This window comes from Phascolarctos cinereus, unplaced genomic scaffold, assembly GCF_003287225.1.
Source record: "Phascolarctos cinereus isolate Bilbo 61053 unplaced genomic scaffold, phaCin_HiC Scaffold_4;HRSCAF=312, whole genome shotgun sequence".
In the NCBI taxonomy this organism is placed as follows: Eukaryota; Metazoa; Chordata; class Mammalia; order Diprotodontia; family Phascolarctidae; genus Phascolarctos; species Phascolarctos cinereus.
Genome location: NW_027555847.1, coordinates 227,436,852 through 227,577,716, shown reverse-complemented (window position 1 = coordinate 227,577,716; position 140,865 = coordinate 227,436,852). Strand labels below are relative to the sequence as shown.

Genomic DNA, 140,865 nt, shown 5'->3' with positions numbered 1-140,865 from the left:
CTAAGGAGAGCAATGGTAAGAGATGGTGTTTGCAGAACTGGCTTTTGCCAACGTTGCTAAGTGGTCAGTTTTTATTTGGGATTGCTCACGTCTCCCCTTTACCCTTTTCTTCCCTTCCCTGGTTGTCATGAATCTCCCCATGCTGACCTCAGGTAACCCACTGGGTGACATCCTTTCCCTCAAAACCCCTTCTTGTGGTTCCTCCTATTGGTTCTAATTCTTACCTACAACATCAGGAATGTGAAAATATGTTTAATAGGAATGTATCCATAGAGCCTATGTCAGATTGTGTGCCATCTTGGGGAGGGAGGTGGGGAAAAGGGGGAGAAAAATGTAAAACTCAAAAGCTTATGGAAGTGATTGTTGAAATTCAAAATAAATTAATTAAAAACTTAAAAAAGAAAACTTTCTCCAATGTCATCATTAACTCACAAATTCCCTCAGAGCTCTCTGCCCCAACGGTTATCACCAAGATTAGAGATCTGATATATTCATTCACACTCAGGTCTAAATGTCTGATAATAGCTTTACTTTTTATACCTCTAGGAGAATTGGTATTTTTAACCATGGGTTCAAGCTTTAGCTCAAAGGAAACGCTTCTTTGATGTATCTGTGATCTCATCTGTGTGAACATTCTTTCCAGTGGTGCAGATTATAATTAAGGACATGCTGGAGCCAGCTGATACCAGCTGGTGGGAAGGGCTGATTTTTAACTTTTCAGTGTGAGCATTGATACCTTAGAAAGCTTCAAATGCTATAAATTAGGGCTTGATTTATTGTTTTGTTGATGATCTGGTCTTAAGAATGTGATGGAAAAAATGTTAATAATGCAGCTTAAACATAAAGGTGTGTCTGTTTTTTCTCTAGAGAGCTAGTAAATACATTTATCAGCACACACTTCTTTATAACCTATCTTTGCCTTTTCATTCTATTTTATTCTCTATTCTTCTTCACATCTTTCAAAGAGGACCTACTCAATGCACTGAAGACCTTATAATATTTCATGAGTGCAAGTATAGAAATCAGGTTGTCCATCCCTTGCTCTATGTATGACCAGTCTAACTCTTCAGTGAATCTCTAAAGGTGGCATGCTAGCCACTGTGCAGAGAGGAATTTTTAAGGGTCCCTCAGGTGATACCTGGCTCATCAATTTCCCAGAGTGGAAAGACCTATAGATAGGAAGACCTATATGTCTGAGGCTCTGACATTTATTAGCTGGGCTACCTAGTAAGTCACTTAACCACTTTCCTACCTGTAAAATGGGTATAATAATTGCACTGGTGTGAAGTAATCCTTTTACAATCTTTAAAATGCCATAGAAATATGAGTTATTATTATAAATGGTAGGTAGTTGCTTAGCCCATTAGTTGCCTACAGGTAAGGTCCCCTCTGGGTATATTGGAATCTGTAACTTACTCTTAGGCAAAGCTAACTCCTTAAATGGCACCTATTAGGGTCAAAGATTTGGTTGCTAGAAAAAAAATCTTCACGGAATCCCTCTTCATTTTACAAATGAGGAAACTGAGGCTCTGAGAAGTTGAGTTACTTGCCTAAGATCACATAGGTCATGGTAGTGGCAAAGCCAGGATTTGAACCCAGGTCCCTGGAAAGCCCCATCCAGGGCTCTTTCTATACTCCACCACCATGGTGCTGCTCTTCAGCTGTTACAGCAGCTACTGACACAGAGAACAAGGGGCCCCACTCTGAAAGGGCAGCCTTTCCTCAAAGAAAACAATTAGGACGGGCAGCTAGGTGCTGCAGTGGATAGAGCACTGGCCCTGGAATCAGGAGGACCTGAGTTCAAATCCGACCTGAGACACATAACACTCACTAGCTGTATGACCCTGGGCAAGTCACTTAACCTCAATTGCCTCACAAAAAAAAAAGAAAGAAAAAGAAAAAAGAAAGAAATATTTAGGGTAGCTAGGTGGTACAGTGGATAGAGCTCCAGCCTTAGAGTCAGGAGGACCTGAGTTCAAATCCGACCTGAGACACATAACACTCACTAGCTGTATGACCCTGGGCAAGTCACTTAATCTCAATTGCCTCACCAAAAAAAAAAAAGAAAGAAAAAAAAGGAAATATTTAGGGTATCTAGGTGGTGTAGTGGATAGAGATCCAGCCTTGGAGTCAGGAGGACCTGAGTTCAAATCTAAACTCAGACCCTTGACACTTAACTAGCTGTGTGACCTTTGGCAAGTCACTTAACCCCATTGCCTAGCCAAAAAAAAAAAAAAGGAAAAAAAATAAAACAATTGGGATGTCCTACTCTTAGAATTTGAGTCTCCAGATCATAGGCAATATAGATGGGAGCCATGTGGCTGAGAAAATTCAGGGCTCCTGAGAAATGAAATGGATTCTTAAACATACCCATATGCTAGGATTAACCCAACCAGGTACCCACTGACTCCTTCAAAGCAGTTGCCTTGGAGGATACTTAGGCGAAAGCGGCTCAAAGGGCTCAAATTATGCTTCAATCTCACTGTGGTACAGTGGAAAGAATACCAGCTATAAGGTTAGAGAATCTGAGTTCAAATTTTGCCCCTAGTTCTTGCTAGAGGCACTTGCTAAGGACCAACTAGGTGGTGAAGGGGATAGAGCAATAGGTCTGGGGCCAACAAGACCAGACTTCAGATCTGGCGTCAGATGCTGGCTATGTGATCCTGGGGAAGCCTCTTAACTTCTCTTTGCCTCGGTTTCCTTATCTGTAAAATGGGAATGATAATAGCACCCTTCTTGCAATGTTGTTGTGAGGATCAAATGAGACGATATTTGTAATGGGCTTAGCACAGTGCCTGGCACATAGTAGGGACTATATAAATGTTAGCTATTACTACTACTACTACTACTACTACTACTACTACTACCACTACTACTACTACTACTGCTGCTGCTGCTGCTGCTGCTACCACCACTACTATTACTACTACTACTACTACTACTACTTCTACTATTACTACTACTACTGCTTCTACTACTACTGCTGCTGCTACTACTACTACTATTACTACTACTACTACTACTATCACCACTCCAGTATCTTTGCCAAGAAAACCCCAAATGGGGCCACAAAGAGTTGGAGACAGCTGAAAATGACTGAACAACAAGGCCCCTCGTAGCTCTAAATCTGTGATTCTGTGACTTCTTTCTTGGGGCATGAACGGGTCCAGGGAGAAAAAAACAAACAGGCCATTTTTTGCCATACGGAATTTAAGTTACTCTGAGAGTTAGCATGATGTTCTGTAGTAGATAAAACACTAGACTAGAGAAGACCCAGGTTCAAATACTTCTTCAGAATCTTACCAGCTGTGTACAAAGGTGTTCTAGTCAACTCTTCCCCCCCCCCCCCCGAGGCAATCGGGGTTAAGTGACTTGCCCAGGATCACATAGCTAGTGTCAAGTGTCTGAGGCCAGATTTGAACTCAGGTCCCCCTGACTCAAAGGCCAAAGCTCTATCCAATGTACCACCTAGCTGCCCTCTAGTAAACTTTTAACAACTGGCTCCAAGAGCTGCTTAGAGCCGGCTTCAGTATACCCTTGTCTGTGACCCTGGGCAAGCCAATTAATTTCTCTGTGCCTGTTTCCTCACCTGTAATATGAAGGGATCAGACCTGATGGCTCATAAGATCCCTTCTGTCTCTAAATCTATGATCCTGTGCATTAGGGGAAATGTTGATCTAGGGACTAGGTAAGGTCGCCAGGTCAAGATCTTACATTGTTCCTGGACCCCTCCACTTCATTCCATTCCCAGAGCCTTAATGGAGTTTGTGGAGAAGAGACACTAGCAAACTCTGCTCACCTCCCAGATGCCCAGCCCACATCCTGGGGACTGGTTATAGAGATTCCAAGCCTCCCACATCCAGAAACAATAAGGAGCTTGCCCAGAAGGGGACTCAAGGTTCAGCAGAGATCCTGAGAAGATTGTTCAGACATCTCGGGCCTCTGTCACCAAAGGGCCCAAGGTACTTGTGGATCCAGGGACCCCAGGGGCTGACCCAGGGTATCTTCTGGGTATGCTTCATGCATTCATGCACCATGCCCTTCCATTCTTTGTGCCCCATGGAATCCCCATTATTAACTAACGACCCTTCATTCTAGACCTCTTCTTGTCATTTCGATCTTCTTACATTCAAGGAAGACAGAGAAACACAGCTTCCCTAGACATTCTCTTCAATAACACCGACAGGAAGACAAGTGGTCATCCTCCTTGCTTCTTTATGGCATTTTCATATCTTCTCTTTGCCACCATCACCCAGCAACCTCTGAGGTTCAATCTTTTGAACTCAAGCCTTTGAGGTTCAACATATATAGTCACTGGTCCACATCCTTGTCCCATTCATCTAATGACCTCCATATCATTTTCCCTTCTTTTTCTTGCTTTTAAAATTGTCTGCTTTTTATTGTTTATTTAATCATCAACAAATACAAACATTTTAATAAAAAAAGAAGGGCAAGGAAGAGGACCGCGTTAGAAATAATGAACTCTCATGTATAGTCAGCTTTTTAAAAACAACACACCATGTCTCTATATCTATCTGTCTGTCTGTCTATCTGTCTGTCTGTCTGTCTGTCTCACCACCCAGAGCCCACCCTTTTGCTTAACTGTTTGACACTGTGACTTCCTTGGTGTCTAAACACTGCTGTTTCCCAGTGAGCCATCTGTGGCCAGTACCAACGTGTACATCTCAAAGTGGTAATGAGTCTTTGGGCTCAGTTCCTTTTGAGCTATTTGTAGACAAGTTTCTAAAGATAGCAGAAAACTTCCGTACTCTGCGCACTGGAAAAGAGGGTTTTGGTTACAAGAGATCCTGCTTTCACAGAATGATCCCTGGTTCCTGCGCCATGATGGCCCTGGGGGCAAGTCCAGCTATGGGGAGAAATTGTTGATGGAAACTTCATCCTGAAGCATACTGATCCTGGCATTTTTGTCCATGGGAAATGCTGTTGCTTTTCAGTCATGTCTGACTCTTCCTGACCCCATTTGAGGCTTTCTTGGCAAAGATATCAGAGTGGTTTGCCATTACCTTCTCCAGCTCATTTTACAGATGAAGAACTGAGGTAAACAGGGTGAAGTGACTTGCCCAGGGTCACACAGCTAGCAAGAATCTGAAGCCAAATTTGAACTCAAGAAGATGAGTCTTCTGACTCCAGGCCCAGCATTCTAGCCACTTCACCACCTAGCTGTCCCTGGAAATGCTGAGTCAATACAAATGGGTCCCAGTTTTCCATCTGTACTGCTCATACTGATTGGTTGGATGGAAAACATGGAGCTTTTGACCAAATGAAAGAAGGTATGCACATTGTAGGAGCTATGTAATGCTCCTACAACTCCTTCCAGCAAAAGGATCACCATCACTGACTGCAGATAGCTTGCCCAATTTTTTGTATTTTTTTTGTCTTAACCACCAAACCATTCCTACTAAGCTGGAGCACCACCCCCTCCACCTCTCCCCTCCAGACTGCTCTCATACCCTGTAATTCTGTTCTCATTTGCTACAATTCCCTTTAAATTTTTGTTCTTTTTCTTCCACAAGTCTGGCTGTAGAGTTAAGTTTATGATTATAAAATAAAAACCAAATTAGTATATATGTTTTCAACTTAATATGATAGTAAAATCATACTGTTTCCTCACTACTTTTCATCTTCTGTGCATTTAAAAATGTATCTATTACTATCCACTTACCCATCTGCCCCCGTAGTGGAAATCCTCCCTTGTAACAGATATGTGTAATCCAGAAAAAGAAATCAACACATTGTCTATGTCTGAAATTCATTCAGTATCTAGTTCACAATCTTTTCCTCTACCCTAACCCTTGATGAAGACTTCTCTGGGATTTCAATATGCCCATATATGTCCCCTTAAACATGATGGACTTTCAGTTTATAGCTTCTTCAGTTCTCGTTTCCTACTTTTTCACTCCATCTTGGTTCTTACCATCACCCATAACTGGGTTGCCTACATGGTCTTGAACTTGGAAATTCCCCTTTCTGATCATAACCTCCTGTCCTTCCATCCCTTCCCCTGTCCAGTATCTCAACTCTTTTTCAGCTTGTGACCAGTTGATGTTTCTCATAGAAAAAGGAGTGCTTTTTGAGCTCCACTATTTTCCTCTGAGTGGGGCCATCTCCAGTCATCCTGATCTATGTCTTGTCACTGGACCCAGATGGCTCCAGAGGGGAAAGTGAGGCTGGTGACTTTGCACAGCCCTCCCTCACTTCAATCCAATTCACTTGCAAGTCATGCCATCACCTCCCTGATGTCATGGTCCTCTTTGAGAATGAACAAACAACCTCAACAACCTGTCCCTCCCTGATTCCCAGGCCATCCCTCACGTTCATCTTACAATATATGCAAACTATCTCTCAACCCTTAAAGCTATACAAATATGAACTGATATTATTTTAATGTTCTGACCCTATGTTTGATCAGTTCAACTATTCATTATCCTCTCTCCTCGAATCCCTGGACCCCTTGTACCATAACCATTCATGTCTTGCCAAACCCCAACCCTGGGTTGCCCTGCCATCCATCCTCTCTGCTTTTATTTGAATGTTGCTGAACACTGGAAAAGAAAATCCCACGGCCATGTTGACAGGATCCTCTGCAGATTTATATTATCTGATCTCAGTAGGATTTCTCTGCTGTAGGACAAGGTGTTCATTCTTCTCCATTGACTTTCACACGTCTTGCAGATTCTATTCCAAATCATCTCTTTTTCTCAAGTCACCTATGCTACTCCTCTCTTGTCCCTCTCGGCAGAGGTTTATCATCTCCTACTTTACTGAGAAAAGAGAGGTCATCTAGTATGAGTTTCCTCTTATGCCTTACCCTACACCTCAAAATCCCTTTGCTGCCACATTCAGTCTTTTTTTTTGCTTCAAGATGGTTCTTTTGGGGGCAGCTAGGTGGCGCAGTGGATAGAGCACTGGCCCTGGATTCAGAAGCACCTGGGTTCAAATCTAGCCTCAGACACATAATACTTACTAGCTGTGTGGCTCTGGGCAATCACTTAACCCCATTGCCTAGTCAAAAAAAAAATGGTTCTTTATTCTTCTATTTGTGCCTTTGAGTCTCTTCTCTTCCATCTTCTCTGGAAGCTTTGCCCTTTCCCTTCCTCTTTCTCTCCTTTCCTAGTCTCCCTTTTCATTTCCTTATCCATTGGTTCCTTCCCTGCCACCTATAAATATATCCAGGTTCCCCCATGCTTAAAGAAATCTTCAGTTGACTTTGCCTATAAAAACAACCAGCTCTCTCCCATCCTTCCAAACTTACGTGTGTCCTGTTATCTCCTCAAGCTATTACCTCGTATCTCTTTTCCTTTTTACTTACCTTGAAATAAGCTAGTGTTAATGAGCCATTAATACTCATTACTTCTATTTCCTTACTTCCCAATCACATTTTGGTCCCTTGTTTTACTGAAGCTATAGCCTACAAGGTCAATGGTCATCTCTTTTTTTTTTTACTTTCTTTAAAAAATTTTTTTATTAATTTATTTTGATTTATCAATAATCATTTCCGTATGCTTTTGAATTTAAAATATTTCTCCCCCTTCCTCCCCACCACTCTCCCCAAGACGGCACACAAACTGATATAGGCTATACATTTACATTCCTATTAAACATAGTTTCACATTAGTGATGTTGTAAGTAAAAATTAAAACCAATAGGAGGAACCATCAGAGAGAGGAAACAAAACTCAACAGAAGAGAAAAAAAATAGCAGTTCAACTTTCATAGTTCTTTCTTTGGCTGTGGATAGCATTTTCCATCACAATGCCTCTGGAGATGTCTTAGATCCTTGTATTGCTGAGAAGGGTTCAGTTTATCAATATTAGTCATTGCACAGCGTGGCTGTTCTCGTGTACAACATTCTCTTGGTTCTGCTCACTTCACTCAGCATCAGACCATACAAGTCTTTCCGGGGTTTTTCTGAAGTCAGCCTGTTCATCATTTCTTATAGCACAATAGTATTCCATTACATTCATATACCACAACTTGCTCAGCCATTCCCCAATTGATGGGCATCCTCTCAATTTCCAATTCTTTGCCACCACAAAAAGAGGTGCTATGAGTATTTTTGTACATGTGGGTCCTTTTCCCATTTGTATGATCTCTTTGGGATATAGCCCTAGGAGGGCTATTGCTGTGTCAAAGGGTATGCACATTTTTATAGCCCTTTGGCCATAGTTCTAAATTGCTCTCCAAAACGGTTGGATCATTTCACAACTCTACCAACAATGCATAAGTGTTCTAATTTTCCCACATCTTCTCCAACATTTATCATTTTCCTGTTTTGTCATGTTGGCCAATCTGATGGGTGTGATGTGGTACCTCAGAGCTGTTTTGATTTGCATTTCTCTAATCAATAATGATCTAGAGCATTTTTTCATATGAGTATAGATGGCTTTAATTTCTTCATCTGAGAACTGCCTGTTCATCTCCTTTGATCAATGGCCATCTCTTAAATGCTAAATCCAAGAGCTCTTATCTTTCTTGATTGGCTGCAGCCTTTGACATTGCTGACTGCCTCCTCTTCCAGAATACATTCTTCCTTTCTTCTCTCCCCATTCTACACTCTCCTAGTTGTCTTCCTATCTGTATTCATTGCTCCTTCTGGACATCAGCCTCTTACTGCCCCCTAAACTCTGTGTCCCTCCAAAACTAGGTCCTGGGTTCTCTTTCCTTCTTTTGCTATATTCTCAACAATTCCCATGGTTGCAATTTTCATGCTGATGGAGCTATGACTCCCAAATCTCTCTGTATGCAGCCTATCCTATCTCTCTCCTGAGCTCCCATCTTGCATCACCAACTGCTCACTGGATACATTCCCCTGGGTGGTCCACTGTCATTTCAAATTCAGTATATCCAAAACAGTACTTGTCCTCTTTTCCTCCAGTCTATCCCACCTCCAAACACATCTTTCTGTTGTAGGCATTACCATCCTACTAGCATCACTTTAGGGTTATAATCTTTTTTGTTTGTTTGTTTGTTTGTTTGGTTTTTGGTCTTAGGCAATTGGGGTTAAGTGACTTGCCCAGGGTCACACAGCTAGCAAGTGTCTGAGGCCAGATTTGAACTTAGGAAGATGAATCTTCCTGACTTCAAGGCCTAGCACTTTATCCACTTTGCCACTTAGCTAGCTGCCTTGGAAGAAACCTTAGAAATCATCTAACCAACTCCTACATTTTACAAAGAATGAAACGCAGAAAGGTTAAGTGATTTGCCTTAGGTCACCCAGGGATTCATTCATTCAAAAAACATTTATTAGCAACTTTTGTCTATTCATTCAAAACACATTTATGGGCAACTTTTGTCCATTCATTCAAAAAATATTTATTAGAGACTTTTGCCAGCAGGCCTTGTAATTAGGGTTTTGAGGGGAAAGAGTTTAGTTAAATCAGCAAAGGCCTTACTGTCTTTGAACCTATGCTTTCTAGTGGAGGGCTAAAGTACAAATAGCTATAATTCATGTGATATATGCCTTAGAGATTCAAATTAATCTGACTAATTGGAAATATGATCAATCTGTTTGTTTTTGGTATTCTTTAAAGTAACACAGTCTTTCCCCTGCCCAAAGTCTCCGAGAATGCATAGTTGACAAATAGCCATGGAACTTACAAAAATAGGCCTTATCTCTTTTATTTACAGCTTCCTCTTTCCAGTAGCAAATGAATCATTTAGCAAATAGGCACAGATTTGCTTCCCATCACAAACCAGCACAGGGAGTATTAGCCAGTGCTATATGTGATCCTTTAGGTAAGGCATTTCACTTTTCCTGGACCTCAGTTTCCCTTACTATAAAATGAGGGAATTGGACAAAGGTGATCTCTAAAGCCCCTTTCAGCTCTAATTCTGTGTTTTGGCTCATATTCAAAAACCTGACCTGTGGACCAAGAGACAAGCCTATCTATAAATGACAGATGGACCCTGGCCAAGGGCTTGTCAGAGTCAACAGAGCAGAGTTGTCAAAACTTGCCTCTGGCAAGCACCGTCTAAAGGCTTCAGTATTTTGTTGATTCTAGGGGGATCAAATACCTTGATATTTGTATTGCTGTCAATCCTCTTCTAAAGCATCCTTAATGCCCATGGGGACTTGAAATAGCTCTCCTCAAAGGACTGCTCCCCGTCTCCAGGCCAGAGTCCTTAATGATTTGTTCTAGTCTCAATTTTACATAGCATTTATATGACTATGGGTATATGTAAAAATATAAAAAGATATACAAATAGATATCAATTTACATTTATACATATATATTTATATATAGTTACCTTTATAAATGTCGACATGTATATGTATTCCATCTATACATATATTTAACATGTAAACATGATTATATTTATAAATGCTCATACATAACAATATGAATATATTAATATGTACACACATATTTGTAAATTATAGTATATCACACATACACAATACACATACAATATATACAATATAGTATACATACATAATATATAAATCTAGATAAACATTTCTATAAATGTTCACAAGCAATATATATTACACATACATGTAATTAACAATATAACACATGTATATTTAGAAATACCAAGACACAATACATGTCCATATATATGTGTACGCAAATATTAATATATGCATGTATGTATATTTATAAATGCTCATATAGTATATTTATGTAATATACATAATGCACACATTATGTAACATAGTACACATGTATTTACTATATACACCCCAATATATAATCTGTAAATGCTCACAAACAATATATGAATACTATAATACACACACACAGAGCTGTGTGTAGCTGTCCCCAAATCAGCATTTTATTTTTGGTTTTTTTTGGTTTTGGTTTTTTGGCGAGGCAATTGGGGTTAAGTGACTTGCCCAGGATCACACAGCTAGTAAATATCAAGTGTCTGAGGCAGAATTTGAACTCAGGTCCTTCTGACTCCAGGACCAGTGCTCTATCCTCTGTACCATCTAGCTGCCCCATATATATATATATATATATTTATAAATGTTCACACAATATGTATATTACTCACGCACGTCTACATATAATACATACACATAGATATATATATCTATGAATGCTCAAATACCATATATACATATTATATACAGGTATGCATATATTTAATAAATAAAATTAAAATCTACATATATTTACCTGCACGTATGTATTTCTTCAACTGTCCATTTATTTATTCCTTTGTTTATTTGTTTATTTTTGGTCTGGATCTATGCTTTCCTGGTTGTAAGGAACTCCCAACTAGGAAAGTCTCTCTACTGACAGGGCAGCACTTTTTCCTTCACCTTCCAGCCCTAGAGGGCTTCCTGGGGCTACTGAAAGTTTAAGTGACTAGCTCAGGGTCAAACCCTTGGAGTCTTCTTCACTGCAAGATCAGCTCTTCTGCTTTGCATATACATTTAAAAACACACATATAGGGGTAGCTAGGTGGTGCAGTGGATAGAGCACCAGCCCTAAAGTCAGGAGGACCTGAGTTCAAATCCAATCTCAGACCAAACACTTGACACTTACTAGCTGACCCTGGGCAATCACTTAACCCCATTTGCCTAAAAAACAAAAAACAAAAAACAAACAACCCCCCCCCCCACATATATATATTGAATAGGCAATGTGTCCCAAAAGACTGCTAATAGCTAAGACTTTGAGGACATCCTGCATAATGTAGAACTTATTTCATATCAAATATACTCATATCTATAATATTAAACATAATATATAAAGGAGACCATATACAGTTTGAGTATCATAGGATAAATGTATGTATAGCTAATATAAAAAATATCCATTTTGTATATTAGGCATAAATGTATATACATATATATATATATTTCAGACACATATGCATTTATATATGCATAGTAGCTTGGCAGATACTGGCTGTGTGACCTTAGGCAAGTCAATTAACCTCTTGGTGCCCCCAGGAATTCCCTACATTACAAAGCTTGTGTGAAACTGCTTTGGTAAAAGAAATTTCGTCATCTGGGAGTTTCCTATACCACTGAAATCACAAGTCCAGTCCTGCCCCATTTATTTACACATGTATTTTATGTTGAATACGGACTCTAGAATGTCTATGTTGAACATATGCCTATATATTGAAAGTGTTCCATGAGACTGAGCAGGCAAAAGGTATTGGTCCAGCTAGGACACTCTGGAAAGACTTTCTGGGGGAGGATCATTCAGGATCTGAGGCTTTATTATTTTTGGTTATTCTAGATGGATCAGATACATTGGTATTTGTATTACTATACAATATTGGTTTATTAAACACACATAAATTCATTTCAGTAAGTATTTGTTGAATACTGCTCCTCACTGTCATAGGTGCTTTCTGGCGTAAAAAGTGCTATGTAAGTAGGCATTATAGTTATCATTGTTATTAATACTATAAAAGAAGCACCTCAAAGAACTCACCATCTAATTGAAAAAATAAGACTTTACTTTATAGATAGGAAAATGAGTTACAGAGAATGTAAATAACATGATCAAGGTCACAGTGTCAGTGACAAGACTAGACCTGAGATCTCCCGACCCCTTCAAAATGTTCCAGTCCCTTATGGAAGCCAGAGATGCTTTGCTCTCCCCACCTCCCTAGGAAGGCTTTGAAATTTCCTCCTTTGCCACCTGACTTGTTGATTTTCTTCCTCCCACTGGTCCTTGGCTGTCTCTCTACCTATAGAAATCCCTCAAAATCTAATTCCTTCAGGAAGTCTTCTCTGATTCTACCTTCTTCCTTTTCCCTAAAATTTATCAGCCCACTCCCACCCCATTCCCCATGCAGTAGATTATATTCTGCCCACTGGATTGTGAATTCCTTAAAAACAGGGACTCTAGTAAACGTTAAGAACTAATGGAGAACAGAGAGAGCACAGTGCTAGGCACTGAGGAGACACAAAAGTTTAGATAAAAACCTGTCATGAAGCTTACAATCTAAAAAGGGGTAAATCCACAGGTAACTATAAATATACATAATAAATATGCTAATGATGTATAAGAAAAGGAGTTAAATGAATCTGAGGGAGAAGTTCTTTACCAAGGAGATATCAAAGGAGACTTCCTGGAGGAAGTGACATCTGAGTTGGGCTCTAAAGGGTGGACAAGAATTTAACAGAGGAATAGGAAAGGGAGGATATTCAGGAAGAAGGGGCAGGGAGAAGAAAGGCTTTGGGGAAGAAAAGCACAGCATATGTTCTAGTTTGGCAGGGAATATTCCATTTTGGAATTCCACTTCTGAAATAATGAGTATATGGAGGGTATAACAGAAGTCTGGAATGTTCCATAGCACTAGACTATGGAAGGCCTTGAATGCTAGGCAAAGAAGTTTGAACTTTACAGGGAGGCACTGAAGACTTTTGAGCAGAGAAGTGACCTCCCTTACTTAAGATACAATTCCTGCCTTTAAGGAACATATAGCTATAAATGGTTAAGTGCCTAAGTGGGAGATAAAACTACTGCTATTAATAGCTAGCATTTATATAGCATTTTAAGGTTTGTAAGGCACTTTACATATGTTATCTTACTTGATTCTTACAGCAGCTTTGTGAGGTAGATACTATTGTTATCCCATTTTACAGATGAGGAAGGGGTATCTGAGAGAGGTTACTTGATTTTGCCGATGGAGAAATCCAGACAGTAAGGACCAGCAGAGTTCAGAGGAAGGAGAGAGACTTGTGGGCTGGGTGCTAAGGGGAACCTTCATGGTGAAGGTGGGATTTGAATTGGCCCCAAAAGGATGGGTAGGATCTACTTGGGCAGAGAGGCATGAAGGGCATAACAGGAAAGGGGACTTCATGAATATGGAAAGACACCTGAGGTTGGAATAGGCATACAATGGGCAGAGTAATAAGGAGCCTTTGCTAAATGGATATCAGGCTTCCTTTGGGGGTTGGGCCTGGTAAGGGAGAGTTCAGGCTGGATAGTTAGGGTGGTCCAGGGGTGTACTGAAGCTGGATCTTACCAGCTCTTAGGCTGATTATTAAATTTTCAGGGTGAGCATTTACACCTTGGAACTCAGCAAATGCTATATATCAGGGATTAATTTAGCATTTTGTTATTGTCTAGACTTTAGAAAATGATGGAGTTAATGATGCAGATTAAACTTCAAAGTATATCCTATGTACATCTCCACTCCCTCTCCCCCAAGCTAGTTGTTAAACATACCCCTGGTGGAGTCTGATGGTGAAAACACTTGACCTGTAAGTGCTGGTTAAGGGTCCATCTATCTTTATTTCTATAGATACCTATTGACATCCACAGATAGATATACAGATATATACATCTATAGACATAGACATAGATAAATGTATAGTTGTAGATGGAGATATTTATCTTTCTATAGATATAGAGCTATCTCTCTATTTCTAAAGATACCTATAGACAGATATAGAGATATAGGCTTACAGATATAGATCAAGATCTTTAAGTAGATATGGTTAGATATAGATATCTATAGATATATGTCCATAGAAATTAGATAGATATAGTTATAAAGATGGATCTCTATAGACCTGTAGATATCTCTCTATTTCTGTAGATACCTATAGACAGATATAGATATATGTATCTACAGATATGTAGATAGATATCTATAAATAGATATGGTTAGATATAGGTATCTATAGATATATAGATACATACATCTATGGAGAGATACAGTTGTAGATAGATAGAGATATATCTTTCTATTTCTACTACTCTCTTTATCTCTATCATCCCTCGGGAACTATTGCAGATTTTCTAAAGCAAGGCAGTGACAAGATAAAAGTGGTACTTTTTTTAAAAAATTCAATTTTATTTTATTTTCACTTCCAAATTCTCTTCCTTCCATCCTTCCCCTCCTCCACCCACTGAGAAGGCAGGAAAAATAAAAGTCATTACAAATCTATATAGACATGCAAAACACATTTCTGCCATGCAGAGCAGTGGTACTTTAAGAAGATGAATGTGGCAGGATTATTTAGAAGTAGAAGAAATACAGTCAGGAGCCCAGAAAAATCTGCATCTGGAAACAGAAGCACTGTATTTTCTGGCAGAGTGTCTAGAGAGCTGACCTTGGAGTCAGGAAGACTGGGTCAGGTCCTGCCTCTGACACGTTCAGGTCTGTGTGACCCTGACCTGACGAGTCCCGTGAACTCTCAGTGTTTTCTAGAAACCTTTGTATAGGTTGCAGGGAAGGAACCTATTGCATCGGTAAAGGGAATTTCCTGCCCCCCTCAGGGGCAATCTGTATCAATGAAATGCCAACTCTGGTACCTGTTACTAAAGAGTCGAAAGAGCTAGGTTTGAATCCTGAGCCTCCAGACTTTCCTATTTCTGGTCAGGGGCAAGTCACTTAGCTCCTCAGGGCCTCAGCTTCCTTCTCTGTACAAATGGAGTGGTAACAGCAGGTTCCCTTTCCAACTCGGACATCCTGTGATTCCTCGATCAGATCGACCTGTTGTTTGGATAAGGTCAGCCTGAACCTTTCAGTTCCTCGAACACCTACGTATCCTGGATGGAAAGACTTGTTTCAACACATAACACACACTTAGAAAAGCCATTTATAAAGACTGTGCCTCTCAAACACTAACCAAAAAGAGGAAATTCCATAGGATTGCTAGGAGGCAGAAATGATCATATTTCCTTCTATAAGGGTCATCCTGCACACCTGTAGCACTTGGACGTTTGACCTGCCATCTAGTGGCTATGGCCCATGGATGATATGTACTATATTGTAATTTTCCATCTGCTTCCTGCACTCATGATTGGCCTATCTCAAACTGGTGTTTCAGAAGGGAGCAAATGCAGTCTGCTTTCCCTTTAACAACTTGGGTAACTGAGACCCAGAGAGACCACCTGATTTGCCTAAGAAAATGCAGATAATCCCGTGATTAAGGCAGGACTACAAGCCAGCTAATACTCCTTCTTAGGTGTGTGCACACTCTCCTGGTCCTATTTGATCAGGTGGAGACCTAATTTGCTTCTCCCAAACAGGGAAGTCAGGAGGCTCAAGTTCTCTTGCTAACTCTTCCCGTGACAGTGTGCATGACTCTGTTTAAATGATTTTGCCTCCCAGGGGTCTCAGCTTTCTCATCTGTGAAATGGAAGTAGTCATCCCCTGCAGCTCCTGAGCTCATGGGCTTGGTATGAAACCAAATAAGATAATAAGTATGTATTCTTTGGAGATAAGGATTATTTATTATTAAGCTTTGAGTATTTGGGGATAGGATAATGCCACATTTGGTTATCTGATGGCTTACATTTAGACTCCTAGGATGACTAAAGAGGAAACTGAGGCCCATAGTGGTTAAATGGCTTGCCAGAGGTCACACAATTGATTAGGAGAATTAGGAGAAGGGACTGGATCAGCAGCATCATAATTAAAGCACTGTCAGGACATTTATGACTTATTTATTTATTTATTCATTTTTCATATTTATTCATATATTAAATTTATTTATTTATGAGTCAGGAGATCTAGATTCCAATTCAGCCTCTGATCTTATTTGATGGGCTTCATTGTATTATTCATTAAAATGACTTCATTTTAATTCTCTGTGGATAACACACTCCATACCCCTCTGTAGGTTTGCTGTTGGGAAGGCACTTCGTAAAAGTTGAAGAGATAAAGAAATGTGTTGTAATACATGGTCATGCAACTTAGGCAGAAATCAGGTCACGTGGGACAGTGGATAGAACACTCAATTCGGAGTCAGAACATGGGTTCCAACCCTGGTCCTTCCATTTACTTGACTTGTAACTTCAGGAAAGTCACTTGACTTCTTATTTTCTTCATTATCTTCTGTAAGAGAAGAGGGTGGACCAAATGACCTGCAAGGGCCTTTCCCATCTCCAGATCCATGATCTTCATAGGGACATCTACTTAATTGGAGGCTATATCCAGGCTGGATCTCCAGCAATGCACTGAACAACACTTAAAGTTTTTATTTGGACACCCGTGGGTGCCCACTGTGGCAACAGGGGCAGCTGGGGGAAAATGCTTTAATTCCATGGTTAATTAGAATAGAGTTTAAGAGCATATAGAGTTTGGAAGATGCCTGGGCTCCCGCAGAGGCAATTAAAGCATTCCTTTCATTAAGTTGCTGAGACATATATGAACCCAATTTGTTTTGTACAGGACAGGGCCATGTAAACTTTTTATAGACACACAAACCTGTCACAGCAGGGTAATTACGGAGCCATTAAGGTTCACTGAGGAGTTAAACCTGCTTATCTTTTCCTGGAATTCTTTGGGGTTCATTTGTTTCTTGTTATCTTGGAGAGGCCCAACACACCTTTCTGCCTAGAGGGATGCTCATTTCAGCTGAGTCTCCTGGACCTCTTAACTGCTCAAAGCATTTGTTGAAGATTGTACCTGATTGGAGCACCAGCTGTGATTTTCATTGAGGATGGGGACCAGAGCCAGGATTAGGAGCCAGGATTCCCCCACTCCCAGACATCTCCTTCAGTTCTATAGGGAAATTGTATCAGGAGGGATCTTGGTTAGGACTGGAAGAAGGACCTCTTGGCCTTGTGCTTTAGGATCAATACTGTGGGACAGGGGACCCAAGGGGGCCTAAGAAGACCATTAAGAAGGGGGAAGGAGGGGCAGCTCGGTGGCGCAGTGGAAAGAGCTCCAGCCTTGGAGTCAGGAGGACCTGAGGTCAAATGTGGACTCAGACGCTTGACACTTACTAGCTGTGTTACCCTAGTAAGTCATTTAACCCCGCTGGTTCTACTCCATACTTTTTGCTTTATAGAATCATAAGACTATAAACTGTTAGAGTTGGAATGGGCCTTAGAGGTCATAGTAGCCAATTCCCTCATTTTGTTGTTGTTGATCAGTCGTTTCAGTCATATCTGACTCTTTGTGATCTCATTTGTGTTTTCTTGACAAAGATCCTGCAGTGATTTGCCATTTCCTTCTCCCTCTCATTTTATAAATGAGGAAACTGAGGCAAACAAGGTGAAGTGACTTCCCTAGGGTCACATAGCAAGGAATTGTCTGAGGCTAGATTTGAACTCAGGAAGAAGATAAGTCTTCCTGACTCCAGGCCTGTCGCTCTATCCACCTAGCTGCCTCCCTTCATTTTACAGATGAATAAAACAGGCCCAGGGATAGGACGTGACTCGCTCAAACTCATACAACAAGTTAGTGGCAGAACTGGGGCTCAAAGTCAAGTCTCATTCCAAGAGTCTAATGCTCTTCTCACTTATGGATATGGCCTCAATAGCCTCAACAGCCCTACCTTTACACACACCACACACACACACACACACACACACACACACACACACACAGACACAGAGTAATCCCTTCTCTATGGCAAGGATTAGGGGCATGGCACCCCCTTAATCTGGAAAATCCCCATGAAATTTTTTGGCTCTCCCTTCATACCAGAAAAGAAGTCTAGTATTAAAGATAAAATATTTTGATATTATACAATGCTATACATATATTTTTATGCATTTCTGAATTTCTAAACTTTTTCTGTGTCATCTGCAGGCCTTCCTGTATGATCTGCGTCTTCCTCAAAACTACCCCCAAGTTCCCATTTAATTTCCTGTGCCCACCCACCATATAGCAAAACCATCATGATGGAGAAAGTCTCAATGTGGACAGGATAATTGTGCGTGTGTGTATATATATATATGCATATATATAGATAGAGTGAGAAAGAGGGTCAAATTCTTAACTTTCTACATCAAATTATCTGGGTTTTTTGGACATATCTACTTATATACAAATATATAATAGTATAGTAATACTAGTATATATGCATATATAGTCTCTTTTAGTTCTAAATCTATGGTCTTATTATCCTAAGGAAGTACTATCTCCTCTTAGAGGGAAGGACAAACATCAATCCTTACAATGTTGCTGTTACTGTGTACAATGTTCTCCTGGTTCTGCTCACTTCACTTTGCATTAGCTAATATAAGTCTTCTCACACTCCCCCCCCTTTTTTCTTTTCCATTCTTTTATTTTTTCTCAATTATATGTAAACAAATATTTTAAACATTCTTTAAAATTTTTTTTTAGTTCTTCCCCCTCCCTTGAGTAGGTAAGCATTTTGATATAGATTATACCTGTTCAGTCATGTAAAACAAGAGGGAGGAGTTAAACCCAGGGCTTCTTACTTCAAAGTCCAAGTCCTTATCTCCAGGTTAGGCTATGCTGCCTCTTAGCACAGAGGGCTTGGAAGGATCGATTTTTGTGGGAGGAGTCATCTGTTTTTTGCTGGAGAATAAAAATGAGCCAACAGACATACTCAGTCCTTTCAGACTTTTTTGCCCTGTTTTAGAGATCCTCAGAGTCCAACAGAACTAAAAACAAAATCAAGTTCATGCCAGTGCAGAAGCACATGAACATTGCACTTCTTTGTTAAAGGCACTGAGAAGAGGTTGCCTGGCTCACTTGGATTTGCTCTTCCCTGCTTTTCCTGTGCTTTTCTGAGCACGGATCAAAGACCAAAAACCTAAGAGTAGATTTTTTTAGGTACAAGAGTTAGCAGCAGTTGGGGAATGATGGAGTATAGTGGAAAAGTGTGAAGAAGCTCTGTGTGTTCTCCAATACACCCTAGAGAGGAGTCCAGGGATGATGTCATCCCTGAACTCCCACCTCCTGGTTAGAGGAGGGGGATTTCCTAGTACTTTCCAACACACCAGAATGTTGGTGTATTGACTTCCTGACAACACCAAATTCAGATACCTTTGAGGGGAGTCCAAACAATGGTGTGTCATGGAATTAGAAGGATTTCATGACCCTGGTGGAAATGGAAATGACTCATTGGAGAGGACAATTATATTGTTTACTTATGGGCCACTATGAGTACTTTATGTGTTTCTATATTTGTTTATGGGCTCCTATGAGTCCTTTGTGTCATCTGTATTTTCTATGGGGGGTGAGTAAGGAATAAAGACTGTCCTGTACCCAATATGCATTTGTTAATTTAAACATTTATATAGGCTCTGAGGATTCTGTTACCCCTATCTGTGAAAACCTAGACCTAAGCAATCTGTATCAGGAGATTTTCCTATATTAAATTCTGAGTTGAAGTAATAAATCATTGAGGTATTGTCACCCATCCCTCAATATTGAACCCAGTCTGTGGGAGCCCAGAGTTAGGGGTCCTAGGCCTTGGGTCACATCCATTCATTTTTATAAAAACCCACACATTTATCATATCCCTATTAAGTGTAAGGCCCTATGTTAGTTGTTGTGGGGTCATAGATGACTAAGCCACAGTCTGATTGATTGCTGATCAAATAATAATAATAATAATAATAATAATAATAATAATAATAATAATAATAATAATAATAATAATAGCTAACATTTAGATAGCACTTACTGCGAGCCAGGCAACATACTAAATGATTTATAATGCCCAGATGGGGACATGGGGAAACAAAGGGAGCTTCCAGACCTTTAATTGAAACCATATAGATGACTACCAGCTTGTATAGCTGTGTACCCCATGGCTGATTTTTCCCTGTTGGTCCAAATGTGCTCCCTTTTTCTTGACCTTCCTCTCTCTGTTAATGGCATGGCCCTCCTTCCAATCACTTAGAACTTTAAAGTAATTTCTGATTTTTCTTTCTCCTTCGACCCCTTCATCCAACCAGGCCCTAGATCCTGCTGAGTTAATCTTCACAATATCTCTCACATTCCCACCCTACTCTCCATTTACATTGTCACCATCTGAGCTCAGAGCTCAATCACCTCTTCTCTGGACTATTAAAATCTATTTCTTCACAATACCTTCTGAGCTTACTTTTTGAAGAATCCTAAAGCCAAATGCAGCCCATATCATAACTGCTTAACTTTTTTAAAATTCTGAACTTAAACACCAAAAAAAGAGCATTTCCATATTCACAGGAGAACATAAAAAGAGGATTGCATACAAAAACTGGAAATCTTAATTGCATGCTGAATGCATATTTCTCCTTTTTAAAAAGATTTAGGGGCAGCTAAGAGTGAAGTGGATAGAGCACCAGGCCTGAAGTTGGGAGGACCTGAGTTCAAATCCAGCCTCAGACCAAACACTTGAGACTTATTAGCTGTGTGACCCTGGGCAAGTCACTTAACCCCAATTGCCTAAATTTTTTAAAAAAATATTTTATTTTCCCCAATTACATGTAAAAACAATTTTAACTTTTTTTTTTGCAAATTTTGAGTCTCAAATTTTCTCCTCCTTTCCCTCCCCTCTCCTCCTCGTTGAGAAGGCAAGAAATTTGATATAGGTTATACATGTTACCTTTTATTTTTTAGAACAAAAGTATATAATAAGTCCCATACAGTTCAGAACTGTCCTGTTTATTTGTGCTTCCTTCTGAACTTCCTTCTTTTTTCTTCTGTGCATATATCATAATCTTTGACATTGGTATGGTGTCTTACAGTTTATAAAGTGCCTTCTCATGTGTTACCTTAATATTCCCAAGAGTCTTCTAAGATAGTCAGGGAAGGAATTATTATCCCCATTTTTATATGTTAATTTTGTAGACAGGTTAAATGACTTGCTTAGTTAATAAGTGACAGAACTGGAGTTTGAATTCATCATCTTCTTGTCTTATGCAATTTAACAAACAAATATAATTAAAATTATTCGTTGGGATCTTAGGATCCAGAATTAAAATGTAACTCAGAGATCATCTAAATTCAAAGTTAACTTTTCTTTTCAATTAACAAAAATTTGTTTTTTCTCCCTCCCCATTGAGGGAGAAAAAAAAAAGACAAGATTCTTGTAACATACACGTAGTGAAACAAAGTAAATTCCTGAAAAGACTATGTCCAGAAAATATGTCTCAGCCTACACATAGAGTCTATTACTTCTCTGTCAGGAGGTGGATATTATGCTTTATCATAAGTGCTCTGGAATCATTGTGGGTCATTGTGTTGATCTTAAGTTCTAAAGTTCTCGGAAGCTGAGTAAAGGGTTCTTAAGTCTTTCAAAATTGTCAATCCCTTTATTTTACAAATGGGGAAACTGAGGCTCAGAAAGCCAAAGGAATTGTCCTAAAGCATATGTAACACTTTACATGTAATAACAACTAGCAGATCCAGGATTTGAATCCAGGTCTGATGACTACGAGGGCAGTGCATTCTCCAAAATGCCATGGTACTTTTCCATTTTAGATTGTCTATGACCCCTTTTCTTTTTCATTAGTGCAAAGAAGTGAGAGTTAGCTGATAAAAACGATTGAGATAATATGGTATAAAAATAGTAATAGTCTACATAAAATACTATATTTTGCCAATCTTGTTCTACACATGATCTCCAGATGAATCCTTATAATAACTCTGTGAGGCAGGTGCCATCGTTATTCCATTTTATAGATGAGAAAACTGAGGCTCAGAGGAGTTAAATGATTTGATCTTGGTCACACAGCTAGGAAGTGCCAGAAGCAGAGTTTGAACTTAGATCTTGCCTGACTACAATTCCAAGGTTCTTTCCACTACACAATGGAAAGAGTCTTGGATATGGGGGTTGGTCAGAGGATGTGAGTTCAAATTTCACTTCTGCTGCTTGCTTCCTGTAGGGTCTTAGGTGAATTGGTGATGTTTACCCCTAAACCCTCCCCTCTTCTGAACTTCCCTATTACTTTTCAGAGTACCACCCGAATCCCTATCCTACAACCTCCACTCCTTTCTCACCTCACAAATCCATTGAATCTGTTGCCAAATCTCGTCATTTCCACCTTTATAACATCTTTCTATTCACACAGTCACCACCTTGGGCCCTCCACTCCTTAGAGACTATTGCAATAACCTAACTGGTCTCCCTGCCTCAAGTCTTTCCCTACTCTAATCTATCCTTTACTTGGTTTCCAAGGTGGTTTTCCTAAAGCATAGGTCTGACCACATCATTCCCATGCTTAGTGAGTTGCAGTGGCTCCCTATTACCTTCAGGATCAAATATCCTTTGTTTGGCACTTAAAGCTCTTTAAATCTCTCCCCTTCCTATCTTTCCAATCTTCTTATATATTACACCCCTCCATACACTGTACAGTCCCGTGACACTAGCCTACTTACTGTTCCTTGAATAGGAGACTCCGTCTACCACCTCCATGCATTTTCACTGGCTGTTCCCCATGCCTGGAATGCCTTTCCTCCTCATCTTCACCTCTTGGAATCCCTGGCTTCTTTTAAGACTTGGCTCAAATTCCACCTTCTAACAGAGGTCTTTCCCAATACCCTCAGATGCTCGAGTCTCTTCTTCTAAAGTTAGCTTCCATCTACTTTGCATATAACTTGTATAGGACCAGTTATTTTTATTAGATTAGTTTTGCATTAGATTATAAGCTCTTTAAGGAGAGGGGCTTTTTTTGGTCAATATTTTTTTTAACATTTATTAATTTGTTTATTTTTAGTTTTCAACATTCACTTCCATAAGATTTTGAGTTCCAAATTTTCTCCCCATCCTGCCCCTCCCCCACCCCAAGATAGCATGTAAACTGAATACCCCTTCCCCTAATCTGCCTTCCCTTCTCTCACCCTCCCCACTTCTCTTATCCTTTCCCCCCTCTATTCTCCTATAGGGCAGGATAGATTTCTATACCCCATTGCCTGTATATCTTATTTCCCAGTTGCATGTGAAAACAATTTTTGGCATCTGTTCTTAAAACTTTGGATTCCAAATTTTCTCCCTTCCTTCCTCCCCACCCACCCTCATTGAGAAGGCAAGCAACTCAACACAGGTTATACATGTGTAGTAATGCAAAACACTTCCATAGTAGTCATGTTGTGGAAAACTAGCTATATTTCCCTTCATCCTATCCCGCCCCTCGTTTATTCTATTCTCTCATTTAACCCTGTCTCTCCTCAGCAGTGTTTGTTTCTGACTACACCTTCCCCCAATGTGCCCTCCCTTCTATCATCCCCAAGAGGGCTTTTTTTTAACCTTGCTTTGTATCCCCAGGGATACACACAGTGCCCAGCATATAGTAAATGCTTCATAAATGTGTGCTGACAAACAGAGTGACTCTTTAGATTTCAATTTCCTCACTTATAAAATATGAGACTTACATCAAGTGATCTCTGAAGTCCTTTTCAGCTCTAAATCAATGAAATATGTGTGTTTTCAATATATGGTATTTCCCCGCCACTAAAGTCTTCTCTTGCTGCCTCATGGTGGCCTGTAGATGACCCTGGGTGGGTTCTTGAAGACCATGCCAAGATGGTGCAAGTTCTGGAAGGCCAGATCTGCCAGCTGGAAAGGCTCCCAGCTCAGGCTTGGTTACAGACTGTGTGTGTCATCTAAGGACCAGCCTGGCTAATAATACTAATATTAGCTCATATTTATATAGCACTTGAAAGTTTACAAACAACTTTCTTCACCATAGCTTGGTGAGGTAGGTAGCTAATTTCAGAGGAGCTCATCACTTACTTAGGTGATGAATATTTTTGGTCCTAGCAACTTCTGAAAACCATCTATTAAGGCAAGGAGGGTTGGGTGTCTTTGTTGGGGGAGGGAATACCCACACTGATGAAAATCACTTTGAAAGAAGTATGATTATAACTACCCTTCTATACCAAAGGTATAGATGTGCCTGTAGTAACTGGAAGACCATCTAGTAACTTATATTGGGGTTTTGATCTCATCAGCAGAGGATACCCATATAGATGAAATGAAAGTAATGAAGTAATACTTCAAGAATTACTAATTTCCACTAAAGTCTTCTTCTAATGTTCCATCAAAGGTAACCTGAGGCTCTCAAAGACTATGCCCTGGCCAGTCAGTCCTTCCAGACTAAGAATCTTTGAGTATGGGTCCGTATCTGAGGACCAGCCTGGCCATATTCAAAAAGGCTCATTAGAAGAGGTTTTTCTATCAGGTAGGGCTTTTTAAAGTAGCCATCGTGGCTTTTGAAGGCCATCTGTTAAGGAGGCGGCAAGGTACAGTGGAAAGAACACTGACTTTGGAGTCAGAGAGCCTGGGTTTAAATCCTTCCTTGGATACATGTTACCTGAGTGACCTTGGGCAAGTTACTTAACCTATCTGGGGTCAATCGTAGATTTAGAGTTGAAAGAGACCTCAGAGGTCATTTGGTCCAGCCCTGTCAGTTAGCAGATGAGGCTCAAGGTCATATACATGGTAAGGATTACAGATACCTAGGTAATCTTTCTAAGCAGGGATAGGATGTGGTTAAGGACGTGAGGAGGGGGAGTTGGGCAGACCAACAGCTATCTTGATTTAGGGCTCTGCAAAGCTTGGCCACTAGGTGGCAGTGGCCCAGCAATTGAAACTTCTGAGAATCTGCTTTCAATCAAGAAGAAGCCTTTTCTCTCTCCCTGGAGTTAGGCTCCTCTTGTATGGAATTGAGGATGGGAGAAGAGGGTGGACACTTTCCTGCTGAAGAAGAGCATCAGCCTATAGCAACAACAACTACTACTACTGCTACTACTACTACTACTACTACTACTACTACCTGCATTTACATAGATGTCAAGAAAAAATCGAGGAAGTCCCCACAATATTGAGTAGATTCCTTGCCTCCCTTCAATGGACAAGAGTCCCATTTAGGGATGGGCTGCTATCTGCACTTTTGGAGGGAATGTCCAGGTCAACCAGATCATAGGTCTCTCCATTTGAGCATTTGAGCATTTAAGGGTGATTCCCTTGTGAAGAAGATAGTGAAGGTATCAGTATGCCCATTTCACAAATGAGGAAACTGAGGCTTAGGGAATTATGTGATTTACTCAGGGTCACACAGCCAGAAAGTGTGGGACCTGGGATTTGAACTATGTTTTCTAGACTTCAAGCTCAGCTCTCATTCTTTTACACTCTCTTGCCTGAGGAACAAGGGTATGGTTATAGTTAAGGCTTAAATCATCCCCTTAGCTTCTCTTCCTGCCTCTGGACCCTCCCTGGCCACTAGGAGAGTAACTTTAGTCCATTTTGCAATTGCTGCTAGATTACCGTTCAGAAAGTAGAAGGATTCCTGTTTCTCCTGTGATTACAAATCTACAATGACTACTCATTTTTGACCACAAATGGTCTTTTCACCTTTGAGAGCCCTGCCTAATAGAGCCCCTCTCTCCAAGTTTATCTCCCACTATTTCTCAAGGTAACACTTCACTCAGCCAAGCTAGCCTTTTTGCAATCAAGTCAAAGGATTTTTAGTTTTGGAAGAAAACTTTGTGGTGCAGTAGAATAGAGCATTGAGTCCTACCTTGTGATCCTTTTCGCTTCAGCAACTGGCAATTCTATAGGCACTATAGTAGTGGACAGAGAACAGGCCTCAGAGACATATTAGCTGTGTGACCCTACCTAAATCACTTAACCTCTCAGTATCCTCTAGGCAATTTTCTATAAATTATAGATCAGCAGCTATTATGGACAGTTTCCACAAAGGGAGTCTGGACTAAAGAGGACTATATAGTGCTTTGAAGTCAGCAAAGGACTTTATGGCCTGGGTTCCAATCTCTCCTCTGCCACTTACTGCCTCAGTGACTTAGGACAAGTAATTTTCCCTCTGTAGGCCTCTGTTTGCTTGTCTGTAAAATGTGTGGGCTGAATATGATTATCCCTGAGGTCCTTTTTAGCTCCAGATTTTATGATCCTGCGTCTAATTATCTGGAGTCACCAGATGCTGGGGACTAATTTGTCATTTGCTAATGGGGATCACCAGGCCTCTTGTGGCTTAAGGCAACTGAGATAGGAAAATAGTAGGTGCTCAGTAAATGTTTATTCATTTGGATTAAACTGGTTTGATGCACCATCTCTGTACTGTGCAAGGACCACACAAGGGTGTAGGACGTGGTGATAATTGACAAAGTATTTTCACGTTCATTGTCATTCCATCTTTGAAATAAATGATTCAGTAGGGCAGGTGTTATTCTCATTCATAAAGCATTGGATTTAGAAGAAGCGGCCCTGGGTTCAAATTCTGGCTTTGCTACTTACTAGCTTAAGTATCCTTGGGCAAATCACTGCTCCTTCTCAATTTCCTTCTCTATAAAATGAAGCCATTGGACTCAATGAGTTCTAAGGTCAGCTACAGTAATAATGTTCTGCAGTTTGAAGGAGGCCTAGTGAGGAGAAGAGACTTAATTAATGATATATGGCTAGCAAGTGGCAAAGTTAGGACTGAATTTTGGTTTGTTTTTGTTTGTTTGTTTTATATTTTAGTGTGCTTGTAGTTACAACACTGACTATACCTCATGTTGAAGGTGGGTGAGAAACTAGGTGAAGATGTCCCTGGCACATCTGGTTCAGATCAGTCTTATCAGTCTGTTGTACATGTTGTCTTACATGGCTGTCCTAGCTCTAAAGCATTCTTGGGATGCTCTGATGTGGGTCCTGGGGCAGTAGGTCATATTTAGGTAGATGAAACAAAGATTTTTCTTATCAATATTTTATTTAAAACCAGAGTGGTGTTGTGGGAGGTGGAAGAGTATTAGTGGAAAGCTGACTGGCTCAGGAGCCCCAGAACATAGGTTCAAATGTCACTTCTGATACTTAACTCCCTGTGTGATCTTGAGTAAGTCACTTAAAATAATAATACCTAACATTTATATAGCACTTATTATGCGCCAGGCACTGTGCTAAGCTCTTTATAATTATTATCTCATTTGATCCTTACAAAAACCCTGGGAGGCACCTGCTATTATTATTCCAATTTTACAGACACAGAAACTGAGGCAGCCAGCTGTTAAGTGACTTGCCTAGGGTCACACAGCTAGTAAGTGTCTGAGGGCAGATTTGAACTCTGGTCTTTCTGACTCCAGAAATGGCGCTCTCAACTGTGCCACTTACTTAATCTTCCCAGACCTCTGTTTCCCTATCAATAAAACGAAGGTGTTGAAACTCATAGTGTCTGAGGTTCCTTCCATCTCTAGATCTAGAATTTTGTCATCCAGGATAAAGGCTGGATGGGCTCAGCCAGGATTGTCTAATGGATGAAGTTTGGAAGGCAGTATAAATAATGATTCTGTCTTGGGCAAATCTCTTCTTCTCTCTGGGCTTCAGTTTCCTCATTAATAAAATAAGAAAGTTAGACCAGATGATTTCCAAGGTCTCTTTCTGCTTTTCTAATCACTAATTTTTTACAGAGTGCTTTAAGGTTTACAAAGTACTTTGCTATCAATTTGTGAGATAGATGGCTAGTGGCAGTGTTGTTAAGTGACTTTCCCATGATTAGAGTCAGGACTTACCCAGGCCTCTGGATTCCAACCCCCTTGCTATTTTTGTGCTCAATAATTCAGTTTTTTTCTTTTAGGGTTGCCATATAAAAGGTTGACCCTACGTGCGACCATGAATTAGGTAATATTTGCTTTTGGGGTTTTCCTCTCCTTTTGTGGCACTAGCTCCCCCTTACCTGGTCAGGTGTCTTCTACTCTCCTCTGTTCTCTACTAGTTACTTAAGCTCTGTGAGAGAGCCTTCTGAGCTCGTATTGGTCTGATCAGCCACAGTCAGGCACATTGTACCTTGACCCCAACATAGTGATGTCATCTTGGTTCTCCTGAAGAACAAAGGACAACAACCAATCAACCAACTTAACTTCCGTTAGCTTCAGTTTCCTCGTCTGTAAAATGGGGATAATAATGGTACCTAACTCTCAAGGCTGTTGTGAGGATCACAATGATATAATACTTGGAAAGCACTTAGCACAGTGCCTGGGACGTAGTAAGCACTACATAAACGGTAACTATTATTATTACTATATTGTTACAGTTACTCCTTTTACCTATCAAAACCTTCTTTTTTTTTTTTGACTAGGCAATGAGGTTAAGTGACTTGCCCAAGGTCACACAGCTAGTAAGTGTTAAGCATCTGAGGCAGATTTGTACTCAGATCCTCCTGACTCCAGGGCCGGTGCTCTATCCACTGTACCACCTAATTGCCCCCAAAACCTTCTTTAAGAAAAGAACCGAGGAGGGGCAGCTAGGTGGCGCAGCGGATAGAGCACCAGCCCTGAAGTCAGGAGGACCTGAGTTCAAATCCGACCCCAGACCAAACACTTGACACTCACTAGCTGTGTGACCCTGGGCAAGTCACTTAACCCCAATTGCCTAAAAAAAAAACAACCAAGAAAAAAAACTAGAAAAGAACCAAGGAAGTGAATGACATATAAAGCTTAATGTCTGAGGGATTTTCATTTTAAAAGGTGACAATTTTTTAGGCTAAAGCAAGGAGGGCCCTAATGGTGGACTTTCAGGCATCAGCTAACTGGTAGTGTATGTATCATTTTGGATAGTGGACGTTCTTCTTATCAGTGCCCCAAATAAGCCCTCTCTAATTTCATAGCACTTTGTATATACTTACCATATAGCAGTTGCTTTATATTTGTGTGTATATAGCAAATCATTTAACCTCTGCCTTAGTTTCCTCATCTGTAAAATGGGGATAATAGTAGCACCTACTTCCCAGGGTTGTTATGAAGATCAAATGAGATCATAGTTGCAAAGTGCTTAGCACACTGCCTGGAAAATAGGAAATGCTGTATAAATCTAAGTTGTTGTCATTAATGTCCAATCATTTCTACTTTTTGCGAGATGCTTGAGGCCAAGGAGCTTGTTTTATTTAGCTTTATTCTCCTAGAAATTCGCACATGGCCTTGAACTCAGAAAGTGCTTAATGAATATTAATTGCATGAACTAGGGAGTTGCCAATGTGTAGGTCTGGCTCTAACTATAAACAGTGTAGCTCAATCACATGGATGGGTGTTAGAGGAATAATTCTGGAGGGGAGAGGGAGAGAGAGAATCGAAGGAGTGAGATTACCCAGATTCTTGTATTCTGAGCTATAGCCTCCTCTGCTCTCAAAGGTGCTTAGCCTCTCTGTCTCACCCCAAGTCATCTCATCCATTGAGGCTTTGTGGTCTGGTGGAGATTCAGAGCCCTGTAGAATAGCATAGAAACTCTCAAAAAATCTCAGCCAGAGGAGGATGACAAAGGAGGTGGGGTGTGTGTGTGTGTGTGTGTGTGTGTGTGTGTGTGTGTGTGTTGTGTGTGTGTGTATGTGAGAGAATGAATGAGTCCATGCCAGCTTGAGCTGGTAGACCAGTAGGCCAGGAGAAGACAAAAAAAAATGTTTCTCAGAAAACACATTGGGTTTTTCTAGGCCTAGGTCTATTCTACATTGACAGACTGTTAGAGGGAAGAGAATGTTAAGGTAACTTACTCTAATACTCCCTTTAAAAGTGAGGTCAATTCTTTGTGTATATCTAGGAATATCTGAATGTCTCTTGATCATTATTCATCACCTTACCTTGGCTCAGGTACCTGAGCTAGACTCCTGTATCTCTCAAAACTAGTAAATTTTTTTTAAGGCCTAAACAAATCCTGTCTCCTCTAGGAAGTATTCCTTGATCACTCTAGTCCACACGCGTGGCATTTGGGGCTTATCATGCAGTATTTGTGTTGCTTTCTCTTTTGTCTGCATCAGTCTTATCTTCCAGCTAGATGGTGAATTTTTGAAAGGTAAGAACTTCATCTTCTCCTCTTCTTCTCTCCAGGGTCTGGCAAAGGGTTCAGTACATGGTAGGTGCTTAAAATAAACACCTATTAATTGAATTTGCAGGCCTGTTTATATATTATTAAGCATGTTTATTTTGAGTATTTGTATATGCGTATGTGAGTCATGCCTTCTATACACAATGTAATGGGAAGAGCACTGATTTGGGGGTCTTAACACTTGATTATGATTCCCAGTTTCAACCCTGACTGACCTCAAAGGGCACTATGGTCACCTGGGTGGGCAAGTCACTTAACATCTTTGTGTCTTTTCCCTCATCTGAAAAATGGGAATAACGATATTTACATGGAGCCCACTTCGCAAACCTTAAAACACTATATAAATGTCAGCTGTTATTAAAACTTATCAGAGTTAGATGAGCTGGGTATGCCTACCCATTCTGACACTTAGCTGTCAGATCTCTTCAAGTCTTTTTCCTTCTTTAAACTTGAGTCTCCTTCCTCTCTGACAAATGGGAAGGTGGTGTGCTGGCTCAGGAGATCCCATTGTTAAATATTTTGTGTGAGCATTTACACCTCCTATATTTGCAAAAGATGTGAATCAGGACTTGGTTTATTGATTTGTTGACTGTCTAGACTTGAAGAAATTGATGGAGAAAATAATGCAGATTAAGCTTTAAAAATGTTTTCTTCTCATATCCTCCCTTCTGAGAGCCGGTTGTTAAATATTCTCCAGCACATTCTTGCAAAGAGGTCATAATCTTTGCACTACATACTTCCACCGGCGGTAAGGAAAGCGCTTGACTGAAGTTAGAGCGCGACGGCCAGGCAGGCTATTATTAGCTGTACATACCTAACTCTGCCTCCGAGGGCGATTAGGAAGGGTGCTTCGTTCAGGAGGCGGGGCCTAGCTTTTAAGAGGTAGGGGGTGGGGCTTCGGGGAAACGTGCGGAGAGTCGGCTCTCCATTGGGTGGGTCGGAAAGGGGCGGGACTTTGCCTCCCGCGGTGCTGTCCCGCTCTCCAGCCTCCCTCCCCGCTGCTGCTCAGTCTGGCTCCGGCGCCGCCCTCAGCGGAGGCTCGCACTCGCTCGCCTGTCTGCTAACCTGCCGCCCCTCCGCCCGTAGCTCTCCGTCCGAACCCCGCCAGCCCCCGGGGGCCGGGGGTGGGTATGTGTTGAGAGGAACCCACTCTGCTCCGCCGGTCCGGAGGAGGAGAGGCATGACCCTTCCTGGAGGTGCCGCCGCCGTCGCCGCCTGCCGCCCCCGGGACTAGCCGCCCCCGCCGCGCTCGTCCGTCGCAGCCCCTGCCTGCCTGCAGTCTCCAGCCTCCAGCCTCCAACGTCCGCCTGCAGCGGAGCCCGGCTCCGCGCCGCCGGCCTCAGCATGTCCCTCTCCAGAGGTAGGTGCAGGGCCTCTGGCCGCTCCCTGGCTGCCCGGACTCTGCGCTCCCGGACCTCCCTCGGACCCGTTTACCGCTGGCTCACTTGCACCCCACTGTCCTCACCCCATTTCCCCCCAAGCAGACCTCAGGTTCTCTCCCCAATTCCTTGGCACTCCTTCTGGCTTCTAGTTCTGCAGAGAGCTCCCCTCGTCTTTCCCTTCCCTTCCTTCCTGCTGCCCTGAACCCTCCCCCCACCTTCTTCATAGCTGCAAACTTATCTGGAAATTACAATAAGTCTGTTCCTCCTGCTGCCCCCCCTCCCCCAGCTCTCCTTCCCTTGCTCCCCAATTTGCATTGATCCTCTCCTATCTTTTCCAGGCCTCGGTGCCACTGGTTGTCCTACCTTCCCTTCTAAGCTGGATTTGGGGAGCTTATCTTATCTAAGCCTTTCAAATTCAATTCCACATAATCCAGCGTTTATCACTAAACCTTGGTTTCGCCTTGGGAAGTATGCAATTGCGGAGTCCCTTAATTTTTTGAATTGTATTGGGAGAAGCAGCGAATTAGGGGTGTTGGAGAGCATTTTTTGGCGTTGGCTCTTGGGATCCTCCTCGTGCAGAGCTCGGCTGCCTTGCATTGCTCCCGGGCTAGCAGGCGCTTTCTGGGAAGGCTGAGGACTGTTCTGTTCTTCCCCACCCCCTCCTGGCTCCTTCCTGGAAATTTAGAAAAGGCAATAGCAGCAGAGAAGGATTTGTCATTCTGAGAGGAACGAACTCAGGCCTGTGGGAGAAGCAAGGGAAGGGGCTAGGAGGGAGGAAAGGGGGTTATTTTGTGGTAAGGGATAATGATGATTTGGCATGTCAGTAACTTGTATGAATGTTGAGTCTATTTAAGTAGTTCCTAACCTGACAGAACAGTAGATTAATGTGTCCTTGCTAACAGGTTTTCCTTTTTTTAATTCACTCACTTTAGCTTGGGGAGTAGAGAGACAGGGGGCTGTTGGATGGGACCTGTTGCAGAGTGGCAGCTTTGCCCAACGTTTGTAAGCTTACTAGCCCAGTAAATTAGGATCTTGGGGAGACAGCAACAAGTTCCTGGCCCTGTTTGGGTTTGCTTCTGAAGATTGCGAAAAGGGGGGAAGCCCTGGCAAGCAGGTTTCTCATTTGATCCTTCACTGGAAAATACACAGCAGGGGAAAATATGCACTGTAGTCTGTGTTGGTCATCAGGCGGGTGGGATGAATGTGTCATCATTTAGATTTCTGCCACCTTAGGTTTCTGTGACTTGAGCACTGAAGTATGGATTGGCTGGGGGCTGTACATTATTGAGGTCAGCAAGATTTTAAACTGTAATTACATCTTACATAAATGGGGATGCCAGATACCTGACCGTTGCCCAACTGTTCATGAGTAACAATCGAAATACTCGGTGAAGGAGCATGAAGGTGCCAGCACGTGTGCCGGAGAATAACATGCTTTTCATAGTTCTGAAGGTATTTCAAAGATGTTAAGTAAGAGACTTCTCTGAACATTCTTTGCAAGTGGTCATTGGACAACAAATGAATTTATTTTGTAGAAGGGAAGCTTTTTAGCATAGGAAGATCAGTTTCATAACCCAGCCGGGCTTCAAGACTTTTGTAATTAGGGTTTGATGAGAGCAACTGGCTTTAAATGATGATTACGGTTGCCTAGGGAGAGAAGTAAACAGGTTATGATGTTTGGTGTCTTCGAAAAAGAGAAACGAGAGAGAGATGATTTAATACCTGGTTTTCCCAAGAGCATGTTTAGAAGACTGGGACGCTTGCTTTGTCCATCACCAAGGTATTATAAACAGGTTACTCTGTCTGGAGATAAAATTAACTCTGGCACTCCTACTGATGTGCTAAGCTTTTCAAGGGCTCTTTTGAAGGTAGCCCAAGTTAATCTGTCATACTGATCTTTGGCTTTGTTCTTTTCCTGTCTAATAAAAAACTCTAAGATGTTAGGTCTGAGCAGAGCTACCTTTTCCTGACATAGGAGTGTGTGTCATCGGTTTGAACCTATTAATGGCACTGTGACCTCTTCTGATTCTTACCCCTGGTGGGAATTGATTCTAGACGAGTTCTTTGGCATCTCTTCACAGATGGGAGGGATGCAAAAGAGCAGCAAAATAAACCTTGAAACAGGCTGCTGCACAGCTGGCTTTCCAATTTTGCTTTGGGAGTGTGGAGCTCCCCACTCTGTGGACTCCTAGGAATTTGAACAAAATAGGGAGTGGTTGTCGCTTGACCTTAAGGCTTTTCTCTGGCTTTAAGTCATTGAGCTTCCTCCTTTGCAACTAATGACAGGGCATACCTTTTTTGGGGGGGGGAGGGGAGAGGTAGCTGTGTGGGATTAAGTGCAGTTGAAAGCTTTCGTGCAAAAGTGCAGCCCAGCTTGCTTAGCAACCGTATTTTAAGATCTGGTTTGTTTGATACTCTTTCTTTTAAATGTTACAACTTTAGTAGTCAAGTCTGAGCTGTTGTATTTGCAAAAGATAAATCTCTGTCACAGTTTAGCAGATTTGTAAACGGAGTTGTGGCCCTTGTGGAGGATTGTCTTGCCCAACACTTTATCACCTCCAAGTCAGATACATAAGGTGAAAATAAAACCTTCAGGGGGAAAAAAATTTCCCTCCACAGTCCTCCTGTGAGAGCTTTTTTCTAGGGACCTGAACCTGTTTCTGAATTTATGGGCTGATGACCAGCAGACTTACCACTGTCTTTAACCTTTTTTTTTTTTTGCCTTGGGCTCTGTCTGACATAAGAGTGTGTCATGGACCTGGAAATACATGGCACTTCAACTCTGCTGCTTTTTTTTCCTTGATGGCAGCTAAGGAGGTGCAGAATTGAGTGGTGGAGGTAACAACACTGAGGGGGACTTCCCCCTCCCTTTGAGTGACGCACAGGAAACGCTATATCAGGGTGCCTGTGACTTGGGGTTTTCATTGAGCAGAATTCTTAAACTGCATTTTTTTTTCAAGTGGGAAAGAGTGGACTCCAGCTTCCTGTGTAGCCAAGGTATGAATCAGCAGCAATAAAATGCTACTGAATGGGGTTGCTGACTCACAGGCAGAACATGCATGTTGGAACCAGCCTCTTGACACAACAGGGTTGGATTGGCTGCTTAAAAGGGCGATGTTTCCATCCCTCCCGGCCCCCTCAACCCTGCTTCCCCATAGATTCCCTTTCTAGGACTCTGGTTTCCTGGCTCCATCTGGTTAGAGCCCTGCTTTCCACTTGAGCAGCCTCTCCCTTCCCATTTCAGTAACCCCCATGCCATTCAATAGTCCAGGAAGTCTTCTGTGGGCTGAGCCTGTCTTCTTTGGGAGAGCTTCCCCAAATTGAAAAGAGTGATTGCTGGTTTCATCTTGCACATGTTCCCCGTGTTTGGGCAGAAAATAGTGACATCCTTACCTCACTCTGTCCCAAGGCATTCCAGCTAATGTGTGGTCCTTCACTCTCTGAATCGCCTGATTACTAATATGTCTTTGCACAGCCAATGTTTTTTAGCTCAGAAGCCTTCTGTAAGTGCAGAAAAATGGTGATGCAATATCTTCCTATTAGGTCATCATCATGGCTTCAGAGATTCAGAACTGGAAGGGCCCTTGGAATTCATCTAATCCAGTTTCCTCATTTGACAGATGAGGAAAATGAGGCCCTGAGAAGTTCATGAACTTGCCTGTGGTAGCAGAACTGGGATTTGAACCCGTGTCCTCTGACTCTGTTGTAATCACTGCACCACACTGCCTTTTCCCAAATGCATAAGAAGAATAATTTAGGATTTCATAACCTAAGTCTTTTTTGGCTATGGACAGACTTCATTAAAAGTAACTCCTAAAGGGGTTGTTTTTAGGATTCCTGCTTTTCTCCCCTGACCCCCCAAATTCCAGGCATGCAGTCTGTGGTTTAAATCTCTGAGTCTGATTACTTCACTTTTCGATGAACTATTGCTAAGTATAGATGTGAAAATCTTTGCCTTATTTTGAAGGCAGCAGGGCGGCCTTCTGCTTTGTCTTTATTGAGATAACTAGGTTATACAACCTAGGGCAATGTTATATGGGAGTGAATGAGGGAAAGGGGAAGGGACCCAAGTGAAGCAAAGAAAGCAAAGAATGCTGGTACTGAGAACCTCCCATGGGGCCATCACTGCCCCCTGGCCTTGCCTGTTTAAGTCAGACCCAATCTGTTCTTGATGTTTCCTGTTGCTGACTCCTTCCTCTTTGCTCTTAACTAGCAGTAATCATAGAAATCCCCCAAAAGCAACAGTATAAAAGCAGGATGTGAGCAGGACCAAGGGCAGGGTGGCACAAAGGGTGCAGGCCTTTTTATTTTATTTTTTATTTTTTTGCCTTTTTGGTGAGGCAATCAGGGTTAAGTGACTTGCCCAGGGTCACAAGCTAGCGTGACATGTCTGAGATCACGTTTGAACTCAGGTCCTCCTGACTCCAAGGCTGGAGCTTATCCTAGCTGTCCCTAAATTAAGGGTTTTTTTTGTTTTTTTTTTTTGTTTTTTGTTAGGCAGTTGGGGTTAAGTGACTTGCCCAGGGTCACACAGCTAGTGTGTGTCATGTGTTTGGTCTGAGTACGGATTTGAACTCAGGTCCTGCAGACCCTTTTAAAAGCCCCAATGTGGGGGTCAGCTAGGAGGAGCAGTGGATAGAGCACTGGCCCTGGATTCAGGAGGACCCGAGTTCCAATTTGGTCTCAGATACATAACACTTACTGGCTTTGTGACCCTGGGTAAGTCACTTAACCCTGTTGCCTAACCAAAAAAAAAAAGCCCCCGTGTAAGCTAGATGATAACTGGCCAGTTCTTGAGTTTATCTCATTGGTAGATAGATTTCTTTGGAAAGCTTCAGTCCCTAAGTGCTGCTGTGGTCAGTCATGTCTCCTTGTTTAATGACATGTGTCTTGAGCTTTTGATTCCCGATGGGAGGTGCTGTATCATTTCCAGATTACAGTGCTTTTGTCTGAGTTGAGCTCCAATAACTTTTCCCCTGTCTCTCATTGAGTTCTTTCCATCCCAGATGCCGGGTCACAGCTGGACTATTTGATTAGTCTCCTGACTCCCCAGATGTCTGCACTCCTGGACACTCTTAGATAGGGATTCCTAAAACACTGCTTCTTTCATGTTATACCTCTGCTGAAGACCCCGTTGTTTATGGGAGAAAGTCCAAACCCTGAACATTCAGGACCCTCTGTTGTCAGCTAGGAGACATTTGGTACATAGTAGATTTGAAGTGAGGAGACCTGGGTTAAGATCTCAGCTCTGTTACTTTGGTCAGGTCATGTCAGGTTTCTGGGCCTCAGTTTCCTCATCTGTCAAGTGAAGGATTTGGATTAGATAATCCAAAGCCTACTATTATCTATTAGGGCCCCACTATTTAGTCAAGAAACCACAGTATGGTTCTGATCTGTCTTTTCAGCCTTTGCTGCCTATTTCCCAGACAAGAGTCTTATTCTAACCAGGCTGAGTTTCCTCACTGCACCCCAAACACATCATGCTCATTTCTACTTCCACACCTTTGCTCATGCTGTTTGCCCCACTGGGCTTACCTCTTTTCCTTTTCTTTGACTCGTAAGTCCTAGACCTATCTTTGAAGTCTTACCTTCCCCGTGAAGCTGTCCCTGGCCTTCAAATCCCACTGGGATAGCTCCCCTCTTCTCTGAACTTCTATAATCTTTGCTGAAGCTAAGGCTTGGATTTGGTTCAGTGATGAATACCTGCTAATCATGGGGCATGGCCATGCTCATTCTCCAATTAATCCTACCTTGCTCTGAGTTGTTGTTTAACTGGTGTGTGTCTTGTCTCCTTAATGCTGGTGTAATCTTCTAGAGGGCAAGGGCCACATAAGTATACTTTGTAACCCATAGCAGAGAGCTATGTACAGGGCACAGGGATGGCACAGTTCATGCCCTTGGCAGCCCATGTCATAGACTAACCTAGTTGGTTGCTCCCAGTTGGCTTGGTGTATCTGGTAATGAAGAAGATCGAAGTCCTGGATTGGATTAATTTGACTCCCTCCCCTCTTCCACTCACCCCCTCCTTTTCTGGTTCTTGGAATCTTTTTGCTTAGGTTACTGTGAGGGGGAAGGATTTACATTTGGGTCATCCATCTTATTATAGAATTGTAGATTTCAGAAGCTCATGGAGTTTAACCACAATAAATTGCAGATCCCTTTCTGATATGTATTGTATCCCCCCTAATAGAATGCAAGTTTCTTGAAGGCCATTTTTTTTTCTTTTTTCTTTCTTTCTTTCATTTCTTTTTTCTTTTTCTTTTTTGCATTTGTGCACAGTGCCTAGTACATTGGACTTTTTAAGTGTGTCGATAGATTAACCCAGAGAAATTAACTTGCTCCAGGCTGCATAGGTAGTAAGTAACACAGCCAGGATTTGAATCTAGAACCTTTGACTCCAAATTCAGTGCTTTCTTTTCTTTTTTGGAGGCAATTGGGGTTAAGTGACTTGCCCAGGGTCACACAGCTAGTAATTGTGTGAGACTGGATTTGAACTCAGGTCCTCCTGACTCCAAGGCCAGTGCTCTATCCATTCTACCACCTAGCTGACCCAAATTCATTGCTTTCAAGTGTACAATTTCTTTGTTTAAGATGGTGTTTTATTGTTGTTCCATCCCCAAGATGCCAAGTGCAATTTTAGCTTTGGAGTCAGTCGATCTGTCTGTCTGTCTTTTGATGAGCACAGTTATGTTCTCAAGGACCAAGGACCTCCAGTTACTATCTATCTATCTATCTATCTATCTATCTATCTATCTATCTATCTATCTATCTATCTATCTGTCTATCTATCGCCATAGGACTCCTTCAGTATGAGTTTCTGTTTTTTTTCTCCTCTTGGCAGTTTTCCTCAGGAATATTTTCATTCAGCCTTCAGGGTATGGCATTGTGTATGGAATACTAGCTGCCCCCCAGAGAAGCCTGTGAAACTTGTCACGGAGAAACCCCCAGCCACCAAATAGACTAATGCAAACATAATATGTCACTTTGTTTCTTGAGATACTGCAGTAGCTTCCTATAAGCTATCCTGGAGCCCAAGTATAAAAGTGACATATACAAGTTTCTGTGGTACAAAGACTGGTTATTACCTTTTATTCACCCCCAGCCATTTGTGACAGTTTCCCCAGCTCTGGTGTTTGAGAGGATTAGTAGGAGACCTTTGGTCATAGGAGCACGGGAGAAGAGCAGGTGTGGTTAGCTTGATGCCCCTTTTTTAGAAAGATACCTGACCTCTGGCCGGGGCATCACACCAAAACATCAGACTCACAGAATTGGAGCTGGCAGGGACTTCTTGACTGGGGGTTCAATGGATAGATTTCAGGGAGTCCATGAATTTGGATGGGGGAAAAAATGACACCTTTTTTTTTTGCGAGGCAGTTGGAGTTAAGTGACCTATTCAGGGTCACACAGCTAGTGCGTTTCATGCGTCTGAACTCAGGTCCTCCTGTCTCCAGGGCCAGTGCTCTATTCACTGCGCCACCTAACCGCCCCTTTTCTTTCTAGTTTTGTGTCATCATATAAGTTTGCCACCTATGCTTTTATCCAAGTCATTGCTAACAGAGAAGAGGACCAAGGGCAGATTACTGGCCCCTTGGGGGCTTCTTTCGATAATGGAATCCGTTGCCTTCTGAGACGTGCTCACTCGAGGTGTCCAGGCAGGGGTTGAATGACCACATGTCAGGCATGTTGCAGTTTTTAATGCAGGTTGAACTAATTGACTACTGAGCTCTCTTCCAATTCTAAACTCTGTGATATGTCAACATTGATTGTGATTTTTGGGGTTTAGTCACTCAGCATAACTCAAAACCACCTAACAGTGCTGTTGTCTGACTTAACATCTCTCCATCTTATCCATGATGATGTTGAGAGACCTTTTGTCAGCTCTCTTACTGAAATCCTGGTATGTGATATCTGTGGCATTTCCCTGATCTAGTCTGGTAAATATGAAAGAAAAAAATAAGTAAATGAGCTTAATCTGGCATGACCTGTTCTTTATGAACTCATGGTGATGGCTTTTAAATGATCAATACTTATCCTTGTCAGTAGTCTAAAATGATTTTTTAAATAAGTAAAACACAGAATATAATAGACGAGTGTTGGGTATATTATGTATATGATATATAAGTATATGATATATAAGTATATGATATAAGTATATAAAATAAGAATAGAATAAACAAGCATATACAATATACAAGTATCTAAATATTTTAAATACATATACATATATATCTCACCTCTGATAAGTATGAAACTGACAATAGAAATCACATGATTTGATCACTTGTGTTGTTATTTTCATAGGTAGTACCTGGCACTGTGCTGAGTGCTGGGGAAAAAGGAGAGTCCCTAGTCTCAAAGAACTTATATATTCTGTTTTTGGTGTTTTTTTTGAAGGCATTTGGGGTTAAGTGATTTGCCCAGGGTCACACAGCTAGTAAGTGTCTGAGGCCAGATTTGGACTCAGGTTGTCCTGAGGCCAGAGCTGGTGCTCTATCCACTGCGCCACCTAGCTGGCCCATCAAGAACTTATATATTCTGATGATATAAATTGTATATTGGGATAGGGGAAGATAATACTTAAAAGGGACCTTTTGTAAAGCAGGGATAGGGGAGGTACCTGCACTTGGGCTGTTGTTGTTGTTTGTGAAGGAGGTAAAGAAGTCTGGAGAGAGAATAGGAGTGGAAGCAAGCGTAGGCTGGGCACCTCATGAAACAGTCGGCTAGACCAGGGATTGACCAGAGAGAGTGCCTCAGGGTGGACACACCATTGAATCATAGCTCAAGAGCTAGAAGAGACCTAAGAGATCATCTAATCCACCCTCCTAATTTTATATATGAAGACACTGAGGCCCAGAAATTAAGTGACTTGCTTAATTGTGGTTATACAGGTAGTAAGTATCAGAAGCAGAATTTGAACCCATATCCTCTTACTCCAGAGCCAGAGCTGTTTCTACAAGCATACTATCATCAAGGGATTCTTTCAGTCCAGGAAGGATTTTATATTAGCAAAAATCATATGAGAATGAGAATGTGAGGTCTAACCCGGTCATTTTATAGGTGAAAAGACTTGCCCAAGGTCATGAAGCTAGCTAAGTAATCCATGAAGGTAAGAGTAGAGCCCAGCTCTACTCTACTGATTCATAGTGCCTTATACTTTCTTCTTCCTTGTATTGGAAGCGCATTATGAGGTGCTTCCCTCTAATGGACCATTTCCCAACATGGCTTCTCCATTCAGTCAAGGTCATCTGCCCACAACTCACTAAACTCATGTCCCTAGCACCTTAACTCGCTCTTCCTTCCTCTTGGAATACCCTCCTCCCTCCTTTTTTTCTCTTTTACTAGTTCATGCAAGTTAACCAGTCCAGCAGCTGACAAATAGCATTCATGATTTCCTCCAAGATTTCAAAGAAGCCTTTCTTTGTCTAATTCTACTCTATTTGGGTTAATCTTACTTACTCTTCACCCTCCCCCCCCACCTTAGGCATAACTTATATTATCCTATCTTGCCTTTACTCACATGCTGCTTTGCAAATGTTCCCTATTTATACAAATAGGGATGTATCTACATTTTGTCTCATTCACTGCTATAGATCATAATTTTTTGGAGGACTGTTTGTTCTTTGAGCATATCTCATATGAGATCCTTAATTGGTTTTAAGGAGATAGGATGTTTTTGAAACTATGTTATAGGGACAGTCAACTCTTCAGGGAAAACATTGTCAGTGTTCTAAGTAAGCACTTGGTTGGAGGACGTTACCATAAAGTTTCATGATTTTATGATGTTGTTCAGTTATAATGGATTAGTGAGGTTATGAACCATTTTTGGCCAGGGTGCATGCAGGTTCACAGAATCACATGATGCCAGAGTTTAAGAGACATCAGAACTCATCTGGTATAACCCTGGAATCCTACTTCCCCACTGCAGTATCCCTGGTCAGTAGTCATCTAGTTTCTGCTCCAATGCTTTCTGTGATTCAGAGAGCTTCCTCTATGTAAGACATTCCATTCCATTGTTCCACGGCTCTAAATATTAGGAGGCTTTGTCCTTATACTAAGCTGAAGTCTCTCTCCTTGGAACTTTTTACATTTCCTAATCCTTGCATGACTTTAAAAAATGCTTCAAACTTTTCTTTTATTTGATTTTAGGATTTTCTTGGGGCAGCTAGGTAACACAATGGATTAAAGCCAGGGCCCTGGAGGCAAGAAGACCTGAGTTCAAATCCAGCCTCAGATACTTACTAGCTGTGTGACCCTGGGAAAGTCACTTTACTCATTTGACTCAGTTTCCTCATCTATAAAATGAACTGGAGAAGGAAATGGCAAACACTCCAGTATCTTTGCCAAGAAAACTCTAAATGGGGGCATGAAGAATTGGACATGACTGAAACCACTGAACAACAAAAAACAACAATGATTTTTGTAGCATTTCCATTTCTTACTTAATTTCTTTGTGTTATTTATCCCACTGAATATAATTTCTCAGCTTATCTTGTTTGGTCCTGGTACTTTAGCAGATTCATTTGTTCTGCTTGGCGTTTAAATATTAGCTCTCTTTGCTCATTTTAAAATTTTGGTTGTTTTCTTTTTTAGTGGTGTTTCTCTCTGCCTCTGTCTGTGTGTCTCTGTCTTGTCTTAGATGAATCTCATCTCTATAATATCCACCCCTTGGTCCTAGCTCTCTCTTGTTGCTGCCTAGAATTAACTCACTTCCTTTTCCAGGTGATGGTTCTTCACATACTTGGAAGACAGATTTTGCAGATTTGCGTCTGGGATGGGGGTGGGGATCTTTTTTCCTCTGAGTGAAAGAGCTTTGATTTGTTTCATTCATCTGCTTTTTAAAATATTTAAATGTTCTTTCTTATTGTGAACTTAACAGACATGAACATTTCAATACAAAAAGAACAGAAAAGAGAATAGGATGTGAAACTGTAAATTTCTGTAACATAGTTTGTTTTTTAAAGTACATATATTAACTTCAACAGGTTAGTAACTGCCTTGCTTGTCTGTGTCCCTTTCTTACCTTGCTTTTGCTCTCTACTCTGTATTTTAAAAAATATTTCATTGTAGCTGGTTGGTTTTTTTTTTTTGCATCCCTGTTACTGCCCATTAACTCTTCCCCTCCCCTACCCATAGAAGTCCTCCCTTGTAACAAGTATATATTTTTTTGTAAATAGTATTTTATTTTTTTCCAATTACATGTAAAGATAGTTTTCAACATTTGTTTTTTATAAGATTTTGAATTCCAAATTTTTCTCCCTCCCTCCACCCCAATATGTCAAACAATCTGGTATAGGTTATACATGTGCCATTATTATAACAAGTGTATTCAAGCAAAACATTGTTTATGTCTGAAAATATATGTTTCATTCTGCACTGGGTGGTCCATCTCTCTGCTAAGAGGTGGGAAGCAGGCTTCTTTGTCTCTCTTCTGAAGACAGGACTGGTCACTGTATCAAATAGAGTTCTGCAGCGGCATTTCTTGACAATATCCTTCACTTGTTTGTATGAACCTTGGTTTCCAGACCCTTTACTGGGGACTGTCCTCTTTTCTCACTACAGTTTGTAAGTATCTCTCTTATGATGATTTGCTCTGGAAGAGATGTCACATTCCATTTGTAGCCTGACCAGAAGAGTCTGGACTAATTCTCACCTACTTCTTTCTGGGTGTTGTATTTCTCTTTATGCATAGGATTGAATCAGCTTTTTTGGGTAACCACATCATAGTGTTGACTCATTGAGCTTATTTTAAGTAAATAGCCCATTAAGGATGGAATTCCTGGATGGGAGCTTTGGGGATGGGTGCTAGAAAGGAATTCCTTTCCTTTTGTGCTTTGTCTTTGAGATGATGCTTTCCTTTTATCCTTTAATTCTGTCCTTCTGGTTTCTGTCCTGCCCCACCACTCCTTGCTGGGACCAGGGTTTTCCAGCATTCCATACCTTTGGGTGCTGAGGTTGGCCAGCATCCTGCAGCTTAACAAATTGGGGGCTGATTTGCAGCCTGCCGAGGATTGACCAGAAGTGTGCTCCAGACATGCTAGGACTAGCCTTTTGAAGCGGGGTCTTTGCAGCAGGGAGCACGTTCTGTGTGGGACCATTGTCTGACAGAGGCAGGATATTGTATTGCACCTGCAGGCTTGGCTAGGCAGCTGCTTGAAGGCTGATCAGTCTGGATGACTGCTGGCCCTGCAAAATGATATCTTCAGCTCCCAATTCAGATAGTGTGACTCCAGCTCACCAGAGCTCAGTGACAGATGAGAGGTTGGCTGCTGCAGGAGGCAGGGTTAGAAATATCATGTCTGGTAGCCTGTGCTCCAAAGTCCTGGCCTGTATTGGGACCCAAAAGAGTAAGTGTAGGGCTACTCCTAGTGCCTGGGGCAAGAGTTTAAGATCTTGTCAAGGAATGTTTTCCCCTCCCCTCTCTCCCACCATGGAAACCAGATGTTTGCAGAGAGTAGGACTTGGGACCTTCAGCAGAGCACCCTGTCCCTTTCCTGGCTGTTTCCGGGAGATTTCTTTAATGATTTACAGGGTGAGGCACACATATGGAAGGAGGTCATCTCAGCTGAAGGTGCCAAGTCCTGTTCTTGGCAAGAATCTGATCTCCCTCCCTTAGGTTAAGGAGCTGCCAAGGTCCCTGCGTGTAGCTTTTGAAATCCCAGCTTTTTAAGCAAGAGATTTTTTTCTCCAGGCAGGAGGGTCATTGGTAGTCACACAGTGGGACACAGGACCCACATACAAGAAGAAATCAGGGGCTCAGGTCATGTGAAACAGTAGGGATCAGGAACTCAGTGATCTCTCCTTAGAGATGCCATGTTTCCTGCTGGTTTCTGAATTCTGGCCTGGTGCCATGAGTCATTGGGCTGGAGTCTCCAGGATCAGGGGTGTAGGTGACAGTGGTCAGGGCTGTTAGCTAGATGGGTGTGTGTGTGTGTGTGTGTGTATCATGCGCATACATGAAGCTCATGCAGGGAAAACCTTTTGTCCTAATGAGAGAATATTCTGCTGCATTCATGTTATCAAGGGATTTGGAACTGAATGTTTTCTTCCCTATAATTTTTTTTAAAAGGAAAGTAACTGGTACTGATGTTTCACCTGTCGGTGTAACAAAGAAATACATAAAAATATAAAAAGTAGCTTGATAAATTTTATTAAGAGGCTTAAGAAGATAACATTTCTCAATTTGGCAGAGGGTGGGATGTGAGAGAGAAAATAGATTTTTTATAATTGGAAAAAAAAAAGATAATATTTCTTAAAGGTCCCAGGAAAGGGGTAGGCTTAAAAGAAACCTCTCATTCTTTTACATGATAGTCAAACTATAGAGGCTTAGGCCCCTGTAGAGAGAAGAAATAAAGAAGAGGAGGGCAGATCTTTGCAAATAAAGATTTATTCTCTATTGCTTTCCAAAGGCAGGACTGAATAGACCCAAATACAATAAGCTCCAAACTGCTGGATTAGTGGCTTTCATAAGGGGTATGTGGAAGGGCAGGTCATCCCCCCTCCCACCCTCTTTGCTGTTTTAGCCCACTGCTGGAGTTTTCCTCTGAAGCCCAGCAGTGGGGAATGAACAATGCCCTTCTCCCCTTGGAACAGGGAATTGGCCTCCCTGGTTTAAAATGGAAGGACAAAAGAACCAGGACTAGGTAGTTGTAGTTTGCTGTCTTTCAGTATGGTCCTTGGCAGTAATCCCACTGGGTGGGTGCTCCTGTTGAGTAGGTCCTCATTATGGGCTCTCTCCCAGCTCTTTTACCCCAGAGGGTCCAGGATTAGATTAAAACATTTAAACAAACAAACAAATATATATATGGTGTGTGTGTATGTATGCATGTATGTATTTGTCTGTTTGCCTGGTGGCCTTTATATATGTGTAGGAGATGGGGGGGAGTGTCATTCTGCAATTTGGGAGCCTTTTATGAAATCTAGGGCCCTTTCTACAAAAAGAGAAGTCAAGATTTCTCCAGAAATTTCTCCACCTCTTCTCTCCCCCCCCCCCTTTCCCCCAGCCCTTCCCCATTACCTTTGGTTAGTGAGAAAGTTACTCACTGTTCTTACTCAGTAAAGATATTGTAATTGGCTGGGGAATGCCCAATCTACTAGGAACTCAGTCTAGGACACACGTATGTATTTGGCAGATGGTCTTTGGGATGGCATTTTTTTTGTTTGTTTGTTTGTTTTGTTTTAATTAAAAAAATTTTTTTTAGCAGGGAAGTTTTACTTGTTTCAGAGAACCACATTTCTTGCAGCAGGTGTGTGACTCAGAAAAGGCTGGGATATGAGTATGTGTTGGTCAAAAGATGTCACCTGGAAGGCTCTATCCACATGAGTTTGTGTATCTTCCTGGGTTTTAAAAAAACAAAAGTTGTTTTTTTAATGGTAAAAGGTGTTTAAATGTTATGCATTTAGTCTGTGATTGATAATTTTTGCCAGCCCTCCAAATCCACTCTTTTTGGGATGAAGACATTTGGAACATAATGTACAATAGTTGTTTATGTGCATGGGAATTGTATAGGGTTTGCCTCCAAAAACTCATTTGAAGCTGTCTGGTCGAATGTCAGCCTGTGGGTCCAGGGAGCTGAGTCAGAGTGAGACTATGTAGGGACTCTCCTTTTTCCCCTCCTGTGGCTTAAGGGCTTAAGAAGCCCAGCTGGGTACCTGTATTGTATTTCGCAGGGATACTAGCCACAGGATGTGATGAGAAAATTGCAGATCCCCAAGAGCTGCTATTTTTTCGGAGGACCAGGTGTTTGCAGTTGGTAGCCTTAGGGCAAAGAGTTCCCCTTCCTCACCCTAGTTTCTAAATCAGAGTGGAGGAAGCAAGAAACCCAGGTATATCAAAGAGGAGAAATGTGGGGAAAGCAGAATTCTGCAGCTCAGAGTTACTTAGGCAAGAATCTCTTGGGATGTGTGCAGTATGCATGCTGTGGTGGGTAAAACTCTGGCCTGGGTTTCAAGAGACCTGGGCTCTCATCCCTCCCCTGCTACTACTTTGTCATCTTGAACAAATCATCAAATGGTTTGTTTTTACAGAATAAATCTTTTTTATTAAGGGGATTTGTCCTGTGAAGTTTGGATTCGGTCAAGGGACCACACTTGAGAACCTAACAGGGCCACACTTGAGGACCTAACAGGGCCACATGTGGCCTTGAGGCCAAAGGTTCTCCACCTCTGAAACTCTCTGGGCCTATAAAGTGTTTTCTCCTCTTTAAGATGAAGTAATTAGGTCCTTTCCCATTTAAAATAACCTCTGTGATTGATTCCCATATCTTCTCATTGGTGTCTACTTGGTAATCCCAAAATGTAAATTATGAGTAGAATGTAAATTCCTTCAGGGCAGGCATTGTCTCTGATCTGTGGTTGTATCCTAAGTGTGGCATGGTTTCAGGGACTCTAATGCTTAATGAATACTTGTGGATTGGTTGATTAATAGTACCAGTTACCTTTGCAAGTGGCAGTTTGTCGTTCAAAGTACTTTCCCCTGTTTAGATATTATCTCCTTTGGTCCATAGAATAAGCCTTTGAGGTGGTAGGAAGGATAGATGTTAACTCAGTTCTACAAATGAGGAAACTGAAGCTCAGATAAGTGTTTGCTAAAGGTCACACAGCTAATAAGTGACAGAAATGTACTGCAGTGCTGATTTGAACAGATCCAGGTTTTTAAAATCTTTTTATTTTATTATGTTTTTTGGTTAACAAGCATTCCTGCTTTCCCTCCATATTTGAAAGGGAAAAAAAAGGCAAACAAACCCTTAGGACAAATATACATGACCAAGGACAGAGGTGGGGAACCTGTAGCCTTGTGGGGTAGGTTTAAGGGGCAGCCCACACTTGAGGGCCTAGAGGGCCACTTGTGGCCTCGAGGCCAAAGGTTCCCCACCTCGGGCCAAGAAAAACAAATTCCCACTTGCCTGTGTCCACAAATGTCCATCTTCTTCTGTACCTTGGGTCCATCCCTTCTCTGTCAGGAGGTGGGCAGCATCGCACATCATCTGTCCATTGGACTCGTAGTTGGTCATTGCATTGGTCCAGAGCAACAGATCCACTTTTATTTTTATTTATGTATTTTAGGCAGTTTGGGTTAAGTGACTTGCCCAGGGTCACACAGCTAGTAAGTGTCAAATGTCTGGTCTGAGTTCTCAGGTCCTTCTGACTTCGGGCCGAGTCCACCACACCACCTAGCTGCCCCAACAGATCCACTTTTAGAAGTTCCTGTATAAGAACTACATGTAGAGCAGAACCTTCCCTCCCTTCCAAGTAGGTAAAGGTGCCCAATGGGACTTCATCATAGGAAGGAGAGTTTGCATTTCTTTGCAGGAACTGCTTTGGGTCAGGTCTATACAGTGAAGCCACAAGATGTGACAAACTAGGTTTCCTCAAGATCTTCTCACGAAACAGTTCCTCAGTCCTATTTTCCTTATTGGTAGTTGCATGAATGTGTTCCATGGAAAACAAAGTGTGGCCAGTTTGCAGCTTTTATTTCTGTTATCTTAGATGCAAATGTGCTTTTCTTCTCCAACCCCAATGAAACAGCACTTGAGGGTTCTGATTGAATAAATAATTTCCCTCTTAGCAGTCTGGCTAGAATGGGCAGGGCCTTCCCTGCAGCCTGACAGCTCTAATATGCTAGAATTCTAATTAAACCGGAAGGTGAGGCCCATCAGAGGAATCCTGGGAGGGTCCCCTGGGAGGAGGCTGTGTAGCGTTTCAGCAAGCAGTATTTGGGGAGAGTGGCTCCCCTGGATAGCTGCTGTGTTTGGCTCCATGCCTCAGGCCAGGCTCCATGCACTAGAGATGTTGTGTTATCTGGTAAAACCACACACCTAGCTCTTCTTCTTGCTTGTGCAAACTCCTTAGGAAGCTGTCTGCAGCCAGCCTCAGGACTAGAGAGCTCACCCAAAGACAGCTGGTTTTCTACCAGTTCTAGTTAGAGGCAATGGGGCCTGCTGCCTTGGGGTTTTGTTTTGCTTACAATCCTTTTCCAGGAATGTTCCATTTTGTGACCACCGAAGCGGGGTGGAGGCAGCTGGCAGGAAGATTCTGGGGCATTGCTTTTGAGCTCTAGCCCTGGGCAGGCAGTCAAACCACCTTTCTGAGAGTCTGGGTTTTAAGTGTAGGCCTTGACGGTAGCAAGGGGAGGTGGGGAGGAGAAAGAGCTTCAGACCTGACACAGTGGCATGTTTAGTTACCCTTTGGTTACCCTGGGGGTTGTCTCAGGTCCCTTGCCCCACCGCAGCAGTCATGCAGGAGGCCTAAAACCTGCAGAGGGGGGGACCTGTGTTTCTAAGTGCACTCTAAAGCCAGGACATTTTTCAGTTCCCATGTGGGAGAGCTGTGGTTTCTATTTCAGAACTGGTGAAACATTCTGCCTGTGCAAATGCATGCACAATACATGTACACATATGTGCACATGCATGTACACACGACTTCTTATACTGTGTAAGGGAGCTGGCTCTTTGGGGCACCCTGCAGCCTGGAATGCAGATGGGGAGTGGAATTTCTGCTGGAACAAGCTGGCCCCTGACCAAGTGGAATGTGTGCGGTGTTCTAATAGGAAAGTCTTGATCCTACCCAGCAGCCTTGGTCTTGTATGCTGACAGGACGTTCCCTCTGAGCTCTTTGAGTAACTTAAGAATTCCTTGCACTTCTACAGAAGGCCTTTTGTTTGCCCATCTGTTGAGCAGCCTTCCTGGTGAAGGTAACACTTCACCCCATCCAGATTTGGAGAGGGGTGGTGAAAAGACCCTGCCTGGTTTGGATTCGCAACTCTGCCCCTTGCTAGCTGGTACAAGTCACCTAACCCTACCCCTGAGGTTCAGCGGCCTCGTTTATATTATGGAAGTAAAACTGTACATAAGGGGCTTGATCAAGGGGAGCTATTATAAGATTTTAGGTTGCGAGGGGAGTTTTGTTTCCTATGGGTTGTTGATGCTGCTAAACAGACATCTGTTAGTTCTTACTGTTCTGTCTGGGTGGCATTTGGGTTTCCAGATTTCTGTCTGGTCTAGTCTAAATAGTTTTCAGAAATCATTAGGCTGCAAAAGTTTTCTTCTGGCATTTACCTGCCTTATCACTGCCACCTTTTACTGCTCCCCAGGTCGGTAGGTTGAGACAACTTAAGCTTTTGTTTCCAGCAGAGGTGTCAGATACTGAGGCCTCCCTGACCCTACAACACTCCTGAGTGCAGCTGAACCAGATTCAGATTTAATTGGGAAATCTTTAACAAAATAAATAGAAATACAATAAAAATGTAGAGAACATTACATTTTAAAACTAAGCCGATATGTTGAACAGGGATCCTTCTCTATGAATTAGTGTTTGATTTGACCTACTGGAATACAGCAAACACGTTTATGGTCCCCACTCCCCTTCTAAATACAGACTTTCTTGAAAATTGATCAAAAGAAAGCAGAAGGGAGATGGGAAATAGATGAAAAAGCTTCAGCTTTTGAAACTGTGGACCAAAATAATTTTTGCAACCTTAGAATGTATTTCTATTGACATCTATGAACATAGATCTGACTTTTATGTGATTAATTTACCTTCTGTTATTATGTTTAGCTTAAATCAGTGTGAGAATTTGAGCAAATTCTCTAAGTACACACCTAATGATAGGACAGGAGCGTAAATAACCTGAAGATCAGTTAAGTCTTCAGTAATTTTCTGTTCTTTTTATTTTTTTATTTTGGAAGCAATGGGGGTTAAGTGACTTGCCCAGGGTCATACAGCTTGCTAGTAAGTGTCTGAGGCTGGATTTGAACTCAGGTCCTCCTGACTCCAGGGCTGGTGCTCTATCCGCTGCGCCATCTAGTTGCCCCTGACTTTCTATTCTTTCCAAACTCCTCAGCTTTAAATGCCAGCCTAAGCAGTTTCTCTAGTGTTGCTCCAAACTGCATTTTCAGATGTCTTTCATATGATTGCCATATGATTCTTTCATATGATTACGCTGTGTATTATAACCAAACTGGCTTCCTAACGATTCCCTGAACTTGGGCCCCCATGCCTGAAATGCAGCTTCCTCAGCAGTGTCTCTCAGAATTCTTTATTGTTGAGTCATTTCAATTGTGTCCCAATTCTTCATGTTCCCATTTGGGATTTTCTTGGCAAGGGTACTGGAGTGGTTTGCCATTTCCTTCTCTGGCCTGTTTCACAGATGAGGAACTGCCCAGGTAGCACCTGCTAAGTTGAAGCCATTCCTGATTCCCCCAGTGGTTACTATCCTCTCCTCAAATCATTTTGCCCATCTATTCAGGGTCCAAGCATTTGTTAGTTATCCTTCTCAGGAGAAGGACCATATTTCCAGGCAGTGTAGGTGCTGAGGATGCCAACCAAAATCAACAGGAAGCCATTGCTGAGCTTACATTCTTTTTTTTATTTGCTTTCTTTTGGTGAGGTAGTCAGGGTTAAGTGACTTGCCCAGGGTCACACAGCTAGGAAATATTATGTGTCTGAGGCTGGATTTGAACTCAGGTCCTCCTGACTCCAAGGCCAGAGCTCTATCCACTGTGCCACCTAGTTGCCCCTACGTTCTTGTAATAAGGCAATGTGAATATCATGTACATTTAAATATGAAACAAAAACAAATAAATATGTACTAAATTACAGGGTGTCCCAAAAATCTTAGTGCAGTTTAAAGCTGTAATTACTTCACAAGTATAAATGCTACCAATTTTTTAAAAACCATGAAAGATTAATTATTTACATTTTAAAATATTGATATATTTCTTATTAAAATTCAACGTAACCACCATTGTGTTCCATTTTACTCCAGTTGATTTTTGAATTTTGTAAAAACTTTCATCAGTTGGCGCTCAGTGACCTAAAGAAACCCTATTCTTAAGATCATCTGAAGAATGAAAATGTGACCCTACAGTAAAAGTCTAATGGCAGAGAGTCTCCTCTACTGATCCAGCAGTCTGAGAAAGCGTTATCCAGAAATCCATCACACCAGTGATATAATGCATGACACCATACCCCATCATGTTAAAATTAAAATTAAAAATTCATTTCAAAATTCACAAAACTAAATAAGTGTAAAATAATCTTTTGGGGAGGCAATCAGGGTTAAGTGCCTTGCCCAGAGTCACACAGCTACCAAATGTCTGAAGCTGGATTTGAACTCAGATCTTCCTGACTCCAGGGCCAGTGCTCTATGCACTGCACCACTTAGCTGCCCTGTGTAAAATGAGTTTAATAAATGTTCAAATTCTTTTTGGTAAGTTCTAAAATCATGAAAGCTTAAAACTGCACAAAATATTTCCAGGACACCTTGTATGTAAGAGGTAGGGACTAGACTTAGAGTTTGGTTGCTATAGGTTACTTCCGGTTGAGGTACCTCCCTCTACTGATGAAGGTTGTCACCTTCTCTGAGAGTAAACTCCTGAGTGAGCCTGAACCAGATTAAAATGCAATTGGGAAATAAACTAATAACAATAATAATAATAATAATAAATAAACAAAATACATTTGAACATGGATGAAGTTACTATATGGTTTTCTAAGTCAATATGTGTCTTACAGGAGTCCTTATGTATAGTTCAGTGGTCCCCTCCTCCCTTTTTTTTTTTGGGGGTGAGGCGAACAGGGTTAAGTGACTTACCCAGGGTCATCCAGCTAGTAAGTGTCAAGTGTCTGAGGCTGGATTTTGAACTCAGGTCCTCCTGACTCTAAGGCCAGATCTCTATTCACTGTGCCACCTAGCTGCCACCCCCTCCCCCTTTCTTTTTGGAGTCTGACACTACTCACCTGTAGCACTGAGATGTAGTGGGACTTGTCTTAGACCATACAGGCTATATATATCAGAGGTGGAAGTTGAACTCAGCTCTTCCTGGTTCCTGGCTGGATCTGCATCCACTACGTCATTCTGCCTGCCTCTATTCGAAATAGATACAAGGTAATATTTTGGGAGGAGACACTATCACCTGGGTGAGGTATCAAGAAAGGCCTCGTAGGGGAAGCTAAGTGGGGCAGCGGATAGAACATAGAATGTTGGCCCTGGAGTCAGAAGAGGATATGAATTCAATGTGGCCTCAAACACTTACTGGGCAAGTAAGTATGATCCTGGGCAAGTCACTTAACCCTGATTGCCTCCAAAAAAGAAGAAGAAAGGCCTTATGTAGGAAATACATAAGCTGAACTTTGAAGGCAATCAGGGATTCTTAGAGGTCACCAGGAGATCAGCCTCACATGAGCCATGTTGTTGGTATATTTGTTGTATTCCTCAGGCTGCTAGGAAATGTCAGCTCTTCAAGGACATGAGCTTTCTCCTTTTGGGCTTTGTATCACCAGCATGGTGCATCGTACACATTAAGCATTTAGTAAGTGTTTGTTGAACAAATAATTAAGAACTGACAGTGGTGTGGTACACAGGGCTCTGGACTTGGGGTATGATGACATGAATCTGAATCTCCAGCCCTATCAGGTAGTAATTTTGTGACTGGGGGCAAGTCACTGTACCCCTTGTAACCTCAGTTTCCCCCTCAGTAAAACAGAGATAATATTTTTGTATTATCTCCTTCACAGGTTGCTGTGAGGAGTTTTAATGCCAAGATGATGGCATTAAAACACTACGTAAATGATTGCACATATATAACCTATATCAGATTGCTTACCATCAGGGGTGGGGGGGAAGGATAGAATTTGGGATTCAAAATTTAAGAAAAAAGTGTTAAAAATTATTTTACATGTAATTGGGGGAAAATAAAATATTATTATTATTATTATTTTTTTTTTTTTAGGCAGTTGGGGTCAAGTGACTTGCCCAGGGTCACACAGCTAGTAAGTGTCAAGTGTTTGGTCTGAAGCTGGATTTGAACTCAGGTCCTCCTGACTTCAGGGCCAGTGCTCTATCCTCTCTGCCACCGAGCTGCCCCAAAATAAAATATTATTTAAAAAATAAAAACAAACACTATGTGATGCCTTAAAGGTCTATGTGTCACCTGTTGTTATAGTTACATCAGATCCACTGCCCGATAGTTTCTTAGGTAGATGGGTTCATGAGCTAGTGCTCTTTTCATGGAGGGGCTAGTCTCTGCTAGTCAGTCAATAAACATTTATAAGTTCCTACTATGTGCCAGTCACTGTTCTAAGCACTGGGGATACAAAGAAAGACAAAAACCCAGTCCCCACTCTCACCGAGCTCACAGTCAAACGGAGGTAGGTGGCTATCTTATCATCTGGATAGAAATTTGTTTCCAGAAATCAAACTATTTGGGGATGTGGGGACCAGATCCAACTCTGAATCTGGTATAACTGGTTAGGTAACTTATGTTTCCGTATAGTGGAAGTATTCCTCCGATGAGGATCTGGGCAGGAACTTCTGAGATCAGCGAGTTCCTTGTTTTATAGAGAAGGAAAAGGAGGTGCATGGAGACAAGTGATTGTCTTTTCTTTCTCCCTTTCTTTCCTGATAACTTCTCTCCCTAGCCCCAGGCTCCCATCACCAGCTGCCTCTTGGACATCTTGAACTGAATGTTCTACAGACATCCCACAATCATCTCAGACTCAACATGTTCAAACCACAGTTCATTATCTCCCCCGTTTTGTAAGCCTCCCCCCTCCCTTCCTTCTTCCAGACTTTCTTCTTATTGTTGTTTGTCCTTTGTTCTGGAAGAGGACTGATGACGACAGGAGGGGGATGTCTTGACTTGCAGGTGATTCGGATTTAAGTGAGGCATCAGCCTCACTCTCTCCTCCAGAGTCATGTGAGTCCAGTGGCTAGACATCGGTCAGGACATCTAGAGATGACCCCAGATGCAGTGGGAGACTTAGTTACCCAGGCTGGCAACACCCTGTCATCCTTAGCTCCTCATTCATACTCACCCCCGTCTGTTGCCAAGAATGATTGTTTCTTCCTCTGTGGCATGTTTTTTATACATCTTCTGTCACACAGTCACCACTTTGATGTGGGCCCCCATCACCTCACAGCCGGGACTATTGCAGTAGTCCCTTCCCCCTCCAGTCCATCCTTCCTGCAGTTGCCCAGGTGATTTGCCTACAGCACAGGTCCAGACCACGTCACATCCTTAATACATCCCACTGGCTCCTGGTTACTTCCAGCATCAAGTATAAAATATTCGGTTTGGCTTTTAAAAGCCTTCACAATCTCCCTTTCTCTATCTTTCCAGTCTTCTTACACTTTACTCCCTGCTGCGTTCTCTATGATCACGTATCATAAATAAATCATAAACAGCCCTCTTGCTTTTCCTCGATCATGACACCCCATCTCCCAAAGCAGTGCATTTTTACAAGGTGTTTCTTGGGCTTGGAATGGTCTCCCACCTTCTTTGGCTTCCTTTAAGATTCATTTCAAATATGGGGCAGCTAAATGGCACAGTGAGTGTAGCAGCAGCCCTGGAGTCAGGAGGACCTGAGTTCAAATGTGATCTCAGAGACTTACTAGCTGTGTGTGACCCTGGGTAAGTCACTTCACCCTGATTGGATTCAGTTCAAATCCCACCTTCTCTAGGAGGTTTTTCCTGGGCTCTCCCTCTTCTTCCAAGTGCTGGTGCCTTCCCTTTGAGATCACACTTCACTGGCACTGTATCTGTGTGCTATGGAATATAGTTATTTGCCCTTTAGAATGTGAGCCCTATGATGGTGGAGACTGTGTTTTTGCCTTCCATCGCATCCTCACTGCTTAGTATTCACTGAGACTGATGGGGAAAGATTGGAACCAGGATGGTATCCCAAAAAGAAGGAAAGATTTGGAGTGAAAACCTGAGTTTAGATTTGGCCTCTGTCATTGTCTCTGTGATGCTGGACAGGCCTTGTCATTTTCCTAAGGTCTTAGCAATGAATAAGTTGAGGAGCCAGCACTCAGACTCAGGCCTCCTGGTTTCCAGTCCTGTGCTGTTCTGTCAGCTTTTGCCACATCATCATCAGGGCTTGGTTTGGGGGTTAGGCTGGGGTGATGAATGGTTGGGCATCATTTGTCAGGAATCATCATTTGCCTTTGGGTAAATCAAATGAGCAGTTGGCAGCTGGGAGGGAGGGAGGGGGAGAGAGAGAGAGAGAGAGAGAGCGTGAGAGCAAGCGAGAGCTCTGTCCTCAGGTAAGTCTTAGATTCTATGAGCCTGGGAAAACACCTTTTCTTATTGTTGCTTCATTTTTCTCTCTCCTATTTAAACAGGAAATTAAATTCTGGCTATTATTACAAAATTCTTAATAACTTGATTTGCAGAATAGTTTCCTTATGACAGCAGGTCATAGGAGTTAGAGTGGGAAGGGAACTTAGGAGAGGTCTAACCCTTCTCATTTCATACCTACGGAAACGGAGGCCCAGAGAGGGAGTGGCTTACCCAGTGGCATGTAGACAATACAAAATAGCTTGCATTTATACGTAATGCTTTACGTTTTGGGAAACTCTTTACATAGATTCTTGCTTGAGGTAATGAAGTATCAGAGCTGGAACCTAAACGTCTTGACTCTAAGTGCAGCATTTTAGGGAGATGGGTGAAGCATTTTTATATGTTTACTGTTGCTAAACACAGTACTAAGTATTTGTTGTTGAGTTTCAGCAGTTTTCTACTCATGACTCTGGGCTTTTCTTGGCAAAAATACTGGAGTGGTTTGCCATTTCTTTTTCCCAGTCATTTTACAGGAGAAGAAACTGAGGCAAACAAGGTTAAGTGACTTGCCCAAGGTCACACAGTAAGGCCAGATTCAAAGTCAGAAAGATGAGCTTTCCTGACTCCAGACTCTGTGCTCTGTGCACTATGGCACCATCTAGCTGCCCTAAGTATGGTGGACACTAATAGAGGCAACTTTGACAGTCCTTGCCCTCTAGGAGTGTTTACGTTCTAATGAGGAAGATGACTCATAAAGGAGAGCTGGCGAGGGGGTGGGGAGGGAGGTGCACCTGTCCCGACCATTTGGAGGTGGTGAATTGTCTTGGAGGCCTGGTGCTGGTCAAGGTAAGGTTAAAGTTCACTTATCAGAACCAGGAGACCCAAGGTGGAGTCTGAGGATTGTGAATGGGGTTGAGGTGTGGAAGATGGCCCCAGTATATAGGCAGCCTGGTGAGGAGATAGCTCAGAAGTGACTGAGGTAGCAAGGTGTTCTGAATGAGGGAGGTGATGATCTTGCCTTGCTGTGCCATAATGTTTTCAGTGTGGGGCAGCATGTTTTCAGAAGCTCATCTTTCCATGGGACTTCAGCCTTTAGAAGGCACTTTACTCAAGTTATCTGCTTGGAGTCCCACGCCAGCCTTCTGAAGAAGAGGCTTTTATTATCCTTATTTCTGTAGATGAGGAAACTAAGGCTCAGTGAGTTTGCATGACCTGTCCAGGATTCTGCAGCTATCAAATATCTGAGGTGGGATTTGAACTCAGGTCTTCCTGACTCCAAATCCATTATGACACACTGCCTTTCTGGAGTGTAACTGGAGTGTCCTATGGGAGCAGGAATTATATTTTGTTTCTACTTCATGCCCCAGAGGGAGGAATGAAGGTATAGAGAGACAGGTTTCAGCTAGAAATGGGGGGGGGAGAGTTAACTAATCAAAAGCATTCATTAAGCTCATGCTATATCTCTTGGGGTGTATGGGGTGCTCAGGGAGGACTGGCATCTCTGGGGTGAGGGCTTGCTGAGCCCTTTTCAGGGCTGCTCATCCACCTTTGGGGTCTGCCTGTCACCCAACTCTCACCTGTGGCTCCAAGAAGCTGTAGCGTGTGCAGTGGCCACACGTGGGTAAAACCATCTCCACTGGTGGGCTAAACCAAGTTGAGGGTGACAAATAGGCCTCATTCCTATTGTTGAGTTAGGGAGATGTCTTACCCTAAGCATGTGAAGACGACTTCTGGTGGAATGGGCAGACGAGAACAGTTTGTTCCAAGGGCCATGATGGAAACGCAAGCAGGTGCTGTGGAGCGCTTAGAGCTTGGTTAGACACCGCAGACACCAAGGTCATCCGCTGCATCTGGGCCACTGCCACGTGTCCTGACTTTTGTTACCACTGGACTTCAATGACTCTGGAAGAGAGAGTGAGGCTGATGACTTTGTGCAGCTCTGCCTCACTTAAATCCAGTTCACCCACCTGTGAAATCATTGGTCGTCTTTGAAAATGAAGGGTGAACAGCAGCAATCTACCTCTCAGGCACTGTGCCAGGTGGTGGGAATATAAAGGCGTTGAGCAGAGTAATCTCTATTAGCAAGGAACTGACATTCTAATGGAGGGGAGACAGAGCTGTCCAGAGGCAGAATGTGCTGGCCTAGGAAATAATGAGTGTCCCCCCACTGACGGTCTTTGAGCAGAGATCCCACGTGTCCGCAGTGGGCTAGGGGAGCTTCTAGAGGGGATTCCTGTTCAGGTACTGGTTGTCTGGTCCCCATCCATTCTGAGATTCAGTGATTCCTTTTGTCCCCAAGTGACTTTTTGTCCCCAAGGCATTTCTGTTAGAGGCTAGTGTGTGGTCTGGTGGCAAAAACCCTCCTCTGAGAGCCAGGTTTCTTAAGTTCTTCTGGTTCTGCCAATAACTCTGTGTGGCTGAGAACAGGTCATTTTATCTCCCTAGGCTTCAGTTTCTTCATCTGTAAAATGTACAGATGGGACTAGATCATGTCTCAGGTTTGAATTCTAAGATTGTACATAGTCTGCAACTGGTGGTCATTGTTTTGAATCTCCACAGCATCTGGCATATGGTGTGTGTGTGGGGGGGGGGAGAAGATGAGCAGCTAAACATAGATAAAGCACTAGATCTGTGTTCAGGAAGATCTGAGTTCAAATCCCACCTCAGATACTTAGCAGCTGTGTAACTCAGGGCAGGTGACTTTAACCTCTGCCTGCTTCCATTTTCTTATCTGTAAAATGGAGATAGAGCACTAGGCCTGGAGTCAGAAAGACCCGAGTTCAAATGTGGCCTTAGATGCTAGCTGTGTGACCTTGGGCAAGTCACTTAACTCTGTTGGTCTCAGTTTGCCCATCTGTAAAGTGAACTGGACAAGGAAATGGCAAACCATTCCAGTATCTTTGCCAAGAAAACCCCAAAAGGGGTCACAAAGAGTCAGCTGTGACTGAAATGACTAAACAACAAAAAAAAATGGAGATAATAACAGCACCTACTTCCCAGGGTTGTTGTGAAGGTACAGTGAAATATTATTTGTAAAGTGCTTTATAAACCCTAAAGTGCTATACACATGATGGTTGTGATGATCTAAGGACTTCTTCAGTAGATTGCCTCCTGGAGCTTTTCCTCTTCTGCTGATTTTAGAGAAACCTGACTTCGGTGTAAATCAGGAGTTCCTAACCTTTTTTTTCCTGTCATGGACCATTTGGCAGTCTGGTGAAGCCTATGGACTCTTTCTCAGAATGATGTTTTTAAATGGATAAAACCCAAAATTAAAAGGAAACCGATTATATTGAAATAAAAATATCAGTATATTTTTAAACACACACACACACACACACACACACTCACACAGAAGTTCACAGACACAAAGTTGAGTCCTGTGTTTTAAACTGACCCCTTTTCTAGCTGATTCTCTGCATATTATCAGGCTATCTCTGGTTGTGGAGTTTCTCTCTTGGCTTCTCATACATGTACCCCATATGCTCCATTTTACCGGCTTTTGAAACAGGAGCATACTGTTGGCAAGAAATGTGCATGCCAGGTTTGTTCCCATTATTAAGTCTTTGGAAGGAAGCCTGATTTGAGGAATGGGGATGCTTGAGCAAGAAGAGTGAAGAAGATATTTGATCGGGGTGGCCAGGAGATACCTGCGGTTGAAAGCACCATTTCCTAACCGGTGTCTGAAAGTCGGCCCCATGTTGCTTATTTTCTCCAGCCACCCTCTGCAGATTGTTTTTTGGACATGCTGCGCCCTTGTAGTCTACAGCATGAAGTTTCCATTGTTTGTCCTGGTCTGTTGTGAGGACCCAGTGATTTGCACAGCACCTGCGGGACAAATAAACTTCAGATCTGATCACCTCCAGGTGAATGTCGGGGCCCTTTGACATCTGTGTTATCCAGAATAAATAACGTGTGGCTGAGGGCTCCCTGCCTCTCATTCACTTTAAACAAGGTTGATGTGGTGTTGTTTTTTATTTTTTTTTATTTTTCAGAGCTGTTAAATTGGCGCGGCAGCCTGTACTTCTTCGCACTGGCAGCTGGTACTCTCAGCCTCCAAAGGGCTCTAGTTTCACTCTTGACGCAGGTTGCAGTGCTGTGGGTTGGACTGCAGGCTGCTCCGAAACTGATAGGGGAGGTGAATCATCAGGAGGGGGAAATAAACACAATTTCTCTTGCAGAACAGGCTCCCAGTGACTTCTCTGTTTCTGGAGATACTCCGAAAGCAGCACTGATGGGGAGACACTTGCACAGTTTAGAAAAAGGGCAGTTACTGCCTGACTTGGCTGGGTGCATTCTGTCTCCGAGTTTAAATCCTGTCTTGGAAGTGGGTGCCTGCTGTCCAATGCAAGGACAAGCAGCTGGCTGCTTTTCATGCACCAGCATATTATGCTAAAGAACCGGTCATGTTGGATCATGCACTTTAAGAAATAAAGAATCCCATTCCTGAAGCATTTTTCCTGGGGACCTAGCCAGCTTTTCCAGAACTCTTGCAAACTGGGTTTAGCAGTGGGCAAGGGGAAGCTGTGTTTTTTGCAGACTTTTAACCCAACTGAAACTAGTTGGGAAGTGGGAGGGATAGGATCGAATTGGCATAGAAGCAGCTTCTGATAGCACCTGGAGGCCAGGAGGGACATTTCCCAGGGTGTCAAAAAAGGGGTATTTCGTAGGGTAGAAGAATTACTAAAGTTGGCTTAGGTGTTGAGAATTCAAGCTCCAGCCACTTTAGACACTGGACTCCAACATTCATTTGTCTCCTTTCCAGAAAAAGGCCTTTCAGAAAAGAACATTTAAAATAAAAAGCGCCCAGTGTAGCCTCTATAACACGTGTCCTGATCCAGAAAGTTTTTCTCTCGCTGTGTGTTCCTTTTTTTTTTTTAAACAATCCTGTGCTTCAGCGCCTCCATGTTTTCTGGCTTCTGTCCAGTTTCCTGTTTTACGTCATTTGCTAGTTAACTGCTGCAGCTTTTACAACTGTGCTTTCAAGTGTAATCTGAGCTGGAACTGCCCAACTTCAGCTGCCACGGCTCCTGCCTACAAAAGAGGGAGAGAGAGAGAGCGAGAGAGCGAGCACTGAATCTCCTCTCTATCTACCTTTCCCAGCTTTCCGATTCTCTCCCTCTGCCCCTTCCGACCCAGGCTGCAGGATTAAGAATCCTGCAACATTCATTTTGCTTTGGGTCGGGGGGAAAGAGAAGGGAAGCGGGGCATTGGGGCGGAAACCCCAGGTCACTTGCAAAAGGTCATCAACCTTTCTGGTGCACCTACCTTCTTGTTTGTTGTGCCTGTGTGGGAAGTAAGCCTTAATGATGTTTTGCTGGAAGGGCTTTTGAGTTCGACTCTTAGGCTCCTTTTGCCACCTCTCCTGCCCCTAGGCTCACTTGGTTCTCTACTTCATTTCTGGGAAGCCATGGACAAAAGGCAAGGTATATGTTGCAATGTCGGAAACCTGTGGAAATGGGGGTTAGGGTGGCGAGGGGTGCGATCGGGGGAGCCTTAGTGTAGTTTAGTTATTTAAAAAAGGATTATTTAATTTAATTTGGTGGTATTTTCACCTTTGCTTTAATAGTGCCGTTGGTTGCTTGCTCTTTTCCCTTAACCTGGAGGGTCCCCCAAGTGGAAAATGCAAATGTGGATTGCCAGGGATTTGCTTGGAAAGCCAGTGTTGGGTGGGTAGGTAGGTAGGGAGTTGGCTGGGATAATTTCAGGGAAAAAAAAACCCAAAAAAACACAACCCAGCAACAACAAACTATAGTTTGCCTGGCTGCAAGATTGAGTGGGCACATTTTGGTTTTTGTTCTTGGTTTTTTTTTTTAAGTGGAGCTTGGTGGGCAAGGGTGGGTGCTAGCTTGGGTGTTTCCTGAACAGCCAAGGCCCCTCCCTCTCCCCACTTCCCTTGAATTGGGCGGGCCCTGCATGGATGAAGGGACGTGCAGACTTTGCAGTTCACTAGCCTGATTCAGCAGAGGTGGAACAGGTGATGAGCACGGTGGTGGTGGTGGTGGAGCTCTTTTGTAAAGATGACTTTTCTACTGCCTTGTTATGAATGCAGATATGATGTGTATGTATCTATAGGATGTTTATTTTCACGGCCCCCCCCAATGGTGCTGTTTTATCCATTTATGAAAGTGTAACAATTTTTTTTTATCCCTAGCAAAGAGATAAGTTAATTTGTCTGAAAGACTGCTCCAACAAATTATTCACTAGCATTCTTACTCCCTTAACCACACTGATTTACTCATTTCTGTGGCTGTCAGCTTTTAGTTTAATTGCAAGAACCTGTGACAGGCCGGGCCCCCCCTCCCCCCTTTAGCTTCATTGCAGTGTTTCCTGTGTGCTCAGTTTATCCATGGCCACCTAGATCCTGTTCTGTGTCTCCAGGGGCACTAGGATTCCTCGCCTTCCTCCTCCTTCCCTCTTCCCTAAATGTACACCTACTTCTTTATCCTTTTCCCTTAAACCCAGGTCCTTGTATTTAGTGGTTTTTCCTTGTGCAAGAGACCAATTAATGGCAGTTGATCAGTGGGGCACTAGAGTTCTAGGAAATCCAGGGTTGGAAGCTCTCCATCTTCGTTCTGCACCTGGAGTGTTTGGGTTCTGGGGGGGTGGGGCCTTCCCCTAGCCTAACCTGCAGGTGAACTGGGCACAGAGGAGGAGGTGCTGTTTCAAAGGTCAGTTCCGTCAAACAATTGCATTTTCTGATGTTGGCCCTGTGCTCCTGGCTTTCCTCTGATTGATGGCATTGGGGCCAGGTAGAATCAATGAGGTGAATTGGCCATGCCAAGAAACCTGGAATACAATTCAGAGAGGGGAAGTATGTGCGTAGTTTGGGTGATGGGCAAGTGTGATTGACCTGTCAGTCGAGGAAGTTAGTAGATCTGTTAAGGAAGGCCAGAGGCTGCAGAGAGGCCTCAGAGTAGAAGCCCAGAAGGAGGAAGTGCTTGCCTTTGAGGTCATGTGATTTAGGAAGCCCAGGCAAATGACTTCCAAATCATTGTTAGGTGCCTTTTTTTTTTTTGGTTGGGGGAGGTGTCAAAGGAAGAAGAAGAAGGGATTATAGGACTGTAGATCTAGAGCTGGAAGGGACCTAAGAGACCATCTAATCCAACTCCCCATTTTACAGATGAGGAAACTGAGGCCCTGAGAAGTTGTGACTACCTCGTCACACAGGTAGTAAAGTGGTAAAGATGGGACCCGAGCCCAGGTCTTCCTAATTCCAAGTCCAGTCCTCTTTTCACTGTACCAGTGAATCTCAGAGACTGACTAGACCAGCCCCTCCTTTTTAAAGATTAGGAGACTGTGGCCCTGGTAGGTGAAGGGACTTAAGGGTCTAAAGTCACCCAGGAAGCCCAGGAGGGCAGAATTCAAACCCAGGTCTGGCTCTTTTTGCTGTACCATGTTACCTCTGGGAGAAGGCCAAGACCTCACACTTCCCTTGCTTCTCTGCAGGCCTCCTTGGTGAGTCATGGTGGGGGTGGGGGTGGGGAATGGATGACAGGGAGCAGGTGGAAGGGGAAGGGGCTGGTTTCCTGCTCCAAAGGTAAAGGCCTGCAGCTGCTGGGATGGCCTTGACATCACACTCCCAAGTGCTCATCACACACTGTTGTGATGAGATGTGTTGAGTGGGAGTCTGCCCAGCTGTCAGAATCTGCCCACCCACCTCTCAGGCGCCAGGCTTGGGCTCATGGCCCAGGGCAGCCACATACATGCATTTAGGTTTCTTTTTCCTAACCTGAGCCCTTGATAAGAGCAGCAGGAAAGCCCCTGGCTTGGAGGAAACTGACCTGAGGGAGGACATCGTATACCCTTCCATCCACCCCGGTTTGATCCCAAAGGGAGCCAACCGTCCATCAGCAAGCATTTATTAAGAATGCGTTGTGCCAGGCACTGTGCGAAGCTCTGGGCTGAGCTGAATCAAGGATGTTTTTATTGACCTTCCTGTCCGGGCTAGAGGCTCTCTTAACCACCTGGCCCCATCCTCTCTTAAAACTTTTTAAAATTGTTACCTTTTGTTTTTACAGCACCAGCATTTCCCAGTATTTCTCTCCTTCCTCCCCACTTCCAGAAGGTCATCCTTTTAAACAAAGAATTTTTAAAAGGAGAAAAAAAAAGCGGATTTCACTAAAGTTACCAACACACCAAACAAATCCAAAATCATATGTAATGTTCTGTACCCGTATTCCTGACACCTGCAACGAATAAAAGGGGCAAATTCTCAAATCTTTTTTTTGAGGCCAGGCTTTTGATTATTATATTTTAATTGCATGACCTCACTTTACTCTTTTAAAATAAAATTTTATTGCTAGCTTTTCTTTTTCTGTATGTGAGGTAATTGGGGTTAAGTGACTTGCCCAGAGTCACACAGCTAGTAAGTGTTATGTGTCTGAGGCCGGATTTGAACTCAGGTCCTCCTGACTCCAGGGCCGGTGCTACCTGCCCCAGTAGCTTTTATTTTTAACATTACAAAGTTTCTCCTGTATCTCTCACTCTTCCCAGAGAGCAATCCCATATAACAAATAATATTTTTTAAAGAAAAAAAAAGAGAAGAGGCAAAAAATCATCAAAACTGATCAATACATCAAAAAAGTCTGATGATATATGCAGTGTTCTACACCCACGGACCTCTGACCTCTGCGAAAGAAGAGGGTAGGGATGTCTTCTCATAGTTCTTCTTTGGGGCCTTGCTTGTTCTTAATAATTTTATGACATTCACTTTTATTGTTTTATATTTGTTGTTTTTTTTCGTTAACATTGTTGTATTCATTGTGTATATTGTTTGCTTGGATTTGCTTACTTCCCTCTTCATCAGTACATTTAAGCTTCTTATCAGTGACGTCCGTGAGATACATGCCTCGTAGTGAAATCTCTGGGCCAAAGGGGATGGACTTTTTTTATCACTTTATTTTCATAATTCCAAAATGCAAATACTGATGCACACCTCCACCAACAATACACCAATGGGACTCTCTTAGCACACAACCCCTCCAACACTGACCATTCCCATCTTTTGTCATGTTTGCTAGTTTGCTGGATGTGAGGACTTAGGACTGCTTTGATTTGTATTTTTCTTTTGTTAATGATAGGGAGCATGATTTCATATGGTTAGTATTCATTTGCAATTCTTCTTTTGTTCATATCCTTTAAGGGGCCCTATCTTCCTGAGATGTAGAGATGAGCTCTGTGGTTAATGGGTAGGATGATGTAGTGGAAAGAGTAGTGACTGTGGGAAAGCGTGGCATCACTCCCGGTTTGACACATCCTTTTAAGCCATGTGATTATGTTTTACACATTTCTAATGTATTTATCATTGTGTGTTCTTGTTATCTGTCTTTTATCCCCTTTCCCATACTCGAAGCTCCATGAGGCCAGGGATGATAGCGTATCTTACCTACATTTTGTATTTTGCCCTGCAAAGGATGGATTCTCAATACATGTTGAATGGATACTGTCCCTCTACGGTCATAGACTGACTCCTAGGATTCAATCAGTGAATAAGCACTTATGAAGTGCCTAATGTTTGTCCTTGTGCTAGGCACTGGATATACAAGGTCAAAAGCCAAATAATATTCTCTGTCCTCGAGAACTTTATATTACAGCGGAGACATGTGCTATGTAAGTTTTTAACGAAGCAGAGAGATACATGGTAACCTTTGAAAGGACAGCGCCAGGAGCTGGTGGGGGAAGGACATGAAAGGATGTTCAGACCATTGTAATCTTGAGAGACAGTCAGTAGGAAAGCACCGAGAGAGGAGATGGATTGTGGTGTGTGAGGAGCAGCAAGTCGGATAAGTCACACTGAGGGGAAGGGAGTGGTGTGCAAATAGACTGGAAGGGGGCAGCTAGGTGGCGAAGTGGATGGGGCACCAGCGGCCCTGGAGTCAGCAGGACCTGAGTTCAAATGCGGCCTCAGACACTTGACACTCACTAGCTGTGTGATCCTAGGCAAGCCACTTAACCTCATTGCCTAGCCAAAAAAAAAAAAAAGATAGGCTAGGGCCCAAATTGTGAAGAACTTTAAAGGGAAAAAAAAGTTTTCTATTTGATCCTAGAGGTAATAGGGAGCTAATGTAATTTACTCAGCAGGGGTGGTGACTTGGTCATCCCTGTAAAGGATATTTTCCCATAGAACTGGGAAAAGAGATTAAAAATTTTTTTTGTTTTGATCTTTCTGATTTGTGAGTTGTCTTAGACATACATGTACACACATTAGAATGAAAATGGATGGGGTCCATTCTTTTCATTTTGCAGAAGGGGAAGCTGAAGCCCAGAGAGACCCCATGATTTATTCAGTCAGATAGGTAGTAAATAGCAAAGCTGGCTTCAGAACCAGGACTTCATGGAGCTTCATTAAGTGGCCACTGCCTAGAGAGAGGTGTTTTCTGGCTCGCTGTTTCCCTTTTATGGACGCTATAATACCTGGAGTCATGCAGGTTACCTCTGAAATTGCAGGGGGTGCTGGGTGGGTGGGTAGCTTGCCATTATAAACATGGAGTCCTCCAAGTTAGTTTAGACAGGGGACCCCGTCTGTCACGATTTTAACTCCATTGAGTGAAGTAAGGGTTTCTGTTAGATCCCTTTGGCATCTTTAGGAAGATATCACTTTAGATCCTAGCAAATTATGGGGATTTAAAATTTTAAACTTTAAGGCAGCGAAGTGGCACGGTGAATAGAGCATTGGGTCTGGAGTCAGAAGACTCATCTTCTTGAGTTCAAATTTGACCTCAGGTACTTACTAGCTGTGTGACTTTGGGCAAGTCACTTAACCCTGTTTGCCTCAGTTTCTTCATCTGTAAAATGAGCTGAAAAAGGAAATGGCAAGCCACTCCATTATCTCTGCCAAGAAAACTTCAAATGGGGTCACAAAGAGTCAGATACGATTGAACCAAATGAAGAACAACAAAAATTTTAAAACAGGATCTCTGCCACCCAGTGGCATCTCACAGATAATGTGCTGGACTTGGAGTTAGGAAGAACCCACTGGAACAACTCACTAGCAGTGCGATCCTGGGCAAATCACTTAACCTCTATTCATTTCATTTTCCTTATCTCTAAAATGGGGAAATAATAAGGAAGTATCAAATGAGAAAACGTATGGAAAGTACTTTGCAAATCCACAAACCTGTATTAATGTCCTCTATTAGTGGATGATGATACTTAGGGATATTATGCCTTTGTTGTCCAAAGCCTTGTGTGTGGTGTTGTTGGGTGCCATCATAAGAAGTTGAAGAGTGGCCCCGCCCTTGAGGAGTTTATAGTCTAGTTAGAAAGCTGAAATGTATGTGGAAAATGCAACATACTAGCAATTTTTAACTTAAGGCAAGCATTGGCAGTGCAGATAGTTACAAAGTGCTAAAGAAGGAAAAGAGATCAGATTTGGATGGAGGGACTAGCATGATTTTAAAACTGGTTAGATATCAACTTAAAATGACTATTAGATTGGACGTAGTCTCTCTCTTTTTAAAAAATGTTTTTATGTTACGCTTTATTTACACTAGTTTTTTTTTTGTGGTGATGTACTGCTTTTTTAAAAAAATTAAATTTGGAAGTGGTTTTCCTCTCTTTTTTTTTAATTGGCACTATGGCCATAGACTCCACAAAATAAGATTTATTGGTTAGTATTTTAATTACAAATATTTATTTTCTAGAATTTATCTTTTAAAATATTTACAATAGGATGAAATTTGTTTTTTTTTTGTAAATAGCATTTTGTTTTTTCTAATTCCATGTAAAGATAGTTTTCAACAGTCTTTTTTTTGGGGGGCAGCTAGATGGCGCAGTGGGTAAAACTCCAGCATTGGAGTCAGGAGGACCTGAGTTCAAATGCGGCCTCAGACGTGACACTTACTAGCTTTATGACCCTGGGCAAGTCACTTAACCCCAATTGCCTCACCAAACCTCCCCCTCCGCCAAAAAAAAACCCATTAATTTTTTTTTGTAAGAGTTTGAGTTTCAAATTTTTTCTCCCTCTCTTCTTCCCTCCCATCCCCCTTCCCCAAGACAGCAAGCAATCTGGTATAAGTTATACATGTGCAGTCATGTAAACATATTTCACATTAGTTGTGTTTTGAAAGAAACAGAACAAAAGGGAACTGCCACAAGAAAAAAAGCAAGTGAAAATAGTATGCTTCTAACTGCATTCAGATTCCATAGTTCTTTTTTCTTTTCTTTTTTTTGGTTTGGTTGTTGTCCTTTGTTTTTATTAATTAATTAATTTTTGATTTTCATCATTCACTTCTGCAGGATTTTGAGTTTTAAATATTCTCCCCACTCCTTTCCCACCTCCCTAAGGTGGTATGCAATCTGATACAGGCTGTACGGATACATTCATATTAAACATATTTTCCCATTACAGACTCCAAAGTTGTTTCTCTGCATGTGGATAGCATTTTCTATCATGAGTCTTTTGGAACTGCTTTGGATCATTGTATTGCTGAGAAGAGCTAAATCTGTGATAGTTGATCATCACACAATGTTTCTATTACTGTGTCCACTGTTCTCCTGCTTCTGCTCACTTCACTCAGCATCAGTTCATGTGAGTCTTGGAAGCAATCTCTTAAAGAAGTTTCCCTTTGTGTTCATGCATACTTCACATGGCTGCCTTTTCAGCTATATGATTACATCACATACTGTCTCTGAGAGAGTGATGGTCATTCGATAACTTCTGTAGAAGACAGAGGCTGGGGGGAGTAGGGTGAGGGGAAGGACTGGGGAGGCTTTCTTATTCTTCTGTTGGTCCTGGGTTTTAGTCTAGGTTTGGTCACTGATTTAAGGTGTGGTTAGATTTAAGAACATATGTGTTATCACTCACAATGCTTGTATTGTCCCCATCTATAACACAAGTGCCGTGTTTGGAAGGGAGGGAGACATCAAAACAAAACACAGAATTCTACGTGTGAAAACCTGAAATCGCCAAATTGATTGTTTGGGTGGTGATTATCATAATCGCCTCATGTAGTGCCTTACATGTTATATCTTTTGATCTCTTATGAGGTAGGTCATGCAAGTACTTCACTCCCATTGTGACAGATGAGGTAACTGATGCGAAGAAGAGGTTAAATGACTTGTCCAGGGTCACACAGCCAGTAAGTAAGTGGTGGGGGCTGAGATTCAAACCCTAGTCTTCTGATTACAAATTTAGTGTCTTTCTATTACCCAAAAACATTACAAAAGAGTTCTTGGGAAAAGGATTCCCTGAGTGATTTATGAAACTGTGAGCTTCCTAATGCACTTAAAATGATTTATAGAAAATAGATTTTGTATATCTATATATGTACCCATGTACATCTAGATGCATACACCACATACAGAATACCCCCCAAATTTTAATGCAGTCTTAAACTTTAATAGGAACATGGCTCTCCTGTCTTGGAAAGCTCCACACACGTTGTGAACATGTCCCTGGGGTGGTATCCTGCTGGTGACGTTAATGACTCTCTGGGGCTTCTAGGTCCCTGAGGAAAGCTCTAGGTCTAGCTTCTAATTCTAACTTGATGAATTTAGGATGGGGCAGTTTCTTTGGGGTCTTGACAGGCTTTGGAAGGCACAGCCTGCAGGAGGTCTAGTTAATGTAGGACTTCAGGTCTCAGGCTGTGAAGAGAGAGGCAGGAGAGGCTTGTTACTGGGATACCCTGGGGAGCCAGTGTGACTCAGTCCAGTCAGGGCACTTCTCTTCCTCCCTCCAAATTCCTGAGGGGAGGAGGGGGTCTTCTTTGGTGTGTTTTCGGGTTGTTTGATGGCTTAACTTTTCTAAGAGAGTAGTTATCTTTCACAGCCCAGAAACTTGTCCCTCAGCTTAGCAGTCTAGTGGTTCCTTCTTGCCTCTGGGATAAAGTACACATCCCTCTTTTTTTCCCCCCCTTTATGTATTTAAAGCCCTTCAGAATCTGGCTCCAGCTTACCTCTTCTGAGCCTAGTGCATTTTACTCTCTTTCTCACGTGTACTCTATGTTGTAGCCAAACTGGCTGTCCCTGGTACACCACATTCCAGCCCTGTGCTTTTGTAAAGGCTGTGCTTTTCCTCCTCACCTTCTTCTTAGGATCACTGAAGCATCAACTTAGAGCTGGAAGGTCATTTCCTCCTTCATTTTACCAGAAATTAAGAGAGCGGTTATGTGACTTTCCCAGGGTCAGGCTGGGGCAGGATTTGAATCCAAGTCTTCCTAACTGCAAGTTCACTTACAAAATGCCTAGCTAGTCTCCAACTGCCACCCCGACATGAAGCTCTTCCTAATATCTTCACTTGCTAGTTTCCTCATCTCAGGATTGCCTTTTATTTATTTTGTAAATATTTTTTGTTCATTTTATCTGGGTAGATATTGTTTCTCCCCTCTGCCCCCTGCTCTGAAGAATACAAGCTCCTTGAGGGCAGAGACTGTTGTTCTTGTCTTTGTATCTAGTGCAAGGCACATTGGTGTTCAATAAATGCTTGTTTGAAAAGTGAATGGAGTGAAGAAGAGGGTTGGGAGGTAGCCCAAGGCCCAGGAGAGTGCCCTGTGGCTCTGCTGTGCCAGGTATCCTGTAGCCTTTTACAACCACTTCCTGCCAGGCTGCTTGTATCTTGAATTTTGTAAAAGAAAGAACTTTAAAAAGCAATACAGATTATAAGTCTGCGAATTTCTTCTCTTGGGTCATTGAAAGCTGAATTGATCTCCACCCCAGATCAGCTGAGCTGCATTCTTCTGGTCCTATTTATAGCTTCCTGGTTAGTGGGACCTGGAGGTTAGTGGCTTCTAGCTGGGGAAATCTTGCCTGTTGGCAAGAGTGGTCCTAGGACAGCTGGGCCCTTGGGTACTTCCCACTCAGATGGGTTCTCAGGCACTGAAGGGCTAGGGGATGACAGCCCAAGAGGCCTGATTTTGTGGGTTATTCTTGAAACGAGAGCTAGCTGGCCAGTTGTGATTAGGGCATTGCAGTATAATGGGGAGACCTCTGGACCTGGAGTTAATGCCGTTCAGCTCAGCAGACCTTTACTTTAAGCCCCTGTTCTGTGCAAGGCACTGGGATAGATGTTGGGGACCCAGAGACAAAAGCCAAGCATTCTTTACTGTCTGGGAGCTTTATACTCTGCTGCAGGGGAAACTTGCATCCCTATCTGGATCCTGACATTATTAGCTATGGAATGGTTGAAGAACCTGTCACTTTACCATTCTGAGCTCATTTCCCTATCTGTACATTGGAACCAAGGATGATCTTTATTTGTTTTTTTTAAATTAATTCAGTTTGATTTATCAATAATCACTTCCATATGCTTTTGAGTTGAAAATTTTTCTCCCCCTTCCTCCCCACCACCCTCCTCAAGATGGTGCACAATCTGATATGGCCTATACATTTGCATTCCTGTTAAACATATTTAAGGATAATCTTTAGTGAGCACCTTCACAGAGTTATTGTGAGAGTCTGAGGAGACGGAGATAGGGCTACTGCTTCGTAAAATCTTAGAGCTGTGTTTAAATATCAGCGCTTTTGTCCTTTACGCTTCAAAATGTGCATTACCAACAGAGCCAAGAGGGCAGAGTAAAAGCAGTGACTTTCTTGAGCTCTCCTCCAAACCCCTCCAAATACCTGTAAAAAATGGCTCTAAACAAAAGGTGCATTATCAAGTTTACCTTAGCATAGGTATGGCAAGAATTATTATGTGCCCATTTTATAGAGGAGGAAAGTGAGGCCCAGAGAGACCAAAGCCACCGAGGGTCAGGAGCTTGGACCTCTGGCTGCAGACCCCATTGTGCTTTTCTCCCTATATATGGCTTCCCCAGGCCACTATTACAGAGGGATCAGTTATGCTTATTGGGAGAACTTCTTGGCTTCCTGCAGAAGAAAGGATGCGCATCCTTTCTGGGCCGGGCAGGAAGTGGGGAACAGACCCAGATCGTCACTACCAGTCCTCCACCCCCTTCCAAGTTGGGACCCATGCCTTGTGTCTGCAGATGTGTTGGCATAGTTAGACTTCCTCTAGATTTAGACCTCTCCCTCTTGCAGCTGAGTAAAAACAGCACTGGTAAATAGATTCTTTCTTTGTGATCTTCGGTTGAGAAGGAAAAGGCAGAGAATAGAGAATAATGTTAAGGAAAGGGGTTGCAGCATTGCAGAGGGCTGGGTGCTTGGCAAAGGGTCCTTGACTCTTTGTTGCTTCCAAGGACAGAGCAAAGGTCTAATTCAGTGAGCCCAGAAGGGCTTGGGATATTGCACTAAGCCAGAGCTGTTCTGACTTACAGAAATGTGCTTTTTTCATTTTCTTGGGGTTGGTCCGAATTGGCTACCTCAGGGCAGCAGGTTATCTTGGCAGGTAGTGGAGAGGAGGCTAAGCCTCTTTTCTCAGCCCAAGATACTTCTCTTCCTGCTCTGCTCTTAGCTGCTTCTCCTGTTGAAGTCACGGGTAGAAAGGAAGAATTCTGTCCTAATTCCCAATTTGTTAGGTCTTCAGTTTAAGTCAATTTCCAGCATGGTGCCAGGGAGAGAGCATTTAATTTGGAGACAGAGAACCTGGGTTCAAATCTTGACATTGATGCTTTGCATTCCTGGGGCCTTGGCCATAATGTAAGCACTCTGAACCGTATTTACCTTAACTGTAAAATGTTCCCAGGATTCACTAAGTGTCCTCTTAGATACCTTTCTGATCTAGATCTGTGATCTTTTGACTGTATGAATGCTTTCCTGGTCTCTTGCCTTTGCTCATGCCATTTCCTTATACTTGTAGGGCCTGCCTGGGCTCGCTTCCCCTGCCTTTTTTTTTTTTTAAAAGGCATTTGGGGTTAAGTGACTTGCCCAGGGTCACACAGCTAGTAAGTATCTGAAGCTGCATTTGAACTCAGGTCCTCCTGACTCATGCTCTACCCACTGGGTCACTTAGCTGCCCTATTACCCTGCCCTTTTAAAAGAGGATTGTGCTCAGTCAAAAGAGGGGGAGAAGTCTAGGTATAGAGACTTCTGAACTATAACCACTTCTAGCCACCCTTCAGGGGTCCAGCTTACATGCTACCTCCTCCAAGAAGCCTTCTGTGATCTCCCACCTCAGGTGCCATTATCGCTTTGTATTGCTTAAGCTTGTCATGTAGTCTCTGCTGCAGTGTCACTGCTGTCTATTTGTGTTATTTGTTGTCACTTGCTAGTGCATTTGTATGTTCTGTAATAGAGCCATGTTTTCATTGATAGCTGAGTCTCCACTCAGCTTGAAGAAGGGAAAGATGATATGGAGACTAAGGAGGAGGCTAGGCTATTGCAAGAGTTCCATCGGGCAGCTAGGTGGTGCAATGCACAGAGTACTGGTCCTGGAGTTAGGAGGACCTGAGTTCAAATGTGGCCTCAGACACTTACAAGCTGTGTCACCCTGGGCAAGGCACTTAACCTTGCTTGCCTCCAAGGGTGGGGTGGGAGAAGGGGGGGAGCATGGAGGGAGCAAGAGTTCCAGCCAGGTGTGAGGAGGGCCGGTGCTGGGTAGTCGTGGCATGAGTAAAGAGAATGGAGCAGATGCAAGATGAGCTGTGGAGAGAGAAACAACAAAACATCACAGTTAGTTGGATATGGGAGGTAAGAATCACGGGAGCAGAGATCTCACGCTGGAAAGGATCTCAGATGCTTTCTGGTCCTTCCTCTTCATTTTACAGATGAAGAAACTGAGGCCTCTATGGAACTTGCCTCAGGTTACCTAGGTAATAAGCTTCTGAGGCAGATTTGACCCCTGGGCCTCTAAAGGCACTCGTCTTACCATGCTGAAACAGAAAATTTAAAGATGACTCCAAGGTTACAAACGTAAGTAACTGAAAGAATGATGACGCCTTTGACAAAAATAACAGATTTGGAAGAAAAGATAATGAGATACCTATGGGACATCCAGTTGGAAATATCTAGTAGTTGGCTCCTTATCACCTCTGAGATCAGACGTTATATCCTCTGGTTTATAAAGTGCTTTGGTCTGCTTAGACCTTACTCTTCTCTACTTACTGTGTGATCCAGTGACCCTGGCTTCCTTGCTGTTCCGCTGACGTGACAGTGTATCTCCAGACGTGTTCCCTAGCTGTCCCCCATGTCTAGAAGGCTCTCTCCTTGTCTCTGCCTCTTGGCTTCCTTGGCTTCCTTCAGATCTCAGTTAAGATCCTACCTTTTCCAAAAAGCCTTTCCTAGTCGTCTTCACCCTAAGATACCTTCCTTCTAATACTACTCCCAGTTTATCCCATTTATGTCTTATCCATATGGATCTTGTGTGTGCCTAGTTATTTGCATGTTGTTCTCTCCATTAGACCATGAGTTCCTTGAGAGCAGGGACTGTGGTTTTTTTTCCCCCCTTCCTATCCCCAGCATTTAGCACAGTGCCTGGCACATAGTAGGTGCTTAATAAATGCTAGCTGACTGATGGATGTAGAAGTGGAGCTCAGAAGAGAGACCAGGGCTAGATAGATAGAACTGGGTGTCATCACTGAACCCATGGTAGCTGATGAAGGTCCCAGGCAGAGGATAGCTCAGGACAAAGTCTTGGGTTATGCCCAGAGTGGTCAAGTATGCTGTAGGGGGTATTATTTTTAGGGTATGGATTGAACTAGATGGCACTGTATTCTCTGGGGGTTACCATCGATCTATAGTAGGGCCCAAGGGCAGCTAGGTGGCAGTGGATAGAGCACTGGGTTTGGAATCAGAAAAACTCATCATCAAATCTGGCCTCTGACACTAGTTTTGTGATGTTAGGTGAGTCACTTAACCCTGTTTGCCTCAGTTTACTCATCTGTAAAATGAACCAGAGAAGGAAATGGCAAACCACCATTCCGTTGTCTTTTCCAAGGAAAGCCCAAATGGGGTCACCAAGAGTCAGACACGACTGAAATGACTGAACAAAAAACAGTAGTGGAGCCCAATTTCACATAGTGGTGAATTGTTGTTTGTGTGTGGTTGTGGTTTGTCCTTCGTTTTGGAAGAGGACCATGACATCAGGGAGGTGATGACATGACTTGCTGTTGACTTTGATTTGAGTGAGAGAGGGCTGTGCAAAGTCACCAGCCTCACACTCTCCTCCAGAGCCATTTGGGTGCAGTGGCCAGATATTCATCAGCATGATTGGAGATGGCCCAGGATGCAGTGGGAGACCCTGGCCCCTTTAAGCTAAGGTTTTTTCTCACTTTGTTCTCACTTTGAGTGAGGCAACACCCATTCACTGAATAGGCCTCTTTAAGAAATGAATCAGGGTTTTTTTTTTTATTAAAGTGGTGAATTAATTCACTGTTAGAGTGTCATTACTGTGGAATTTAATTGCTCTGTAGTAGATCCTTAAAGTTTTTAGTGGAGAGTGTCACCTCTCACATGTGACATGATTTCTGACCTGATCCTTTTGGCATCCCTGGTTGTCAGCAAGGATTTGCTCTGCGTTTGACCTTGCTTCACCCTTTTTGATCCTGAGCTCTTCTTATCAGTATTACAATATGCATATAAGAAGTCTATAATAATACTGTGTAATACAGTATATTTAAATAATATATCAGTAAGTCTGTTTGTCTTGATTGTAGATCCATCTAGCAATACTTTCCTTGTGTCTTCTCTCATCCTAATTTCTTGTTCTCTTCCTTTCTGTGTGTGTAATCTCCTGTTCTTAAGTCACTATAAATTGTGTAAACTGTTTCCTTTGAAGCAGCTCTGCAAGATAAAAGTGATATTATCCCCATTTTTATAGATTAGGAAACTGAGACTGAGAAGTTAAGTGCCCACAATCTCAGAGCTAGAGAATGGGAGAGCTGATATTCAAACTCAGGGCTTCTCACTCTCTGAGGGTTTTTTCTTTACTCTACTCTGCTGCTTCTTCCAGGTCATGTTTTTCTGCTTTTCATGCCTAAATCAATGCCCTGCATATATTTAGATACTCAGGTGGAATTGTGGGCAGCTTGGTGGTGTAAGAGTAGTGGGTGGCATGAAGCCTGGAATCAGGGAGACCTGAATTCAAATCTGGCCTTAACCACTTACTAGCTGTGTGATTCTGGGCAAGCTATTTAACCTTTAAACAAAGGTTAAACAAATGCCTCAGTTTCCACATTTGTAAAATGGGGATAATAAGAGCACCTACCTTCCAGGGGGCCCAAATGAGATAATAAATGTAAAGCGCTTAGCTCAGTGCCTTGTACATAGTAATAAGCGCTATATATGTTTTTAGCTGTTATTATTATTCTCTATGCTGTCATTAATGGGGCTTTTCCGTTGACCTCACAACCCATCCATGGCTGCCCATCCTACATAACTTGTCCATTTCCTTCCTTAGGTTCCCCATAAAAGGTTGGGGTCTGTCAATGTGCTGGGGGCCTACCTTGATTCCTCTTGACATGGAGAGGATAGCTGAGGAGCACTCCAGGCTGTTTAGCAGTTAACCCTCTCTCTCCCGTGTAACCAACTCATTTTTTCATTTGGACTTTCTTTGACATCTTATGCCAGTTTTTAGTTCCTTGTTTGTAACGTGTTACAAAATGGGTATCCCTACCATGTTACCTCTCCATTGCGGTGGAGTCATAGATGTAGAGCTGGAGGGGGCCTGAGGCCATCTGGTCCACCATCCTTATCTTACAGATAAGGAACCTCTCTTGGCAAAAGTTTAAGTAACTAGGATGAGATCAGATAGGCAGTAAGTAGCAGAGTTGACATTTGAACCCAGTCAGTCAACAAACATTTACATAGCACCTACTGTGTGCCAGGCCCTGTGCTAATATTTGGGGATCCGTAGAAAGGCAAAAACCAGTTCCCACTCTTAAGGGGCTCACCATCTAATGGAGTAAACACCATATAAGCAAGTATGTACAAACAAGGTATGTAGGGGATAACGTGGGGTGGTTTTAGAAGGAAAGGCAGTAAGATTGAGGAGGCTTGGAAGAGGGGTCTCCCAGAAGGTGCGATATTGGTGGGGACTTGAGGGAAGCCAAGAGGTGGAGATAAGGAGGCAGAGGATTCCAGGCATGGGAAATAGCCAGTATAAATGCCTGGAGTCAGGAGGGAGATGGGGTGTCAAATTGGAGGACCAGGAGATCAAACAGTAAGTGTAGGGGATTAAGATGTAAGGAGACTGGAGAGGTGGGAAGGGGCTAAGTTGTGAAGGGCTTTAAAGGGCAGCTGGGTGGCTCAGTGGACAGAATGCTTGGCGTGGAGTCAGGAAGACTCTTCTTGAGTTCAAATCCTGCCTCAAACACTTCTAGCTGTGTGACCCTGGGCAAGTCACTTCACTCTGTTTGCCTCGGTTTCCCCATATGTAAAATGAGCTGCAGAAGAAAATGGCAAACCACTCCAGTATCTTTGCCAAGAAAGCCCCAAATGAGGTCGCCAAGAGCTGGACATGACTTAAAGGACCAAACAACAATAAAAGCCAAAGAATTTTGTTTGGACCTAGAGGTAATAGGCCATCATTGACTCCAAAGCCATTGGGCTTTCCAGTGTTCTCTGGGTCAATACTCATTTGAATGTAGTAGATGCTTAAATATTTGTTGAACTGAATTGGACTGCTGATCCCTTCTCTCTGTAATTGTCTGTTCCTTATAAGAGTTTACCTTGATGGTCATGATTCCAATAGAGATGCTCCCGCTCGACCCTTTTTTTTTGGGTGAGAACTCTGCCTTAACGAGCAGAGGAGGATGAACAGTGTACACTGTGGGTTGTTCTAACTGAGCCCATTGACAATTCCAAGGCCATGGTGCCCTCTAGTGTCCCAGACTGAGGGAGACAGGGAGCTGACCTACCAGTAAGGGACACACTGCTCCAAGCATCTGGCAAAATTCCCTGCCTGGATCTGACTGTCAGCTGTGGGTCCAGGAGATCCCAGGACTTAGAGCACCTCCACACAAGCACGTTTGTCAAGCAAATGTTTGCTGATTTAGAGCTGTGTCTACAGAAGCAGCGTCCTTGAATGAGACCTCTGCTTGGGGAGCCCAGGAGAATTCATTTAAGTGCCTGCAGCCTCTTGGGAGAACAGAGTATGCCATGGAATCTTGACTCTCAGTAAAGTGATAGTACTTGGGGAGATGAAACTGATCTATGCTTTGGTACAGTGGACAGGACGCTGGGTTCAAATCCTGCCATTGGCACTATCTGTCTAGCTGTGGGCAAGTTGCTTTATCTCAAAGTTTCATGGAAGAAATGGACTTTAAGATGGTTTTAAGATAATCGTCTGTTTCCCTAGGCAAATGAGAGCCTGGGTAATTTGGGATGCTAGACCCTGAGGGATTTAAACGGAGCCATTTTTTTTCTCTCCATATCAGAATGTATGGGTTTCTCGTAGCCACAGAAGCCTGGCAAAGTGACTCATTTGTAAGCTTCTTGGGTGCAGAGACTGTTTTCATTTTTGTCTTTGTATGGCTAGCATGTAGCTTGGTGCCAGGCACACAGTAGCCACCTAATAAATGCCTGTTGAGTCAAAATGATTTGTTGCTGGGAGTCAGTCTAATAGCTTGATTATAGGAGCCATCTTTTCTTATAGTGTTATCTTTTCCACCCTGGCCTTGCTCCTTCCTATTCCCTCTGTATTACGCCTTATATCCTGCTTAGCCTTGAGCCAGTCACATTCCTAATAGAGACTGCAAAGCTCAGAAGGATAATTCAGTGTGGCAGTATTTAGGACTTCATTAGAGAAGAGAGCAGAAAGCTTTATTTGGTGGTCCCAAAATGGTTCCACTCGTGGCTGTCCCCAGTGAAGAATGGGAAATCAGCCTTTTTTTCTATGACATAATAAGCTATGTTTAAGACCTAGGTCTCTAAACTGAAAGGTCATGGCCTCTCTTTTACTGCAACAACAGCCTTTTTCTTTTCCCTAGCATCAGTGACCCCTTTTATTCTGGTGCTGGATAGAAGTGATTGTGTCTAGATCTGTCTTAGGAGGATGTGGTCTGTCTTTATGGTGTCTGGCCTACTGAAACTCTGGCCCCTTCCACTTTTTTCCTGAAAAAAGTGTACTTTTTAGTACCTTTCTTCTGAGGGCATGAATCCCAAACCCTGAGTCATTCATTCTTTGACTCATTCATTCTCTCTTCACTCTCCACCATCTCACCTCAATGAGGTCATCGTTGGGCAAACTGGGGAAAACAAGCACAGAGATATTTGTCTGTCACCAAGTCACTAACTGAACTGGAAACAGAAATGGTAGATTCTTGTCTCTTAGTTGAGTGTTTTAATTTTCAGTTCTGTTATTGCTAGACAAGCAAACCTGGGTTTTTACCAGTTTTATCTCTCAAAAGCTCCAGGAATTCAGAAGAGGCCTTCTCTTCTCATAATTCATTTCCAGAGGAAGACAAAATAGTCTTCGTGTTAGTGACCAAGTTATTGGGGGGGCGGGGAATGGCAGGATGGAAAGAATATAGGTTAATATAGTACAAGCCAGGGCTTGCCTCAGAAGAGAGAAGTCAACTTTCTTGATGTTAGGTACAGTTGTTTTTGATCAAAGATGGTCTAAAAGTTTCAATATGAGGGAGGGACTGAGGTGTGTGTGTGTGTGTGTGTGTGTGTGTGTGTGTGTGTGTGTGGTTGATGCTTGGAAATGCTGGGTAGAGGGTCCCCTGAAATAGGGACCCAAGGCTGGGTTGAAGGAATCATGGACAGAGGCAGTGTGTATGGTATAATAGAAAGAAAATATAATAATCAGAGGAGCTGAGTTTAAATCTCAGTACAAACTTTTATGATAACTTTGGGTAAATTACGTAGGTTCCCTCAGCCTCAGTTTCTGAATAAGCTGTAGTAGCCCTGAGGACTCTTCCAGCACTAGACCTATGATCCTCTAACTTTAAGGCAGCCGATATTACTGGTAAATGTCACTTGAGGCTGACTCCAGGCTAACGTAGACTCTTCGTAGAAGCCTACTCAGACCTTTGGTAACTGAAAAGGAAATGGCGTCTCCTTAGTCTCCAGCCTTTTGAAAGAGATGGCATCATCTCACAAGACTGTAATGTTGTAGTTCCCCCTCATCAGTCAGGCTGCCAGATCTTCTCTTCTTGTGCCTGCCTGGTCATGTCCTGGGTCTCTGTGGCAAACTAGGTGGATGGAGGTTGACAGCTGCCTGGCCTCCAGAGTGCCAGACCAGGTGGAGAAGCTGATTGACAGGGGCTGTGGGTCTGCAGTTACTTCATGCTTGAGGCATGGGCTGGGAGTCTGAGCAGGGGACAGAGACTCAGAGGTCACACCAGCTTCTGAGATTGACCGTGGGAGCCATTTCACCTTCATACTTTAGTTTCCCAAGAGTTACCAGCAGATGGGCCTTGCTGGGAGCAGAGGTAGAGGTAGGTAGGGGAAAGGGTGGGGTGGGGAAGGAAAGGAGAGGAAGGGGAGATTTTGGCCAGAAGATAGCCTGAAGTCCTGTGGGATGTAATTCATGGAAGTGCAAAATTTGGGGTAATACTGGAATTTGACAGCAGCAACCTAAAAAAAATTGTGTAATCTTGACAAGCATAGTGTAGGGAGAGCTAGACTTGGAATCAGGAAGACCTGGATTCAAATTCTGCCTCTGCCATCTGTTCGCTGTGTGACCATGGCTCCAGTCACTTCATAATTCTAAGCCTCATCTCTAAAATGAGGATAAGTCCTTTGTACCTGCCTGGCAGAGTTATGAGGCTCAAGTGAAATAAGATAAATAAAGTGCTTTGCAGACCTCAGAAGTGCTCTATAAATGCCAGCTATTGTTATTATATGTGTTTATTTAGGGGTTCTTAATCTTTTTTTGTGTGTCCCAAACCCCGTTTGCAGTCTGGGGAAAACCTGTGAACCCCTTCTCAGGATAATAAATATGTAGGATTAGAAAAGAAACCAATTACATTGAAATATGGTTATTAAAAAAATTTATTTTAAAAGCACACAGACCCCCAACTTAAGAGCTTCTGATCTCTGTGAACTTCAAGGAATACCTTTTTTTTTCTGTTTTCCAGGAAAAATCAAGAACAGGAAGGATTTAAAAATATCATGTGTCTCCAACAAGCCACCTGTCTCCAACCCAACGTAAGTTTGTTGCTGTCTCTTCCCACACACATGGTCTTGGGCTTTCATAAGCAGCAGCTTAAGTGGCAAGTTCACCACACATCAGGCCCCACGGATGGCTCTGTACTTGGTGGGAGGAGATGCAGAGCTTGGTTGTTTCTTTCCCCCAGGAAGTTTCCAGTCTGGTTGGGGATGTGAGATAGCTACAAATAATCTACAGTGTATAAGAACTAGTCCTTGATAAATCCCATCAGAAAATAGTAAGTAGGTCAGAGTTTTAAAAATGAATGTTACAAATTGTTTTTACATGTAACTGGGGAAAAATAAAATAATAAATTAAAAAAAAAAGGGAATAGTAAGTAAGGGGCTATCGCTACTTGAGGTTCAAAATGGTCATCTTTATAGCCCTTTGGGTGGATAGGAAGAAGAATGGAAGAGGCCTGAAGATGGGCTTGACCCTGTCCTTTGGAATGAGGCTTTGTGATCTTCTGAGAGACACTTCTCTCTGAAACTTTTTCAGCTTGGTATCTTTTGCTCTGCCAGAATGTTTTTAGGCCACCACAGTTAACCCTAAGCATGCCTTTTTATGGGGTAACTTGAGATCCTGAAGCTTGTCTCGTCCAATCTAGTAATTGGCCAGGGTAATTTTGGAGGGTTATGGGGAGCTGGCTTGACTAAATTCAGTGATAAATGGCCACTTTGCTTATTTTGGGAGTATTAGACCTGATAGGCAGTGGGTCCCCTCTTCCTGAGAATATTTAAATGTGGTTTTGTGAAATCAGAAGCAGACCCTTTAATTCAGGCTTGTAAGCAAGTTTGACCTCTTCCCACCAACACTCAGTGATGGGCATAATCTGTTGCCATGGGCGGGGGGTATTTGAAAATAGGGCCATTTGGTCAGGCTTTGCCATACTCTTTACCCCTTGTAAAGTACCCAATTCCAGTGCCCTCTTGCACCTTGGTTAATTCAACAGTTAAGTCAATTCTCAGTTAATTCAACAAATGTTCAGGGGCGCTGTACTAGAAGCTGGAGTTGCAAAGACAAAGGTTGACGATCCCTGCCCCCAAAGAGCTTATGTTCTACTTGAAGGAGGGGAAAGGAACACCATATATATAGATAAATATGTACAAAATGTAGACATTAATACAAAGTAGTTTCCAGGGGGAAGGACAAGGGGGTGGGAGAAGAAGATGGTTAGGAGAGCATTAAATGCTCTTGGAGAAATTGGCACCTTGAGTTGTCTTTGAAGGAAGTCTAGGGATTCTACAAGATGGAGCTGGGAGCTGAAGAGGGAAAGCATTCCAGGCATGGGGAACAGAAAGGCCTAGTGGAGGCAGAGGGAATGTTCTTTATGGAGAACAGCAAATTGGCCAGTTTGGCAGGTACACAGAACGTGTGAGAGGAGGAGTAATATGTGAACAGTCTGGAAAGATAGTTTGGAACCAGAATGTAAAAAGATAGATGAGTTTGTATTTTATCTGCCCTGAAATAAGCCAGAATAAGCCAGTGGGGGAGGAGGGCATTGGATTCTTTGAGTCAGTAAGGTGTCTGTCCTCTTGACAACTTACTGTGGGATAGAACATGTGATTTAGGCTGAGATCATTCCCTTGTGAGTAAAATATTGGTGTCAGCTTTCAGAGTGAACAGGGAGGCTCTTCTGGTGATTATGACTACTAGCTGATGTTCTGTAATTATAAAGTGTTTTTACATACATATCATTTCATTTGAGGCTTATGATGACTTTGTGAAGTAGCTAGGTATCCCCATTTTCCGGAAGAGGAGACTGAGGTCAGAAATATTGAGTTGCTTAGAGCCACATAGCTATTGAGAATTAGAGGTGGGATGGGAACCCAGATCTTCACCCAGTGCTGATTCTATTACATTGTCTTCTGATCATGATGCTCAAGACACAGCTGAGCATTTGAAGCCCCAGTGAAAAGACTCATGGGATTTTCTTTTTTCTTTCCAGGCCTCCCAGGAACCTGGACTCTAGGACCTTCATTACGATTGGTGACAAGGTATACGATGCCAGTTGACGTTTCCTCTCTCCTAACCTGTAAAGATGTGTGTTTTTGTCATGTTTGTCTTCTTGGGACTTAAACTTTGGAAAAGCTTTAAAGAAACAAAATATATTCCTTCAAACAGTGGTCTCCATGGACATTTTAAAATTTCTGGCATAACTTTTTCCTTTGCCCTCCTCTGGTACTTGAGAGCTGGAGTGTTTAAATAATTCCTTCCCCAAAGAGAAATTTTGTGTGTGCACCCACAGATCTCCATCATGCCAAGGGGCAGCCCCATCTAGTTTCCTTCAGTCTATCTGTTGTAAAGGATCCCCGCCATCTTCCCCCTCTGTAGAAACTTGTTCTTTGTCAGGGGAAGGTACAACATCAGCATCCTTCCCCTCTCCTTCTCAGTTGTGCTGGGGCCCTGGTTGCCTGACCCCTAGTGTGGTGGACAGAAGAGAAGGATCTTTTGTGTTCTCTGCCTGGGTGTGATTCATGTTTCAGGGCGAGGGCCCCGTCTCGAAGTGAATGAGCAATTTATCCAGGACTTTGACTGGTGGACTTCATCTAGGATGTGTGTGTGTGTAGAGACCCTGTAAGCAAATACTAAAGGGTGTTTGAGGTTTTCTGTGGAAGCTTTTCCAAGCAGTGTCTGGGGCTTCTGCTCTGCAGAGTACTGTATAACGAAAGGTCAGGGACCTTCTCCAGTTCTCTCCACCCAGTTTGTGGCTAGGGGCTGAAAGGATCGCCCTCTTAGCTCTTTGAGACATAAGTCTATCATTGTAATTCTCCCATTCTTCCTCCCTGCCTCCCCCCAAAAAAAAATTGAATCCAAACCCCAGGTCCTCAAGGGTCTGCCTTGTTACCTGTCTAGAGGAGAAGTCAGGGCAGGCAGGGTTGGTCGATGAGAACTTGGCTGGGTCTCTGGGCAGCTTCTTTCTGCCTAGCTCCAGGAGGCCCGATGTCCTGGCTAGAAATAGCTTCTGGTTTTTGTTCTCCCTGTTCAGCATCCTCTAGGGATTGTGTGAGTCTCTGTACTGGGAGACTATATATAGACCTTCTTATGCATGGGATCAGAGTTTAATTCTGACTGCTTACCTTCCCATGGGCAGGTGCTAAATTGGATGGAATTTGCTCCTGCCTTCTGCAGAGTTGGTGGTGGTAGGGGATGGGGGCGAGGACATGGCTTTCCTTGCTTAGGGGGGTTGCACAAATTACCCCCAGGTTGTCAGTTACTAACGTAGCCCTGGAATGGCTGCACTTCAAAATAGCTCTGTTGGAGGGTGGAGGAATAGGTTTTTGAGGTATTTACCTTCTGTCCCTAAGATCTTAAGTCTTAAATGGTATTTGGGCATTTGCTAGTGGCCTGTGAGGTCACTTCTTAGAGAGGCAGCATGATGTCCTGAGGGCAAAAAACCAAAACACTGAATTTGGGAATCAGGTGAGACCTGGGTTAGAATCTTAAGCCATTCAGCCTCTCTCAAAGCTCAGTTTTCTCATCTGTAACATAGGGATGATAATAACCTTTGCTACCTATTTCACAGGGTTTAGGGGCTCAAATGAAATATGTAAAGTGCTTTGTAAACTTTAAAGGACTATGTAAATGCTAGCTGTTGTGTTACTATCAATAGTTTATACTTGATGTATGATTATTTTGGAAGGGCTAGGGTCAGAATTGGGGGAAAGGTACCAATGATTCTTTTCACTGGTCTGACATCCTGGAAGTCCATCCATTTTACTTTCTGGAGATCTGTCTCCTTTTGCTGCTTTCCTCAGAAGCCTCCCAGTGGGGCATCTGAGACTTGGGAGAGAATTCAGGGTGCCAGGGATTATGATAAAACTTGTGTGCCAGAGTATGCCTCTGTATTAGATTTTGAATGAGAAATTCTGATTGAATCCCCCAGTGGCTATAAAACTAGGTGTCTGTGGTCTGATATACCTGAAACCAGTGTACCCATGGCCTTGATTGTGACTAAATCAAGGGTTCTTAACCTTTTTTTGTGTCATTGACCCCTTTGGCAGTCTGGTGATGCCCATAGACCCATTTCTCAGAATAATTCTTTTAAATGTACAAAATACAATACACAGCCTTACAAAAGAAACCAATTGTCTTGAAATGATGACGTAATATTTTTCCCTATCCAAGTTCATGGACCCCCCCAATCTAGTTACTAGTCTTTGCCTTCATGAGAGAATGTTAATGATAATAAAGGCTAGGATGGAGGTGGTAAAGGTGTGTATATGCATGCAGCTTTGAGATCTGAGAGCCCCGTGGTAGAACTGAGTTAGTGTATCCATTCTGTAGGAGACTAGTGCCCATGTCTCTGCTCGGAGAGGGAACTGCTGACTTACTGTTAAGCTTTTGGCAAGCCTGGGCTACTGGATCTTCCCAAAATAAAACATTAGTCAGAACTGGAAAAACAAAAATCTAAACCACCCTTTAAAAATTTTTTATTTTCTCAATTAACGAAAATCTATTTTCTTTCCCTCCTATCTCCCAATAGAAAAAAAAAGAAAAACAAAACCTTTGTAATAAGTATGCATCATAGTCAGGCAAAAGAAATTCCTAAATTAGTCATGTTCAAAAAATTGTGTCTCATTTTGGACCCCAAGTCTGTCACCTCTCTCTCAGTCCTGGAGCATGCTTATGCTTCTTCAGTGGTTTCCTGGAATTGTGGCTGGTCATTGCGTTGATCAGAATTTTTAAGTCTTTTAAAGGGTTTTTCTTTAGCGTGTTGAACAGCCACCCTTCAAAGCCATACATTCTAGGGGAAGCCAGAGCCCCCTTTTCCTCAGCCTGCTTCCTGTAGGCATGATAGTAGAACACCTTGAGCCTCTGGGATCTGGGCTTCTTCTTGAGGCTGTGATCACCTTGCTGTCACACTGGATGTTTCCTGGGTGGGCTGGTCCTGCTATGTATCAACTAACCTCCCTGATAGTATGGCTCATCTGAGAGAGAGAGAGAGAGAGAGAGAGAGAGAGAGAGAGAGAGAGAGAGAGAGAGAGAGAGAGAGAGAGAGAGAGAGAGAGAGAGAGACAGAGACAGAGAGACAGAGAGAGACTATCTTCCCGCAACCCCTTTGTTTTTTGTAAAGAAAGCCTGCTGGAAGAGCCCATTTCCCCCGTGCAAAGCAAAGTGCCTGTTTCTAGATATTTGTTAGTTCATGTGTGTGCATGTGCAGCTTCTTGCAGCTGTCACTTGCGGGTAGAAGCCTGCCCTTATTGCTTTGGCCAAAAGTATGTGTAATCTCTGAAGTTCATCCAGCATTTCTGTGCTACACATTTAGGCCAGTCCACTTTCTTTTCTATTCCAGTTTTCTCCAATGAAAAGAAAGAAAAAAATTGTTTGTAATTAGCCTGTTGGGTGTTTGTACCAAATGACTGCAGCCCCGGTGCCTGCCAAACTGACATTCCTAAGGCAGAACTGGCCGTGACATTGCTCCTCAGAAATCTGGGATGATTCTTTATTGCCTCTAGGATTAGAATGAAAACTTCTTAGCGTGATGGCTAAAGCTCTCCAGAATCTGGTCCCCACCTACTCTTCTAGTGTTTGTTGTTATTGTTCAGTTGTTTTCAGTTGTGTCTGACTTTTCCTGACCCAACTTGGGCTTTTCTTTTGGAAAAGATCCTGAAGTGGTTTGTCATTTCCTTCTCCAGCTCGTTTTATAGATAAGGAAACTGAGGCAAACAGGGTGAAGTGACCTGCCGAATGTCACACTGCCAGTGTCTGAGGACAGATTTGAGCTCAGGAAAATGAGTCTTTCTGACTCCAGACCTAGCACTCTATCTACTTCAGATACCTTGATGCCTTTTAGTGTTACTTGGTGTTATGCCCTTTCATTAACAACAGTAAGCAGTTATTAAGTACTTACAATATTTGAGGCACTGTGCTAAGTGCTGGGGATAGAACAAAAGGCAAAAAACATGGTCCCTTCCCTCAAAAGTTTACATTCTAATGGGGGAGACAACATGCAAAAATTATTTGTGTGTGTGTGTGTGTGTGTGTGTGTGTGTGTGTGTGAGAGAGAGAGAGAGAGAGAGAGAGAGAGAGAGAGAGACAGAGACAGAGAGAGAGAGACAGAGACAGAGAGAGAATGGGAGATACTCTCCATTCCAGTCAAATTGGTCACCTAGCAGTTCCTTGTACTCCAGGTTGCCTGCCAAGGGTAAAATAATTTCTAATCATGGCTCTGATAGTCTGGTAGGAAATCTTAATAAGGGGGACAGGTTATATATATACTTAGACTCTGTTCTTAATTCTTCTTCCTCAGTATTGGAAGGTCCTTAAACTATGGCCTCTTTCTTTTCAGAAGGCTTAACTCTTTCTACCTGGTCTGGTCTGCTAGTGGGGAAGAGACCAGAGTTGTGCATTAGAAAAGAGGCACTGGGTTTGGAGTCAAAGGATCTGGATTCGAGTGCTGGTTCTGCCACTTACTACCTGTTCGAGGCTTTAGGCAAGCTGCTTTCTTGACCTTAGTTTCCTCATTTGTAAAATGAAACTGAATCAGCTTCAAGGTCTCTTTTGGCTCTAAATCTTTGAAACTGTAAACGTATATGAAAGGCAGCATGGCACAGTGTATAGAGAGCTGCTTGTGTGACCCTGGCTAAGTCATTTAAACTCTCAACTCTAGGTAGACTAAGACTAGGTAGCCTAAGATTTTAAGTTTCCGAAAAGGTGCCAACCTGCATTAGTAGAGGAAGTGTCCCCTTGGAGCTTCCTATGGCTGTGGTATCATGTCTGTCCCCTGTCCCTGTGTATCATCCTATTGTGAAAATAAGTGACTTTTTTTTCCTTTCCAAGAGATTTAGAATAGATTTGACCGGAACAGAACAGTAGCTTTTTTGAAAACCTCCAAGATGCACACCCAACACTTCATCATTTATTTATTTATTTAGTTTTCCCTGGAGGCAGTAAAGGGTAAGTGACTTGTCCAGGGTCACACAGCTAGTAAGCATCTGAGTCCCGATTTGAACTCAGGTCTTTCTGACTCCAGGGCCAGCTGCCCCTAAACCCAACACTTTAAACAGTTAGTATGTATGTATGTATGTATGTATGTATGTATGTATGTATGTATGTGTTTGTCTGGGCATACTCGGGTCATGTAGGAGATGCCCTTCTAATGGGTCCCAGTTTCCTAGGGATCCTAGTAAAGTTTATGAGAGGGCCCAGAGGGGTCCTTCCAGTTCCTGAGCATTTTGTTGAGTCTAGGTTGTGATAAGGATCTTTTATGTGGTGGCACTTGTTTTGTGACAAAGGAGATATCTAGGTATTTGGGACAATAAAGTTTCCTGGTACCCTGAAGTCCTTTGGACCAGTAGTCCCCATTTGGTTATAAAAACCCGTCCAAGTGGCCTAGCATGGAATGATTTTTTTTTTGTTGTTTAGGCAACAGGGTTAAGTGTCTTGCCCAGGGTCATACAGCTAGTGAGTGTTATGTGTCTGAGGCCACATTTGAACTCATTTCTTCCTGAATCCAGAGCTGGTGCTCGATTCACTGCTCCACCTGACTGCCCCTGAATGATTTTTTTTTGGGGGGAACATAAGCTGTTCCTAAAAGCAAAAGGAAAAAACTTTTTTGGTTTGGTGATGGTTCCCTTGACACGCTAGCTTCCTGGTCTTTTACAGACTAAACTCTTTGTTGACACTACAGTTTTGCTGCTACATGCTTTAAGTTGGGAGGGGGAGATATCAGGGATGAGATAGATTGTTGCTCGGTTTCCCCCACTCACACTCTTTACCCTGACAAAAGTTGAGCCCAGGTCCTAGCTGGTGGCTGCTAACACTAGGCTTCCCCTTGAGTTTCCCTGGAGGCAATGGAATGAGCAGGAACAAGGTCTAAACAGTGGAGGGTAACTTCTCTTCACTCAGCAGGTCCTGGTCTGGCTCCTCACCCTCACTATTCACACCTATCCCTGACAGTTCCATTTACATGTGACAGTTGTTGGCAGATTTGTACCAGTTCCTAACAGTCCTCCTTGGCTTTCTCTTCTTTGTGGTTTTTCTTTGAACCAGGCTCTCCCTGCTTGTAATCTATCAGGTTTTTTAAATTCATTCAGTAAGCATTTATTAAACACGTACTTTGTGTTAGACACTGTGCTAAGGACAAAAAAGAAACACACACACACACACCCCAACCATCCTTGGCATGTGTTAAATCTGGATGGTTGGTGGTTTGGAGTAAACAGTGATGACGTTTCCTTATTATAGACTCATTGTCTGATTGATTGTCACTTAAAAATTCCTGTATCTTTGTTTGTCTGTGTGATGAAGGTAATGTAATGGCACATGCCTTGGGCAGGATGGAGTTAATGAGACCCACAAGATTTCCAGCCCATTGATTTCCTAGGGGGTTTGAGGACTCTTCCATCAGCTCAAGGATAGTGTCTTAGCACTTGTGAAGGAAATATGGTCCAGCTGGCTCCTTGAGGTCACATGAGGGCTTTGGCCCTCTTAAAAGATTAAGCTGCTAAAGTTCTCCTGTATTATATCCATGCCTGGTGGTGGCTCTTGATGTGTGTGTTGAGGGGAGGGAGGTGAGAATGCCCACATTTATTCCTAGGGTGTGGGCATTGTTTAGGTATTGAACCTTATCAACTTTTTCTCTTTTCTGGCCCTCAAGAACTTTGAAGTGGCAGCTGATGATTTAGTGTCAATTTCAGAGCTGGGTCGGGGTGCCTACGGGGTAGTGGAGAAAGTTCGACATGCCCAGAGTGGAACCATCATGGCTGTCAAGGTAATAAATGGAGCCCCAAAGTCAGATGAATGGCTGTGGGTGGTGGTGTGTGAGCAATTAAGACTTACTGCCTAAACTGGCACCAATTTTTACTGCTCTAAGATGACCCTTGCTCATGGGGTGGAATGTTCTGAAAGAGAAGAGTCTTCATCTTAGAAAATAGCAGGAAAATGGGATCCTACTCTTGAAAAGACTCACAGGAGTCTGAAAAAGACCTGTAGAAGTCCTCTTTGGGTGAGATGGCTATAAACTCTCTTAGATCAGATGAGACTCTCTTCTATTGATGGCTTTCGGAGGAGATGCTATTTGCTTCTTGTATTCCTTTCCACTTATACTCACAGCCATCTGACAGTGCCTATAGCCAGGCTTTCTCCCATATCCTCCCTCATTAAGAGAATGTGCATTGGGCTCCAAGAATAGGATTCACTCAGGGGTTATTTCAAGCTTTCTCTTCCCTCCACAGAGGATCCGAGCAACCGTGAACACTCAGGAGCAGAAGAGGCTTCTCATGGATCTGGATATCTCCATGAGGACTGTAGACTGCTTCTATACTGTTACCTTCTATGGAGCCCTTTTCAGAGAGGTAATGAGGCGGGCACAGACAGATGTGATTGAACCACGGCTTTCCCATGTGCTGAGTATGGATGGATGGGGCGAATGGGATTTCAGAGGAACAAAAACTTAAGTCAGTGGGCATTTATTAAGTGATGGGGAAGGGCAAAAACATCCCCTGCCTTCAAGGAACTCTCAGTCTGAGTGCATACAATATGCAAACCACTATTTACAAACAAGATGTATGTGTGTGAAATAAATATAAATGTATGCATATAGACATACACACATAATGTAACGTGTGTATGTGTGACAAATTGGAGTCTCTGCTTCCTTTGTAATCAGATCCAGTGGACAGCTTGATCAGTCTGTATCAAACCCCATAGTAGCTAGCCCTTGATCATGGGTTAATCGATTTAGAATTGGGAGGGATCTTAGAGGCCATTGAGTCCAACCTCCTCCTCATTTGATTTATGAGGAAACTTGGGTGCTGAGAGACCCAGGACCACATAGCTACCAAAGTGTCTGAGGTGGCATTTGAACCCAGGTCTTCATGACTCCTACTCTAGCACTCTCTCTTTTCTCATCTCTTGGAGGCGATTGTCACTTCTGCTGGGCCTGTGGCTTGGTATCGCTGCCCTAGCATCGAGAAGGGAGGTCAGGGAGCACTGGGGATAGGGAGGGAGTGTTCAGGTTTCCCTGTTGATTCCCTTGTTCTCTGCTGCCACCAGGGTGATGTATGGATCTGTATGGAACTGATGGACACCTCCTTGGACAAATTTTACAAAAAGGTTCTGGAGAAGGAGATGACCATACCAGAGGATATTCTAGGTGAAATAGCAGTGTCTGTAAGTGGCTGAGTTGCTCTCTTTAACCTTTTGGATTTGGCGTGCTCAGAGGGAGGGAATGGATCAGGAGATGGTGCTTGCCATCTTAACACAAGAATCCTATCAAGAAATAGCCTTGGGATGAGGAAGCATGAGGATCCCAGCCTGGAAAGAATGTTCCTGGGAGACATGGCCTGCTAAGCAGTTAGACTGATCAATTTCTCAGGCACCCATTGGTTGCCATGGGTTCTGGGTTCCTTGGCTCTTGGATGAAAGTCTTCTTGGTTTGGGAGGTGTGCTGATGAGTGACATGGTAGTCCTGGCATCTTGGGACCTTGGGGTTTTGCCATTGGGGTACTTTACAACTTTGAAAAGTCTTTGAAGCAAATGAGCTCCTGACCTCCTTCACTGTAATTTTCCAGCTCACTGAACTCTAGGTTCCCATTATTTTAGGCTCGCAATTACCCAATGCCTCATTGTTTGAACCTGACTGCTGAGCTGCCATGTGTAGATGCCGAGCAGAGACACTTTTTTCTTTCCCCTTTAAATGTGAAATGTGTTGCCCTTCCTCCCCTTTAAGTAACCCGGTAAGCCTTTTTATGCTTAAATAACTCACACCTCCCTTTCTTCCTTCCTCTTTTCTTTCCCCATGGCATCCCAAGATTGTTCGAGCCTTGGAGCACTTACATAGTAAACTGTCTGTGATTCACAGAGGTAAGTGCTGCCCTTGTGCTGATTCATTCATTCATTCGTTCATTCATTCATTCATTCATTCAATCATTCTGCAATGTTGAATGAACTAACTGCCGGTGGTTCAAGAGGTGTTTCCCGTCTTTGTGTCAATTCCTCTGAATCTTCAGAGTTTAAGGAATTAGGGGCAGTTAGGCAATGGAGACCCTTCTAGGCAGGGAACTGATCTTTTATTGAGCTCCATTTGTTTCCCTGTATTTTCTTGGCCAGGACCCAGGAGTGCCAGAAGACAAAGGGGAAAGCCCAGTTGGAATGTGGCACCATTCTGTTGTTACCAGGGAAGGAAGGGTGGGGTGTGTGTGTGTGTGTGTGTGTGTGTGTGTATGTAGTGTATGTGTGTGTGTGTGTGTGTAGTGAATGTTGGACTTAGGAGTCAGGAGACCTGGATTCAAATCCTGTCTCTGATATTCACTAACCTGTTAAGTCATGGAACTTCTCTGAGACTTCAGTTTCCTCATACATAAAATAAGGAGAATAATACTTGCTCTACCTACTTCATAGAGTTGTTTTGGGAAAAGTGCTTTGTAGATCTTAAAGTGTTTAGGAAAGGGGTTTAGAAGGTAGAGCCAAGATGGTAGATTAGAGGCAGCAACTTGGCCAAATTCTCCCAACATTCCCCTCCAAACAACTTTAAAATAATGCTTCAAATAAAATTTTGGAGCAGCAGAGCCAGCAGAGGGTCAGGGTGAGACATATTTCCAGCCTAAGACAACTTAGGAAGTCAGCAGAGTCTGTAACACTGGGGTGGAGGGTCAGCATCAGCAGTGGGCCTTGGAGGTGACCGTAATTCCTTAGGACTTTATTATTATTAAGCCAGGTAGAACCATCTTGGAGAAGGAAATTTCAAACCACTCCAGTATCTCTGCCAAGAAAACCCCAAATGGGGTCACAAAGAGTTGGACAGAAATGAAATGACTGAACAACAGTTACAACAGAACCAGTCTAGTTAGAGAGCATGGATGTGAGTTGATTATGTTGGGAGGACGTCCGCCAGAAAATGTAGGAGTGAAAAAGGAAGATGCACTGGGAGAAGTGGGGAGGGAGTGGTAGGATGGGGAAAATTATCTCTAATGTAAAAGACGTACACAAGGAAGAGCTTTTACAATAAAGGGGAAAATGGGGGTGAGGTGATTGATGCTTGAACCTTAAGCTCATCGGAATTAGTTCAAAGGGGGAAAATATGTTTATATATGCATATATTTATATGTATGTATATATATATGGGTGTGTATATATACATATACACACACACACACACACACACACACAGAGTTGTGTACAGAAGTCTGTCTTACCCAACAGGGCAATAGGAGGAGAAGGGAGTAAAAGAAGGGGAGGGAAATGATAAAAGGGAGGCCAGATTAAGGGAGGCAGTAATTAGAAGCAAAATAGACTTTTCAGGAGAGACAGGATAAAAGGAGAAGAATAAACAGAAGAAAATAGGATTAGAATCCAACAATATATTTACAAGAGACACACTTAAGCAGAAAGACACAGAATTAAAATAAGGAGATAGAGCAGAATCTATTATGCTTCAGCTGAAGTAAAAAAAAGCAAGGGTAGCAATCATCATCTCAGGCAAAGCAAAAGCAAAAATAGACCTAGTTAAAAGAGGTAATCAGGGAAACTACATATTGTTAAAAGGTACCATAGACAGTGAAGTAATATCAAAAGTTTTTACAGCAAATTTATCTGGTAAAGACCTGTTTTCTCAAATAGATTGGGAACTGAATCAAATTTATAAAAATAAGAGTTCTTCCTTAATTTTATTTTTTTTTTGGTGAGGCAATTGGGATTAAGTGACTTGCCCGAGTCACACAGCTAGTAACTCCTATGTGTCTGAGGCCAGATTTGAACCCAGGTCCTCCTGACTCCAGGGCCAGTGCTCTATCCACTGCGTCACCTAGTTGCCCCTAGCCCTTTCCTAATTGATCAATTGTCAAGGGATGTGAACAGACAGTTTTCAGAAGATGAAATCAAAACTGTCTGTAGTTATGAAAAGTGCTGTAAGTCACTTTTGATTAGAGAAATGCAAATTAAAACAACTCTGAGGTACCCACCTCATACCTATCAGAAATGACAAATGCTGGAAGGGATGAAGGAAAATAGGTACACTGATGAACTGTTGGTGGAGTTGTGAACTGATCCAACCATTCTGGAGAACAATTTGGAACTCTGCCCAAAGGACTATAAAACTGCATATCCTTTGATTCCACTACAAGGTCTGTATCCCAAAGAGGTTGAAGCAAAAGGAAAAGAATCTATATGTACAAAAATATTTATAGCAACTCTTTTTGTGGTGGCAAAGAAGTGGAAATTGAGGGGATGTCCATCCGTTAGCCATTTCAGCTGAACAAGTTGTGGCATTGTGGTGGAATATTATGTGCTATAAGAAGTGATGAGTGGGATGGTTTCAGAAAGATGTGGGAAGACCTGCATGAAATGATGCAAAGTGAAGTGAGCAGAACCAGGAGATTACACATTGTTACACATTGTTATTATGTAATAGCATTGTTGTAATCATGATCAACTGTGAAAAACTTGGCTACTCTGATTAATGCAATGATCCAAGACACTTCCAAAGAACTCATGATAAAAAATGCTGTCCACCTCCAGAGAAAGAACTGATGAACTCTGAGTGCAAATTGAAGTATAATTTTCTCACTTTTTGTTTTGCTTTTTGTTGTGTGTGTGTGTGATATGACTAATATGGACATATATTTTGCACAATTTCACATGCATAATTAATATCATATTGCTTGCCTTTTCAGTGGATGGGGGAGGGGTGGGAGTGAAGGAGAGAATTTGGAACTCAAAATTTAAAAAAGAATGCTAAAAATAAATAATAAATATTAAAAAAGGAACATATTTAGAAAAGCAAATGCCACCTATTCAACTAAATAAGCATTTTAAAGAATTTACTATGCACCAGGCACTGAGAATACCAGAGTAAAGTGTTTCTTTCAAGAGAGTTGTGTCCTGTGTCTGACATAACCTTCATTTTACTATGAATGATGGAAGAGCAGTTGGGAGTCAAGGTGGCCTAAGTCCTAGTCTGCCACTAGCCCTGTGACCTTGAGTAAGTGATGACTTCATCTGTTTTGATGGCTTGAGTTTCTTCCCCTCTAAGATGCAGGGATTGGATTAAATGAAGTGGAAAAAGCATTGGATTTTAAGTCAGAGAACCTGAATTTAAATACTGGCCCTGCTGCTTAACCAGCCAATGCTTGTCGAACAGGCCATTTCCCTTCCTTGGGCCTCAGTGTCCTTTCTGTGAAATGAGGCAGCGTGATCTAATGCAGAGGTGTCAGGACGCTCCCTGAGAGACCTTTGAGTCCCACACAGTGTGGTCCAACCAAATTAAAATGTAATTGCTCCCCAGACCTTAAAGTTATATAAATATTATTTCTGATGTTAAAGCCTATGGTAATAAGCTTTAACACTCCCCTTTTTGCATCCAGTGTAGAATAGCATGACTGCCCATAGTCACTGTAGGTTCATTGACGTTTCTTCCTTCTAAGTCACTTTTACAAAATACATAGTGAGAGGAGTCCCTGGACCTCTCTTAGCAGGTGGTGAAGAGGCCATGAGCTGCTCTGGTGAGATCAGAAGGACATTGATGTGATTTTGGGCTGACCTCCTTGTAATAGTGTACCTTTTCTTTTTCTCCTTCCTTCCTTCCCTCTCCTCCCATCCAGTAACTTCAATGGCTCCCTGTTACCTTTGGGATCAAAATTAAAGTCCTCTTTCTCACCTGACCTCTTCCTACCTTTCCATTCTTATTTTATACATTTCTCTCCTCCTTGTACTCTCTATTCCAGCCGCACCGAGCTGCTTGCTGTTCTTTGCATATGACCCTCCATGGCCCATTTTTTGCAGACTGTCCTCCATACCTACAATGCTCTCTCCCTCTTCACCTCTGCCTTATTTTCCCTCAGTTCAAATCTCACCTTCTCTAGGATCCCTTTCTCAATCCCTCCAACTTCTAGAGATTCCCTAGTATATGCTCTTTCTCTATCTTGTATACACCTCGTTATCCCTATTAGAATGTAAGCTCCTTGAGGGCAGGGACTGTTTTTCTCTTTCATCATATCCCCAGCACTTAGCACAGTGCCTGGCACCTAGTAGGTGCTTCATAAATGCTTATTGACTGTTGATTGACTGCCTGACCCAATGCCAGGCACATAATAAGTGCTGATGAAATGCTTGTTCATTGAATTCTAAAAGGAGGTTTCACCTTTGTGGCCTGTGGTGATAGGGTGGATTTGAGACTATGATTCAGAAGTGGCATCATGAGGCTCTTGGGGCAAGAAGAGAGGGAGCTGGGGAAATCATCTAAACAAGTTTAGCTGAATTGGTAGTGTTATCATCAAGAGTTCCTGATACCAGTGAAATGACTGGTTTAATTAAAAAAAACAAACCAGGGGAAGCTAGGTGGTGAAGTGGGTAGAGCACCAACCCTGAAGTCAGGAGGACCTGAGTTCAAATCTGGCCTCAGACCAAACACTTGACACTTACTGGCTGTGTGACCCTGGCCAAGTCACTTAACTCCAATTGCTTAAAAATTAAAAAAAATTATAAAAAAAACAACAAACAAACCCTGAATCAAAAAACCTTTAGTACCTGCTTACCTCATTGGGCTGTTTTGAGAATTGACTTAGATAATGTACATAAAGCATTATACAATCCTAGGATGATAGGGTTGGAGCTGGAAGGCCATCAGATACTAAACCTACATTTTACAGATGAGGAAACTGAGGCACCAAGAAGTGTGAAGTGATTTGCCCAGGGTCACATAGCCAGTAAGTGTCTGAGGCAGGATTTGAATCCAGGTCTTCTGGACTCCAAAGTTCAGTGTCACTCTCTCTCACAGTATATACATGTCACCTATTAGTAATTGTTATTATTGCTAATTATTTATTAATTATCCCATCAGGCTACAATTCATGCTGTTCTTGTTCTTTTTGTCCTTAGTGGAGACTTAAAGCAATACGGGGCGGCTAGGTGGTGCAGTGGATAGAGTACCAGGCCTGGACTGACAAAGACTCATCTCCCTGAGATCAGATTTGGCCTCAGACACTAGGTGTGTGACCCTGGGCAAGTTACTTCACCCTGTCTGCCTCAGTTTCCTCATCTTTAAAATGAGCTGGAGAAGGAAGTGTTTCATGTCCCTGCCAAGAAAACCCCAAATGGGTCATGAAGAGTTGGGCACCCATGGAAAGTTGTGATCCTATTTGGGGTTTTCTTGGCAGAGATACTGGAGTGGTTTGCCATTTGCTTCTCCAGCTCATTTTAAAAATGAGGAAACTGAGGCAGACAGGGTGAAGTGACTTGCCCAGGGTCACACAGCTAGTAAGTGTCTGAGGCCAAATCTGATCTCAGGGAGATGAGTCTTTGTGACTCCAGACCTGGCACTCTACCTACTGCACCACCTAGCTGCCCCATTCACATTATTTACTAAATGTTATCTTCTTCTAGGTAAACAGCTTCATTACCATTATTGTCTTTTGTAGGATGTGATTCTGAACACTTCCTCTGCACCCACTCAACTTTGTCAAGGTCTCTTTTAAAATGTGTCGCCCAGACTTGAAATCAAGTGTGGCCTAGCCATATGTCATAGCAGCGATCTGTCTGGGAGGCAGGAAATCTGGGATTTAGCTCTGACTCTGTCACTGTGTGATCTGGGGCAAATAATAATCTGGAAAGTCTTTTTCTTTCCCTAGCCCTTTCTTTTTCAGGCCATATTAAGACCTGAAATTTTTCTTTGGCCTTATTTCCTACCCTTGTACTTTATCTTAAGCTATTTTTTTTTGCCTTTTAACATTTTTAACCCTTTTTCTGTTTCCTTTCCTGGCTTTTGTTAGATGTCAAACCATCCAATGTTCTTATCAACAAGGAAGGCCATGTAAAAATGTGTGACTTTGGGATCAGTGGCTACTTGGTGGACTCAGTTGCCAAGACCATGGATGCTGGTTGCAAACCCTATATGGCGGTAAGTGGGGGTACGGTGTAGATGAGAGGGAGGGCCTACTTTACTCACCTGTCCTCTCTCAGAACAGGGTAGTAGCTTCCCAGGAGAAGCTTCTGCTGATAAAAATAGTAACTTTGGGCAACGGGGACCAGATATAATGCTCTGAGCTTATAAAACATTTTCGTATCCAATAAATGGAGATAGTGAAAGTTGCTGAACCAGTAAAAGCCCCATCCTGTGTGTTGTGGGTTTTCTTTTTCTCATTTTTTCACTCTAATTTTGACACTCTTGGGTCCTGGGGCCTTGGGCTTAAACCATGTGGCTGCCTTGAAGAGAAAGCTTCTGAAAAAGCCCTGAAGATGAGACGCTAAATTGGGAATTGCTGTGTGTAGGTTATTTGCTGGGAGGATTGCCCACAGCTAATTTTTAACTCTAGATCAGCTTCCTCCTTCCACCAAATGGGCTTCTAGCTTCACTCACCCCTCCAAAGCTTGTTTTCTCAGGGACTGCATGCCCTAAACTAAAATGTAATTAGGAATGAGATTTGGGGGAGAGTGCAAGGAAAATTTTTATCACAAAAAATAAGTAGGAAAGATTTTTGGATCATCTACACTCTGGTGTCATTCATGCCTTTGATTCTCTTCATTGGCATAGCTAAATTAAAGTTGCTAAATACATACAGTACAGACTGCATGATTCCTCACTGTGAGAGTGACATTTTTATTGACACCAAATAGTGACACTTTTCCTACTATCTCCTGGGCATAAACAAAGGCCATTTATTTATTCATTCATTCATTCATTCATTCATTCATTCATTTAATAAGCACTACCCACTAGGACAGCTGTTCCTGACAAGCTATGGAAACCTTAGGCCATAGTTGGGGGGAAAGGGAGGAAGTGAAGGGAAGGCATTGTGGTATGATGGAAAGGGAACTAGGCCACACAATGTGGGGGACCTGGGTTCTGGTTCCCTTTCTTCCACTCACTGTGACATTGAACGAGCTTTTTCCCCTCTTTGGGTCAAAGTTTTCTCTGTAAAACTAGGGCATCCGACGGCATAATCTCTCTGAGGTTCCTGTCAGGTCTTAAGTTTGATTCTTTGAATAAGTGGAATGAGCCTTCTTGAAGCCTCTGTAAAATGGGAATAATACTAACACCTGCCTCCCAGAGTAGATTTGAGGATCAAGTGAGGTGTTCCAGGTAAAGTGCTTTGCAAACTGTGAAGAGCTGTACAGATGACAGGTGTTGTCCCTGAAGTGCCGGTCAGTGTTGGCCCCCAGCTTCCCCTCTTCTCTCCACCTTCTAGTGCCCCATAGCTCTCCAGAGAGGCCAGCCTGGTCTGCATCGAGCTTCGGTCATTAGCCTGCTGGGTGTTTTTGGTGGGGTTGTTGTCTTTGGACAGACTCTGGGGTATGAATCCTCTTTGGGCGTCTCAAAAACAACTAACTGCCTTAATTTCTCACCCCTCACTCTTACAGCCGGAGAGAATCAACCCGGAGCTGAATCAAAAAGGTTACAATGTCAAGTCAGATGTCTGGAGTCTGGGAATCACCATGGTAAAGGCCCTGAGATGCTCCTGGCCGAAGCTGCCTCTGTGGGTCACCTAGGGCTGGGGAGGGATGGGGAGGAGAAAAGCTTTGGGAGTCCCCCGGTCTCCATCATCCCTTCAGAAGTAAAAAACAAAACAAAACAACTCCATTGTGCACATGGGGAAATCAGAAGTGATTGGGTGTGTCAGGTATACTGAGAGCAGGGAGGTGGGAGAATAGGGCTGAAGATGGTGTCACATATACCTGGGAGCCAGGGAAAGGGAAGAGGAGGCAGCCTGGTACAGTAGGAACACTGAATTTGTAGTCAGAGGACTTGGGTTCGAAGCCTGACTCTTGTGTGACATTGATCAAGTCACTTTAGTTTCTCTGGGCCTCAGTCATCCTCATCTGTGAAACGGGGGTGGGAGGGTGAACTAGATGGCTTCTAAGGTCCCTTTCAGCTCTAAATCTGTGAGCCCATAATTTTATCCAGGTGAAATCAGGTTAAAAGGAACACTGAGGTTAGCCTTAAATGAAATCACAACAAGGCAATAGGCCTTCAGTAGGCCCTCAGTAGGGGGGTGCCTGTGCTCTAGCTAACCGAGGGTATTTTTATTTCTGTGGAAGGTTTTATGGAGTGATTGTGTGTATGGGCCTCAGACCTTTTTTTAGTACCAGGTGGTGGAACTGTCTCTTCCCCTCATCCCCCATTCCTTCTGAGTCATTGTCCTGTGTGCCATCAGCATAGGACATGGCACCATGGAGTAGAAATGAATGTAATTGGATTTGCAATCAGAGGACATGGATTTAAATGTTGACTTGGTAACTTGTTGCCCTCTGTGACCTTGGGCAAATCACTACTTTTGAGTGTTTCCTTGTAAAATGAGAGGATTGGATTACGTGATCTCTGAGATCCCTTTGAAATCTAAATCCCAGCTTTCCATCTGCTCCTTACTTTTATGGCAGATGTCTGGGGGTGATCACCCTAATTTTGAACTCTAGGGATGGCTCTGATTTCTGGTCCTCTGAATTTTCTCATACCAGTGTTTTTGGGGAGGACTTTTTGCCAGCTTAGGATAACTTGGGCGTTTCTCTGTGTTTAAAAATAGAATTTAGGTGGTGCACTGTTGTTCAAGGGAAATTCTGGGCATGCATTAATTAATATGGCGTTTAGGGAGATTCTCAGACCTTTGACATTGACTCACTTCCCCTTTCCCCTACTTTGTGGGGCTAAGAAAGAGGGAATGAATTTGTACTTCTCCCAAGGGCCTTTCAGAAAGAGATTTCATTTGTCCTGTGGATTTCCCCCAGACCCTTCCCTGGCATTGTTTGCTGGGATCACCATCTCTCCCAAAGTTTTCATGCCTTCCGGCTGAGTTCTCCAGAATTTCTCCACCCTCATGACTCTGCTTTCAGTCCAAAACAGTGAGCTCATGGGCACCTTCTACTCTGCCCTCACCCAGTACAGGAAGTGCCTTAACATTGGTCCCTGAAAAACCAGGTCGACCAGCTTGCCTTGTAAGAACCCCAGCTGGTTCCTATTGTGGAATAAGGAAAGCCACTACTTAAGGCTGCCCTCCTGTGGCTGCTTCTGAGTCTGTTTTTAGGTTTTCTCAAATGCATGTGCTAGACTGAGTACCACATTTGTCCTAGTCCAGCTCCCCTCCCCTCCTGCTACTGGGTGCCCAGGACCTCCTGCTTGAGTGAGGGAGACAGGTGAGGGACCATAACCAGTGGTGTAAAGGGGGAAACTGCTGAGTCTGCTTCCTTGACATAAGTACTGTATACACCTAGGATTGAGTATTAGAAGGGGACCTTAGAGATAGTCCAAACCCCTTCTTCTTCTGATGGAAGAATTGCTCAATCAGCCATTGGTCATTGATCAGTCAGCAAGTGTTTATTAAGCACCCACTATGTGCTTTTGAATAGTTTAGACATTTTGCTTGTTTACGCTATTGATTTCTGAGCAAACCTTTCAGCTTCTGCAGAGGCAAACTTCACCTTAGTATGTGGAATGACCTCCATTTCCAGAAAGGTGCATCAGAATTAATTAGGTTGTATTGTCTGAAAGAGATGCATGCACACATGTGTGTATGTGTATATGTATATGTGGCTATGTACACTATATGGGTACACATACACACAATTATATGTATGTATACACATCACAATACAATATGCACATAATGTAATTATAAGCACAATAATTATATATACATGTACACACAATATACACATGCACAATACACATGTACATACACGTTATAACAATACAGTTACATATACATATAATTATGTGTGTACTCATATTTCTAGATATGCATAAATGTTATGTGTCTTATTTAAACATGGAGTTTGGGCTGATGTCAGTGAGGAATCGGCAGATTTACTTATTAAGAGCATGTTTACCCTTTTATTTCCAGTTCTAATCATTTGTTTGAACTACAGTCTCTTGAGCCCATTGATTCATTTGCTTGTGCCTTTCCGGAACAGCTGCAGTTGAATTTTAAAAATTCTCTGGCTTTCATACCCCTATATCTTCTAGCATGGTTCGAGGACAATTTGATATTTTCATGTTAATGGTGGTTAAAGTCAAAGGCTCAAGCTAATGTACAATTGCCCTTTGGCACAGATGACCTTGACTTAATGAAGGTGCTGTTGCTTCTTAAGTTTAAAAAATAATTCAAGAGGTTGTTTGAAAATAATCTCTATTTCACGTGTCTCTGTGTGGATGTAGTGAGTATGAGTAGGGTTGGAATACTTTTTGGACCATGTGATTATAGATCACAGGATTATATCAGGACTGGGAAAATTCCCCTTATGCCAGAAAGCTCCCCCTATTTTCTCTCCCTCCCCCACTTTTTTTTTTTTTGGTGAAGATTTTAAAAGAATAGATTAAATGACCTGCCCTCTCTATCTGTCCAACCTGATGGAGTACCAGATCCGGTTAAAGAGAACTAAGAAACGTGAAAACCCCAGTTCTTAGACAAAATCTGCCTTGACCAGATGCTCCTTGCTGTACCTCACTGGCTTAATGACAAAGTAGTAGATCCCCATCTAAGTCTATTTCTGCTCTCTGATTTCCATCTCGAGTTGAGTGTATTGTCTCTAGATCCTCATGACCATATAGGAATCTATCTCTTAGCTTTTGGATGCAAAGAGAAGGTACTGCTGTGGCCAGGGACCTGTCTGTGTGGTACTTGTGTGTCTGAAACTTCATTTCTGGTGACTCCCTTATTGGGATGAGAGAGTTACCCCCATACTCCAGAAAGAATGTTTACCGGCTTAGCTATAAGTCCCAGCAGGAGAGCCCAGCTCATTAGACTTAATGTAGTCAAGAGAGAAATGGGAAACCTGCCCTTCTCCTCTGCTTCAGCTGTCATGGTCTTGGGGGCCTAAGCTTTTCTCTGATTGCCCAATAGAATGATACGGATATTTTGACTTTGTCCCTTCTTGTGGGATCAGGACTGGGTGAGGTGTGGCCTGTGTAGGATTGTGCAAGGGTGAGGGGTAAGTGATTAATCAAAGGCCTTATTTCCTGGGCTACAGATTGAGATGGCCATCCTCCGGTTTCCATATGAGTCCTGGGGGACCCCATTCCAGCAGCTGAAACAGGTGGTAGAAGAGCCATCTCCCCAGCTCCCTGCTGACCGATTCTCTCCTGAGTTTGTGGACTTCACAGCTCAATGGTGAGTCTTTTCTCATGGTTGCTGTAATGGAAATGGGAATGGTTTTTTGCGAGCTGAGGTGTTAGGTAAAGTTACTCTCTTGGAGAAAGAGAGGTCTTTCCCCTTTCCCATTGGGGCTGGATAAATTTCCAGAGCCTTTTAGCCATGTGTCCAATGCTTTTCCAACAAGGCTAGGGGGGAATCATCCTTTATCTAGGCCACACACTTGTCTTAGGGTGTTGGTGGTGGCCTTGGAGGTGAGAGTGGCCAAAGAGCCTCCTTTCTAACTACTTTAATTGATGGCTTGGAGACAGCCCTTGGGAAGGCCCTTAGAGGTCACCTACCCGGTCCAGCCTCTGGCTCAGTATAGGAATAGATGATCAGCCAGCCTGTGCTTAAGCCAGGGATGGGGAACGTGCACATTGAGGCCACATGTGGCCCTCTAGGTCCTCAAGTACGGCCCTTTGACTGAATCCAGACTTCACAGAACAAATCCCCTCAATAAAAAGTTTTGTTCTGTAAAACTTGGACTCAGTCAAATAGACAGACGGAGCATTTAGTAATATAGCATTCCTATATGCCAGGCACTGGGCTAAGTGATAGGGATATAAATACAACAAGCAAGATAGTCCCTGCCCTCAAGTAGCTTATATTCTAAGATGACATAAAAGGAATCTGGGAAGTGGAGTGTTGTGGGGTATGCATGGTGTGTGAGATGATGGTGGAGAAGTGGTGTGGAAGCCCAGTTTTAGGCTAGATTAGGTGAAGACCCAATGTTGTCAAATGTTAGGCAGTGAATAGTGAGGTCAGCCTTGTTGGTTATCTGGAGATATCCTCTGTAGGGGATGTCCCATGGGGAATATCTGGTTTGGTGAATCCTAAGCTTCCCTCTGGAATCAAGGCTGGTCCCTGCTAATGGTCCCAGCCTGGATGCTCCAGCATCTGTTTTACCTACTAGCAAGCTACCTTCTTCTTTGCCTGCTGTGGCAGGCAAACTCACTCCGGGCTCCCGGGGTAGTTGGGGCAGGTCAGTGAAGGGCTAGGGAAGGAGTGTGTGATCTACTGCTCTCTACCCCCTGCTCAGAGGGTTCATGTCTGTCTTGCTTTTTCTTTTAGCTTGAGGAAGAATCCTGCAGAGCGAATGAGCTACCTGCAGCTAATGGTGAGTACCTAGGAATCAACTTCCTGATGCAAAAGCAATACTTTGGAAGTGTAAAGAACACAGCAGATGGCAGCAGCCTAGATGTCAGAGGGAGTGACTGCCCTGGGAGACAGGTCAAGACCCGGATGGGGAGATTCTGGAATGCCAGCCAACTCAGAATGTGTTTAAATGAACTGTTTAGCCTGGGGTAGGGGTGGGGGTGTGGTAGCAGGTTTCTTTTATTTTCCTTAAACATTTTTTATTAGTGTCCTTTGTTTTTCTTTCACCTTCATTTCCAAGTATGTCCTTTCCCCCTTCCCCATTCTAAGAGGTGGGTTTATTTTGATAAAGTTTGGTTAAGCAACCTGCCCTTAGCTATAGGTATCAGGGGCACACCTCTTTTTGAGATGTGTGCCTCTGAACTGCCTTTGGGAAACTTTGGCCGTTGACTTACCCAGCAGTGGGAAGTCAGCAGGCACTGGGCTGGAAAGCCCAAAGCTTTAATTAGCTTTGGGGGGTGGTGGCCTGGGACAAGAGGAGGCATGCTTGGTGACTCAGTGACTTTCTTCAAGTCCCTGTGGAACTTACATAAGCCTTAGGGGAAAATTCACATGCCACAGCCTGGACCTTAAGAGTTGGTTGGCCATCAGGTTTCCTTCTGGCATGAACCAGCACCAGGGCTGGATTCAGTTCTGGCTTCGAGCACAGGATAAAAAAAGCCCTCTCACAGGGTCCCCTTTTGGTATAGCTGAGCAGCAGAGATGGACTGCCTATTGGGTTGGTGTTCTTGTGGTCAGTGGTGGCACAGCTAGAATGATGCCAGCTGGAGCCATACTCTAAGGTGGATGCAGCTTGGAAAATGGTGGATCTCTGCCTTTTTCCTACTGTCCAAGCTTAGTTTGTGGGTTGTGGGACCTTGAATTGATGATGCCACAGCAAGAAGAACTCACTTAGGGAATTGACTCTTGCTTTGTTCTTCTTCTTCTTTTTTTTTGTTTTTTTTGCTTTGTTTTGGCGAGGCAATGGGGTTAAGTGACTTGCCCAGGGTCACACAGCTAGTAAGTGTTATGTGTCTGAGGCAGGATTTGAACTCAGGTCCTTCTGAATTCAGGGCTGGTGCTCTATCCACTGCGCCACCTAGCTGCCCTGACTCTTGCCTTCTGAGGAAGGCTTGTCCCATTTAAGTTTTGCTTAACCCAAGGAGATGAAATTCTGGAATTACTCGGATCTGCAGAAACCTTAAGAGGATCAGCCTAAGCCTAGGTTTTATCCTCCCATGGATGGGAAAGAACGCTCTTAGAGGCAGAACTTGAGTTCAGGTCTTACTTAGCTCAACTGTATAACGAAGCGTATGACCCCTGGGCAAGTCATGGGATGTCTCTGAGCCTTAGTTTCCTTTATTGTAAAGCAGGAAGAATCATACTCAAGCTACCTTTCTTTATGTGAGAAAAGGGTTCTCGAAAGCACTTAGCCAGTCTTTATTTTCTGAGACCAAATAAGTCTCAGAGTCTTCTGGACAGGCAGCCCAGACAGAGCTCTCCACCCTTTGGGAAAGAATGTGGTCTACCCAGGGCTTTTGGAACTGGAATCAGCTGCTGCTTCAGCTTGGGCTTGTGGGCTTCTTCATGGCCTGGGAGATCCCTTATGCTGGACAGACTGATGGATATGAATCAGAGGAAGGGGAGAAGAGTAGCAGCTACCCAGACATCTGTCAGGGGGCAATTCCTGCTCTGTTGGCTTTGCAGAGTGTGAGGGGGTGGGAACAGAAAAGGGACTTGGTCCATTTAATTTAATCAGCATCGACTCTGGAGTGTCCCATCTCCTGTTGGGAGATAGAAAGTAAAACATGCCTACCCTCCTGGATCTTACATTCTAGTCAGACAATCAGGATTTTTACACACAGAGACACACACACACACACACACACACACACACACAAATACAAAGTAATTTGGGTGGGAGCAGAGATCAGGAAAGGTCTCTTGTAAGAAGTATTACCAAACTCTCCGTGAAGGAAGCTAAGAGGTAGAGGTAAGGAAGGAGGGAGTCTTCCAGACGTGGAGGTCCAGCCTGTGCCAAGGCCCAGAGGTAGGTGGGAGATAGAATGCTGTGTATGGGGATTCTGACAACAACCCAGGTGTAGCAAGTGTATTATTTATTTTGCTGATGAGATCTTCCCCAGCATGCTCTTGAGCCCAGGAATTTTGACTTCATATCAGTGCTCTTCTAGAATAATACAAACACAGGATAAGGATAGGGACTAGATCTGTACTTTCATTGATGTAGGGAGAAGAAATCTCCCTGTCCTAATTAGTACCATCTCTGAAACTTCTGGTTTTGAGGAGTTGCCTGGAGCCCTGAAAGATGAAGAAACTCATCTAGGGTTTCACAGCCAGTATGTATCAGAAGTGGGCCCTGAACCCAGGTCTTCCCGATTCCAAGACAGTTCATTTCTCTGTACTGTTTCTCACTAGAGTGATGTCCTTGTTAGAACATATGTTGTAGAGAGTAAGTAAGTACAGTGAGCAGTCGGGAAGGGGAGCCATCATCGGTGGGAGCCATTGAGGAAGCTTCATGAAGGATGGTAGGATTTGGAGGGAAGAGGATGTTGTGCAGGAAGAGAGAATAGCACCAGTTCCTCATCCTGTGCTGTTTGTGATGACATGACCCAGCCTGGCTTCTCTTTCCTCTCTGACAGGAGCATCCTTTCTTTACTTTGCACAAAACCAAAGAGACAGACATCGCTGCCTTTGTGAAGGAGATCCTGGGTGAGGACTCATAGGGGAAGGACATTATTGCCCTATGGAGCACCCTCTTCCCCTCTCCCTGGAAAACAGAAATGAGGAACGGCATTCTCGGTGGTTTGCACAGATCACGTAGTCCCCAGTCCTGTCCACCTCCAGCCTGGAACACGGCGTTAGTGTATTCTCGTGTCATCCTCTGTATCTTTGAGCTAAAAGAGCTACCTAGCCAGCACCATGGAAATCCAAGGCCAAAGACAATGTTTGGTCACCGCTCCCACAGAAGCCCACGTGGCATTGGGCATGTGGACTTTCTCCACTGGCGAGACTCTCATCACTGTGACTCCTGGCATCTGAGAAACCAGTCCTTTGCTTAGCCAGGAACTGAGGCCTGAGGAGTTAAGATGTTGGGGTTGAGGGTGGTTCTGAAGGAGGGAGGGTAGGTCCTTTAGTTCTAGCAATGTGCCATTTATCCCAAGTGCCAAGAAAACTGACCCAGTAAGCAGAGCTGCCCAATGTTTTGAATAGAGTGAGTTTCTGGGACTACCAGCTCTGTAATTTTTTGGTTCATTCATTCAGACCTTCCCCCAGATCTGTTTCTTTCTCTCAGTCTCCTGATACCTCTAACCCATAAGGTGTAGCAGCTTTTGTCTCTGTACCATGCCCTCTATTTTTCCCTTCCCTAAAGCCTCTTTCTTTAGACCCTGGTGTTCCTACCCTTGGAGTGAGGGCTTTGAGTTATTGGGGGTGGGTGGTGAATGGGATGGCATTGGCTGAGTGGCCTTTGATGTCTGCAGTAAGGCTATGGGAAGGAGTCTGTCCTGGCCAGTGACGTGAAGCTTAATACCGCGGGAGAGAGGGCCCCTGAACAACGGTGTGTCATCCTTGGCGGCCAGTTGATGCCATTATCCCTTTCCCTCTTACTGTTGCCAGCCCAACACACCTAGGTCCTGAGGGTGGATATTTCACAAGGGGTGATGGGTGTGGGAGGTGAGGATTTGATCCTGCGCCCCTCATACACAAGGTGCCAGGCTCCAGTGCTTCCTTACGTGTCTTTTTCAAAGGCCCTACAAGTTCTTCCTCGTGGCCTAGTGACTTGTCCAGCTGCTCCAGGATCCACTCCCAGACCATCTCTTCCTTACCAGCCTTGGGGATCAGATCAGGTCTTTTTTTTTTTTGTCCTTCTGACAACCCAAGAGTGTTATGAGCCTATGTAAACAGTAAATTGTATAGGGTAGGTAGAACATAGGTTGTATTATATTTTTTATATCTATATATAATGAACTTTTAAAACTGTTTCCTTGTTTTAATCTGATGACAGATATAGTCCTCCCTCCTGGGAGGATGGGCTCTGGGGTCATGCCTGATTACTGTGAATACCAGAGGGTTGGTCCCATCCCCTTTCCTGGGCCCTCCTGCCTAGAAGACTCTTTCTCTCCTTCCTTCAATCTCTTAGAAACCCTAGTTTCCTTCAAGGGTTAGTTCAAGGACAGCCTTCTATATGAAACCTTTCCTCATTTCCCTGCTGAGAACTTCCCTTGGGGGTAAGAAAGAGCAGGAGGAGGTGTCTGCGCCAGGGGGCTGTCTGTCCAGCCAGAGTTGTTGCAGGTTGCCTACAATTTTCAAGGGGAGTAGGGGTGGAAATAAACTTTAGGACCAGTGATTTTCTTTGAGGGAATGTCTAGCTGTCTTTGAAGCTGCTGGGGGTGGAGATGGGGAGAGGTATAATAGGGATGCTGTAAAGTTGGCTTGAGCACTTGGTCAAGAAGCTGATGTATGTGTTAGTTGAAAAGATTTGGATGGCTGCCTTAGGGTGGGGGTGGGACATCCCAGATTCTTTGGGTCTGTCTGTCACTCTTTAGACCTGCTTCCCAACAAATTGGCTCAATTTTAACAAGTCTTGCCACAAGCCTCTCTCCTTCCCTTTCCTCTCCCCCCTTCCCCATTTAAACTGAAGCCCTTTGCCCGCTGTTCAAGGGTGGGGGGTCACCTTGTCTCTAAGGATTGTATAATCCAGAGGGGTTTTTAAATGACTCATTGGAAAGAAATGTAGTCCAGCTTTTGCAGCTGCGGGAACCTCACTATCTGAGCTGGGCAGTCAGGTTTGAATGTTTCCAGTGGTCCTGGGGAATGGAACAGAGGGCCCCCCTTTTTTTTTTGGTCTCCATAGTCTTTCCTCCTTACCCTTTTCCCCCAAGAAAAAAGAGTAAATGTGCAAACCATCCTGACTCTTTGAAATATGTGTGGGTATCCTGCTGATAGCTGCCTACATAGGGAGTGAAGTCTGGCTGTAAACTTTATTAACTTGCCTGCTTGTTTTGAGTTTTAAATTTTTTTTTTTAATTTATCTTGAGTTTTGTTTTTCTCTTGCTTTGAGGGTTTGGCTATTTTTTCTTGCATGTATTAGATGCCTTCCACTTCTCACCAGGGGGTGATAGCACACCCAGTTACAAGGTATTGCTCTATTGCAGTGTCTGGCTGGCTGTTGGTAGTGATGGGGGTAGATGGGGACTTCACTGAGCCCCCAAGGCCTCTGTTCAAAGAGGAGGTTGGGGCTAAAGTGAGTGGTGGGTGAGTTCCTACCCATTAACACACAGCTTCTGCCCTGTTGATGCTGGTGGGAGAGGTGCCTTTGACTTCCAAGGGATGTGTTCTCCCACTGTGGATGATTTGCTTCATAGATTATTAAAAAAAAACAAACCCCATTTTTTTAAAAGAAAAAAATTGAGGGGGAAAAAGGTTAAAAAAAAAGCAGAATTTGGAAAATACTTGTCCCAGTAAAAAGGTAGAGCCATCCCACTGCCTTGTTCCCTGCCTTTCTGCTCCCTGAGAGGGAGCTGGCTAGAACCTGGTTGCTGTTTTCAATAAAAATTAAAAAAAAAAGAAAGAAAGAAGACTGTGTGTGAGCATATGTCTTTAACCACCACAACTGATGAATGTTTCCTTTTCTTTGGGGGTTGTCATAGAAAAACTTCATCCTTCTAAGGCCTTGGGATAGTATACTTATTTGGAAAAACAATTTGAGGGTTTCCCTTCAGTGCCATCCCTTCCTTAATACTGTTAGGAGAAGAGATGAGATCATAGGATGTTACAACTGGAAGGTACCTTTGTGACCAGCTAGTCCAATCTTCTTTTATTTTAGAGAAGAGTTCTCAGTTCTCTATCCCCATCCCTCTCCGCCATGTTCCCCAGGTGAGTTTTCTCCCACTGGGAACAGAATGATTTTCTGTGGATTTAGGTTCCAGTTTGGAAGCTAGGTTGTCTAGGGCCTCAGGAGAGATGTCATAATAGCTGACAATCCTGTAACACTGCAAAGTTTGCAGTGGGCCTCTGTCGCAACACACTTGTGAGTTAGGCAATGTAAAGGTTATTCCTCTTTTGTTATTCAGTTGTGGCCAACTCATTGTGACCCCATTTGGGGTTTTCTTGGCCAAGATATTGGAGTGGTTTGCCATTTCTTTCTCCAGCTCATTTTACAGATGAAGAAACTGAGGCAAACAGGGTTAAGTGATTTGCCCAGGGTCACACAGCTAGTGTCTGAGGCTGAATTTGAACTCAAGTCTTCCTGACTCTAGGCCTAGTGCTCTATTCACTTCACCACCTAGCTGCCCTATTCCTCTTACAGATGTGGAAATATCCCCGGTTAAGGGACTTTCCCAAGGTCACACAGCTGATTAAGTGTCAGAGGGGAGATTTGGACCCAGGATTCCTGACCATTTCAGTGGTTCATAGATAAAGAATTGGAAAAAGACTTTGATTAGAGCCCATCTTACCATCCTTCCTTCCATATTACATAAGATAAACAGCTTAAACAGAGGTTAAATGATTTGCTCTAGGTCACACAGTTAGGATATGTTACAAGGAAGGTTTCAAACTTCTGAAACCTAAAACTAGAATTGTTTGCTTCAAATAATGCTCAAATTACGTAATGCTAATAGGTGGTAATTAAGGATTTGAACTCGGGTCTTCTGCCTCCAATTGCAGTGCACAATAATAAGCCTCTTTGGGGCAGCTAGGTGGCGAAGTGGATAGAGCTCTGGCCTTGGAGTCAGGAGGACCTGAATTCAAATCCCGCCTCAGACACTTGACACTTACTAGCTGTGTGACCCTGGGCAAGTCACTTAACCCCAACTGCCTCCAAAAAAGCCAAAAAAAAAAGGTCTTCCTACTGAACTTGCAAAATCATCATTTGTGATTTCTGACCCTGGGCTGTGATGGGTGATCATTCACCTTGTCTTGCCCAATCTCAGGCACACTATACCACTTCTGGCCTACCTTTGTGCTGTGGCCTCCTTTCTCCTGTTTCCAACTCCACCCCTCCAGCCTCAGAAAGGTTGTGCCAATCACTATCCTATGACCTCAATCACTATCCCTGTGACTTCCCTGTTCAAAATATTCTTCCCTGGCTACCATTCCCATATACATGTTTTATTGCCACAAATGGGACGGGAAGGCCAGCGTAGTTGGAGCAGAGCATCCCGAGGAAGAGACAAGAGGCAGCATGTTGTCGGGCATGTCAAACCAATACCCCTTCCCCTCAGACCCTGGTGGAGGCACAGCCTGGGACCTTGAGCCAAAGAGTCATGTGAACAGCAATGTCCCCCGGACCACCATCCCTGCTGGCAACCTGGCTCCAAGAAGTCTTCATCCAGAGAAAGAACCCTTTATGGAGCTGTGACTTGCCAAATGCTTTTCTGCATGTGCTCTGGGGGAAAAAAAGTTCTTGAGACCAGAGACCTTGGCACTGCCAAATGAGCCAACATGGGGAACAAATATGGTGATATTAAAGAAGATATGCCCTGAAGACGGTGTGCCATCTCGCTTGCAGCTGAAACACATATGTGCTGTATTCTTGTATTAGAATGCGAATTCCTTGAGAGCAGGGAATATATTGCTTGGTTTTGTATCCCCCAGAGCTTAGCATGCCTGGTTACATAGTTATGTGATTAATAAATGTTTCTTCGTTCATCCACCCATCCATCCATCCATCCATCTGTCCATCCAAACACATCCATTCATCTCCATCCAATCTACTCATCCATCCATCCATCCATCCATCCACAACATCCATTCATTTCCATCCATCTACTCATCTATCCATCCATCCATCTACTCATCCATTCATTTCCATCCGCCTGTCCATCCATCCATCCATCTACTCATCCATTCATTTCCATCTACCTGTCCATCCATCCATCCATCCATTTCCCTGACATGTCCTGAGAGTCCTGGACTCCTCAGACTTGAAGGATACTAGCTCTTGATTCTACCTCCAGGCCAGGATGATAGCATCTCATCTATCAGGAGATGAGACCCTTATTCTGCCCCAAGATAATAATGTGATCTGGCATTCACAGAGCACCTCTAGGTTTGCAAAGACCATTACATATATCATCTCATCTGATCCTCCTGGCAGCCCCATGAGGTAAGAACTACAGATGAATAAATCAAGTATCCAAGAGGTTAAATGACCTCATTGGTGCCCATGGTCACTTGACTTTTGGGGAAGGGTTTGGTCCAGGGAAACTTTTGGTGTGGAGACTCCCTCCGTCGATGTAGATTAGCTGTAGCTTAGAGCACTGCCTGACACACTGAAAGTTTAGTCTTGCCCTTACACAGTTTGTGAGTCTTCAAGAAGCAAGACTTGGACTCAGGTCTTCCTGACTCCAAACTAACCACTAGTCCATGCATCTGTTCTGGTCATTCAGTTAGGATCAAAACTGGAATTTGAACCCAGGGCTTAGCACAGCCACCGGCACATACAATGCATTTTGACTGACTGATACGATTTTTTCTTGACTTGTGTGCATTTGTTTACATGTCTTTCCATTACATTGTAAGCTCTTTGAGGGCAAGGACTGTTTTTTGCCTCTATGTATCCCCGGTGCTTAGCACACTGTCTGGCACATAGTAGGTGCTTAATGCATGTGATTGGTTGATTGACTTCAGATTCAGCAGATTCAGTCTGCTCGCTCTCCCTCCCTGAGGGAGCTACCCCTGAGATTTTTCTCATCTGTCCAGGTGAGATCTTTGTGAGCAGCCCAAGTTCAGTTCATTCCTACCCCACACACAAAGCCTATAACTATGCCTGTCATCTAGCTATAACCCCAAAGTTAATCCCATTTAACTCCAAAATTCTTGCCTTTCTTTTGTTTCTGGCCTCACAGCTTCATCTCAGAAATATTTCTCAGGGCTTTGAATACCCTTAAAATGCATTTTTATGAGATCATTTCTATTGGTCATTCTGTTTCCAAATGTTTATTTCCTTAAGCCTCAGTTTCACCATCAGTAAAATGAATCCCTTGCTCGTCATCTCTGCCTCCTGGCTTTCCTGGCTTCTTTCAAGACTCAGCTCAGATCCCACTTTCTGCAAGATGCATTTCTTGGTGTACCTCCACGGCCCAGTCACGGCCTTTTCTCTGAGATTACTTCCCTTGTGAATACCTTGTATATATCTTGTGTGCTTAGGTATTTGCATGTTTTTCACCTGTTAGAGTGGGAGCTCCTTGAGGACAGGGACCATATTTTTGCTTTTCTGTGAATCTTTGGTGCTCAGTACATAGTAAGGACTTAAAAACATGCTTGTTTCTTGGCTAACCGACTTTCTGCATCTTTAAGCCCTGAAGCAGAAATATGAGGAAAAATGAGGGGGGTGGGGCAGCTGGGTGGTGCAGTGGATAGATCACTAACCTTGGAGTCAGGAGGACCTGAGTTCAAATCTGGCATCAGACACTTAATATTAGCTGTGTGACACTGGGCAAGTCACTTAACCCTGATTGCCTTGCCAAAAAAAAAAAGGGGGTGGGGAAGGACAGGTTAGGTGAGATTGACTCCTAGGTAACCTATTAGAAAGGTTACACACAGTGAATTTGGAAAGGAGGGAGGACTGAGTCATGGAATGCAAAAGACAGAAGAAATTTTTTTTTTATTCTGGTCAAGATCCAGGTGCAAAGTGCCCAGGACATGTCAGCACTTGGGAGAGGAGCAGTTCATCTCCTGTAAGCTATCATCTATTTACAGTGTTCCTCCCCTTCCTCAGTTTGTACAATTACAGATATGGGACAGTCCCCAGGTGCCAAGGCTTAGAATCCTGGTCCCTCCCAAGCTGTCGTCCTACGTGCATGTATGCATATCCAAGTATGCACACCTGTGAATGTGGCTTTATGCATGTTAGAGAAGCAGTCTGGGACCAGGAAGACCCAGGGATTCTCCAGGGATTGGAAGTTCATTTATGCTGGACACACATACACACATACATCCATGCATACACACATATAGTAGGGGAAAGGGGAAATTTCAAGTCTTGCCTGAAACATGTTCTAGTTGTTTGACCATGGGTGGTCACTTCACTTATCAGTGTCCCCACTCTGGAAATTACTCCAGGGAAAGTCACTACTTAACCTCTCACTGCCCCAGGCAGCTCCTTGAGACTGTAAGTTACAGACTAGCTGTGTGACCTTGGGGAAAGTCATTAACCTCTGAGTGCCCCAGGAGATAAGACTAAGTTGCAGAAGATTTTCTGCATCTGCATTGGGGTGGAGGGAGTTTCCATTCCTGGGCATTCCCTACCAACATGAACTCACAGGTGCAGCTGCCCCACTCCAACCCCCAAGATTTTAGATACACATATATCGTTTCTGCATGCGTGAATAGTGAGTGAAAAGGGTGTGTGTGTGTGTGTGTGTGTGTGTGTGTATTGTGACTCTAAGGTGGCTGTCTTCTGCCAATCTTAGGGGATGCACTGGGAAGATGTTTTTGCAGAATCAAAATCTCTAGGCTAAATTCCCTTTCTTGCCTCTGGGAGGCAGCAGAGGCCAGCTTTTGTCCCTTGCCCCTGGGCTGATAACAGCTGAGAAGTTAAAGTTGCCAGGGTTTGGGTTGGGCTGGGAAGTGACCAGTCTCCCTTTCCAGATAAGGGAATTGAGGCCCAGAGAGGTTATGGGAAAAGATGCTCCCTCTCCCTGTTTAGGGGTGAGGGAAGCTGGATTTGGGGGGGCAAAGCCTTAGCTGGAACTATCAATGTTAAACAACGTTAGCCAGTGCACAGGGTCCTTCCTGAGTATCAGAGTTAACCCAGTCCTGGCCAAGATTCACTTAACCCTTTGTTGTTCCTTCCCTAATGCACAGATTGAAATTCACCTATCCTATGTTCCAGTTCGTTACGACTAGACTCTCTGTGCTTCCCAGGTGACTGCTGGCTAGTCTAATAAAAACATTCATGTGAATGAGCTAAAGTGAAAGGACATCTCCTGCCCCTCCTCTCTCCAAGTCCCTTCCCATCATCTAAGCATGATATCTAGATCTCTGACCAGGGCTTCTAGGCAGGATTTTGCACTAATGTGCTCTATGAGTAGGCAATGGTGTATTTTATGGGTCTCTTAATTAATGGCCCTATTATTTCCCTAATTTTCATTAAGCTGGGTTTGCTTAAAGGGAGTGGTAGCCGAGGAGGTGGGGAGAGTTGGGGACTGGGAGTGAGGAGGAAGAACAGAACCTGTGTGTCATATTTGGGCAGGGTGGGCGCTTCTCTCCTGAGGGCATCTAGAAGGGGAGTGGTGACTACAGAAGCATTTTGGACAGATAGGTGGTGCAATTCTAGACTAGAGTGATGGTTCTGGAGCTCAAATCCAGCCTTAGCTGTGTGATCCTGGGCAAACCACTAACTTGTCTGCCTCAGTTTCCTTATCTGTAAAAATAGGAGTAATAATGGCATCCACCTCCCAGCGTTGTTGTGAATACCAAATGAGATAATTTTGTAAAGTGCTTTGTAAATCTTAAAGTGTTAAATAAATGCTATTATTAATTAAATATTTAATAAGCACCTAATGTGTGCAAAGCAACGTTCTATATATCAGGGGAGATACAAAGTTCTTATAAAACAGTGCCTGTCTTCACAGTTTAGTCGGGAGATAAGATTCCTACTCAGATAACTGTAAAAACACATAGTATTACAGAGAGGTGGTGCCATAGCACACAGAGCACCAGGCCTGGAGCCAGGAAGACTCATCTTCCTGAGTTCAAATCCAGCCTTGGACACTTACTAGCTGCGTGACCCTGAGCAAGTCACTTCACCCTGTTTGCCTCAATTTCTTCATCTGTAAAATGAGCTGAAGAAGGAAATGGCAAACCACTGCAGTAGCTTTGCCAAGGAAACTCCAAATGGGGTCACAGAGTTGGCGGCTAGTGAAAATGACTGAGCGACTGCAACAATTATAGCATAAGATAGGTAGCTTTGAGCAGTGGACTCTCAGTGAACACTCAGGAGTGCGGGAAGCCTGGATTCAAATCTTGCCTCTGATGCTAACTGCTTAGGTGCACTTAGGCAAGTGATTAAAACAGTTTCTTCATATGTTGAATAAGGGGAATCTTATAGGCACAGCAGAGAAAATGTAAGCTCCTTGAGGACAGAGACTGTTTTTGGTTTTACAGGTGCTTAGTAGGTACTTTGCACATAGTAGGTATTTACTAAATGCTTACTGAATTAGCAAGTTCGACAAGGTGCTGTGTGAGATCCAGTGTTTCTTGGTGACATTTGAGCTGTAAGAATTCAATAAGCCAAGATTACTTCTCTTCAAGGGAAGTCAGAGAGGGCAGATATCCTGAGGGAAGGCATGGGAAGCATCCAGACAGAGCAAAGGCATAGGGGTGGGAGAGTACACAGTACCTTATCCCTTCAATATCATGACTTTCCCCATCACTGCGTAATTGTCGCAGATTTTATGCCAATTTTTTTTTTGTAAAAAAAAAAATGGGGTATGACCATTATGTGAAGCTTTTTAAAAAAATTGTAGCAGTATTACTTAAAATCATTTATTATTAAACTGTCTTTGGTGCAAGATTAGAATGCATGGAATACTCATGAATATATGTTAAAATTGAATACTGACAATGCTCATGCACTGAGAATTCTAGATTTGCAGCTCTCATTGCGTGAGAGATAAATGTGTATCCATATGCCATTGGTGAATACATTGGGCTGCTCTGTTTACCTCTTAAGTAGCATGACGAACAGAATTACATAATTTTGACGATTATGAGATGAAAAACTACAAACCAATTTTTGGGTGGGAAGAACAGGACACTATGATTATGTGGTAGAGATGATTATGGGGTGAAATACAGCATGGGGGGTCGGCATAAGAAATTAAATGAGAATTTTGGGGGAGTTTTTGGAAGGCGAAGATGACATGCAAAGCACAGAAGATGACAGAGAAAAAGTTTAGAAACTCAGAAATGCATAAAATATATGTATAGTATTGTATAATATCAACATAGTTCATCTTCTAATACCATAATAATTCAGATTTCTTCTCTGGTATGAAGGGAGGGCCAAACAATTTTACACGGATTTTCCAGGTGGCAGGGTGCCACACCTTTAACCCCCCTGAGATGTGGAGGGGACAACTGTATATGTTGAGGGGACAGAGAATAGTTTAATTTGGTTAGAATATAGTGTGGGGAGGGGAGTATTTTGAGAGGAGATGGGGTAGAATTCTGCCAAGTTGGGGAGGGTACAGTTTTGAGTATGGGGAAAAGGCCAACAGAATAATTCCATCCTTTATCCTAGTTCCCCCCAAACTGTGAAGTCTGAGAAGTCTGCCTTGGGTTCTTCAGCCTCCTCTTTCTCTACCTCTCCCCCATTCTGCTGCCCTCTCCCCAGCTATGTAGAGTTCTCATTCTACTGTGCAGTCTAACCAAAGTTCCTATTGCAGTGTTTTAATAAATTCATTCTTACTAAAAGGCTGTGTGTCTGATAGTAGCTGTGTATGTTTCCTCAGAGATTTGCACCATTAAAGAGGAGACCAGTTAACTCAAAGGAACGACACTCTGGGCACAATTTCAGGCAGTGTGCTGCATGGTTGGGAAAGATATATAGGCAGAGATGGCATGTAGGTAGTATCCCTAGAGTACCTCAAATCTTTGCACGCAGGCAACAACTACTCTACCTGTGGCTTAGTACTTGTCCTAGGAAGTACTCTCAGGAGAATCAAGACACTCAGATCCCTGGTCTGTCACAATTTGGTTATGTGACCTTTGACAAGGCATTTTCCCTCTTAGGGCCTCAGTTTCCTCCTCTGTAAAATAGGGAGGAGAATGGGATTGGACTAGATCAGCAGCAGTTCTAAGCCTGGGGATTCATGAACTTTCAAAAAATATTTTGATAGGGGCAGCTAGGTGGCACAGTGGATAGTGCACCAGCCCTGGATTCAGGAAGAGCTGAGTTCAAATCCGGCTTCAGACAGATGATACTCACTGTGTGACCCTGGGTAAGTCACTTAACCCCAATTGCCTCACCAAATATATACATACATATATATATATATATATATATATATATATATATATATATATATTTGTTTTGATGAGTGTATTTCAGTGGATTGGTTTTCTTTGCAACCTTGTGTATTTTATCTTATACATTTAGAAACATTCTGAGAAGGGGGTCTGTAGGCTTCCTCAGATTGCCCAGAGGGTCAATGACACACAGAGAAAAGGTTAAGGATCTTTCAGCTAAATCAGCCATGAGTGGGCACAAGGCTGCAGGTTCCCCACCCCTCAGCTAGATGATCTCTAAGGTCTCTTCTAATTCTGATAATTAGTTCAAATCCTTCTTTTTGTCATTGTTTGTCCTTCCCAAAGACAACCACTGACATCATGAGGTTGATGTCTTGACTTGGATTTAAGTGAGGCAGAGCTGTGCAATATCATTAGCCTCACTGTGTCCTCCAGAGTCATTTGGAGCCCAATGGCAAGATAAAATCATGTGATAAGTCACTTAACCTCACTCAGCCTCAGTTTCCTCATCTGTAAAATGAGGATAATAACAATACCAACCTCCCAGGTTGTTGTTGTATCAAGTGAGATATCATATGTATGTGAGATATAGATATGTAAATGAAATACAAGTATATGAGATAGACATATGTAAATGAGATATATATGTGAGATATACATATGTAGATGAGATAACATATTGCAAATCTTAAGGTGCTATCTAAATGCTAGCTATCACTATGTTAGGAATCTAAGATTCCTCCCAAGCTCTGACATTCTGCGTCCTGTGTGCTAAGCACAGTGCCTGGCATATAGTAGGTGCTGAATAAATGCTTCCTGACTTGTTGACTGCTAAGGTCCCTTCCAACTCTGACATCCCATGGCCCTTTGTTCTAAATTCTCTTCTAGCTCTAGGGTTTATATAGGAAGGCTCCTTCTAGCCTTCTGTGTTCTAAGTTCTAAGAGTCCTTCTAGCTCTGACATGCTATCTGGGCTCAAGTTCCGTGATTCTGATTCCCAACTGGATCTTTTGGACCTTGTCAGCTTCTCCTCTTCCTCCTCAGTTGCCTTGGCCCCCACAGATAGAAAGATTAGTATGGGCAGGAGCCAGGAAGGCAGGGAACCCTGTGGCCCTTTCTTGCTTTAGGAAGAGTTTTGGTTTGAGTGTGAGTGGGTGCCAGGGAAGTGGAGCTGTCTCTGGTACCATTTGTACAAAGGGCTGCCAGTCATCCCAGCTTTAGGAGCTGGGGTCACTGTAACACGGTGAGAACAAAATCATCAGGTTGGGTAATTAGAGAGACAGTTCCTCATTGTCTGGATGACTGAAGCTTGAGGAAACGAGCTATAATAACCTCCAAGAGATTACAGGGAAGAGGAGGCAAGAATGCTTGGAGGAGCACTGCCCCTCTTGGGTGGGTGGGTTGAATAGGAATTTTTTGGACGGTAGTAGAATATCGGCTTGACTATGAGAAAGAGACAGGAAAGCCTTTGGGTCAAGAAACTGAGGTATGTTTCCCTTAGATTAGGGTCTCCCCTCGCCACCTTTCCTCTGGCTCTCACACTACCTATCCCCTGAAAATAGCTCTCATGCCTCAGTGTACTGTTCTAGCCATGGAGACCATGCCCGGAAAGGGATAGAGATAGATTGGAATGAAATCATTAGTGATTTCAGGACTGAGGATAGGGGTGTGGGCTGGGAAGAGCAAGGGAGAAAGTGAGAAGAGAGAAGTGGGGAACAAGTTATTGGAATCTTTGCTGAAGCCTTTTCCTCAAGGCAGCGGCAAATTGTTTGGGTTATCTCTAAATCATTGGATTTCAACTGGAAGAGTCCTTAAATGTCGTGGAATCCACCTCCCTCCTTTTGTGCATGAGGAAACTGAGCCCAGAGAAGTAAAGTCACTGGTCTGAGGTCACACAGCTAATAAACTGCTGACCAGGGACTGGAGCCCATGTTTTCTGACTCAAAATCTAGTGTGCTCTTTCTTCTGAGCTAAAACTCATGGAGTTGTTGCGATGAGAGTTTTTGTAAACCTTAAGGTGATAGAGAAATATGAATTATTGTTATTTTTAAAGCTTAGTTAATCAACCACCAAGTATTTATGAAGTATTTATCATGTCTAGGAACTGTATTGGACTCTGGGTGCACAAAGATAAGGGTAGCTAGGTGGCACAGTGGATAGAGTGCTAGGCCTGAAGTCAGGAAGACTCTTCTTCAAATCCGGCCTCAGACACATACTAGTTGTGTGACCCTGGGCAAGTCACTTCACCCTATTTGCCTTGGTTTCCCCATCTGTCAAATGAGAGAAGGAAATAGCAAATTGATATAGTATCTTTGTCAAGAAAAACCCAAATTGGGTCATCAAGAGTGGGACATGACTGAAACAACTGAACAAGGACAAAGACAAAAAAGGATGCAGTCCTTGCCCTCAGGGAGCTTACATTCCATCAGGGGAAACAACATATATGTACATAAGTAGGTACAAGTGAAGTATAAGTAGATACAAAATAAATACAAGGTAATTTTGGGGATGCACAGTAATTTGTAGTTAAAAGAGAAAGCGTATTTGGTTTAAACAAATTGAACATAATGACAATATTTATCTTCAAGGCTGCATTGCATAGTGAGTGGAAAGGACAGTGCTCCTTGAGTTAAAGGGAAGGGAGTTCAGGAAGGAAGGCTAAGGGGAGGCAGCGCCATTGACTTGGTTTGACCCGGATTTAGGTCCTCATGCCCCATTCTCTGCCTCTAATATCCTCACTCATCTTAGGAATCTGTGTTTTAATAACCAGGAGTGAATCTGAGATCAGAGCAAACCCATGGGAACTCTGTTGTGGGAAGGAGAACTGAGTCTTGCATATTTTACTCTACCCTGGCAGACAGAGTGGTGCAGTGGGATTTGAGTCTGAGGATCTGAGTTCAAATACTGCCATTATGGCAGCTACTCTCCCCTTGAATTCCCCAGCTCTTAGAATGAAGCTTTTGATGGCAGGGATTGTCTTACTTGCCGGTTTTTGTATTCATAGACTTTAGCACAGTGTCTGTGCATGGTTAGCACTTAAATACTCTTTCTGCCTCTGTCTCTCCTCTTCCCTTCTCTTTCTCCCCCTCTCTTCCCCTCCCTTCCTTTCTCTTTCTCTCTTCCTTCTCTTTTTCCCTCTTTCTCCCCTTCCCTCTTTCCCCCTCTCCTACTTCTTCCCTTTCCCTTCCCCTCTCTTTCTACCTCTCTCTTCTCTCCTTCCCCCTTTCCTCATTCTTTTTACCTCTCTTCCTCACCTCTCTCCCTCTCTCCCTTTCTCTTTCTCATCCTCTCCCTTTCTCTCTCCATTCTCTTTTTCCTTCTTTCCCCTGTCTCTCTGTCTCTGTCTCTTGCCTTCCTTCCTTCCCCTTTCCCCACTCCTTTCCTCTCTTCTCCCCACTCTGATGTTTATGTGACCTTGAACAAGCATTTGTATGGCCTGTGTGACCTTGGCCAAGTGATTTCACCTTCTTAGGACCAAGTTTCCTCCTCTATAAGATGCAGGGTTGGACCTGATGACCTCTGAGGTCACTTCTAGCTCTGGATTCCTGTCCTCATGTACATGATTCCATTCAGACACTGCAGTCTAGGCCTCACAGTTCTTTCCCAGTAGAGGTGGAGAAATCCTAGAACTACACCATAGCTGAGTTGGAATGGACTTTAGAACTCGTCCTATTTAACTCTTCATTTCACAGGGGGTAGCTAGGTGGCACAGTGGATTTCAGGACTGAGGATAGGGGTGTGGGCTGGGAAGAGCAAGGGAGAAAGTGGGAAGAGGGAACTGGGGAACAAGTTATTGGAGTCTTTGGATTTCCCAAGGCTGAGAATGAGAGGGATGGGGGGATTTCTGGAAGTGGATTTGGGGGAGAGGGTGTGTTTTTATCAAAGTGATATATAAGAAAATGTGAGGAAGGAGACATTGATTTCAGGGGGGTGAAGAAATCAAGGAAGGTTCCATGGAGGAGGTGGCCCTCGCCACTCCCCAGCTTCTTCTGAAGAGAGGCTTACAGGAAGATCTAGTCTCCCTCCTAGGCTTTGAGCCAGAGGAACACTGGGGAGATGGTAGGGGGCCTCAGGAAGGGCTTACATCAGAGGAGCTGGAAATGATCAATGTGTCAGGATGGCTGAAATCTGACAAAGCCCATCCTGATGAAGCTGGGTAAGGACTCTCCGTTTCAATTACAGCCTTAATAGCCACATCAAGTCACATTAAAAATGCAACAGCCCCTGTCGGAGGCGGGAGGCAGAGAGAGACAAGGGATCCTGCCCAAGTGGAAAACTCATTCGTTAAAAGTTCCTTGATGAGGCCAGAGATTTGTCTAGTCTTTTTTTAAACCTAGTGGCTAGGAAAGAAGGTGGTAACAGCAATTCTCAAATTTGAGAGGTCATGGAATGTTGAGTACTCAGTTACTGGGTGCTCACCCTAAGCCTAGCACTGCTTCAATGCCCTAAGGGGGAATGGAAGAAGTTTTGGTTCATTCCAATTCAATTCAAACATCATTTAACAGTGCCCAACTGTTTACAGAGTCTGGATCTATGAAGCATAGGCTTTGCCCTCATGGAGTTTATAGTCTAGTAGTGGGATAAGACAATGAAATACAATAGACATATAAGGGTTTGGTTTGGTTTTAGTCTGGAACTGTGTAGGAAACCTCTGGTACAGAAACTCCCTCCACCAATGCAAATAGCAACTCTTCTGCTTAATTACTCTGTCTTAGAAAATCATGAGGGTGAGGGTAGCTAGGTCATGCAATGGACCAGCCCTGGAGTCAGGAGGACCTGAGTTCAAATTTGAACTCAGACATTGACTAGCTGAGTGACCCTGGGCAAGTCATTAACCCTGATTGCCTCCAAAAAAGAGTCACCTGGGGTACTTAGAGGTTAAGTGACTTGCCCAGGGTCACACAGCCAGTAGGTGACAGAGTAAGGACTTGAACCTAGGTTGTCCTGTCTCCAGTTCTAGCACCCTATCTGCCACACTGCCACTCCTGATACATGGTAATACAAGATAAGCCAATTAAAGAGGTGCAAGTTACCACAGGGGATCTGGAGGGAAAAAGACAGGGAAGGCTTCCTGAAGGAGGTGGCATTTGATTTGGACTTTAAGGAAAGGGCAGAAATTCAACAGGTGAAAGGTGGGAGGCGGGAAGGAGGATAGCATGGCCAGTATAGTCAAAGTGTTGTGAGGTTCAAATGAGATAATGGATGAAAAGTACTTTGCAAACCTTAAAGTGCTATATAAATGCCAGTTCTTATTATCTTTATTATTAGCTTCCAGGCACTAGGCCCCCAGTCTGGAAATGACTTTATTCCGACTCTTTTATTGCACTCCTGCTGGGCTCAAGCCATGCTTATAGAGTAATATGAGGGTGTTCTATTAAATGTTTAACAACCTGGCTCTCTGGGGAAAAAGATGTATGTACAAACACTTTTAAGTTTAATCTGCATTAGCGACACTTCCTTAAAGATTAGATGATCAACAAAACAATACATCAAGTCCTGATTTGTAGTGATTGCTGATTTCTGAGGTATAAATGCTCATAGTGAAAACTTAACAACCCTGAGTGTAGATTATTGGAAGGCCTAGGTTCAAATCTCGGTTCTTTTCCTTACTCCCTTTGTGATCTTGGTAAATTTGTATAACCTTTCTTGGCCTTGTAAGTTGAAAGAGTTGGGCTCACTAGATAATCTTTTTTATTTTTATTTTTTTAATTTAATTTATTTTTAAAATTTTTAGGCAATTGGGGTTAAGTGACTTGCCCCAGGTCACACAGCTAGTAAGTGTCAAGTGTTTGGTCTGAGGCCAGATTTGAACTCAGGTCCTCCTGACTTCAGGGCCGGTACTCTATCCACTGCACCACCTACCTGCCCCTCTCACTAGATAATCTTTAAGGATCCTAAAGGCATGAAGGTGGGATAGCACAGAACAAATTTCTACAGCAACAGAGAATTTGACTGAAATATAGAGGAATGGAGGGGAATAGTAGGAAGAAAGGTAGATTGTAGAGTAGGCCTGCACAACATATGTCCCAGGGGCCGCTTTTGGGCAGCCACAGGATTTCCAGTTGTTTGTCATGTGACCTGAGGCAATCAACCATGTTAGTCTGTCTCTAGCCTAACCTATCTTTGGGCCAAAGAAGTTTACAAGTTGTGTAGGTCTGTTATAGAGGACTGTTCATTCAACCACAGCCCTGTGCTCAGCCATATGGGGTATACCGAAATGAATGACATGATCACTACCCTTAAAAAGTAGGGGATAAGCCTCACTAACTAGCTACATGGCCTTGGGCAAGTCATATAACTTCTTTGGGCCTCAGCTTTTTCATGTACAAAATGAGAGGGTTAGATTATATGGCCTCTAAGGTCCCTTCCAACTCAAGAACTGGCATCCTGTGAATTGGGGACTATAAACTACATTACAAGAGATCGAGGGGCTTCAGATCAGGAAAAGAGGATTGGGGAGATAGAAGGAGGTTTCATCAAAGAGGTGGCATTGAAGCTAGGCCTTGAAGGGTGGGAAGCATGTTGACAGTTTTATCCTTAGGGAGCTTATAAACAGATCCCTATGCTGTGGACAATTTTGATGCTGCACAGATAGAGCTGAGTCAGGCCTTGCTTTTGACCAGAAAGCCCAGATTCTCCCATCAAACCCCAAAGATTTCTTTCTTTCTCTCTTCCTGGTTAAGAATAATTGCTACCCAAAAATCCTATGCTTGTAGGGATAGGTAGGGTCACTGTTTTCCAGATTGGTGCCAGCACTGAGCTTCTAGAAACCCATTAGTAAGCCTGCTCTCTCTTCCCAGCATTTATTATAATATAGGTTTCAAGAAATGTGTCACGCGATTGTGAGATGTATATAACATTGCATTTAACAATTACTCGGTTGAAGAGAGCCCCCAAGGGGAATTCTGTTCACTCCAGTGACTGCTCAGTAGAGTGGAGTCAGGCATTAGCAGTTTCCTTCTAGGGCTGCAGAGACTTGGCACTGAGCCTGGGGAGAGGTGGCAATAGTCAGGTGGTTTTGTGGGGGGTAAGGATTCAGGGTGGGTAGACAGCTCAGGCGATCTGCTAGTATCCTGAAAGGAATTAAAGGAAGATTTCTAGTGTGTTGGATAGATCCTCCAAGGACAATTTATAGGAAGTCATGGGAGAAAATTACCAGAGTTGGAACTGGAACTGGGGCAAATTCAATTTAGGGAGGTAGTTGGGGGATAGAGGTGGAGAATGTGGATTGAAGAGAGTGGAGGGCCCATCTCCTAGAGATCATCCCTTACCCTGTGAGGCTTGGGAAAATGGGCTCCAGGAGAGGAATCCAATGGTGCTGTGGAAGTGGTTACAAGTTGTAGTGGTGCTGGACAGCAGATGGCCTTGAATGGAGGTGTGACCATGATGGGTGGTGTAGGGAGGAAGTATAATGCCCCCTTCCCTGAATATCAGTACCCTGAGTCAAAGTCCTGTTCACCCTGAATAAATTATAGCTCTAAGAACCACACAGGAAGACGAAGTGTGGATGAATTGTAATTTGTGCAGATGGAAGGAGACTCATACTGAATATAATACTAATAATCATAGTTAGCATTTATATAGCACTTTAAGATTTGCAAAGTGCTATGGGTGCTATTGTTATCCCCATTTTACAGATGAGGAAACTGAGGCTGAGTGAAGTTAAATGACCTGTCTGGGGTCGCACAGCTAATAAGTGTTTGAGGTAGGATTTGAACTCCTGCTTTCCTGACTCCATGTCCAACACTATTCACAGAAGCACCTAGATGTCTCATCTCTAAGGAATTTTGGATGCACTGAAGGCTTAGGGTGGGGAGAGAAGCATAGTTAGTTAGGACTAGGGCTAGCTGAGGTATAAATGCAAATGTATATTTTTAAATATAATTTTGTTAGTAACTTTTGTTTTTATATCACTTTCATTTATGAATATCGCTCCTTCTCCTCCTCCTGTCTTCAGCAAGCTATCTCTTCTAATAAGAAGAAAAAAAAGAGAAAAAAATACTAATCAAATCAGCAACCAAGCCTGATGGTGTATTTAATGTTTCATATTCATGGTCCCCTACCTCAGCTGGAAGAGAGAAAGATCTATTTTCTTCTCACTTCTTTGGGGCCAAGCTTAATATTCCTGTCTACATTTCTAATTGCATATATTTTAATGCCAGAAACTTCTACTATCCTAATCCTAACCTGCCTCCTTCTCCTGGGTCTAACTAGATTCCTGGGATGGAAACCCCAAGGTTGTGAAGGTGATTTGCTCTGTTTTGGAAGATGCAAAAAGAGGTAGGGATCAGCAGTTGATCAACCAGGGATGGGGAATCTGTGGCCTTCTAGGTTCTCAGGTGAGGCCTTTTGACTGAGTCCAAGTTTTACAGAACAAATCTTTTTTTTTCCTTCTTTTTTTGGCAGTTGGGGTTAAGTGACTTGCCCAGAGTCAAACAGCTAATAAGTTATCAAATGTTTGGTCTGAGGCCGGATTTGAACTCAGGTTCTCCTGACTTCAAGGTGGGTGCTCAATCCACTTTGCCACCTCACTGCTCCCCAACAAATTTTTTATTAAGGGGATTTGTTCTATGAAGTTTGGATTTAGTTAAAGGGCAGCACTTAAGGACCTATAGGGCCACAGGTTCCCCACCCCTGGTCAAGACCCTGAGAACTCTTCTTGATGGTTTTGGCCCCATGGGGTTGGGCATGGAGGGTGGTGGAGGAAAAATAGTTGTCGATGCCTGGGGATTTTTGTGGTAGTTTCATAATGTCACAGGATTTAGAGCTGAAAGGGACTTTATAGAGATCAACTAGTTCAAGCTCCCCATTTTATAGATGAGGAAACTGAGGCTCAGAGAGATGAAATGACCAAGATCACGTTAATAGTAGTATTAGTATTAATACTAGTAATATACTACTAATAGTATACTAGTAATATGTGTTATATTAATAGCACAATAATTAGCAACATACCACTAATTAGCAGCATAGTACTACTGAGTAATATAATCAGTCATAAAATGCCAATTAGTAATATAATTAGTAGTATAATGCCAATTAGTAATATGATTGGCAGTATAATGCCAATTAGTAATATAATTGGTAGCACAATGCTAATTGGTAATATAATGGGTAGTATAATGCTAATAGTAGTAATATTATTCATGTAGACAGGTGGCACAGTGGCTAGAAGGAAGGAAACAAGCTTTTATTAAGTGCCTACTAAGTGCCAGGCACAATGCTGGTGCAACAACTATGGGAGGTAGGTGCTATTATTATCCCCATTTCATAGCTGGGGAAATAGGCAGACAGAAGTTAAGTGACTTTTCCAGGGTCACATATTCAGATTTGAACTCAGGTCTTCTTGACTCCAAGCTTAGTACTCTATTGACTATGCCACGTAGCTGTGCAATAATAATAATAGCAATAATAATCCAAATTCTTCCAGTGAATGAATGAAAAAAAGTATTTATTTGGTATGTATTATGTGTTGAGCGCTATATACTGAGGATATAAAGAGAATCAAGGCAGTCCTCATTCTCAAAAAGAACATTCTAGTGGTAGAGACAACACATACATGAGGTTCAGCTGCAAAGTGGATGGAAGGGTCTGGGTATCATTCACCTAAGGGGTGAATGACAAGGCCTTGGGAGTGTGGACAGTATATTGGCAGGGTACATAGTAAGGCTTGGTGTACCTTAGGGTAGAGGGGAAGGTCAGATGCTAGCATTCTTTGTATTATATCAGATTTTAGGAATGAGGCTTCCCCTTTCCTTCTGGGAGTTCTTTGCCACTTTTTAAGGCAACAACGTGTTCAGAAACAGCTGTATTCTCAAGGCTGGACTGAACCCCTGAGTGCTCCTCCATGGCCAAGTGAGGGTCAACCTCACCTCCCAAGTTCTCATTTCTGAAGGAGAGAGTGGACTGAGAGACAGGCTGCTCAGTAAATGGCTGAAGATTTATGTCTTTTATCTTCAGTCAATAAGGAGGCGTCAGCCGTGCAGCAATTTGATTGACTGACTCCAATTTCTGTTGGTGCAATGGAGAATAATGAGGCTTAGAAATGCATCATAGGAGTGTTGGCAAGAAGATTTTTGCTGAATGGAGGGAATGCTCTCTCTTATTTCTTTTTCTTTGAGGCTCTACCTCCTATAAATCTTCTGATGTCTTGAGATATCCATTCCAGCCTGAAGCCTAGATTAGTGATTCTCTGAGGAGGGGTTAGGGAGCATGGTCACCGAGGACCTACCAGGGTCTATTTAAGAAAAAGACATTTTTTTGTGTCTTGCTGGTGAAAAGACATGATACAAATCATACTTTCACTAAGTCATGGAATCCTAGAATATAAGACCTGAAAGAGGCCTTAGACTATAGAAAATTGGAACTGGAAAGTACGCTGGGCTGGTGGGTCCTCACATGTTCCTCTCTGCCTGTTAACTCTAGCCCTCTCCCCTCCTCCACCTTGGGAGTTTATTTGGTATAATAATCAGGAATGAGAGATGTGCTCCTGGCAATTTATAGGCACATATATTTAGAGATGGATGAGATCTCTTAGGCCATCTAATCGAATACCTTTGTTTTACAGAAAAGGAAACTGAGGCTCAGAGAAATTAAATGTCTTACTCAAGTTCACAGAGGTAGTAATACCAGCAGAGTCAATGAACTCTCCCCTGCTCTGGGCTTAGAAGACAGAAGGTTGGGCCTGGAAATAATCTCAAACCATACAATGTTAGAGCTGGAAGGAACCTTAGAACACAGAACCTTAGAACACAATATAAGAGCAGAAAACAATCTTAGAACATAGAAGGCTGTAGCTAGAAGGGAATTTGCAACTTCAAAAGTTGGAACTGGAAAGGACTGTAATGTCCAACTACTCGTTCTAACATTATTTTATGCAGGAGGAAACAGATTCAAAGTGACTTGACTGATATGTAGGTCTAACACACATATCTATGTATGTATAAATATGCATAATTTGTATACATATGCGTGTATCTATCTATCTATCTATATATCTTTGGAACAAATGGCTCATTCAAGAATCTCTTTTATTTCACTTTTATTATTAAAATTTTATTATCAAAAATTTACATTTATTATTAAAAATAATAAAGGTAACGTACAGGTAATTGGAAAAAATAAAATGCTATTTACAAAAAAAATAGTAGTAAGGGTAATAACTAGCATTTATGTAGCATGAGGAGGTCGATGCTATTATTATCCTCATTTTATAAATGAGGAAACTGAGGCAGACAGTGGTTAAGTGACTTGCCCAGGGTCATACCACTAGTAAGTATCTGAGGCTGGATTTGAACTCAGGTCTTCTTGATTTCAAGCCCACTGCTCTGTCCACTGTGCCACTGAGCTGCCTTTTTCTTTTTTAGCTGCCTTTTTCTATAAGTGCTTTTCATTTTGAAAAGTTGTCTATTGCACTGCTTAGCTAACTCTAACAATTAACTTTATTTTGTAATCCTGTGAATTGTGTGCTTCCAAGTGGGGAATTAGCCTCAGTTTACTAGGCTGCACACCGTGCAAATGTTGCTCCAGATTTCCTGGGTGGGGGCTTTTAGTCAAGAGAGTGGGAAAAAATCCCTGCAGGTGTAGTGGGGTGCTTCATATCATGAGAGAGACTTTGACAAAAGGGTAGCCTAGGTGTTGATGTCCAAGATCTGAGTGACAACAAACCCTTGAGAGGGACTGGGCCTCAGTTTTCTTATCTTTAAAATAGGAGGAGGGGAGGAGTCGGACCGAATGGCTTCTGTCATCCCCTACAACTCTGCATCTATGACCCTATGATCCTTTTCAGGACAGTCTTTCTAAGTGCTTAAACAGGGTTTCTCATCACCTTAGCGTTATCCTCACCATCCCTGGGAAGTAGGCAGGCATGATAAGAAAGGCTAAGGGACTTGTCCAAGGTCAGGCAATAGAAATGCTGGTGACAGAGTCTAGAGATGCTAAAGTTGAGGTGCTCTGATTTCCATGAGATTTTTTAATCTGGCCCATGGGAAGAAAAGAATGGAGACTAGATTGTGCCCAAGGGAGGGGATGGAAATCCTGTTCTAGGCCTTGTTTCCTGAATGTCACTATTCTCTTTCTACCTCCCCCCAATACTCCCCTTCGTTTCTACAGCCCCAAATAGCCCATTCTGGTAGTAAATTGCTTTTTGAGTGGGAGAGTTAAGCTGTTCAACACCACTTACATCTCTAAGCAGTTTCCCTAGCCTGGGGTCATCAGGGCCTCTCTGGGTGATTGGAAATGTGATTGCAAGAGGCAGATCGGATGCTGCACGAATTAAGCCAGAGACAGCCCCTGGATAGATGTTTCTGCTGGTAAGGACTGGATCTTGCCTTCTTGCCTCAGCCCCTGCTACTTGGCCAGGGCCCTGGGGAGGTCTGACTTGGATAGAGGCATGGCGGGTGGCTTGAACCTGCTTCTCCTCTCACGGCCTGCTTAAAATGGGAAAGTGTGAGCCCCAGAAGAATTTAGAGGCATAACTTAGCACAGTGTGATGAATGTGCCCTGTTTTTGTAGTCAGAAAGACCTGAGTTGGAATCGTGCCCCAGACCCTTACCAGCAGTGTGACCCTGGGAAAATGACTTAACTTGGATCAGCCTCAATTTCCTCACTGGAATAATGAAGGAATTGGATTCCAAAACCTCTCTGGTCCCTCCTAGCTCCAAGTCTATGGCCCTATGATTCTGTGATCCTCTGGCCAAGGTTCTAGGAGCAGTCTGGCTCCAGGATCCCAGAGAAAGGTGATGACCACAACTTCTCTGCTCAGCTGCTTCTGGGTTGGTTTCTATAGGATTCAGAAATGGGTGGGACTGCTTGGTCTTCATCGAATTGTGGAAGAGGGCAGGGCCTGCCTGAATACAAGCATTTCAGAGAGTTTTTCACAGCTGAAACTTTCTGTTTGCATGAGTTTTATGTCTTGAAATGTCTTGTTTTGACACTTTCACCTCAGAGTGATTTTTATCCCAAGAAGAAGGAAACTGAGGCCCAGGGAAGGGTAAGTGCCCAAGTCACACAGGTAATAAGCATCGAATAATCAATCAATAAACGTTTATTAAGTGCCTGCTACATGCTAGGCACTGTGCTAAGCCCTGAGGATACAAAAAGAGGCAAAAGACAGCTCCTGCCCTCAAGGAGCTTACAATCTAATGGCAGAGATAGCATGCAAACAAATATATACCAAGTAAGCTATATACAAGATAAATAGGAAATAATTAATAGAAGGAAGGAACTGGATTAAGAGGGGTTGGGGTAGGCTCCCTATAGAAAGTGGGATTTTAGGGGCAGCTAGGTGGTGCAGTGGATAGGGCACCAGCCAGGAAGTCAGTAGGAGCTGAGTTCAAACCCGGCCTCAGATCAAACACTTGACACTTACTAGCTGTGTGACTCTGGGCAAGTCACTTAACCCCAATTGCCTAAAAATTAAAAAAAAAAAGTGGGATTTTAGCTGGGACTTAGAGGAAGTCAGGGAGGTTGGTAGTCTGAGCCCAGGAGGGAGAGCATTCCAAGCATGAGGGGAAACCAGAGAACATGCCCAGGGCTGAGAGATGGAGTGTCTTGGAAGAGCCAGGAGGCCGGAGTCACTGGATCAAGAGTGGGTGCTGGGGAGTGAGGTGTAAGAAGACTGGGAAGGGATGAGGGAGCTAGGTTATGAAGGGCTTTGAATGCCAAACAACATTTTGTACTCACTCCTGGAGGCAATAGGGAGCCACTGGAGTTTATTGAGTAAGGGTGGTGGTGACATGATCAGATCTGCAATTTAGGAAAATCCCTTTAGTGGCTGAATGGAGAACAGATTGGAGTGGGGAGAGAGTTGAGACAGGTAGACCTACCAGCAGTGATCAAGGCTTGAGGTGCATTAGAGGTCACACTTGAACCCACGTCCTCTGACACACAAACTGTGTGACTTTGGATAGGGCCTCAGTTTTGCCCTCTATACAACCAGCTTTTTGAACTAGCACACCTCTAAGATCCCTACTTCCATCCGATCTAGTGCTCCCAAGCACTCTCCCCTCCTGATCCTTTCCTCCCACCTTTCCTCAGCTTTGGTTGCCATAGTGGATAGGGCGCTGAACTTGTAATCAGGAGGATGGGTTCAAATTCTGCCTCTGAGACTTCCTAGCTATATAGCCCTGGACAAGTCACTTATTCTCTCTGTGTCTCAGTTTCCTCATCTGTAAACTGAAAGGGTTGGTCTCAGTCACCTCTAAGATCCCTTCTTACTCATAAAATCTATGCTCTACTGATCTCTGAGCCTACTCTCTAACCTTGCCCTTGGCCTTCCAGGGCAATGAAATGACCAGCAGTCATTACTGGGAACAGGGGAGGTGTAGGGAGAGGTGAGGAGTCCATGAAAATACAGCTTGGGATCTCTTAGGCCCACAAGACCATGCTTTCATGCTCGGTCCTGTTCTGTACCCATAGCCTCAGGAAAGAGAACAGGATGTAAAGCCTTTTTTTTTTTTTTTGTGAGGCAATCGGGTTAAGTGACTTGCACAAGGTCACACAGCTAGTAAGTATCAAGTGTCTAAGGCTGGATTTGAACTCAGGTCCTCTGAACTCAGGTCCTCCTGACTCCAAGGTTGGAGCTTTATGCACTGTGTAGTCTAGCTCCCCCCCCCCCTTTTTTTGGCTAGGCAGTGGAGTTAAGTGACTTGTCCAGGGTCACATAGCTAGTAAGTGTCAAGTGTCCAGGCTGGATTTGAACTCTTGACTCCAGGGCCGGTACTGTATCTACTGCAACACCTACCTGCCCCAGGATGTAAAGCTTTTTGCTGAACATGCCAGAAGGGCACTGAGAAACCAGGTTCCCAGGCCCTCTTCTGAATTTGGGGTTTGGAGATTAGAAGGTTGGGGTTACTCCCCATTGCAAAGGCTGTTTGGTGATGACTTGATTTCAACCATGCCTTAGTTTGGGTTGCTATGTGGGTTGTGAGTGTGAGTGTGGAGCTCCTGGGAGGGATTCCTCACCCACTCCTACGATCAAAGAAATAACCCAGAACTCCCATTGACCAGGTACCCTATGAGAGACTATTGTTGGTTGGTGGTTTCAGTAGCATCTAACTCTTCCTGACCTCATTTGGGGTTTTCTTGGTAAAGATCCAGGAGTGGTTTTGCTATTTCCTTCTCCAGCTCATTTTGCAGATGAGGAAACTGAGGCCAACAGGGTTAAGTGATTTGCCCAGGGTCATACAGCTAGTGAGTGTCTGAGGCTGAATTTGAAACTCAGGTCTTCCTGACTCCAGGCCCAGGGCTCTATCCACTGAGCCACCTAGCTGACTCCTTGAGAACTTTAAAGTACTACATCGATGCTGCCTATTATCTAACAGTCTCTTCTAAAGGCTGTAATCTTATGACATATCAACACTCTGAAACCTTTAAGGAAGCAAGGGGGTTAAGCTCACCCCCAACCACCCTCTTCGGGTCCAGGCCCCTGAGAGCTTCCTCACCAGATGGTGCCTGAGAATGGAGGGGAAAGAGAGGCTTGCCCTCAAGGGAAAAAGCCTTCCTTCTGTTGGTGCTGGGACAGCCTGTCCCTAGCTGAGGCCAGGAATGAGGGTCAGTCTCACAGGGTCCACTTTGTCCAGGCCCAGAAGGTAAATAGAGAAAAATTCCCCCTGAATATATACATAGTGAGAGAGAGAAAGAATGAGACAGAGAGATCTATCTATCTATCTATCTATCTATCTATCTATCTATCTATCTATGTTTATAGATATATAGAGACAAAGACATCTATATATCTAGCTATATCTACATCTCTATGTATATCCATATCTATCTATATCTCTTAATCTATATCTTTGTATCTGTCTCTGTTGTATGTCTATATATACATATCCATCTATCTGTCTGTCTATCTATCTATCTATCTATCTATCTATCTATCTATCTATCTATCATCTATGTATCTATCTGGTGAAAGTCTGATTAAAGACAACCAGAACCCTGGAGCTCTGTTTGGAGTCTCTCAGAGTCTGGCCTCAGACTCTTACTAGCTGTATGACCCTGGACAAGTCACCTAGCTTCTGTTTGCCTTAATCCACTGAAGAAGGACATGGCAAACCACTCCCGTATCTTCGCCAAGAAAACCTCGAAGACAGTCTTGGTGGGCTGCGGTCCACCGGGTCACAAAGAGTTGGATGTGGCTAAACAAGAACAAAGGTTTGCAAAGCTCTTCACATATATTGCTCATTTCACCCTCACAACAAAGCTGCATAGTGGTTGCTGCTATTATCTCTGTTTTACAGATAAAGCAACTGAGATTGAGAGAAGTTAAGAGATTTACCCAGGTCTCAGAGCTAGTAAGGGCATAAGGTAAGATTCAAACTCAGGTCTTCCTGACTCTAGGTCCAGGGCTCTGACCATTGCGACTCTGACCCTAGAGGTTGGAAGACAATGGAATCATAGGTTTAATGCTTAAAGGGACCCCAGAGGCCATCCAGTCCAAATCCCTCATTTTACAGATGAGGAACCTGAGTGGTCACTCGGCTAATAAGTGTCAGAGGCAGGATTTGAACTCCGGTCTTCCTACATCCAAGCCCAGTATTTTATTCAGTACACAATGCTGACTTTTCATATAGTCCAACCCAGGGTGGCAAGTCAAGTCTGCCCTTGAACTGAATCTGAACTTCACAGAACAGTCAAGTTTGTATTCAGTCAAAGGGCTGCACTTGAGGACCTAGAGGGCCACATGTGGCCTAGAGGCTGCAGGTTCCCCACACCTGGTCCAATCTGTCATCTTTTCTTGGAGGAAAGTGAAGCCCAGAGAGATAAAGAAAATTGTCTAAGGTCCCACAGCTATATTAGCAGAGTCAGGATTCAAACTGGGGTCCTCTGAACGGGAGAGAACATGATCCAGCAGAAAGAAAACTGGATTTGAAGTCAGAGGACCCGAGTTCAAATCTTGCCTCTGAGGGGCAGCTAGGTGGTACAGTGGATAGAGCACCACCTCTGGATTCAGGAGAACCTGAGTTCAAGTCCGGTTTCAGACACATAGCACTTACTAGCTGTGTGACCCTGGGCAAGTCACTTAACCCCATTGCCCAACCCAACCCCCCCCCAAAAATCTTGCCTCTGACACGTGCCATTTGGGTACCCTTGGACACGTTATTTTATTTTTTAGAGCCTCAGTTTCTTCATCTATAAAATGAACTAGGTGATCTCTGAGGTCCCTTCAAGCTCTAAATCAGTGTTCCTATAATTTCTTTCCATGACACAATGCCATTTTGGGGCTAGCCACCTGTCTGTCCTATTCCTGGTTCTTTGGGTACTGTTTGTCCTGTGGGAGCTTGACCCATGGCCCCCTTATGGAAACACAACATTTGGAAGGAGAGAAAGGAGGGGAAGGGCCTGGGACGCCAGTTCTTCAGTCCCTAGGGGCTAAAGACTTGTGCGGGGCTGGTAGCTTTCCAGGCTCCTTGCTCTGATGAGAGGAGATCTCAGGACCTGGGGACCCAGAGTCCTATGGTTCTACAGAGATATCCTCTGTTCCTCCCTTCCCACAGCCACAAAATCCAGAGATGCAAGTTCTCCATAGCCTTTTGCCACAAAGAGGAACCTAGGATCCAGGTCACTCTTGAGGGTTGCTTTCTGCTGGAAATTCTAAGTCCAGAGGTCCAGGGGCCCAGGCTGACTGTCCTTTTCTGCCTCAGCCTACTACAAATTCATTACCAATGTAAATAAGGCTGAGCTTAGATCCGAAGGGTTGAGCCCTGGGGTTAAGTGGAAGAAAATGACAGAGGTCTTTGTTTCCTGGGCTTTTGATTGCTGTACTTGTAAATAATAATTTTTATTTCATTTTCTGATTCTCCTTTCTCTCCCCCCTCCGCTCCTCCCCCCCCGCCCCTAAACACACACAATGTGGCTGTCACTATGTCCCTTTCCCAGTAAAATGTTCCTCCATTTCCCTCTTTGGACCTTGTGAATTCATGGGTAGATTTCTAGTTTTTCTAGACTGGGTTCAAAACCAAAGGCAAATGTGAGGTTCTGGGATATGGGCTTTCTAGATTCCCTCTAGAGCTGTTAGGTGGCACAGTGGATAGAGTGCTGGGCTTGGAATCAGGAAGACTCTTCCTCCTGAGTTCAAATCTGGCCTCAGACACTTCCTAGATGTATGACCCTGGGCAAGTCACTTCACCTTGTTTACCTCGTTTCCTTATCTGTGAAATGAGCTGGAGAAGGAAATGGCAAACCACTTCAGTAGCTCTGCCAAGAAAATCCCAAATGGGGTCATGGAGAGTCGAGTACAACTGAGCACCAACAGACTCCCTCTGGAAGCTAATTCTAGAATGTCTTGGTGAAATGGTAGAGCTGGAAGGAACTTTGGCTGCCATGTAGCCCACCCCTTCATTAAAAAAATAATTATTTAAAATTAAAATCCAGGGGCGGCTAGGTGGTGCAGTGGATAGAGCACTGGCCCTGGAGTTAGGAGGACCTGAGTTCAAATGTGACCTCAGACACTTGACACTAGCTGTGTGACCCTGGTCAAGTCACTTCACCCCATTGCCTAGCGCCTCCCCTCCCTAAAAAAGACTCAACTAAAATTAAAATCTATTTTCTTCCCCCTCAAAGAAAAACCAATCCTTTGCAAAACAAAAACAACCAAAACCAAAACAAAGCATGTATAGTCAAATAAAACAAATTCCTGTATTGGTCAAGTCTAAAAAATATGGTTCATTCTGTACCTTTAATCTGTCACCTTTCTGTCAGGAGGTGACTTCAGCATCTGTCTTTGGGAATCATTCCAATCTCCCTATTTTGCAGATGAGAAGTGAAGTGACTTGTCCAAGGTCACACACTCCAAACCTGGCCCCTACTCCAAACCTGGCACCCCTTACACCCTGGTTACAACAGACGTTAGGTGATCGAAAAGAAACAGCAGGAGAAGGAGCCTGGGTGCAGGCACAAGGCCTGTTCTGGGCGATGAGAAGGTTAAGGGCTCAGTCAAGGACCCAGGGGAAGGGGCCAGGTCCTGCTGTGAGTAAGAATCAGCAGGACCTGAGCCTCCAGCTCCTAGGCTCCCCCCCCCCCCCCCCCCCCCCCGTCGGCACTCAAAGATGAAGACTTTTAATTGTGGTTTTATCTCTTTTCAAATGGTCTATGCAGCAGCCCTAAGGGCTTCATCAAGAAGATGAATATCATTTTATTAGCCTGTGAGCTGTGCACATAATGCTCCACCTATTCAAAGGCCTCACGCTTTTCAAAGCTGACTTAACCCTTCCTTTCTTCCTAACCACTTCCGATGGGCTTTGTGAGGATGCTGGTAAGCTTTCCTATCCTTTGGAATAGAGCAGCAGCCGTGGCCTCCTAACTAGCCCCTCTGCCTAGAGGCAGAGCCTAGAGCCATCTGATCCTGTTAAAATTTGTTGTTGTTGTGACCCTATCTGGGGTTTTCTAGGCAAAGATACTGGTTTGCTATTTCGTTTTCCAGCTCATTTGACAGGTGAGGAAACTGAGGCAAACAGGGTGAAGTGACTTGCCCAGGGTCATACATCTAGGAAGTATCTGAGGCCAGATTTGAATTTAGGAGGAAAAGTCTTCCTGACTCCAGGCCTGGTACTGTATCCACTGTACCACTTAGCTGCCCGGCTGTCAAGATTAGTCTTCTTCCAAAGAACCCACAATGGCTCCCTGTTGCCTTTTGAATCAAGATGAAATTTTTCTGCTCAGTTTTCAGGGTCTTCATGACCTGGCTCCACCCTTCATAGCCAGCCCTCAGTTCCTCTCAGACACTGGTTTCTTACAGTTCCTGACAAGTGCCGTACACATTCCCAGCTTCGTACCTTTGTCTATTCTGCCCTCCTTTCCTGGAATGTCTTCCTTTAGGCCAAGCTCAGATTCTGCTTTCTCTGTCAAGCCTTTCCCTGACCACTTCAATCCAAAATGCTCTCTTCTTTGCGCATTTGCATATATAATCAGCACTAGTCAGCAGTCTCTCTAACTAGACTGTAATTTGGGGAAGGGAGGGTGTCTATATTTCCCTGTAGCCTCCCATCCCCCTCCCCATCCTGCAGTTAGTTAAGGTGAGGCTATGTAGTTAAAGTTCAATAATATCATTGATTGATTGGAGCCGTGTCTAAGCTCTGTCCAAGATTTAGCCTCCTTGGTCCTAAAATGGAGTTGGATATGCTTTTTTCTTCCCTGGTTGGAGAGAAGATTCAGACCTCTGCTTGTCCTTTCAAATCCTTTCAAAAACAACAATTTTAAAAACAACAGTAGTGTGGTTTAGTGGAAAAAACCCTGGCCCTGTATCCAGGAGTCCTTGGTATAGTTGAAAAAATACTGATTCTAGGGTCTGAAGGGGCAGCTGGTGGCACAGTACAAAGAGTGAGGGACCTAACGTCAGCAAGACTCATCTCTCTGAGTTCAGATCTGGCCCCAGACACTTCCTAGCTGTATGACTCTGGGCAAGTCACTTAACCCTGTTTTCCTCAGTTTCCTCATCTGTAAAATGAGCTGGAGAAGGAAATGGCAAATCACTCCAGTATCTTTGCCAAGAAAACCCCAAATGAGGCCACGGAGAGTCAGACACAACTGAAAAGGACAGAATAGCAGCACCAAAATGATGCCTTTGCTGCTAACTCACTGTGTGACCTTGGTGGCGTTGAACTCCAGGATTAACTCTAAGGTTCTATTCAGCTCTGAATTGGTGATCCTAAGCCTCAGCTCTGTCACTGAGTGATTATGGGAAACTTCACTTCTCAGATAGCACAGTATAAAGAAATGCTGGATTTGGAATCAGAAGACCCAGGTTCAACTCTTTGTTATTTACTATGTGACCTCAGATAAGTCCCTTTATCACCTCCACTTTCCTACTCTGAGGGGAACAGACTAGATGCCCCCAAGGTCTTTCCAACTCCAAATCTATGAAATTGTGAAATATTATCACCTGCGGCCTGGGGCAGGGCAAATAGGAGGGAGAATGATATAGTGATATAACCAGCCTCAAAACCAGGAAGGTCTGGATTCAAGTCCCACCTTTGACACATACTGGCCCTGGGTAAGTTACCTGTCCCTTTATGCTCTGCCCAATTTTCTAAGATTATATAAGATGCAGAGAAGGTGCTGACCTGCATTAGTAGAGAGGGTTTCCTGACCTGGGCTATACTAATGAAATTATAGATCCAGTCCATATCTCTATTTAATGTGTGTGTTTGTGTGTGTGTGTCCCAATTCAGTGTGTGCACAGTGGTGGTGGAAGGGAAGGGGTAGTGGCTTGTATTAAATAAAACTTAGCCTTCCTTCCATCTATTTTAGTAAGTAAACCTGAGCGCCCCCAGGAAAGTGCTATGGAAATAGAGCCATTATTAATATGCCAAGACTGGGCAGCGATCTGCCAGTTCCCGGCTTTGTCTGAAGGCCAGAGCTCCCCAGAATCGCATTAGGTCTGTATGATCAGAGACAGAGGCGAAGTGAGGACAGGAGAGGAGAAGTCAGGAGGGGGAAATTTAAGACAAACTGTCCGTGAAACTGCAACCATGTGCCAGTGAGTGTATTCTTCCCCGGCTCCTGGGCTGGTAGCCATCCGCAGCAGGGATGGGAGGGAGGGCCCTGGGTCACAGGGAGCCTTGGGGGGTCTGGAGGCTGGCGGCGAGACAGAGAAGGCCAGCGTGTGAGTGCTGCATGTGTGTGCGTGCGCGCGGCTGGGTTCCTCTGCACAGCTCCTGCCTCCCTGGCATCCCAACCCATGCATAGAGATGTAATTCAGTTACGGGGCCTATAATTAACTTAAATCATTCTTTGTGCAAGTGGGCCCTCCTGCCTCTAAAAATAAAGCAAGGCAAGAAAGTGAGCAAGCAAATTGGAAACAGAACAGAATGGGTGGGGGGAGAAAAAGCTGGAGCCATCGAGTGGCTCGTTTGCAAAGGGGGGGGGGCGTGGGGTTGAGGAAGAGGGGAGGTGTCCTATGGGGAGGGTGAAGTCTGGGAGCAGACGGGAGAGGCGGAGCTGGAAGGCGAGGAAGAGACAAGCCAGAGAAGGGTGCAGCGGGAGGGTCATAGTACACAGAATGTCAGAGCTGGAAAGGACCCCAGCGATCATTTAGTCTCACCCTCTCATGTTATAGAGAAGGAAACTGAGGCACGGAGAGAAGTGACTTGCTCCAGGGCACACTTGGATTTAGCAACCGAGACAGGTTAAGAACCCAGCAGACCTACGGAGAGTGGGGGAAGGATTGGGTTGAGAGGCAGAATCCGAGGGTCCAGAAATACCCCAAATCAAAAAGCTTCATTGGATATTGGCATTAGGTTGGAGGCTATTAAATCCAACTTCCTCGTTTTACAGATAAAGAAACTTGAAAAGTTAAGTGACTTGGCCTAGGATCACACAGCTAGTAAGAGTCTGAGGTAGGATTTGAATCCAGGTCTTCCTGACTCCAATCCCAGTTCCCTTTTTTTACAGATGGGGAAACTGAGTCCCAGAGAGGTTAAGTGATTTGCTCCAGATCACGCAGGTAGAAAATGGCAAAGCCAGGGCCAGATTCTTTCCCTCCGAATTCAGTGTTCTTTCTATTCAGTTCATTTTTATTCACCTCTGACTTTTCAGTGAGCCCATATGGGGTTTTCTTGGCAAAGACATTGGAGTAGTGTGCCACTTCCTTCTCCACCTCATTTGACAGATGAGGAAACTGAGGCAGACAGAGGTTAAGTGACTTGCCCAGGGTCACACAGCTAGTAAGTATCAAAAGCAGTTTTAGAACTCAGGTGTCCTGGACTGCAGTCCCAGCACTGTTTACACCTACCTGTTTGACTCCAGAAATCCAGGACTCCTGACTCCAAATACTACTGCTCCTTCTATTATATCTTGTTACCTAGAATACAATATAATATTTGTTGTTGTTTGGTCTTTTTTCAGTGATGTCTGATT

At 43.3% G+C, this 140,865-nt stretch overlaps 1 protein-coding gene across 2 annotated transcripts; it reads left to right on the top strand.

Moving 5' to 3' along the window:
- Positions 1 to 31,440: 31,440 nt before the first annotated feature.
- Positions 31,441 to 108,939, top strand: MAP2K3 (mitogen-activated protein kinase kinase 3). 2 transcript variants are annotated; one of them, XM_021008526.2, is made up of 12 exons: positions 31,441 to 31,804; positions 80,743 to 80,812; positions 82,762 to 82,810; positions 89,416 to 89,529; positions 89,993 to 90,112; positions 90,813 to 90,929; positions 91,571 to 91,622; positions 97,523 to 97,650; positions 99,111 to 99,188; positions 102,711 to 102,850; positions 103,946 to 103,991; positions 106,669 to 108,939. In XM_021008526.2, exons 1-12 carry the CDS (start codon positions 31,789 to 31,791, stop codon positions 106,750 to 106,752), a joined length of 1,014 nt encoding a protein of 337 aa, XP_020864185.1. In that variant the 5' UTR covers positions 31,441 to 31,788; the 3' UTR covers positions 106,753 to 108,939. The 2 variants fall into 2 exon arrangements, with proteins under 2 accessions (XP_020864185.1, XP_020864186.1); XM_021008527.2 differs by lacking the exon at positions 31,441 to 31,804 and adding an exon at positions 60,869 to 61,308.
- The last annotated feature ends 31,926 nt before the right edge of the window (positions 108,940 to 140,865 follow it).

Excerpts from the sequence above, each read along its gene's own strand:
- MAP2K3 (XM_021008526.2), top strand. Across the intron at positions 82,811-89,415 it reads TCATTACGATTGGTGACAAG|AACTTTGAAGTGGCAGCTGA; the intron begins GTATACGATGCC and ends CTGGCCCTCAAG. Across the intron at positions 103,992-106,668 it reads TGAGCTACCTGCAGCTAATG|GAGCATCCTTTCTTTACTTT; the intron begins GTGAGTACCTAG and ends CCTCTCTGACAG.